The following is a 121896-nucleotide window of genomic DNA, read 5'->3' as shown; positions in this document are numbered from 1 at the left end:
GTGCAAGGGAGTGGAAAAGGGGGTTTTCTTCCATGGCGGCCCAGCCTGTTCGTTGCCAAGGGAGGGCCCAGCAAGACTCGGCAGCCATGCCTCCCGCTCGCTTCCTGTAACACAAGGACCCAGCAGCGCGCCAGGAGGGGCGGCTCCTCGCCTCTGGGTAGGGCTCAGGTAAAGGAGAAGAGCAGCAAGAGGAGGCCTGAAGCCTCGCAGAAACTCTGCCCAGTTTATGAGCTCGCTGGTGGGAGGCGAGACCCGGGGGCGGCAGCTCCACGCCCAGGCTTGCCCGTTCAAAAGGGATTTCAAAAGGTGCGGCCTCGCTTTTACTGGGCCAGCAGGGCGGGACCGGCCGATCTCTTCTCCGCCGCCGCCGCGCCGCCGCCATCAACCCTCACCTTCTGCCGTCTTCTCACCTGGACACACGCGCAGCTGCACAGCGCTAGCGGGACCTTCCTCTTTTCCCCTCTCTTTCCGGAGATTGTTTCCCACTCTCTTCCCAGTTTGGCCCACCCTTCTCCAAAACCCCTTCCCCTCTTTTGCAGGCCCCTTTGGACCGCCTCCGCCTTTCAATCTGCAGATCTGCCCTGCTATTTTCCTGCGGACCTTGTTCCCTTTAGGGGATTGTCCTTGGTGGCCTATTAGCTCGCGCTTTTGCTTCCGTGCCTGTTCCTCGGTGAGGACCTGAGCCTTGCAAAGGCTTGAGGGTGATCTGGAGGGAAAGAGAGCGAAAGAAAGGCAGAGGAAGCAACTTTCCCCTAGCCCCACAAGTCGGTCCCGGGAGAATTGATGCCTTTGTTCTGAACCGAGGCTTCTTTTCCTCTCCGAGACGCGAAGTTTGAACCGACTCAGCCGCCGAGATGAGCATGAACGGGGGGTCCCACCCCAGGCTCAACACCTTGGGCGTGGGGAGGATGATCAGAACCGAGTCCGGCCCGGATATGCGGTATGAAATGAACTCCCATATGATGATGGGCGGTGGCGGCGGCGGCGGCGGCGGCGGAGGAGGAGGGGGCAGCACCCATGTCCACAAAATGTACTATGTCCAAAAAAGCTACGGAGACATCAATTCGGAAGGCTACACGTAAGTTCAACCGAATTTCCCCGTAATTTTATTTGTGTCTGCGTGGGGCCCTTCACGGATCCGCCCAGGTCCAAAATCGATATTGCATTTTTAAGGAGGAACAGGCGCACTCGTTAGGTGGGCATGGACCGGAGAGCGGTTTCTTGCTAGCTCTTGAAATTGCCTCTCCTGGAATATAAATTCTGATCAGGTCAGGAATGTGTGTCTGGGAAGAAGAGAATCCGCTCGTCGCCCCCGCAAATCTCACCTCTTTCGAGAGGGGAGGGAGGGAGGAGGTAGTGCTTTAGGAACGCTAGGAAGTTTCTTTTCCCTGGGACCTCTTTAAAATAAACACAGGAGAAAGTTCCGAGAGGAACGTGTGGGGACTGCACGGTGTAAGCTGGTCGTAGCTGAGTTCAGCTCATGTTGAATTTTGGAGGGAGTGGGCGGGGGCAGCAGAGAGGTGTGAGAGGACCAAGTTGCTAAATTCATGCGCTTATCAGTATGTTTTGTGGCTGGCTTTTCACCAGTGGTCTTAACCTCATTGAACATTCAAGGCTTCATGGCGACAGTATCCTTATCTCTGACATGCTTTTGGCTGCAATCTTCTTGAACTGGAGAGTTCCAGTTAAGCTTCCTTAGATTAAGACCACTTGCAGCTCCTTCATGCCCAAGAAAAGAGCTTTCTTTTGTATCTGTGTGGGAGAGATGTGAGTCAGAGCTTAGCAGTGCCTAGCCTTTTTAAGAGATAAAGTGAGTTGAAATCTGGCCAGTGCTCCAATAAATTCAGTTTATTGTTCCGAGGAAGAAAAATTCCAGGCCAGTTCATACTTTTTCCAGTGCAAAAGGCACTTTTTAGAAGATAATGAGCAACCATTTGCTGCTCCACTATTTATTTTATGAGTACACCTGAGATCAAGGTATGACATCAGTGAATGTGTTGTGAACGTCTTTCATATTCATCTTTGGCTTCCTCTCCGTGTTGACTGCATCCTCTGTAAAACTCCAGGGTTGCCTTCCTATCATTGTATGTGGGAACCACATACATGTTTACACTTCCACCTCACATACACCCTGTGGCTTGCCCGTGCTCATACAGTGTCCTGAATGACAATCTGCATGCATGCCGTTTCCAGTGTAGCAGTGCATCTTGCATAAGCAAAGCCAGTCCTTCCTCAATGGTCCTCTGTCCAGCCCCAGAACCTCTTTTCAGTAATGCTTCAGCTGCAGGACAAGTGAAGGCATTGTGATGATTCTGCAACCTCGTGTTCCCCTTACCACTGGGTACCCAAAGTCTCCCTGTGCAAAATTAGGACTAGGAGCATCACACTTTAAGATGAGAGGGTGCCAACTACTGGAAACCCATTTCCTCCCATTTAGAAAGTAACAGTTTTTTAAACATGTTTTATATTTCAAGCACAGAGAAGTTTCTGTCCCCACCCTTATTTTTGTTTGCAAAAACCAACTGCTTTGCCTGCCAGTTCAGTAGATCTCATTTTAGTAGGGGTGTGGGAATATTGGATTGCATCCTGTGTTAGTCCTACTTAGAGTAGGCCAATTTAAATGAACAAGATTTAGCTACGTAAGAAAAGATATGTTGGATCAAACCAAGAGTTCATTTAGACCAGCAGTCTGTTCATGCAATTGTCAAACAAGTGTGAAGAACATGAGTGCAACAACACCCTCTTACCCATGTTCCCCAGCAACTGCTGTACTGCCTCTGATACTGGAGGTAGCCTATAGCCTTCAGGACCAGTAACCATTGATAACATTCTTGAATACAACCAGTCGGCCTTCAATTCATCTTGCGGAAGTGAATTCCATAGTTTAACTATGTGCTGGGTGAAGAAGTAATTCTTTTTATCTCTTCTGAATTTCCTGCCTATCAGGTTTGTGTGATGACCCGGTGCTCTAGTATTTTGAGAGAGGAAGCAAAATGTTTCTCTTTCCACTTTCCCCACAGAATGCGTAACTTTTGTACCCCTCTCTCTTGTCTCTTTGTTTGCTTTTTTCTGTGTGAAACAATCCTTGATATTGTAAGGTTTCTTTTATAGGGGAGTAGCTCAGAAAGAAAATATCTTTCCTTTTGGCAAGCTCCTGAAGCTATTTCAGCCATGGCACCTTCTTGTTTCTGGCCATAGTGAAATGTGGTAGAAGTTGGGTCATTTTAGGAATGTAGATAAGCTGTTGTAGGAAATGGAACACATGTTTCTCTGTTTGTGTAAGCCATAAAAATGCAAGTTCACAGTGCACCTTGCAAACTTTTCAAACTTCACTTTACTTTTCAAACTTCAGCTCCGCTTTGTGTGTGGGCGGGCATTCACAGGCAACTGCTAGAATAGCAGGGATTGTTTTTTGGCCTCCCTCTGTGTCCTATGTTTGGAAAACCATTCTTCTCTCATCCCCTCCCTGCCTATCCATATCAGAGCCTTGGAAACTTAATTTCTTAGGGTCATTCCATGATCCCTTTAGCCCTGAGGGGCAGTGTGTGAGCAATTTAGCAGGAAAGTGTCACATAGATTCATTGTTAAAGGACAATGCATTAAGACTAAACATAGTTGCAATTTTTAAATTAATTAGATGTTTTCTCTTATGTATTATTTTGAGACTCTTAAGGCTTTATAGAAGCCTTAAACACCAAAGCAAATAGAACCAGTAGAGGTCAATCTAGCAGAATTTTTATCTTGACTGCATACCCTAGGATCCACTGTCTTACAGGCTTTAAGACAAAACACTCAGCATAGGTGAGCCTATCCTGATTTGTTCTAAACTGCTGTTAATTCCCACTTTACCAGCTGGAAACTGAGTTTGACTTGGACATTGCCTTTATGTATCAATTGAGTGAGGCTAAATTAGGATAGCTTACCCCATCTTCTCAGTCAGCCTACTGCAGCCTGATATTCCCAGAAGTGTGGAAGTGTAATTCTCATCCTTCCCAGCTATCAGTGGGCACCAGGTTGGCAGTGGCATTTCTGTGTCTTTGAGAGGCTTTACATAAACATGCCCATCACTTCCCGGTGAGTGGGGGAGCTGCAATAATTGCCCATGTGAATGAGCCATCCAGGATCAAACACCACCAGCAGAACTTGCACATCACAAACACAGGTTTTTTGGAATTAGTTCACATGCTCAGTCTGTTCACACATCTGCACCAGCTTTGGCAGTGCAGTTCTAAGCGCAAGAGAGTAAGCCAGTAATGGGCAGACCTGGGGTTGACAGGATCTGTTCCAGCATTCCCACAAAGTTCATGCCTCGGGATCTGTTGGACTGTAACTCCCCTCATTCTCCAGATAGTACGGCCAATGAACAGAAATTCCAGAGGGTGTCAAGCTGAGGAAGGCTAATCAACATTTTTTCTTGAACACAGTTCAAGCAACCAGAGCCTGATGCAAAAGACATACCCTTAGCCCTGCAACGCACACAAATCACTCTGAATTTCCTAGGCTGCTTTCTTTTCAATAGACTGATTGAAGCTAGAGGTGGGTTGAGGACTCATTTTGTTGCTGCTGTTTTAAACAAATGAATCAGAAAACCTATTGCAAATGCCCAGCCTTAGCGTCAACCCTGTTGAGCTTAGCAAACATGGCTGGAATTGCATTCTTTGTCTGATGCACTGCCCGCTGAACGAAACTAACACAGCAACAGGTATCTAGAGCAAGATTGTGTCCAGCGATACAGTCTGCGATCATGGACATGTGGCCCCATTGTTGTAAGACAAGCAGAAATTCAGTCAGGTTAAGCTTTTTCCCAGTTTGCAGATGCAGTGATGAGAGAAGTTTGTTGACTTGTGGAATTTGTCTTTAGTGAAACTGTAAAAAGCACAGAAACCGTGCAGCAATTAAAAATGTAATGGCTGAAATGCAGCAATGACAGTCTTGCAGTTTGTATGTTGCTCTGAAAAACTGAAGGTTATAGTATTACTTGGGTGTGTATTTCTTTTACATCTGTTTTTTGTGCAGATGTGGTTTAAAATGGGTTCCATACAATCCACTGATAAAAGGACTGGAATATCTACTTTGAAGCTGAGAATAAAATGCTAGCCACATAGATCTTCTAACTGTATATGTTCAGGAGTTTTTTTTTTTTTTAATGCCTCATTTTGTGGTGGAGATTAAACTCAGACCTGGTTCCAGTATCTTGCAGAACTTGATCCAAAGCAGTTGAGTGACTTGTCAAAATAATTTGGTGCCTAAGAATTAATAAAACTAACGTCATCACTGTGTATATTATTGCAAGTGAGGCTTGCCTGTTCATTTATTGATCAGTGATTTGCAAGTTAATACTGTACAAAGCATGCAAGTTTTATACTGAATGTTTTCCCATATTCACCAGATTAATTTATTTTAGGCCAAATTGGTTGCAGATTATCCAGCAGGTTTACACTGATTTGGTAGGCAAAAGTTATCAGTTTTTAATGACTACCATGTTTTCTGAAGCAAAGTAGAACTTAGATTAGATAAATATTTTGCTTCAGTTTCTAGTGATTTAACCTGCAATCCCATACACAGTCAACATAGGCATAAATCCGGATGTATTAAGTTGGGCTTCCTTTGAGTAGACATTGTAGGGATTGCGCTGTTAATGAGTGTCTTTAATTCATCGCATGAGCTCACTGAGTAAATATTAGATGAGTAGAACTGGGAGACAAGGAAGTGGATTAAATTATGGGAAGCAGTAAAAAAAAAAAAACCAGTTAAAATCCCTCCAGTCCTTACAATAACTGGTGGTGTTGCATCTTTTCTTCAGGGAGACACTTGTTGACAGAAACATAGTTACATATTTATTTTTGAAAGAATTATATGCCTGCTTTCTTTATTGCTTGATGGTACTTTTTATCTGCAATAATATTAGAAATGAGTCATTCTTCAAGACCAGACATTTAATCTACTGCATCTAAATCGAAATATAAGCAAGACCTGTTGGTATATATGTTTTCAAATGCAAAAGACACAGCACTTTCATCTTAGTTTCGGCATAGTCACCTTTGGGGTTGGGTCACTGAGTCTTACTCTGTCATCCTTTGTTCATTTCATTAACTGGTACATTGCTCAGATAGCATGCTAACCTCTCCCCACCCGAAGGGCTGAGCAAACTGGCTCCATCATGTTCCCAGCTTCTGCAATCCTGGGAACTGAGGAAGAGGCAGGGTTCGATGGCACATCAGTTGACAGGGAATTCTCCAACTGCTTTCAATTGCCTGCTGGTTTCTGCCACAACAGGTTTAGCCCTTATAAACCATTAATGCAGTTTGCTCCTTTTAGAATTCTTTATACTCAGGAACACAACAGTTTTCAACCACTGCCAACAGGTTAAGAGAAAATTAAAAGTCCTTGCATTAAATTTATGTTCTGCTGTCGGTGATTTTAATTCCTGCAACGCTGGAGTTCTTGCCACCTATGGACACAGACAAGGAGTTATGTGACCAAAAAGAAGAAGAAATACGATCAGCGTTATGCACCTGTGCCATGTTACTTGGACACGTGTGTGCAAGACTTGTACATTTATTTCTTAAGTCACTGTGACAAACGATCTACAAACACACTGCTTGAATGGGCTAAGAGTTAGGAAATAGTTGGTGCTTGAGACATGGGTGAAGATGATTAACACCATCATGTTTTGCTAAAAATAGTCACATTAATTATTTGCTACATTTTTATCTTGCCCTTTAAAAAAAAAAGCTCAGAGTGCTCTGTATGGATCTCCTCTCATCCACTTTATCTTCACAACAGTCATGCAAAGTACTTGGGCTAGGGCAGGGGTCTGCAACTTGAATCCCTCTGCACTTGAATCCCTCTGTATGCTCCAGGGCCAGGTGGCACGGGCACCGGCTCTGATCTGCGCTCTGATCTGCCATGGAGGCTGGTTAAGTAAATTGCTACATTCTTCTGCTATTGTGCAGGGAAAGAGTGGAACAAGCTTCCTGCAGGCTCTTATGTTACTCAAACCCTGCTGAAAAGATTCTCTTTGTCCCAATGTATTCTCCTTCATCTGAATTTTAAAAGCTGTGCTTGGGACCTGTCACAATTCACAGCACTTGACTGTTTATCTCCTAATCAGTCACATCAGATCCAAGCCCATTTACTGAGCTTCCCCCACCCCCCACCCCCATAGGCCAGCCATGGATAAATTGAAGAAAAGTTTCTGAAGAAAACCCAGTGTTTAATGGTGCATGGGTAGATTCATTTGCTTTTACTGCTGATAAACTTACGGGGTTTGCTGTTTAATGCATGCAGCCCTTTAGCACTGACTTTGACTCTGCAGAAGGCTGTTCTCCTATTCAAAATATAGGAAACGAGTCCTACTAGTTTATAATGTAAGATTAAAAATAACAGTTTTTAGTGACTGAACAAGAGCTGCAACTAAATCTTAATGAAGATATAGATCTACTTCCTTGGTTTTTTTAGTTCAAAATTTTTTGTTGCATGCAGAAATAAAAATTTGTTTTCTCTGTAGCAGTTCATTGCTTTCATAAATGCAACACACCATTTTTTTTATACATAGCATAAAGGTAAAAAACGATATATGCAGTGTAATCTTCATTTTAGATGTCAAAAGGGTTTTGCTGCTCCCAGTGATTTCTTTTCTGTGGGAAACAGGTCCAAATGGCTCTTTGAGTGTTAAAGATTTCCAACCCCTGGGCTAGAGGATGGTGACTGACCCAAACATAAGTGGGAATATCAGCCTGGGGTTCCCTAGTTCCAACCTCGGACCACCACACCATACTGAGTCTCTATGGACCATCATGGCAGGATGATCAGAAGGCAAGACAATCATGCTAGGGAAAGTCAAAGGCAGTAGAAGAAAAGAAAGACCAAATATGGGATGGTTTGACTCCATAAAGGAAGCCACTAGTAAGAGCTGAGCAAGACTGTCAAGGACAGGAAATTCTGGAAGACGTTCTTTCATAGGGTCATCTTAAGTTGGAGACGACTTTACAGCACATCACAACAGCTTCTTCAGCCATGTGGGACTGGGGTGGGGGTGGGTTCCCTCTTCAAGGGCCTGGGAAGGGCAGAGGTTTACTGCATTCATAACACTTTGCATTCATTATCTTGTAAATCCTAGTAATGGTATATAAGGACAGTCAAGATTATTATTACCATATTGCTGATGAGCTTCTCAAGGAAAGGGGCTTGCATTTTAACTTCGCGCGTCAGCATCACATGCTCAGTCACAAGATTAACATCATTTTTTACTGTGACAGTTTTCTTTACATTTGGTCTACAATTAATTTCCAAGCACTCAATACCTGCTTTCCATATTAATTACTATACAGAAGCTGTAGAAAACATCTTTACTAAACAACTTGCACAGACATGTTGGAAGAAACATGTTGTACTGTCATGCAAGACCAGAACTGTAGCTTTGTCTTTTTAATGAGGACTTTCCTTTTCCACTGCCTTCGTCTGGTTTTCAGAGCCCTTCCCTGAGTGAAGAAATGTACCACACTCTTCTTTACTAATAAAGGTGTGTTGTCTCTCCATGACAATATCCCAATTGTGGGCAAGGAGTGCCCTGTATATGCCATGACTTAGGAAAGGATCAAAAAGCAGAGAGTGCAACCTGTGTGCCAAATGTACTTTGGACACAGAAGCTAATTATTGCAGGTGGGTGAGTGCATGCAATAAGGGGGATATCCCAGCTGGAATCAGTGAGTGCTGCAGTACAGTGAATAATGAGAAATGAGAAGAGGCTTCAGCCTTTCATTAGAGAAATGGGTGAGGCTTCTTTACCACAAGCTCTGAGGGAGCTCTCAGATTAAGGGTGTTCCAAGAGTCTGGTGCTGATTCAGCATATCTGATACCTGTGCTGGTAGGCTGGAACAAGAAGAGCAAAATCAATGTGGTGGAGCAGGTTGATCAGGGCTGGGGAACATGTGCTTTCCAGATGTGGCCAAATGACTGTTGTTCATGAGCTTGAGCCAGCAGAGTAAGGGATGCTGGGACTTGAAGTCCAGTGCCATCTGGAGGGCCATGCATTTCCTGCTCCTGGGATATCTTGTTAGAAAAACAAGACTGGTCAAATTGTCATTCAGGACCAGTAGATGCTACTATTTTAACCACACTAAAGTGATCAGAAACAGGGTTTGGGTTTGTGTACTTTCTTTTTCCTCCTCACATCTTCCCATTCTTCTCCACTTCTGGCGTTCTGTATTACTTCTTTATGTTACTGGTTCAGTATTATTTCTGTACCACCTAACCAAGTTCCGTTTTCAGCAAGATTTTCAAGCCTACTTTAAACTTCATTTCAAAGCCTAGTTGAGTCAAGAACTATGGTTAATGTTAAACATAGTTAGAGATGGTGCTGAACCTGACTAAGAACAGCAAAGGGAATTGCACAGGAGAGCGTAGGAATGGGCAGAGAGTACACAAGCACATAGCTTGCTCTCAAACTTTTTGCCTTTGTTGAGAGATAATAAGGTGATCTTAGGAAAGATTCTGTCTCTTAGCTTAACCTAATAGACAGCCACTCTTTATATGCTGTCTTGAGGTCTTTTGAGGAGATGAAATGTCTTACAGTGCCTTTATTTCTCCATCTCCTAGTTTAAAATGCAGAATCAGCTGTGGTGGATAGTGCCAGATGAGCTCTGGAAACATTAATATTTGCTTCAAGGTTGTGATTCTCCAAGGCCAGGAGTGGGTACTGCTTTCTGAAGCCTCAGGCACTTGTTTGCACCAGGATAATTCCAACTTAAAAGAAACTCAAGGCCTCATGATTACAGGGACATGTTTGTTTCTGTTGTGGCAACTTGCCCTGCAAGATAATTATATTGTCGTGGCAAAAAGAGTAGAATTCCACTATTGAGATCTCAGTGGAATTTATCTTGCACGTTCTCTCTCTTCACTACCACCCCCTTCTTAATTTCATCTCAATATACATGATTCCTGTTTATCAACATCTATAATTATCTAAATAGCCTCCAGTCCATTCAGTTATAAAATAAATTAGTTAATGCATTTCTGGAATTGTTTGTAAGACCATGAGATAGTTTTCATTTGTGCTGTTTAACCTATTTTAAGTGGAAAGAAAGGAATTTTAAGCAATGACACCATACAGAAAAAAACAAGTACTGCAAAATAGTAACCACTGTTGGTACAGATCTATGCTTAGTTTTTAGTCCTATGTGGTGTATGTTGTGTTTGATAAGCTTAGCCAAAATAGATATCAATGCTAAATATTTGGTGGAGATGTATCCACTCTGGGGACCAGCACAGAACAGTTCTGGTCATCCCATCAAGCTGATTGGTGGGAGGTTTGGGACAGAGGAAGTACTTCTTCTTCTTCTTATAGTTAAACTATAGAATTTGCTGCCACGGAAAGTAGTGATGGTCCCCAGGGGGATTGGACAGATTCACGCAGGAGGAAGAGGCTATCAGTGGCTACTAGGCTTGCGGTCTTTATGCTACCTTCTTTAGCGGAGGCGGCATGCCTGCACACACCAGTAGCTGAGGAGCTTGGGCAGGGTGAGGTCATGCACCCACCCTGTCGGAGCAATTCTTTGGGCAGCTGGTTTGCCGCCACGTGTATGGAGTGCTGGACTAGATGGTCTGATCCAACAGGGCTTTGTTTCATTAAACTCAATGGGACTTAATTCTGACTAGACATCAACAAGTTTACATTCTCTTAGGCTGTAATCCTATATGCTTTCCTGGAGAGATCCCATTGAATTCTGTTGCAGCTGATTCTGAGTACACATGCATTGGATTGCACTGTTAAGAATTTAATGCATAACCATAGGATGGTTCACAGCTGTGTGGTTCTTGGCACACTTTGGCAAGGGAAGCATACCTCTGGATATTTCGAAGGTGTAGCCTAAACATCAGTGTCATGGATAATTTAGACATAGCATCCCACACCCCAGTGCACACCTTAGGGGAATGTAGGAAATTCAGCTGGAGTAGGCATTGGTGGATTGAAATAATTTTAGAAAACATTTTCCCTGCAGCTTCAAGGACTTCGTTGGAAGAAGATGTGAGGATGACGGGGAAACCTTGATAGAGTGAGAATTCCTTTTCTAGGTGACCTGTGGTGTTCCTTTTAGCTCTTTCTGTTGGCTGCAGGAGTTAATATTTTAGACAATGAATGTTTCTTCAGATGCTCTCAGATCCTTGTCTACCTCAGGTTTACACTCTCCTTAAGAAATGGTAATAAGTTGATTAGGCGAGAAAAAATAATTCATGTAATAAATAATACATCACACACACCCAACCATTCTGTTTTGTTTGCCCTACCTTCCTTTCCAAAGAATTATTGGGTTTCCTATTGCTGTAGGGGTTACAGTGTATAATTAAGGTTGCAAGTTCTTGTCACCTGTATAATCTCAGGGTTCTATTTCAGGGATGCATCAGTGATAAAACAGTGTTATCATTTAAACTATAGTTTAAACTATAGTACAGAGTGTTTTCTTTTGTTTGTGTTTTAGTCTTGTGTGCCTTTCAGAGCAATCCCTTGCCTGTTCAAGCAAGTTTGTTGGGAGGTGAACATGGAAAAATCTGTTGTTTTTTTCTTTTTCTCACATGGAGAATTGCATACTGACTTAAATCTAATCAGTAAGATTCATAAAAATTGCTTGTTGTATATGCATACTCGTGTACACATATGTGCACCTAGGAATCTACATGTGTATCCTGAAGAAGCTTTTAAAACTCCTTTTGTATTTTTTAAAAAAACAGAACTAAGGTTTTGATTGCTTGCAGTGCACCGACTTGAGGAATACTGCCTCCAGGACTCTTTCTTGGTTGATGTAGTTTTCTTTCCACCCCACCCATCACAGAGAAGGGTGTGTGTCTGGGCAGGGCTCACATGTGCTGCCACTAAGAATTTATACTCTGAAAAAATAATAATTAGGACCAGCTTGGGATCAGTCTTTGTGCGAAAGTCCCACGGACTTGGAACAGAGAGAAACTGCAGCTGTTCCGAGTGGAGCAGGGATATTGTATCTGTGCAGAACAGGGCCCATTTGTGCCTGCAGGAATGCACACATACGCCAGGGTTGAGTTTATCTGTGCAAGTTAGGTGACATTCTGAGCAGACAGTCCAATATACGTTGATCTGATTGAGATTGTGCCGTTTGGGGGCCGCACACAATTGTGTACAATGCCCAGAGCACATGGTTGAGGCAAGGCCAGGGTTGGAGTCAGTATAGTCAACATAAATGGAGAAAAGCCCTTGCTTGCTCAAATGCTGGTACTGTTCCTTTTGCAATATTCTTTCTGTGTGGCACTCTGGGTTTGCAGAAGGCCTTCTGCAAGAAGGACTTGCAGACAGGGACATGAAAGTCATGCAAGTGACTTTTTGTAAGCAAAAGTGAACATTATGTGATTGTAAGGCTTTGGTGGTAAAGTGCATGAAAGAAGAACTATTTTCACAGTGGAGATAATGTGTGTTCAGTGTGATATAGTAGGGGCTGTTCACTAAACCCACCGAAAGCTATCTTTGCTTGTTCCTGTCAGTTACTTAAGTGCTGGAACAGTATCCATTGACTACCTGTGGTCCTATCTGGAATGCTCTTGTCTTCTCTAGAGAAGACACAGTTTCCTCAACATCCACTGCAACTAATTTATTCATAAGTTCTTTTGTGACTACTTGATTTAGAAATCACAACTGTAAATTTGATCTAGAAATCACAACTGTAGGGCTCTGTTGCATCAGAGTGTATTCTGGATATTGGTTGGGTTTCCATTTATACTAGAGAAATAGATGGCTATGAAATATTTTCCTGTAGACCTCTTTGCCAGTCCACATTTCTACTCTCCCTCTCCAAAGCTTTAATTCAAAGGGAAAGACATGGCCCAGCAGGTTTCTAGATTTGTGCAGACGACAGCAAGCTCTGAAAACTAAGTCACAGAAGTGCCATGTTTTCTTAAGTTCTGCAGTATTCAAGCTAACAGACATCCCATCCAACAATGCAGGGATAAACCTTAGTTGTGGCTCATTGATAAATCATATTGGAATGTTGCCTATGTTTCTTTTCCCTACCACAGATGAACATTTTTTGTAGTTGTCTATCCTGTCTTTGTAATCTGAGCTGGCTGGCCAGTTCTGGGAACTGTTAAGGCCAAATGCTTGCAGAATCTTAGTCAAAGACTGTGTTCAGACATAACACTAAACTGTAATTATTGTTATAAGAAGTAGCCAAAGTGAGCCTCATGCAGCAAACTCCACTCACCTTTCCTGTCTAGTGATCATGAAGAGGAAATAGGGAGCTTTTGCTGCCCTTTTAATGTTCACCATAGTTAGCTTCATATCCAAACCCTAAACTATGGTTTAGCTTAACTATGATTTGTTGAAACAAGCCAGCATCATAATCCACAGTTTGAAGCTGGCTTGTTTCAGTAGAACACAGTAAAGACTAACCACAGTTTGTATGAGTTTGGATAAAACAAGTAGTTGTTAATCAGAAGCAGCAGTAGGAAGTTCTGATTTGCCACTGTGCCAGAGGAGGAGAGGGAGGGAGGGAGTGTATGTGAGCCTGAGTCTCCATTGCAAAATAATAAACCATTGTCCATAGGCATGATTTGGATGTAATGCACGACTGATTCTCACATGATTTTTTTGATGGGCTTTACCCTTCTAATTCTGTGTGGTGCATGACTTTATTTGAACTGACCCTTGTGTGGTTAAAGCTGGAACTTAACAGATGAAAGAAACCCACTGAAAACTAGGATAGCATCTGATGTGGTAAATACTGGAACATCAGCAGGGAAGGCGCATTCATCTGAAACAGTTTATTATGCTACTCTTTAATCTTCGATGTCTTTAATCACATCAAAAGTCATGGTAAGGATGACTCTTTATTGAACATAATTCCAAATGTAAGGCTGATTTATTCAAGCTTTTGCACTTCAATTAATAACTTAATAACTTTCAGCTGAAAAGAGGAACTACCTCATTGAAAAATAATGCATTTAGCAATATGTCATGTTTCACAAGAAGAACACTACACAGAACGGAACCCACATGGGTAGCATACTTGGAAAGTGTTTGATGATTTATGGCAGGCGAATAGAGTCTAGAAAGTCTAGAAAGCCAAAGCAGTATATCTATTTATTTATGGATAGGCTGCTTTACAGTATTTTAGAGCATGTCACTGAATGAAATAAGAGTAATGCAACAAAATGTGGTTTAGCATGAAATGAAACTCCAAATGAAAATCACAAACAAAGATCAGGGAACAAAGCTAGGAAGCTAAAATTGGTTTAAAAGCCAAAGCAAGATTTTAAAATCCAGGGAACATTCAAAAAGGTCTTTCTTTTCCTGGCACCAAAATAACAATAAAGTAGGTGCCCGGCAAGCCTGCTTGAGGAGAGCATTTGACAACTGGACCTTTCCCTCGTAGGTGATGAGGATAGATGTGTTATTCTACTCACCTACAAACTCACCTCATCTTCTTTTCCTACTGCCTTTCTTGGCTAGACCACACTTGGAACTTCCCTGAAGTTCAGAGGTGGAAGCTGTGATATATGAAGATGGTTGTGTGCCTGTTCTAAAATATGACAGAAAAATAATAGGCATTTAACTAAAAAGGAGATTGTATTTGAGTTCCTGTGAATTGAGGTACTGTTTGATCTATCTAGGTTGCTGCATTCATCACATGATGAGCATATGAAAAGATGCTCATATGGAACCAGGTTAGAAATGTTCTTGCTCACTGTGTTGAAATACATAATATTAATTCATATGAGAGAGAGAGAAATTACACTTGTATCTACAAAAGCTCTAGTCAGTCTGAGTTGACAGGATAGAACTGGGTCTTTATATCTTTTAAGCAGAATAGTTCAGTACAAATGAATGTGATATGTAGCAGGCTAGACTTGGTACAGAAGTTAGCTACTCCCTGGAAATTACTTTGCTAAAGTGTCTGCTTCAATGGCAGGTGTTTCCATTTGGGAAGTGCTTGAGCTTGTTTGGGAGCTCTGATCCCACTAGAGGTGTGGTTCCTAGTTTATAGCACCTCACCCATAATCAGCTAGTATGGGCTTGCATAGTGGCTGCATCCCAACAAGACCAAATGCTGGCAAACCAGTCTAACACAGTGGTATTATTTGTTTACGAGATACAGTAAAAAAGTTAGTCAAAATTACTTGTTCCTGCACCACCATATTGTTATTTTTTTTAGCTATTGCCTGATGATTTTCTAAGTGGACCAGATTAGCCAAGCCATTCTTATCAGAAGCATAGTTTCCAGAGCATGTTTTCATAACTTAGACTAATGTGGTGATTAATACAGAATGTTATTAATCACACAGTGGAGTCATCACTTTGATGCTACTAAGTCTCTTCTTTGTGCCTTAGAAATTAATGTTGTTGCAAAACCAGGAGTCACTTTGATTTTTGCATACATGAGCAAATTACTTTATTGTGAATTAAAATACAATTATTATGGAATCTAATTACTGAAAGAATCTAGTATTTCTTTCAGCCAAGGAACTCAGTAATAAGATGTGTGTTACCCGCACCACACACAGTTTTTGTGTTAGCAACAGCCATTGAGTTAGGTTAAGCAGAAAGTTAGTAATTGGCTCAAAATCAAGAGTTGGAGGGGGAGGGTTATGAGTTTATCCGGTCCAGTGGTTCATTGTCAAATCAATCAAGTAGACCAATTCTATGCCAGACATTCCCACCGTCTGACCCACAAACAGCATGAGCCTCACTGAGGGTGGAGCCAGCCCCTTTTGGAGGGGAAGGGAAGAGGGGGACCCAGCTTGGAACCAACTCCTGAGATGGGCAAGAGCTATCTCCACCAGTCAGAGGAATCACTACTTTGATAGATGCAACTTGTTAACAGTAAAAACAGTAAAACTTCATTATTGCTCACTTTGCATTGCATACCAGCCTAGCTGAATAAAGGTCTGTATTTTAAAAACCTTTTACCTTGGTCTGCTGGAAAGCAAAAAGGGTGGAGGCACGCTCATGCCATCAATTTGGGCTTTCTGTGGAATTAGGAAATCCAAATTCCCCAACTGGATCTAGAAAACCCATTAAAGGCAGATAGCAGTGCTAGCAGTTTGCATCATCTGCTTACCCTGTAATATTGATACAGAGGCCCTTATTATAAAATCATGTATCTAGGCCTTTGGGCTGTATTACGTAAAAGATGGGATAATAAGATAAATGGTTATGAAGGGAGAAGAGACCGTGAATTTCTGTGCTCAACTATTATGGTTGTGCAGACACTTCTTGTCTGGGTTCAGAAAACATGATGAGCCATGTTGGATTTTTGCCATTATTGATCTGTTCTGTTGTCTGAACTCAGTCATGGTATTTCATTACGGTAAATTTGGTCTTTAGAAACCATGATAGAAAGCAATAGTTTGCACTATAGTTTCTCTGTATCACCATGGCTTGTTGTGCTGTCTGAATCCAGGACAGGGTTTCCACAGTTCTGGTATGCAGCTACCACAGAGACCTCTGGAAAGAGTGTCCGTTGCAGAAGCCATTCCAGCCATCTAACCTTGATATGTGGACCAGTGAGAAAGAGGCAGGGAGTGATATGACTTGGGATTGAATTTCAGGCACTGTGGCTGATGGGATACATGCCAAAAGTGGGAGAACTAAGCAGGGAGGTTGGAATCCATGATAAATTAAAAACTACTTGATTATGTGTCAAGTAGATCATAGTAAAAAACTGTGTACCATGGCAACCTTGCACGGGTGTTTGTTGTGGTATATAAACCTAGCCCGTGTGTTTTCCTGCCTAATATTTAAGGCTAAGCACTTTCTCTCTCATATACGACACATCCTTGTGTTTGATCCCTTGGTGGAAACCACATTACAGGCTGGAGTTTTCAACCTAAAGCATGTTCCCACAGTGGCTTTTTATGAGGCTGCAGACTCAGCATTATGGCTCCCTTGTGAGTCAAAAGAAAGGGAGGCAACGCATATCAAGAGAATCTCTGTGAAGCCAACACACAGGTTACAACACTTTAATCTGAATAAGGTGTGCTGCTCTCCTCTGGAAATTGTGTTTGAAATTCATGAGTAATTACAGCCATGTGACTGACGCTCTCTTCCTCTCTCCCTCTCCCTGTTCCCCCTCCCCATTTCTCCTTTAGTCAAAATGGAACCGGTACAATGTCTAGACGTCAGAACACCATTCAGGAGCTTTTGCAAAATTGTTCGGATTGCCTCATGCGTGCTGAACTTATAGTGCAGCCTGTAAGTTGTGTTTCTTTCTTGATCCTAACCAAGTGCTGACCGGGGAGTGGGAAGATTGCTGTTGTTTTCACTGCTTTGAAGAAACGCACTTTGGAAATGTGCTGTAGAACAGTTTGTTAACAAGAAGCTATGGAGGGACTGCAGTTCTGATTTAGACCCCTTGCCTTGCAGGCAGAAAGTCCCAATTGGAAAGGATCAGATTGCAAGAAATGGGTCAGATCTTTCCCTGCCAAAGAACCATTGCCCGCCACAATAGACCATGCTAGAATGAATGTACCAATAGCCCCCCTTGGCCTAGGGCAGCTGTTTCTTGTCAGTATCCATTTATTTCATTTATTGCATTTCTGTGCTGCTTGTTAGCTGAAACTTTCTGGGCAGTTAACAAAGATAAAAACCTTAAAGATGCATTAGGAGAACCCTGTACATACAAATGGTGCAACACAGATATATATTTGTAAACATTGTTCAAGTTGAATACTTGGAATACAGCTACATTAATGACTTGATTAATTTCAGGGAAGTCAACTAGGGTTTTAGCCTACAACTCCCACCAGTCTTAGCAAGCAGAGCCAATGATAAGGGATTGTGGGAACTGTAGGCTGAAAATTCTGAAGGGCTGCAGGTAGCCTAAGCCAAGCAGTGATGGGTGGAACCCTCAAGGAAAAAGATGAATCAATGAATGGATTGCTTGTCGACAGCCAAATTTAAGCCAGCCTTGTGAATAACTATTCAGAGGCACTGTTCATCTCTTGCTCAGCCCTTGCTGCCTCTCCTTCACTTGTATGATCTCAGTTTCCTTGAGGGTCTATTCCTGCTACCTTGTAACAACAGAAGCATATGAATTTGCCCTATATCGAGTTGAACATTGGTCTATCTGATACTGGTGGTAACACATACCCACTATGATTAGCATGCACTGATAGCCTTCATTCAGCTTGAATCAATTTTCTTGAGATTCCTTAGTACCTTTAATTTCCAGAAATACTGGAAGGGCAGAACTGTGCAAGTAAATAGTGGGCAAAATGTCCCAGGATTTTTTGTGCTCTTGTTCAGTTCCCATTTGTTTCAATAGAGTCTACACTGGATAATTTCCCAAGAGATTGGACTAAAAGCTTCTTCCTTAGAACACGTGTCTCATTTCTGTTTCTGTAGCTGGATATCTAAAAAGTATCTAAAACAAGGTAAATGCTAACAACAAGAACTGTTAGAAAAGTGATAGTTCTGTGGGTTCATCCACACATCACACCAAGCTAATCTGGAAACAAGCCAAGGTGGACTGGTTGCTCCCTACACAAACTGTAGAATAGCTAGTAGGTAATCAGGCCCATCCTGGGTCGTTTGCCTCCTCCTCACTTTTTCCTGCTGCTCAGTCCTTCAGGAGATATCCCACTTGTCTCCCTGTCCGTGCTGTGACTGTGAGCCATTTTTGACTCACTGTGACTTTTCTATCTTTCTATCTTTTTAGCTTTTTTTTTCTTTTTAGATTGCAAAAACAGATTTGACAACCAGCTTCCATAATCTATTTTGACAGCCACTGATAGTGGCACCCCAGCAGCATGGAAAACAATTTGTTAAAATTCTTCTTAATTAAGTATTTATTTAAATGTTATTTTAATTGTTAATGTTATTTATTGATTTTATTGATTTTAAATTTTCACCAGGATGTCTCCACTTTTTTATGCATTTGTATATGGAATTTATTTATGATTGGAAACCGCCCTGAGGCTTATGTGAAGGGGGCGGCATATAAGTTGTCTAAATAAATAAATTAATAAATAAATATATTGCTGTGCCTTTGTAATAGTGGAGGTGCACAGTTCTGTAAGTATGGCAGTTGGCAGTCTTGGTTGGGTTGTTGTCCTGGAGGGTTACCTGATGCCATAATGCAACAGAAGCCAGCCCTGGATGTTGATCCAAAGGAGCTCCAACGGACCTCCCTTTTCTTTGGTTTCCTTTGTCAGATTGCCTTTTGACAGCTGTCAAGAAAAACCAAACACATTAGTGATCTTTACTGGTGGAATTTACACTCCCTTTTTGGCAAGATCCTTTTGTTCTTTGCACTAGACCATCTTAAGTCTAGATGCATTTTTCAAGACTCAATAAAACATTTTTCAAGGTCCTCAATAAAAGAAAAATGCAAGTCTCCCCCTTTTATCAGGAACTAGCTTTTTGACAGCTAGCTGTCAATACTGCAGTTCTTTTTAGAATTAGTTTCTTGACAGGGCTTCCCATGATTTCTTGACTGGGGCATAGATATTAACGTCTGGAAAAAATCATGAGCCCTGCCAAACAAAACCCTTTAAAAGGATCTGAAGTTTTGACAGCTGACTGTCAAAATTGACAGCTCTTTCTGGGAAAAACTGGAAAAGTGAACTTACATGGACAGCCATGTGTGTGCATGCATGCAAACACACACCGAGAGAAACAACAGGATAATCTTACCATGAAATTCTAGCACCCCTTTCTTGAAGCAAAGATCACTTGCATTTTTGGTTTCCCTTGACATCTTGTCTTTTGACAGCTGCTGAAGAACCAAAGAGAAGAAACCTCCCCCCCCCCCCAAATACTTCTTTGAGTCCTGCTGAACTATGAGAGCAGTTCCCTCCCCGGGACATTGACCTAAACAAGTCTTCCACCTTTGCACTCTCAGAACTGTGCACAACTGCAGTTGGACCATTGCAGGAAAAAAAAGGAGAGAGGAAGAAAGGAAAGAGGAAAAGAATAGGATGTTTAAAAAATTGTTTCCCAACCACTGAGAGCCCCTCCAGTTTGCTGCTCGGGCACTTTCATGGCTGTCAAAATGGGGGTCACAAAACTCAGCTGCCAAATTGAATTTCTTGATCCCTGGAAAAAACATTTAAGTGACAAAAAGACAACAGTGAGCGGAAAGGTCTCGCAATCACAGTAGGGGGCCTCTAGCCAGTGCGAAATATGCCCATAGTGTTGCTTAGTCATTGGAGGCCTGGCTGGCACTGGTGGGTGTCCAAGCAAATGTAGTAAGAATGGCAAGGGGATTTTGGTGCTCTTGCCAAGCAAGAGACTAGCTGGTTCACTCGTTGGGGTAGCAACTCCCAGTGGGTCGCTGCATCATGTGAACACAGTTATTGTGTGTATATTTGAGTGAGTGAGTGTGTGTGTGTGTGTGTGTGTGTGTGTGTGTTGGAACATTCATGGCTTCAGTGCATCACTAATAGAAAACTTGAAGTATTTTAAAGCATGGAGTCTAGAACATCATATGAATTTATATGTACGTTGTTTATGTATCTGGATTAATGGAGAACTATAGCAGATTATTTTCATGTGTTGAGCCTTCTGTCAAATACCATCACATGTATATTTACGCATTTTGAACTAAATATTTATTTATTTAATACTGCCCAATAGCCCAGGCTCTCTGGGTAGTTAACGCAAGTTAAAAAGTGAAAATCACACATACAAAGAATTAACTTAAGGCAACGGAACCACAAAAGCAATATGGTAACTTGTGCTTTATTTCTTGCCCCTTAGGAACTGAAATACGGAGATGGCATCCAGATCAGCAGGAATCGGGAGCTGGAGGATTGCTTTGGCCAAGCAAATGAACAAATGGACATCCTCGATGGGTTGATCAGGGAGATGAGACAAATGGGTCAGCCTTGCGATCTGTACCAGAAAAGGTACTGGCATTGTGTTTATATCCTGGCTTTCTCCCAAAGAGGCCCAGGTAGCATGTGGAATCTGTCATCCAGACTGTCTAGGCCTAGCCTAGGCCTGATACTGAATCAGAAGAGGTACCCATGAGTGATACGAGGAATTCTGGGCTCTCATGCAGTCAAGGGGTTCTCCCCTGAGGCTTTCCAGGCTTGCCAAGGGCAAATCATGCCTCCTCTTTCATGCCAGTGCCACGAGACAATGATGGAGATTCTCTGGGAGCATCACACATCTGATAAGGCTTGTTCCAATCTCAGTCTTCATTTTCAGCATTAGGATTTCCCCTGTCCATACTGTTTAAGCCAGGGAAGTATTTTCAGTGCACACACTTATTTGGTAGCTTCCTAGAAAAAAAGAAGAAATTTAATTATTAAACACTGAAATAATAAGTTAGTTGATTATGTTGCAATGGTGAGACTAATTAACTAAGTAGAAGGACAACCAGTCAAAGAAAACAAGTGGAAATTGTATTATACATAGCCACTTTTACTGAGGATAATAACAGAAAAGTATAGGTAAAATGGATTGGAACATTCTGAGAAAATTGTATGAGATTAGAAGAATTTACAATGAATTTTAATGACGTGCAAAAATTAGGATTCTGTAAAAAGGACAGTGATTGTTGAATTAGAGTGATTTCCCATAAATATCTGATATTCTAGGCAAGATTGGTTGAAGAAATCTTTTTTTTTTCCTTTTGGTAACTTTTATGTTTGTTTATTTTTCCATTTGTTCTTTTTTCTTCCTTCTTTCCCAATTTTTTGTTATTAAAATAAAATTATTTAAGAAGAAATGAAGGACAGTGAATGATCTTGCTGGATCTGGCTTTTTAGGTCATCGTTCACATATTCAGTAGTATACCATCACTGGATGCTGCAAGATATGTTTACAGCACTGGGAAATAATGGCTTATTTTGTTCCAGATTTTTTGATTACAAACTTCTGGCCTGCAAAAGTGTAGGGTAGCTCAGTTTCCACCCATGCCTGTATGCGCTCACTCTCCCTGTACTTGGCTTTATAGCCCCTTTGCTATGCTTACCCTTTATCAGCATGTTTCTTTTTCAGGTTGCTTCAGCTTCAAGAGCAGATGCGTGCCCTCTACAAGGCCATCAGCGTACCCCGTGTCCGAAGGGCTAGCTCCAAAGGTGGTGGTTATACATCTCAGAGTGGCTCAGGATGGGATGAATACACCAGACGTGTCACCAGTGACTGTCTGAATTGGATGAGGCAGCAGAAGGTAAATTCCGACATCAGAATGGATTCTCAAAACTTCAGAGTTATATCACATACTTATCGTGTGTCATTTCAGTGGGGGTGGGGTTTGGTGAGGAGGGAAGAAACATTTAAAATGGATTGATTTCCCCTCCTTCATTATTCTAGCTAGTTCTACTTTACTTTGGGTTTATTTTTTGTGCCTCAGAATAAGGTTTGGAGGAGTGGAAAGCAAAACCCCTTCCTCTGAGCCCGAGTTGTTGTCGATCTTTTTGAATGCATTGGTTACAAGCTTAAAATACTCATCTAAGAGGCTGAGACTAACAGTATACTCATAACACTTTGTTCTTGCAATTTCCTTTTCACAGGAACAAAGAAGTGGGGGACTCAGAAAAGAGGAAGCAACTAGCCATAACTAGAAGTCCCTCTTGACAGGGCTTCCCATGATTTCTTGACAGGGACATAAATATTGATGCTTGCAAGAAATTATTTTGAGCCCTGCCAAATAAAACCATTTTAAAATTCCATCCCTGAAGGTTAACAACACAGTCCTACCAGTAAAAGGGAGTGTGCTACAAGGAAGAAAATTAAGGGGAGGAAAAACTAAGGGGCGGAGGAAGGACCTTCCCCCTTGACCGCCTCTGTTAAACTCTTGTTTGCTCTCCCTGTGAGCTTGGCTGCTTGTATCCCAGAGTCCCTAGACCAGCTCGAGCAGCTTCCTCTGATCTGCTCAGCAAGGAGCCAGGAACCAGAACCTCCTTCAATCTCCTTATTTTATCTTGACCCCTCTCTGCTTTGTATTCTGTCCATGAAGCAGTGTGCCAAGAGAAGGTTTTCCCTTGTAATTCCTCCCAGGAGCTTCCATTTTCTTGCTAGTGTTTTGGTTTACTTTCCCATCAGGCCTGCAGATAAGAGGACTCACACTCTACACACCTGCACTGGGTTTCTCGAGTAGTGCTGGGAGCTGGCATTGGGCCACCATTCATTCACACAGAGAGGGGAATGTTTCACCTTGCTGTTCTTGGCTCATAGCAAGCTGAGAGGAGGGTGGACCTGCTGTAACTTTTAGATGACCAACAGCCTAAAATGGCATCCCTTGCTGGAGCCCTTCCAACTTTGCTGAAGCACAGGTGTGGCTGCAGGTGGAATTTGCTGGAGCGATACAGTTGTGCTGAGTCAGAAAGGTTTTGCTTCAGTCTCATACCTGATTTTGAAAGGTGGGGGTGAGGAGAGACTTCACTTCAGTCTAATGGGCAGAGCCCTGTTCCTAAGCCAGGCTCAGCTTCTGAGATTTCTGGATGGCCATGAGGAAGAAAGTATCTGTCTCAGTTCCCCTCTTCTAAAGTGGACACGTGAAATGGTTTTCATGAGGAGGAAGGAGCTAAAGATTTTACTGCACTTCTGTACCAGCAGTGAAGCATCAGCTGTTCATCTCCCTGCCAAAATTAACACATATTTATTTATTGCACTTATATGGGCTTTCTGGGTGGCTCACAAGAAACAACAACAAAACATAAATATAATAAATAGAACAATGGCATCTAAAAACCACATAAAATCCAAGCAATATAAAATGTGAAAATAGGAGGATAGTAAACAACAATATAGACAACAATAAAAGCAACAGTAAAACCAGGGAAAAACCAAATAAAAGCATGATTCTGAAATAAAATTAAAAGGTACTTGCTTGGCAGTGGAAACAGTAAGGAGGCTGCCAGTCGCATCTCTTTTGGAAGAGAGTTCCATAGATGAGGTATAATAACAGAGAAGGCCCTTTTTCTAGCCAATTTCCCCCTTAATTTATGAGCGGTGTGTGTGTCACAAGTAGAGCCTCTGTTGATGATCTGAGTGGTCTGTTAGGGATATATAGAGACAGGCATTCCTTTAGGAGATAGCCCTTAAATATCATCAAGAACCAAGTGCGTGAATGTTTTTGGATGAGCCACGGACCTGAAACTTGGAATCAAATTATTACAAATCTTTAATATAAATATGGAAGCCCTAATGAGATGGTTGCAATGGACGTGGAGGCTGCAGGAGTACAAGTTGTATTCTCAGGCAGTTGGTTTGCGCATACAGTGAGAAAGAGTACCTGGGTTGAAGATGAACTTCTCCGCAAAGGTGGCATGATAACTTGAATTTTGGGCTACCATAATGAGTCTGTAGCAACCTTGATCAGATTTCTGTGCTTGCCTGGTGTGCTGTCAAGCTGCATTTTTATCTAGTTGTGTTCTCCCCTGCTTTGTGTGGACTGAAAGGGGGTCTGGAAAGTTGTCACTCTTTCTTGATTTTACACCACTTCACTTTGAAATCACAATGTCTGGATGATCCATCTCAAGGGAAACCATTTGCAACAGCTAGGCCAAGTCCAACAGGGCAAAGTAGGACTGGAATTTAAACCTTTTCTTAAATGTCTTTTTTTTTTAAATTTTGCCTTGTGTAGGCACCTTATATAAATGAGCCACAAATGATGGTGCTCTCTCTTCCTTCCTCTCATTTGCCCTTCAGGCTGAAATGGAGTTAGTAAAATGGGGATTTGATGCAGCAGCAATTGAACAACAAATTGCTGACCACCGGAGATTTCATAATGCCATTGGAGACTATCGCTGGCATTTGGACAAAATCAAGACCGATCTGGTAAGATACAGATTCTGAGTCCCTGATTTTTTTTAAAGACCCCTGCCCATTTAAACTGCTCTCTGATGTCTTTGGTTTGGATGAAAGCTCCCTTTGAGCACTGGCATGCCTATTTCATTGAGAAATATTAGTGCACAAAATAGCATATTTCCCTCTCTGCCCACCATCTGTTCCTTCTTTATATGATTGCAAACAGTTTCTAATTTGAGATTGGTGTCAAGAGGGATCTAGGGGCAGCATTAGACATTTTGGTACCTTGTTATATAATATTCACCCATTCCCTACTGGACTCTTCCTGTCTCCACTCTACATTGGACTGTGCAGGTTCTTGGGCCTGACGGGTCCAATCAGTGCATGCAGTATTGACCACTCAGCCTAGAGAGCTGTAACATGACTTCCTTTACCCTTGTTTTCATTTCCACTCCAGGCCCTCCTTGCTGGGGTACAGTCCCATCTTTTCTGCCAGTGATTGGTTTTCCTAATTACATAGAGCAATTCCCCAGGGCAACGTAGCCTCCATGCATTTTGACTTAATTTTTCATTTCTACAGGAATTCCTCAAGCATAGCAGGCTATCACAGTGGCCTGGATCAGACATTATAACCGTGCAGGTTCTTCTTTTAACACTTCTGCTTTTTTATGAATGAGCAGAAATGAGCAAGTGTGTTGGCTCCTGCTGCCCAGTTTTCCCCACTGTAGACAGGAAGAGCAAAAAAATGAAACATAAAAAAATAAAATATCCCAAGGGCACGACATTCCTGAATGAATGACTGAGATGTAAAGTGTGCATTGTAACTCTGGGTTATCTCTCCCTCACCTGCACAGAATTCTTGGGTTGTATGTCCCACTAAACAACCCAGAGATGAAACATCCCAATGATTCTAATAATGAATCATTGTGAGACCTGAACCAGACCACCGTATGTGGCTCTTGATTTTATTTGCCTTGTTACCAGCCATACAAGATCTTTCTTCTTTTTGTCCACAGCGTGAGAAGGCTGCTGTTCACCAGCTGGAGGAGGAATATGAATATCTGCTGGTAAGCTGAAGAGCAATTTGATTTCTGAAGGCTTTGTAATCTCCATTTTGCCTACTAGATAAACATGCATCATCAACCATAGGGGTCTGTTTTGCACAATAACTTGCACCTCAAGTCCAGTATTTATGAAAAGTGAATCTCAGTTTAGAGTAGGGTTTGGCTGCCAGTTTGCATACATCAGGACTCTTGTGCTTTTAATAGTATAGTTGTGGTAAGCAAAAATTTTGTTAGGTGCACTACTTTGTTCACAATGAGAGAAAGTGGATCTGCTCAAGAAGCTCTTTCTCTTCTTCCAATTTATTAGACACCTTTCTAAAAAAAAAAACCCTCAAATGAGAGGTTTAAAATGTAAAAGAATTGGATCCTGTGTCTGCTTAAAACATCTCCAGTCTTCATCCCCAGTTGCAAAAAACTTGTATTAATTTGCTCTGGATTGCAACCATTTTTCCTCCCTGTGGTGTAATGGTTAACTAGGGAAAACCTAATGTTCCAATTCGTATTCTGCTGCGATACTGACTGGATAAACTTAAGCCAGTCACTTTCTCTCAGCCTCACCTACTTCACAGTGTTGTTTTGTGGATAAAGTGGAGAGGGACCAACCTAGTATGCTGCCTTGTGCTCTTTGGAAGGATATAAATGTTTACATATATAAATTCCAATCAGACTTTGAACTGTAAATTTCTTGGACTTTTTTTTTGGTGCTATGGCTTTTAAAACCCTCTAGACTTAATCCAGCTCGTAGTGGCTGGAACTTCATACCTTTTTCTTTAAAAACAACAACATTCTAGCTGTTAAGTACTCTAAAGTCGACAATTCATAGTGCAGTTTTTCATTATGGCAATTCCTGTGGCTAGCAAAATCAAAATAAATAATGCATTTTCGATTTAATTTAGCACCAATATGGCCAGCGTGTATTTGCTGCCAAAACTAGTTGCTCCGGCTTTCTTGATCCCTCTCTTCATATCATATTTCTTTGCTTCATAATCTGAACTTTAAATTAAAAAAAGATTAATTACTTTGCTGCTGTTGTTTTGTAGAAATTCTCCTTTGAAAGAATGGACCAGCTGCGTCAGCTGCAAAATATCATCCAAGCAACTAGCAGGGAAATCATGTGGATCAATGACTGTGAGGAAGAAGAGCTTCTCTATGACTGGAGTGACCGAAACACTGACATTGCCAGGAAACAAGAGGCGTTCTCTGTGAGTTCACCAAAGAATCGGAAGTTGCAGATTATATTAACATAAATTTGAGTATTTTAAAAAATTTTTGCAAGTTGCTTTTATTTTTCTAAAAGTGCAGATGAAAGATCTTTGCTAGATTTGTGATAAAAGAGCCGTTTTGGACATTTCAGGCAGGTTGCAGGAAGGGAAGCATGCCGGAGTCTTGCTCCCTGTCTTTATGCAGCAGGGTCTCATCCAGTGAAGAGCTGCAGAAGTGTTTGTTGCCCAGTGGAAGACTGAGAAAGTGCACACCTTTTACTGGGGGCTACACTCATTGCCTCCTTTTGGTTGAGACCCAGAAGAGTGGGGAGAAGTGGTACGGGCATGTTTTCCTGCTCTCCTTCAGGACACCTAAAGGGCTGTATCCAATATTAGTACCATTTAAAGTCAGATAATGATATATGTGTAGCTCAATTGATGAAATTTCTGAATGGTTTGTGAACTTGCTAACCTTGTAGCATATTGTTTTAGCTAACTTGTGTGAATCATCTAGGAAGCTCCCCTAAACCAGGTCAGATAACTTTTCATCTATCAGTTAGTCTATATCACGGAGCTATTATTGCTTCTCTTAGCTACCTGGAAACCTTAAGAACTTGAGAAAAACCAGGCTGGATCAGACAGTCAAATATGCTGATATAGTTTAAATACACTGATTATACCAGTATCACTCTATAATGGAGTCTGACCTTATTGATCTGTTTTCCATTTCCTTTCAACAATTGCATTTAATGCCATGTCCTGGTCTGTTTCCAGAAACGTATGAGCCAGCTGGAAGTTAAAGAAAAAGAACTTAACAAGCTTAAGCAAGAATGTGACCAACTGGTGCTCAACCAGCATCCAGCTTCAGACAAAATTGAGGTATATCTTCGGCCTATATTACAGTTCTAATGTTAAAGTAAATTGGCAAAGGTTTTACTGAAGTGAAAGAATTGGGAATGAAATCCTGAACCTTGAACTGGAAGATGGCATGCACACATACATGGATACATACATGCACACATGTTGCATATCTTAAAAATCATGGGAGGCCCTCTTAGAGGTAGTCATTGATGCTTTACTAATGCAGATGACTGCTTAATATTATTTAGTAATGGAGCACTTTCTGTTTGGAGTGCTGGGCTAAGTCCATCCCTCAGTTTCCTCCTGGCTGTGGCACCTACTAGTCTTGCCTGAAGCAGGGGCCATCATGAGCCAGTGAAAGGAGGATTTCTCTGCTTGCCTGCAGCTCCCGGACTTGCAGACAAGCCAGTTAGGGAGGTCAAGGAAAGTGGGAGGGAGGAATGAGTCAGACTGCTGAAGGGCAGAGGACAAGGCCATCACTCACCCATGCAAAGTTTTGTCTTCAGCTCACTCTTAAGCCATTTGTGCTTGCTTTCTTCTATTTCATTGCTTTGCTTTTTGCTTTATTTGTTGCCTTTGTTGTAAGCTGTCCTGAAACGTCAGTGGTGCATCAGTTATACTAGTTTTAAAGAAACATACATACAAATATGATGCCATATGGAATGTGTATAAGGATGAATTGTAACTTACATATTTTTAAAATGGGCAGGCCTACATGGATACACTGCAGACTCAATGGAGCTGGATTCTTCAGATCACCAAGTGCATTGATGTTCATCTCAAGGAGAATGCGGCTTACTTTCAGGTGTGTATGGTAGGGGCTGCACCCCAACAATTCAGCATCGTATTATTATTATTATTATTATTATTATTATTATTATTATTATTATTATTAACATTTCTGTCCTGCCTGTAGCCAAAGCTCTCTGGTTTGTATCCCTCTGTTTCATCTGTATAATTGGCAGGAGGCAGGGGTATCAAGTAGGGCTGGGAGGAACCCTTTTGGAATCTGTCCCTCTAGCATTGTGCACTTCCTCTTATGCTTGTCCCAGTCCTGCAAAGTGAACTGAGCCCAGAGGAAATCCACACACAGTTGCAGACCCTGGTTGCACAACTAGCACCTTTCCTCATCCGCACAGGCTGGCAGTGGTGGGCATGAAGAGGCGCTGTGAGCAGGAGTGCCAGGTGCCTTTTCCAGTGACTAAACTTCTTCCTCACCTGGTGCTGCTGCTGCTGGTGGGCACAGAAGAGGGGCACTGGTTGTGCAGCACATGGGGGTCAATTTTTGGGGAGCACCTGCCTGGTACTCAGACTCTAGTCTGCTGCAAAGCTGACTGGAGTCCTGGAAGCCGATCCCAGGGAATCCAGTGGATTTCCACCCCCAAACAAATTTCTTACACATCTCTAGAATCAATCACACGCAATATCTCTCATTCTTACCATTTTTAAAGTATGGCTTGTCAGTTAAGAAAAGCCTGCTAAATAAAACCTCTAAATCTGGATTCTGCTCTTGAAAGATACAGATTGCCATTAGAACAATTTTATTTATTCACAAATCCATAAAGTGCATTGAATTCACATTTTTGCTGTGCTACATTTTCTATTCGCTTGTACTGGTCCAGTGTATATTTGACTTGCTCCACATAACTAACCTTAAAAAGATAACATCCAAACCATTCTTGATCCCACAAATTTAGACTGAAAGTTTCTCCTGAGACCAGTATTTATCGTAGGAAGGATGGATTCCCATTTCAGTGGTCACAAGCAACCTATAAAGACCATCTTATTTGTCTCTATGTAGTTTTTTGAGGAAGCCCAGTCTACTGAGAACTACTTGAAGAATCTACAGGATGCCATCAGGAAAAAGTTCATCTGCGACAAAAACATGTCCCTGCAAGTCCTGCTGGAGCAGATCAAAGAATTAGAGGTATTGTAGCCACTGTGTTTTGTAATGCTGAAACTTCTCTCAACTTCAGTGCCATATACAAGGCTCAACATTTCACCATTGAGTGCTTTGCCTGTGAAAGGTACTGGGTCAGGTTCAGGAGTAGTCATTCACAAAATGGACCTGTTGAAATCAGTGGAACTTAAGTTAGTCATAACAAACTTAAATCCCATAGATTTCTGGGGATCCTTTTTAAGTGTGAATAATCTGGATCCAACCCACTGTGTTTGAAAGTCATTAAGGTGACATGACTGCTCATCAGGGTAGCTCTCATTGGCTAGCCATGATGTAAGCCGTCTCTCAATAAGCAGTCATTGTCATGTTCACTTGTCATGACAAGCAACCCTGCATGGTTTCCATGGTGCATGGTTTTTTATCTAGATGTGCCTGACAGACAATTAAATGATTTCTACATTAGCATGGTTTCCACCATCCTTGTTCAGTACTTTCACTGTTGGCACATATCCTATCAACCACCTCGCCTAAAATTCAATCCCACACTGAATGTCTGGAACTGCTCATGCAGCAACTGCCATTCTTTCCAGGGAACTCTGTGGTAGCTGCATACCAGGACCATGGAAACAATGGCGATGATCAGAGAAACCATGGTGAAGTGTGGACACCATAGAACAGACCATCATTTATCATGGTTTCCAAAAATCAAATATATCATGCTGAAATGCCCCAGTAGGGTTCAGATGACATGATAGACCATCCTGTGCAATAGACCACCATGGTTTGTCATGTCATGTGAACTCATCCATTGAGTGATGACACTGCTTTCATGGACTCTTTGAAGCAAGCACTCAGGTCTTTCTTAAGGGATGCTTTGAAAAGGAGAGCTGTGGAGGAGAAGCCTGGGGAAATGGCAGCTTCTTGGCTTTCTTGTCACGATGATACGATAAGTCTAAGTGGCCTCTTTTGAGCTGTTTTTGTTACACATAGGTCATACGTTTGGCACGGAAACATTTTTAATAATCATCAGGTATTCCTTAACCAATTCCACTTAGTTGTTTTAAAGCTATCTCATCTTTCCTTATTGGCTGCCTCTTGGGTCCATCATTTTCTCCTCCAGCATAATTAGCTGGAGGATTGTGGGAGTTGGAAGATCCTTGGAAGGCACCAGTTTGGGGAAGGCTTTTTTTCTCCAGCATACAATAAATTGTATCACACTGGTTCTTGGTTACCATTAACATCTACAGAGATAATATAAGGAGGGTAAGTACTCGGAGGAGGGCTTTCTCTGCGGTGGCGCCCAATCTGTGGAATGCGCTCTCCAGAGAGGTCCGCCTGGCGCCGTCGTTATTTGTTTTTTCGTGCCAGGCGAAGACCTTTTTATTTAAACATCATTTTAATTGTTAATATTATTTATTTATTTTATATCTCTGGCCAGGTCGTCTCAAATTATATTGCTTTTATATTATGATTATTTATTTATTGTTGTAAGCCGCCCCGAGGCTTCGGCGAATGGGGCGGCATAGAAGCTTCCTAAATAAATAAATAAAGGGCAGGTTTGCGTGACATAAGAAGCCATGATGAAATCATCCAGTCATGGGTCTCATCTGGACACTTTTTCAGCATTCTGGTGTAGTCCAATTATTTTTCTGAAATCATAGCAAGACTCAATAATTGGTTCTGAGATTTCCAAGTGTCCTCACGGCTTCATCAGCATCTGGATCTGTGTTCATCATTTTATAATTGCTGGTATGAAAACACTGTAGAGTCCCTTGGCAAGAGTGGTGGCGGAAGTGGCTGCTTCTCTCTTCTGATCTCTGTTGCCTTCAGCATCTTAGCAACAGATGTGTTGTTAATTGCTTTATTTCCACGGGGAGGCCGCACAAAAATACATGGAGGCAAAAAGGGGGGATTGCAGCAAAACTGTTTGCCTTTAATAAAAATCTCTGGGGGATCAAGCAGCTGGGAAGTACCACAGACATGCAGGTATATTTGGGCGTGGAGAGGAGGGAACCATCCTTGGGATCAATCAAGAGGAGGCTGCTGTAATCCAAGGGCAGGTGTTTCACTTGTGGGCTTTGCTGGGATGTGTGGTGATGCTGAGAGGACAGAGTGAGGAGCATGGAAATATGATTGCCTGACCAGCAAATTCAGCCAAAAATCCACATGCCATGGAAGCAGCACAGGGTTGTTTACTGTGTCATGTGAATCCAGCCAATGACTGGGTTCAGACAATACAATAACTCACCCTGAAGGGTTAAGTATGGGTTGTTGTTGAACCATGAATTGTTGTTCAACTGTGGTTATTGGCTTGTCTGGAACCAGCCATGCTAGCAAACCATTGTTAACCACAAACCTGCAGTTCACAACCCAGCAACAAACTGCCTACTCTTCATTGGTGGTTTGTGGCTAATGAAGGGTTGTTGACACAGCTGGATTCAGAGAACATAAGCCATGGTTCAGCAATGACACACATTCAACCCATCATCAGTCCCTGAGGGTGAGTTGCCATGTTTTGATTTCCTGAAGTTGCAGAACTGATCTATAACAAACACAGCTCAGTGCTGGGGAGCAGGGTGTCTTGTTCAACTCAAGTGTTCTATTAACTATCCTTTTCTGCGTTTCTAGAACGAGCGAGAGAAAATTCTGGAATACAAGAGGCAGGTGCAGAATTTGATGAACAAGTCAAAGAAGATAGTGCAGCTCAAGCCACGCAACCCTGATTACAAGAGCAATAAGCCCATCATTCTCAAGGCTCTGTGTGATTACAAGCAAGATCTGGTAAGATGACATTATTGATGGTCTGTGTACACCATGGAGCTATAGAATAGAAGCACTTGGAAGCCATGGCTCCCTTTCCAGGGTTGCAGTAGCTCTTGTGGGCAAAGGCACTGGAGCTGCCTTTTTCTGGCACTCAGATATTTGCGAAGCACAATCATATCTAGTTAGATTTCCAGCTAGGTCTTATTCCAGAGGCTTAGGACAAGGTACAGTATGCCTACATATAAGCTCTGTAACTAAAGTCTACCTAAAAACAATATGTAGGGCACAGTGAAGCAGGGCAGAAATTTTCCCACTGCTTCATTTTTCCACAGAAATTGTTTGGTTTCATAAGTTTATTAGTGAACGTACATTGATTGCAAATACTTGCAAAAGTATTAGGCAAGATTGACTGGTTCCTATTTATCATGGATGTGTTTCATGGGTCTGTCTCATAAATATGTATGTCACTGAAATTCATTTTATCTCTGAGTGAAAGGGAATTTATGAATATGACAGCAAAACTGAAAGGGCTCTGACAAATTCAGTGGATGAAAGTTGAACTCTGTTCATAGTTCTTTTGGTTGCTAAAACGTATTAGTATGTCAGTAATTATCAGGACCCTTTTTCCCTCTTAAATGTAAGTTAAGTACACACTACTGCCTTTAAATTTTTACAAGTAATTCAGTAAACATGACCTTGTATTTCATGTTTTCATGTTTCATCAATCATGTTGTCATGGACCAGCATGGAAGTCAGCTAAACCCTAATATCAAAAACATATTAAAGGTAGACACGGTGTTCTAGTGCAGCCATGCCTACTTTTTAAAAACTCTTTTATTAGAAAACGATGCGCAAAGGGGACGAGTGCATTTTGAAAGACAACAGCGAGCGCAGCAAGTGGCACGTGACTGGACCAGGAGGAGTAGATATGCTAGTGCCGTCCGTCAGTCTCATTATCCCGCCACCGAATCCGTTAGCCGTGGACCTGGCAACCAAGTGAGTTATCGACCCAACCCTAACACTTGAACTGTGGCAAGCCTTACAGAAGTGGGGTTTCTTCCTGCCCCCTTTTTGCATAGCATGCCTGTGTCTCCTAGTTGGATCAAATAAGGCCTGGCTGAGTATAAAACAGAGGTTGGAAGGGCTCCTTTTACCCATCTCCCCAGCTAGACATTGTTTATTTGATGCTAGTAGGCAAAATCTGTGATATGGGGTTGGATCCAGATTTAAGTTGGCTCAAATGTGCTGCCTCAGGTAGACTTTCCTGCCCCTTCCTTCCCATGGCAGCCTCTCCAAAAGCCAGGAAGATGCTACAGAAAAAGCCAGGAGACCCTGGCTGGACTGAACAGTGGTGAAGACAAGGAAGGGCCGATAGTGGAGGGGCCTTCCAAAAAGCAGAGTCCTTATGTGGAGAGCAACTCCTGGATCCACACTTTGTGTTTGCGGGTAGAGGGGAGAATGTTTCTGTGACAGAACTTATTCTGACCAGTCATGCCCCTTGCTCCTGGTCACCTTTTGTTTCCTTTAAATCAGCCTTCCCCAACCTGGGAGCCCAGAGAGGCTTTTGGACTGCAACTTCCAGAATTTCCATCCAACAAGGCCATTAACTGGGAATTCTGGGTGTTGCAGTCCAAATATGTCTGGAAGGCACACAGCTGGGGAAAGCTGCTTAAAGGTTGAATTTTCTTAATATGTACCAGGTGACCTGTAGGACTGTTTTGTCACTTTTAAGTACCAAACACTTGGGTATATGTTAGTATATTTATGCTGCTGAAATGGCATTTTGCAGAGAGTTTTGTTACCTCGATCGTGGCATTGTTCTGGAGGTCCACAACTTGCCCACCTGTCTGAGAACAGTGGGCACAAATCCTGCTTGTGATGGTACACCAGTCTCTTGGCATCCCAACCTTTGACCAGTCCACCAGAGACCAAGAGTGGGTGCTAATGATACTCCTAAGATTCTCCACCATTAACTAGCTATAGTACAGGAATCCTAAGGCAGTATTTATTTTTCAGCAGAGTGGAAAATCAGTCCTTTCCACTGAAAGTTGAATGTATCCATTATTCTGGACTAATTTTTCAAGGCATTCCTCATCCTTCCTGGTGGCAAGTAGTTTGGGAATCTCTGTGCTAAGAGCAAATAATAGCCATGCTGCAAAAAGAGCCTGTGTTACTGTTGGAACCACTGGAAATTTGCAGGGATTACTTACCTGCTCATAGCAGCTGAATCTTTTGTGGACCAGGAGATTTGGGTGTTGGTTTTTTGCTATAAATAACCCTTCCATTGCCCATCAGGATTGAACAATACTATGATGCTATTATGGCTCTCTGGAATCAGCTGTACATCAACATGAAGAGCCTGGTGTCTTGGCATTACTGCATGATCGACATTGAGAAAATCAAGACCTTGACTATCGCTAAGGTAGGTGGTGAATTAACTTGAGTGAGCTTAGGGATTGTCTTCTAGGTGTAACATGTTGCTTAATGTACACCTGCCAGGTTCCTTTCGAGACAGGGTCCTCTTACATGCAGTTACTCAGAGGCATTTATGGGTGGAAGCCACAGCTGTGTAATGGTTGCCATGTTCAGAATTGGTAAGAGCCCCACCTAGAAGAGGGCCTAAACCTTTGCCAAATCCTTTTGCTAATTACCCATGTAGGCTGTGGGTGTTCTCTTCCTACACATTCAGAAAAGTAGTGAGTTGGACTACATGTGTGAGATGGGATAGTGCTCATGAGACTGGACACAAGGAAAACAAGATATGAATATAATCTTAACTAAGTGTCTCTGCATATTAGCCAGATTAACTGACATGGGGGATTAGAGCTTGCTGGTTTTCCCTTCACATCTGTATAGTAATTTATGTATGCTTTGGGCACTGGCACAAGTGACCCTGCCACTTTGCAATCCAAAATAGATGATTTGAAGTAGCTTTCTTGAAAGAAAAATGAATGTATTATAGCATCATTGCAAATATTTGAAAGTAACCCATAGCTTGCTCCTCAGCATGCATATAATGCCTCTCTAGTGAATGGCTAACCACAGTCTTTTTAAATGGTGTATTTTTCTACTTTTACTACCAGCTACAAATAGAACAAGGCTTGGGAATATATATCCCAGGCTTGGGAGTTCCTGTCTGCCTTTTCTCAAGCTTTGTCTTGTGCTGATAACATGGCTGGTGACTTTGCAGGCAGCTCTGCTTTTGCTGACACAAATACTCCCTGTTCTTATCTGCACATTCCAGAATTTGTAACCTTAGCCATTTCATTCTAACATAAACTTGCTTGGCTAACCACTCTGTCATTTTAGTTCAACAACAGCAAAAAAGTATTCTTCCAGTATTTTGCCATTCATCAAATCTAGTTCTTCATTTGGAGGGCAGTGTGTTCTCTGGTGATTCACTTTCCCATGCACCAGTTTTGGTGCTTTTCCTTAAACACTTCCTGCCCATATGCCTAATCTCCATGTTAAGCGTAATTAGGAACAGAATCGAAAACAGAACTACCAAAATCGTACTCTCTTATACAAATTTTACACAGTTGCACTTAGAATATTATGTACAGTTCTGGTTGACTTACCTGAAAAAGTACCATATCAAGTTGGAAAAAGTGCAGAGAAGGGCAGCTAAAATAAGGGACTGGAGTGGCTACAACAATGGGGAATGTTTAGCTTAGAAAACAGGCAAGTAAGGGGAGACATGATAGAGGTGTTTAAAATAGGCATGGTGTGGAGAAAGTATAAAGGAACATCCTCTCTCCCACAGAACTGGATCCCGGGGTAATTTCATGAAGTTGATCAGTGGGAGATTTAGGGCAGCTAAAAGGAAGTACTTCTTCACACAATGCACTGTGTGAACTATGGAACTCACTGCCCCAAGAATTGGTGATCACCACCAGTTTGGAGGACTTTAAAGGGGGATTGGGCAACGTCTTGGAAGAGGGCGCTGTCAGTGACTGTTAGCCTTGCTGCTGTGTGCCTCCTTCATTATCAGAAATGGCACATATGTATATACCAGCTGCTAAGGCACTTGGGGAGGTGGAAGTTCTGGACCCATCCTGCTTGAGGAATCCTGTGGACAGCTGGTTTGCCCTTGTGTGAACAGACTTCTGGACTAGGTGGATCATTGGACTGATCCAGCCAACTTTGTCTTATATTCTTGTTTCTTTCAGCTGAAGACAATGCGCAAGGAAGATTATCTGAAGGTGATTGCTGACCTCGAGACCCATTATCGAGAATTCCTCAGGAACAGCCAAGGCTCAGAGATGTTTGGTGATGATGATAAGAGGACAATCCAGACTCAGTTCTCTGATGCCCAGAAGTACTACCAGACGTTGGTCATCCAGCTACCCGGTGCATCGCAGACAATAGTTGTGCCCACAACAGGTTTGCATTCTGTAGGGATGCTGGTATATATACCATTTATTGCACGCTGTCATCATGTTTCACGTCACGAGCCAACATGCAACTTCATATCTGCAAGCCAAAATGAGCCTGCTTGCGGTCCTTATTCAAGGTTTCTACAGTGGCTCACATGTTTCCCTCCCTGCTCCACCTTCTTCTTGGCTTTGTGCAGTTTTCCTGCCTTTTTAAAAGATTCAGAGGCTTTTCCTAAAGCTAATATAGGCTGGCATTGTTGAACCCACTGCTTTTGCCTTTGGTCCTGCTCACCACTGGGATGCTACCTGTGAGAGCATCTCTAAAATAGAATCCAGACCTTGGCCTGAAAGAGGTTGAATACCACCTGCACTAAGCTGAGCACTGACCATGTACGATGCTCCTCGGAGTTACAGAGAGCTGTTTCAGCTAATGGGCAGTAGGTAGGTAGAGTAAAACAGGCTTGATTTGGCATACCTATTCACATTTTGTTTATGTTCTTTTCTTTATTTTTGCTGTAGTGTCTTGGGCTAAACACTGAGCCCTGTTGAAAAGCTTGTTAGACCATGGTACATGGCTAATGTTATATACAGGACGGTCACTGGAATGACTCTTTAAGTTGGATTTGTATGTAAGGCGACTCACATATAGTCAGACCTCCATATTTTGGGGGTTGGGGCACAGGACCCCTATGAAAATGGAAAACTTCTCTGCCCAAACTCACCAGTGCCGCCTCTTTGCAGCAAGGAAATGCCAGAGAGATTTGCTTCTTCAGATGGTTGGGGCAGGAAGGCATGCTTGGGGGCCTGCTCTCTCTCCCCTTTCACTTTCTCTCCCTCTAATTTTTAAAAATTAATAGGCTTTGTGGCAGTTCATTCATAAGTACAGGTTGTTCCTAGCTAGAACTGTCTGTATTTATCTTGGCAGATCATAATTTGTGCAGACCCCTGTTGCAGAGAAGTACTGCATGAAAAGCAAGCCTGAACTAAGAATTGCTTGATTTTTTTATTTATTATTCTGCAGGTGATTTGATGTCAACAGACAGCAAAACTCATTTTGGTTATATGGGGACTTGTCTAGCCTCTGGCCTATTCTTTTCACTATATGTTCTTTGTAGGATAAAGGAAATCTTAATTAACAGCGTATACACATTATTTCAAATCTGTGCCTGAAGCACTTCATTGACTGTGATGTTGTGCCTGCCTTCTTTCCAAAGCTTAAAAGCAACCCAGCCGGTCATTTTCCCACAATGTCCTCCCCCCCAAGTGGTAACAACTGTCATTCCAGACAAGCAAGAGACCTGGATGCTCATGGAACTCCAGAAACTTCGGCGCCAGATCGAAAACTGTGAGCTCCGGATGGTGCAGAGAACCCTGCTGCAACTGGATCAAGGGGCTTCTCACAACTTATGTATCAGAATCAGCGAATTAGAGGTGCACATGAGTCTGAACTTTTTGTGGACTTTATTGTATGGAACGTTCCTGGGCAAGTCACTTTGGGAGGGCTCCTGCCTTGAAAGCAAGTCTGGACATATATTTTAAAATAAATTAAGACAGAATCCTATGAACATTCAAATCATGGCTGTCTGGGAAATATTAGGAGTTAAAAGAAAATTTTCTGTCTAAGCAGCCTTTATATTGCACCTTAAATGAATGAATAGGTGCAGTGTGGTGGGTTTGATTCAGATCAGTTAGAACTGGTTCTTTACAAGAACCTTAAAACCCACCAGGTACAAAAAAATATTGCGTTAAAGAATGCTGAGTCCAAGAATTGATCTTTACTACTAAAACTGAATGGGGGTCGCAGTCTACTCCAAAAATCTACTCCTCCTTCCTACCCCTCCCACCTATTTGCTTCATTTTAGCACTGTAATTTAGGGTGGGGGAGAATCATATGTTGTTGATATAGTTACACAGTTGGGACACAGAAAGCCGTATCAATCTGATGTTAGTAAAGCCAAATCTAGCAGTAAATCCCAATCTCCCTTCTGGAGTCTACCAGTCTAAATAACAGAAAGTCACCACTGCTTATAGTGCAGATACAGTTTTAAGGATTATTTAGTTATTTGAAAGATCTGGGACACTAAAGATGCTAAAAGGTTGCTTTTAAACCACCTTTCCCCCACATTTGGTTTAAGAAGAGTGAATATACACAACATCAAAATAAAATCTCTCCATCAGTTTCACTAATTTGGAATCAGCATGGATATTTATGTTTAAAGCACAACATTTTGAAATTAGGAAAACGCACACTGGAATAAAAATGTCTGAAAGGAACTCTTCAAGACCAGCAATGCTGTTTCCTGAGGAAAAGAATTACAGACACATGTGACTGCTATTGGAAAGGCCTTGTCCTTGCTCCCTACCAACATAACATTGTGGATGAAAAAAGCAGGGTAGATTTTAAAGCAGAATTGAGTACCTGTGCTGCTCAAGACTGAGTCCAACTTCAGTCACCCCTGACATTGGCCATTCTTCCTGAGATTGGTGGAAGGAGCAGACCAGAAAGCTCTGGAGTGCCTTATTTTAAGGTCCTCCTTCAGGTAACCTGGTCCCAAGCTGTTTATTGGAGATACACTGCTTGCACATGCAAGTCAACACTAAGCATAGTTGCACCCCTTTTCTTCAGTGCACATTAGTATTCTACAGACAGAATTGGTTAGGCTGCAAAGAGAGTCCTAACCCTTCACTGCTGATGGGGCTGGTCTTTCTGCAATGGTGAGGAGCTTGAAGTATGGTACAAGGGGGGTTCGTAGTGCACCACTTGTGAGTGGCATGAGCCAACTGACGGTATCACTGGTATCTGCAAAGGGGTCCCCAGCATGGTGCCTAAAGGCACCCAGACTTCTAAAATAAATGCTTCTGGTTTTGAATCTGTGCCTAGCTTTGTATGAAATGCATACAGATTTCTAGCAATGATACATAGGCTTCAAAAAAAACAGGCCAAACATCCAAATCAATATCCATTTGATGGTGGTGTCAATCTACTACCATTCAGATATTGACATCCTTGCATGGTTCCATACCATCCAGTAAGATGGAAAATACTTATCCTTCCAACAGTGTAATATCAGCCTTTTAGCTGTCAGAAGGTTTCAAAGAATCTATTTACATTGACCATCTCTTAATTTCCATGAAGCAGCTAAAGAATTTAGAAGTGCATCTACATCAGTGAATATTAAAGGACAATATCAGTATAAAATTTATATAATAACCTTCCCATGAAAAAGAAGCAGCTACTGAACAGAACCAAAACATAAGTTTAAAAGAAGCATTACCTCCATTGTACTGCCAGTGGCATTCCATAAATGTTGTAGTATCCAATAGAAAGTATTCCAAAAATTTACTGAAAAATGTGCAGCCTAAGATGCGTAGATGCAACATGCAGGAGCCAAAAGGGTGATCCATTGATGAGGCATTTTGTGGGGGCACTCACAGTAGTTTCTCAAAGGCCCAAATATGCCCATAGCTTCCCAAATATTGGGGGCCCCTATGGTAGAGCTCTTCAGGATTGCAGTGAAGTTCATCAGATTCCAAGCGTGAGCATGGCAGTTGCTCAGAGGAAAGCCACCTTGCACAGTTGGAAATGAGAATGGCATGGAGAGCCCTTTGTCTCTCAAAAGAATTAGCTGCAACAGATAATTTGGAAGACGAGATTAATCATAAGTTACTTGCAGGCTATTCATCTGACTCCAAGAAACGTATGGAGCACAATATTTTTTGTTTGTTCTTTAGGGTGTCCAAAGTGAATCCCAGGCAATGGCAGATGCTCTCAACAAGCAGAAGGATTATCTTCCCAATTTTAGAGGCTCTGAAAAGTATCTCTATTTGCAGTCCGAAATCAGTGCTTTGTTTCAGAAACTGGAAAATATCAATGGGGTCTCTGCTGGTTATCTGGACAGGTAAGGAAATGGATAAAATAGACCGTGGCATCTGCTGCTTATCCACGTTATAGGAATGTGCTTTGCTTTTCAATCATTAGTGTGTCTGTTTAATCAAATGAAAATTTGAAGAAGATTTTATATCCAAACTATACCCTGATCTATTAATATTCAGTAGAAATGGACTGGCATTCTTTGCTAAGCAGATCTAAGTTCTTCAGCAGAATAAGGGGAACACATGATCTTCCTTAGGTCGGTGGAGGTCTTCTTACATTAGTCTCAGGTAACGTGGCCAGTAGTGAGGGATGATGGGACTTGTAATCCAATGACATCTTTCATGTGGAATGAAATCCTCGTATAGAGTGAGTTTTCCCCTCCCTCCCTCCCTCCCTCCTCTTCCTTACCCACCCCTTAACAACATTAGATACAAAATCATCTTTAAAGCAAGAATTAGCTGTCATAGTAACTTACCTAGTTATGCCCACTAGTTCCTACTGTCTGAGCTAAAAGAAGTTTCCGCAACCTTGGCTAGGGGTGGCAAGATGGTAGATCTCCAAAAATTTTGGATTTCATTTTCCAGAAACTCCTGCCATCATAGCCAGTGGTCAGGAATGCTGGGAGCTGAAGTCCAAAACATCTGCTTTCTGCTCACCGGTACCTTAGGCCAGCCCCTAAGCCCACAGTCCTCATAGCTAATGGTTCTAATCATTGTGCTGCACTGACTGTTTTAGGTGGGTTCGCATGGGTGCACCAGCTGCTTTTTTTCTTTCCTCACCTGATTTTTGCCTGGACAGAGCCACAAAGCTAAAAAGATGGATCTTTGTTAAATGGCATGGGGGTGGGATGGACCATACTATTGGGAGTGTTGTTTTCTTGATATATCTTGGTGATTGTCCTTGTTTTCAAGGAAACCTTGTTCATTTTTACTTAGAAGTAAATCCCATGCTGTGCAATGGGGATTACTCCCAGGTAAGTGTCCACTGATTGCAACTTTCATTTCTTTCAGTATAGAATATTGGGACAGCTGTAGCCATACAAGGAAAATTTGGGGGAGAGTAAACTCAAATAATTTTTCCCCAACAATAGATCTGACTGTTTTTCTTAATGGTGTTGTTTGACTGCAGCTTGAATTCATTGCAATCACTGCTTCAGGCGATCCTCCAAGCAGATGATGTGATCCGAGTGTTTGAAGTCAGACTGACGGAAGAGGACACTCTTTCCTTGGACCCAGATAAAGTGGAAGCGTATCGAGCTTGCTTGAAGGTGCGAGAGAAGATTTTCAAAAAATTAGGGGGAGAGCCATGAATTGGTTACCGACATTGGCCATGGTCAGACAAAATTTTAAGCCAAAATTCTAGCGAATCCTGGCTTGTTGTGCATATTACCCAATTTTTCTGACTGTCTCCTCCCAGCAGCAGGGTGGCTACAATAACCGGAGGCTAACCAACAAGGGAAAGCTTAGTATGGCATTCAAAGCAGGACTTCTGGCTTGTCGCTTTCATATCAGGCCAGGAATGGGAAGCCAGCTTCAACCTCGACTTCAGTATCTGGCTTGTTAGGGTAGCGACAGATCAAGAGTTTGGTTGCAACAACTAGATTTGTTCATGTTGGTGAGTGGTCACTGCAGTTACTCCTGTGCGGAGGTGTGTTGTTTGGGCAGAATGCATCGGCTGTTCAGGAATGCTAAGCCAGGCCTGTACTTTTGTGCAAACATCGCCAATGCTAGCATTCCTCTCATTTCAAATATAGGAAAAGTATCAAGGTGTTGCTATTCATGATTTAGAAATAATTCCAAAAATAAATGGTTATTTCCCATGAAAAAGGATGTTGTTCACCTCTGTTTTCTCTGCCTTTTCTAAAATTTCCTGAATAAGTTAGAGACTATGTCTTCCTTCCTTAAACCAGTCAGGATCTTAATTTTAGTTCACTTTCTGCTGAGATTTAGGAGGCAGAAGATGAATTATTTTTGTGTCTACATACTTTATTTATTTTTTCTTTCCCCAGAAAATGAAAGCAGACCTTAGCATGAAGAAGTCATTGCTTAGTACCTTGGAAGCAGAGCTGCAAAGGGTCCTTCAGGTTCACTCGCAGTCTTGTCAGATGTATCCTCTGTATGAATTAGATCTTGGAAAGTACACTGACAAAGTCAACCAGCTAAATGACCGCTGGCAAAGGGTGGAGAAACAAATTGATGACAGGTGTGTTTGTGTTTTCTAAAGACTGATTTCCTACTCCCCTGCAGTCATCATTCTTTTACAGTGAAACACACATCCTACTGTGCATTACACAGCATTCTGTGAGTTCTAGTTGCTAGGCACATAAAACTTTGTTTTGATCCAGCTTTTGCTAGTAAATCAGAGCTCTGGAAAAGTGATTTTTAGGGATTGTAAACACTGGCAACCTAAATGTCTTATGTAAATTTGATCCTGCTGAATTTCACTGGAATCCCAGGCTAAACTGTGAAGAGTTGACCTGTTCATCTTGGGAACTGAAAATGTGCTTCCATGACCTTTGCAGTCACATTTGGGAAGTTCTTGCTCTTGGCCAGCTCTTTATGGGGAGCCAGGTTTATCTATTACATTTTAGAGAGGGATGTCATACAGAACATTGGAGGCTTTTAAAAATATTATCATTGGTCAAAGAAGAAATGCTTTTGAAAATACATCAGTCAACAATTGTATTTGTTGCAATTGTGGCATGATGTGGAGGTTAACTTGGAGCAAAATCAAGGCTTCCCAAGGGAGCAAGTGGCTTGCCCTGTTCTTGGGCGGGGCAAGAGATCCATGCCAGAGCACATGCTTTGCATAAAGGTCTCAAGATTGATCCTTGGCATCTTGGATTGAAAGGGGGACCATGACTTGACCATGCATCTTGAATTGCTGTCCTTGTCACATGAGGCTGTCCTGAGCCCAGTGGATCATTGGTCTGAATTTAGAGTGAGGCACCTTTAGGCATGTCTATATTTTGTTGCGTGTCTTGCAGGACTTGGGATCTAGAAAAACAGGTGAAGCAGCTGAGAACATACCGAGACCTTTACCAGGCTTTGAATAAATGGATCTGTGATGCCAAGCGCCGGCAGGACACGAATGAGAGCATGAAGTTAGGAGATGTCAACACAGTCATGAGATACCTGCAGGAGCAAAAGGTATTGTCTTGTGCTAAATGTTCCGCTAGCTTGAGATCAGCTTATAATCAGTGAAGAATATGGAGTTAGTTTGGGTCATGAGGGAATTTCACTTAGTATAACAGTACTGTAAAGGGCACAAGTTAGAAACTTTTATGCCCCAAGTTCAAATCTCAGCTTGGTGGAAGTCAGTCTAAATGTTCTCACCCCCACAGAGTCTTTGGGATTCAGGGTGACTAAATTGTTAGGCGCTGTCTCTTGAACCAGCAGAAACCATGACTGTTTGAAATCTGATTAAAATTCATACATTTTTTTTCTTTTCTGGCAGAACTTACACAGTGAAATAACAGGCAAACGGGATAGAGTGGAAGAGGTGATCAAGAACGCAGAGCTGTGCTCAGCTGCAATCAAGGTATGGATATTTGAAGGCTTTCCCAGAAGAATGTATTGTTACTACAAAGGCTTAATCCTACAATGTTGCTCTCTTAATCTTAGGGCAAATTCCTTTCCTTCTCCCATTTCCCATCACAGTCAGCTCAGCAATGGGCAAACTAATGTGTATACAATGCAGATCCCATTACTAACTGCCAAATTTCTGGGAAAAAAAAATCTGGCAACCTAGTTTGAAACCTGCAGTTCACACTTTGAAAAACGCCAGTGCTGACTTCTGAACGCCAGAGCCCAATCTTCGTCAGGGAGACTTTTGCAAGGGGAAGAAAAGGCAGAATTCATTTCAATATATATAAACTATCTGTCTACTCAGACTGCAATCCCAAACATGCTAGGGATTAAGTTGTATGGACATTTAGGTCATTTTTCAACAAAATGTGTTTAGGCTTCTGTTGGCAGCCTTTCCTGCCACCTTTCACCTTTCCTGCTGCGGCTGACTTACCTATGGGAAGTTTAAAACTTGTTTTTTAACTCCCGTGTATTTGCTCTTATGAGGAAACCGTTTTTGCTATCCTTATCTAAACCAGCTGCCCGTTTAAATATCCTTTTATATAAAAAAGCACTGCACCTCTCTCCAGCCATTTCTTACCTCACTCTTAACCCTTTTATTTCTCTTTCCCTTCACCCGACTGACTGAGGATTTATTGCCTTTCTGTAGTTCTGAAAAGGCAGGCCAGGAGACATAGGCCAACAACACTTATAAAATGTAGTCCTCTTTCTTCTCGTTCTTCAGGATTATGAACTCCAGGCTGCAGCCTACAGTTCAGGACTGGAGACCATACTGAACATTCCTGTCAAGAGGACTGTGGTACAGTCTCCCTCAGGGCTAATTCTGCAGGAGGTACATGCCCATCCCTTTCATAATATTTGCAATGTTCTTGTTTGGTGGAACCTTCTTGAAAGGTGTGTTTGGTTTAACCCGATGGGGTAATTGTTTCAGACAGTTCTGAAGCAAGAGTGGGTAGGAGTTATTTTGTCAACAAAGGGGGGGGGGGGGAACAATGTACAAAAAAAGTATGTATGTCCTCTTAAGGCAGTGACATCATGAAGCTTTTGAAGTCACGCAGTGAGACTGGGCACTGTCCCCTCTGTTGTAGCACCATATCTGGATCCTCAGTTTTCTCTGCGTTGTGGGGTGTACTTCTGCAGCGGAATGCCTGCTCTACTTAGCTAGGTCCTTCATTTAATTTAGAACCCTGATAATGCAGGATTTAGAAATTAAGCTGCCGTTTTGTTACAAAACGCTCAAAAACTGTTGATGCATGTTAAAAATGGTATCTGAGATAGCCTTACAATAGATTCCTATTTTTTCCTCTTCTCAGGCTGCAGAGATTCAGTCTCGATACATTGAGCTTCTTACCAGATCAGGAGATTATTACAAATTCTTGAGTGAAATGCTAAAGAGCTTGGAAGATTTAAAGGTAATTTCTCTCTTTCCTTGTTTAGCAATTGTAGGAGCTTTGTAAATCACCACCACCACCATCTTAATGAATAATAAGTAACATTCTAAGCCTTATTAGGCAGTAAGCACATTTCTGTAACTAAAATCAAGTTAAAACTTGCTGTATTTCATTTTGATTTTTTTTTTTAAATTTAAACTTGATCTGCACTTGCAGCAAAGTCACATGATACAGGTTTTTGTGGACTAGACTAATTCAGACCTCAGAGAAGGGATTTCATGTTTGAACACTGTTCTGACAGAAACAAAACATTCACTGTACTCTAATAAACAGCTCAGCTTCCCTCAATATGTTCCATTTTCAATATCCAGCAAAATGATTTTCCAAGCAATTGATTCCCTCAACAGCAGTTTTAAGGGGACATTTCAGGGGAAATGGTGTCTTAGCTGTGTGTGCACATTGGTTCTTGCCTTTTCCTATTACAGTAGATGGAGTTTTCAGTTTAACTTCAGCAGCCCCACATCCCCTGAATCTGGTCACATACTAGCTTTGCACGGAACAAGTTACCATAAGAACGTGCAGAGCAATAATAAGAGAGGCTGAGCATATGAAGAGTACATTTCACTTGTACTTGAGGAGCCATCATGCAATGCTACATGTCAGAAATTAGGGCACTGGAAATTTAGCATTACCTGGCAGGTTTGATTCTCTTCATCGTCATCATCTTTTAGAAATTAACCTGTTCAGGGAAAGATTTAGACCGGCTATACGGCCAACATGATTTATGTATTTACACATATTTATTTATATATAAAACATTACTATCCTCACTTTCTGTCTCAGGGCCACTAATAAATCCCAGTTTTAAAATAAAACCCCCAAAGATTAGCTTTCAGTTAACCACACTTTCAGTTAACCCCAGAGCTGAGACTCAGATCAGTTTTCAGGGTCAGATCTCCATTTCAGTACCCATGGCATACTTTTCCCTCAGATAATTCTCGAGTATAAGGTAATCATGTTGAAAACTGTAACATATTAAACTCAGCATCCTTAATAATATCTGGACTATTACGGTTAACAAGAAAACCCAATGACTGTTATAACCCAATGATTGTTTTGTTTGTTTACTTATTTAAACGTTTATATACCACTTCATTCCCTTAGACTCTGAGAGGTTTACCAGAGATTAAAACCAACAGTGATTAAATTGTGACTATTAAATAAAGCTTATTAAATAAAACTAATCTGGGAAGGCCTCTCAGAAGAGGTACAACTTTAACTCCCTCTTGAAGGTGGCATGCTGTCTGGAGTATCAGGCACTTTTTTTATTTCTTTGTTTGCATGCTTGCTTGTTTTTCAATTTGTATGCCACCCACTAATCCAGGTGGATTCTCTGTCCCGGCAGGCCATTCCACAGTTTAGGTGCAACCCTGAAGTCCTCTAGGTAGTTGACATTAATCTTGCAGAAGCAGTCTTCAGCAGATTATCCCCAGAAGACCTCAGGGAATAAAGGAGTATTTTCTTAATGAACCACTGTTGTGTTCTTTTGTCTAAAATAGTATTGTATTGTATTCAGTTGGTCCAAATATGACTGCCAAAGGTAATCTATATCTTTGATTTCTGATTCTACAGATGAAAAGCACCAAAATAGAACTATTGGAAGAAGAATTGAGACTGGCTAGAGATGCCAATTCAGACAACAGCAACAAGCATAAATTCCTGGAGCAAAACCTACAGAAGTACCAGCTGGAATGCTCTCAGCTGAAAGCCAAACTCATGGGCTTGGAAGAGACAAAGAGGCAAGCTGAGATGGATGGCAGCTCTGCTAAGCAAAACCTAGACAAATGCTATGCTCAGATAAAAGATCTGAATGAGAGGATAACAAGGCTGACTTATGAGACTGAAGATGAGAAGAGAAAAAGGAAGCTGCTGGAAGACAGATATGAACAGCAGAAGACAGACTTTGACCAGCTGCAGAAGACAAGGCAAAATGAGAAAGAGAGCCTTGGTTGGCAAAAGATAGAATCCGAAAAAGTCATCAAAGAGAAAGAATATGAGATAGAAAGGCTAAAGATTCTTCTCCAGGATGAGGGGGCACGGAAGAGGGAGTATGAAAATGAGCTGGCTAAGGTAAGGAACCAGTTTAATGAGGAGATGAGTAATATAAAGAACAAGTATGAAACAGAGATTAACATTAAGAAGACTACCATCCACCAGATAGCGGTCCAGAAGGAAGACGATGCCAAAAACCTCCGCGCCCAGATTGACAAGCTCCAGAGGGAGAACAGAGACTTGAAGGATGAAATTGTCCGTCTCAATGACGCCATTTTGGAAACAACAGAACAGCGGAGGAGAGCAGAAGAGAATGCCCTGCAGCAGAAGGCTTGTGGCTCAGAGGTGGCCCAGCAGAAGCAGCAGCTGGAGCTGGAGCTGAAGCAGATCATTCAGCTGCGCAACGAAGACAATACAAGATACAAACAGGCACTTGAAGATGCTGCTTTGACCATCCAGGACAAAACCAAGGAGCTTGAGCGATTAAAGATTCAGCTGCAGGAAGAGGCTAAAAGCCGATGGGAACTTGAAAATGAGTTGGCTAAGGTAAGGCACAATTATGATGAGGAAATTATTAGTTTAAAGAACAAGTATGAGACTGAGATTTCTATCACAAAGACCACAATTAATCAGGTGACCCTGCAGAAGGAAGAGGAATCCAGTAGTTACCGAGCACAGCTTGACAATGCCCTAAGAGAAAATAGGAACTTGTGTGAGGAAATTAGGAGGCTGAAGAACACAATAAGTCAGACAACAGAGAACCTTAGACAAGTGGAAGAAAGTGCTCACCAGCAGAAAGCCCTTGGCTCGGAGATCTCGCAGAAGAAACAGCAACTCGAAATTGAGCTAAAGCAGACAGTTCAGAAGTACTCAGAAGAGACTGTACGCTATAAGCAGTCACTTGATGATGCTGGAAGGACAATTAAGGAGAAAAACAAAGAGATCGAAAAGTTCAGAAAGCTGCTAGAAGCAGAAACAAACCAGCGGAAATCCATGGAGGAGGAAAATATTCGATTGCAAAGAGTCCAGTACGATCTGGAAAAAGCCAACATCAATGCGACAGAGACTATCAGCAGGTTGAAAGTGCAAGAGCAGGAGTTGGGACGGCTGAAAAGTGAATATGAAAGACTTGCTCAAGACAAAAAAGGGAAAGATCAAGAGAGTGCAAGGTTCCAGAGCACAGTCAAAGAAGTTCAGCATCAGAAACAGAAACTGGAGGAAGAGCTTAATAGGCAGTCTAGAATTGTAGCTGACGAAACTTCCAAAAGGAAGAAAGTAGAAGAGGAGTTAGACTCTCTGAGGAGAACATTAAGAGAGCAAACGGTTAAAATCACCAACCTCACTCAGCAGATAGAGGAGGTTTCTATTGTCAAGAAAAGGAGTGAAGACGACTTGAGACATCAAAGAGAGGTGCTAGATAGCCATGTGAGAGATAAGCAGAGATACATGGAGGAGATAAGGAAGTACACCTGTGAGGTGGAGACCTTGCGCCGCCAAATGGTCCAAGAGCAGGACAACTTGAAGCAGGCCCACGTGCGCAATGAGCACTTGCAGAAGGCGGTTGAGGATAAGAGCAAAAGCCTCAATGAGTGCAAGATAGAAATTGAAAGACTTCAGTCTCTTACTGAGAACCTTACAAAGGAACACTTGATTTTAGAGGAAGAGCTGCGCAATTTAAGATTGGAGTATGATGATCTAAGAAGGGGCAGAAGTGAAGTGGATGAGGAAAAAAATGCCACAATAATTGAACTAAAGAGTCAACTACAAACAAGCAGCAAGCACACCCTAGAACTCCAGGGTCTGATAAATGATTTACAGAAAGAAAGGGACAATATGAGACAGGAAATTGAAAAATTCCAAAAGCAGGCTCTAGAGGTATTTGCTCACAACTTTACTGTCCCTCAGATACCATAATTTAACACCAAATCATTTTTAGTCAGTCGATAAACACTAACTTTATTTACCTGAATTTTAATTAATTCATCCCTCTTCCCTTTAAATTTGAATTTTAAGTGTAGAACCAGGCTGGGGTTCCTCTTAGGCTGAAATGCAAAGGAGCTATTTAACTTTAACAAGACAGCCATTGATTCCTCAAGTTCAGAGAACCGCCACCTCTTCCCAAGCTTATCCCTTCTTTCTCCCTAGTTTAATATTCTGAGATACAGATGAAACATCTGCTAGATATTTGTTAAATGCAATGTGTTAGATCCAGATATGGTGATATTTAGGATAGGGCCCTTGAAATCAATGAGACTTGACCAGCCAAAATCCTGTTGATTTCAATGGGTCTACTGTAAGTATAACTTAAGTCTGGATCTAGCCCACCATAAAAACTTTGTGGTCATTGAGTGGTTCAACAGAGCTTAGAGCATCCTAAAGATTCCCCTGTGGAAGACCGGTCATTCTAGGACTTGAGGATCAGGCCATGTTTTCAAAACATGTTGTTAAATGACTACTTTTTGACTCATTCTGCTGTCTTGTTACCAAAGAAAAATTTATACTTCTTTCATTGATCTTTTATCATTGAACCTGTCAAATCCATTCTATCTGATTCACAGATTGTCAAGCAACTTGTTCTTTTCCTTATATAAATGTCTTTGATCAAATTGTAGTATTTTTAGGGATGTACAATATTTTTTTTCTCTTGCATCCCATCCCCCCCCCAGTAAAAACTTTGTCTGCAAGTCACAGAATCTGTGTGACTCAAAAAAGTAAGTCTGCTGCAGAAAACACAGATCACATTCATAAAAATCTGAACTTACCTGAATCCATTACAAACATTTCTGACATCCCTATGTACACAATACTTTATTCATAAAATTACAAGTTGAAATATATCTTTAGCTCCTTTGCTTTTCCTCCCCCTCTTTTATAGGGTATTGTGTGAATACGCAAATATATACATGTGTCTTTACTTGCTTTGCTTTTCCATTCTTTTATATTTAGTGTTATGTGTGAGTGTGCAAATATATGCATGCATATCTTAAGTATATATAATATAATGGTGTTGTATATATGGTATGTATTCCCTTTGCATATATATCTCCTATGTATAATGTACATATATACACAGTTATATTGATATATAGTTGTGATATGTGTAATTGCTATAGAAAGGTCACAGTCTAGCACCTTATTTATATTTAAGCCTATTTAAATTAATGGGTTTAAGAGTGCTTACTCCCTGCTGGATTTTGGCCATTGCCTTTTGCTGTTCAGATTCTTATTTAACATCATGTCCTCATCCTTTGCTACTTGTTTTTACTTGGTCTCTGCAACACAAGTATAATATAATATGTAAATGCGGTCCTTTAGTAGCAGGTGCAATCCTCTGCCCGTTGCTGCAACACTGGGTGTGTCTGCATGCATTACAAAACCACCCTAGGAGTAAGCCAGGGTTGTTTATCAGGTTGTTTCCTGAGCGGTACACCTGATGGATAATCGAGTTTGCCATGGTGTTTTCTTCTTCTTTTCTCTGTCTTCAAGCTGCCTCCATCATGTACCCCAGGAAACTGTGTGGCAAAAGCAGTCTTGCCTCTTCCATTAGCTGGCTGCTCATTTTTGTTCCCTGTCCTTTTTTTAAAAAATGTGACATGGGGGTCCCTCCAATCACTATCCATCCCTTGGATTAAAAACAAAATTGGTCTTTTGCAATTGTGTTGATATGGCTATTCAATATATTTTTCTTGGCTGATTTGCACTTCAGCTGACAAAGGGGGCAGCAAAGGAAGTAAGTAGCATGTGAGGAAGCTGACAAAGACACACAATTGCAAAGGGCCGGTATAAGAGAAAAGAGAGACCCCGTTGTGCTCTCTGAAAAAAACGGTGGAAGAAGTCAAGCGTGGGGTCAGTAGCTCCCCTTGTGGGGTGACGTGAATTTCTTAGTTTTTAAATATTGAACTGACACTTCTTGGTATCCCTTCCCAACATGTCTCTGGTGTCCAACTACTCTGGAAAAATACTGACTCCTTTCCCCTTCACAATATTCACTCTCTGTGGTTACTGCAATTCTCCAATAGTTTTTTTTTAAAAGTACAAAAGCTTGAGAAGATGGCTGCATGGAACAGGGTGAATGGTGCCCCATGCATGCAAATGTAATGGCCAAGAAGTAAACGGAGGCAAAAGATACGCAAACTGAGAGCTGGGAAGTAAATTTGCACCTCGCAGTAACATTTCTGTGGGGTCTTTTGGAATTGTCAGGGAATCACAGTAACTGCAGCAAACTTCGCTTGAAGAGGAGGCATGGAAAGTGGTTGATCAATAGATCTCCTTTCTGGAATAGTTGGAGACTCAAGGAAATGCTGAAAAGCAGGGAAGCACTGAGGTGTGTCAGCTCAGCACTTGAAATGGGGAGACTCACTTTGCCAAGGGAGAGCGATGGTGTTTTTCTGAGTTTGGTGCGTGTGCTTCTCCCCGCCCCCCAATTTTTGGTGCTTCTGAATTCTGCTTTTATTTCACCCCTGAGCCTTAGCAGCCGTGTGCAAATTAGTTGATAAGGCGTCTTGCTTACTTCCTTTGACAATTGAAATAAGGCAAAGACTGCACACATCAGACAGCTTAAAGTGCATGCTTTCATAAGACTGCCAGTAACAATTCAAAACAAAAAATAACTTCCCTGCCGTGCACTGAAAAATAATTCTTAAATTGCCAAGTAGTTAATAGTAATCCTTCTGGACTGCCATCTTGCCATCCACGGAAGGGCAGTCATTGGCCTGATTGCAAAAAATGAACTGCATGGGCTTTGTTGCTCCTCTTGCTGTGCTACTGTGTAGTCAGTTGCTGCAGCCCATGATAAAAGCGTTCTTGCCATGGCTTGTTCCCAAAGAATAAGTTGTCCTGTAGAAAATGCTCCAGGGATGGCTGCCCATGGGGAGTTGTACACCCAGTTTTAATTCATTTCAAGCCCCATTGAAATGAGTGGAGCATATGCAGAAGCAGCATTTGGGGAACCTCATGCTTTTGACCAATTCTATAACATGCTGGTGCAGTGTTACAGAACTGGTGAAAAATGCCATTTTCTTCAATGTCTCTATTGCTTTCTCTTCCCCTCCCCATACCTGTCATATACAGTATATCACAGAAGTGAGTACACCCCTCACATTTTGTAAATATTTTATTACATCTTTTCATGTGACAACCCTGAAGAAATGACACTGCTACAATGTAAAGTAGTGAGTATATAGCTTGTATAACAGTGTAAATTTGCTGTCCCCTCAAAATAACTCAACGTACAGCCATTAATGTCTAAACCACTGGCAACAAAAGTGAGTACACCCCTAAGTGAAACTGTCTAAATTGGGCCCAGAGTGTCAATATTTTGTGTGGCCACTATTATTTTCCAGCACTGCCTTAACCCTTTGGGCATGGAGTTCACCAGAGCTTCACAGGTTGCCACTGGAGTCCTCTTCCACTCCTCCATGATGACATCATGGAGCGGGTGGATGTTAGAGACCTTGCGCTCCTCCACCTTCCATTTCAGGATGCCCCACAGATGCTCGATAGGGTTTAGGCCTGGAGACATGCTTGGCCAGTCCATCACCTTTACCCTCAGCTTCTTTAGCAAGGCAGTGGTCGTCTTGGAGGTGATTGGGGTCGTTATCCTGTTGGAATACTGCCCTGTGGCCCAGTCTCCGAAGGGAGGGGATCATGCTCTGCTTCAGTATGTCACAGTACATGTTGGCATTCAAGGTTCCCTCAATGAACTGTAGCTCCCCAGTGCCGGCAGCACTCATGCAGCCCCAGACCATGACACTCCCACCACCATGCTTGACTTTAGGCAAGACAGATTTGTCTTTGTACTCCTCACCTGGTTGTCGTCACACACACTTGACACCATCTGAACCAAATAAGTTTATCTTTGTGTCATCAGACCATAGGACATGGTTCCACTAATCCATGTCCTTAGTCTGCTTGTCTTCAGCAAACTGTTTGCGGGCTTTCTTGTGCATCATCTTTAGAAGAGGCTTCCTTTTGGGACGACAGCCCTGCAGACCAATTTGATGCAGTGTGCAGCGTATGGTCTGAGCACTGACAGGCTGACTCACCACCCCTTCATCCTCTGCAGCAATGCTGGCAGCACTCATACGTCTATTTCCCAAAGCCAACCTCTGGATATGACGCTGAACATGTGCACTCAACTTCTTTGATCGACCATGGCGAGGCCTGTTCTGAGTGGAATGTGTCCTGTTAAACTGCTGTATGGTCTTGGCCACTGTGTGCAGCTCAGTTTCAGGGTCTTGGCAATCTTCTTATATAAGTGTACTCACTTACAGTGTACTCACTTATAGCCTAGGCCATCTTTATGTAGAGCAACAGTTTTTTTTTTTAGATCCTCAGAGTTCTTTGCCATATGGTGCCATGTTGAACCTCCAGTGACCAGTATAAGAGAGTGAGATAACATCAAATTTAACACACCTGCTCCCCATTCACACCTGAGATCTTGTAACACTAACAAGTCACATGACACCGGAGAGGGAAAATGGCTAATAATGCCCAATTTGGACAGTTTCACTTAGGGGTGTACTCACTTTTGTTGCCAGCGGTTTAGACATTAATGGCTGTGTGTTGAGTTATTTTGAGGGTACAGCAAATTTACACTGTTATACAAGCTGTATACTCACTACCTTATATTGTAGCAAAGTGTCATTTCTTCAATGTTGTCACATGAAAAGATATAATAAAATACTTCTAAAATGTGAGGGGTGTACTCACTTCTGTGATATACTGTACATGTGTATTCACACCTCCTCATTCTATTACACTCATTCAAATTCATCACATGGGTAAGTGATGAAGGTGCAGTTCTTGATAAAATCCTGCCTTAGCCTTATGACTTGTCAGTTATTCTACTTCTTTCTATAACACAAGCATTTCTTGAAAGTAGAATCAAATTCTGCGTTCAGTCAGACCTTTAATGTGGCCATTCTTGATTTGCTATATATATTGGTAAATATAGTACAAACTGGCATCTGGGCAGTAGCTTAATGCTTTAGGAAAATCCAGGGCGAGTATTAGTACAATTGTTGACCATTATCTTGCCACATGTCTATTTTATTCCTCAATAAAATATGGAGTCAAAATGAGATATTTGGAGTTGGATTATTAGCAGACTCATTAGTCAGTGTCGGACCATTAAAATCAATGGGCTATAACTGAGTTATGAATAACTTCAGTTCCACTGATTATGGTGGCTAAATCTAGAACTAACCCTGTGATATTTAAACACAAAGTAATTTTAAATAAAAACCTTACGGATTCACATTAGTTTAGAAAGAAAACATCTGTAGCTCATGTATCTCTACTGAAATTAATGGGGAGATTCTTTCACAGGATGTCATGTGAACGAGAAGTCCTGTGTCCAGCCAAAGCTCCCTTTATCATGTTGTAAATCATGAACAATTCATTGCCTTTTCAGTGTGCTCTATTTTATTTATATTTTATTTATATCGTAGAAACATATAACAGTAGAGTGGAAGATGCCAGAACGCTATCAGGTCTAACCCCCTGCAGGATACTAAGTTACACCATCCCATTTAGAAAACTATACAAACACTTGAACACATTTGTTCAGGATTTTTTCAAATCCTTTCAGCAGACCTGTAATTTTATTTTAAAGAGGAGCACTTCTCAAAAGTAGTCATTGCAAACAGTCAACATCTGGGCAGGGTGGTGGTGGTTAGAATGTTGGGCTGGGCACTGGGAAGATCCGGGTTCTAGTCCTCTCTTGCCCATGAAGCTCACTGGGTAACTTCGGGCCAATTGCTTAGTCTCAGCCTAACCACCCTCAGAGTTGTAAAGATAACATGAAGAGGAGGAAGACCTTGTAAACTACTTTATGGTCTTTTGCAAGAGGAAGAAAGGCAGTGAGTACTCATAGTAGTAATAGGATAGCTTGCAATATATATTTCTATCATATAAAGGAAAACAGATATGAAGCATTAGATACCGGGAGAATGTTCCATCCCTGGATAAGCACTTTTAATTCCCACTGACTGCAAAGGAAAGAGATGGACACTGTATATGCATATGCTTAGAATTAAGCCCCATCTAGTTCAATCCTATACTCAACTAGACATGTAAAAAGATCAGAGTTTTAAGCAGACGGTTAATCTTTATATCAAAACCAAATGAGACCTGAAACTGTTTAACTATGGCTGGATCATGCCCTGACTCTTTTGTTTGGAAAGAAACCCAAACTTTTTTTCAGTTTAATCTGTAACTGCATTAAAATACAATTCATATTGCTCAGGACTGCAGTTGCCTAGTGCCCTTAGGGAAGAAGTTGAATTGTAGGGAATAGACAATACTCAGTGCACTAATTTTTCTTTCTATTTCTTCCTTTTTGAAAATTTAGACATCTCACAGGATTCAAGAATCTAAAAACCAGTGCAATCATATTATGCAAGAACGAGAAACACTGCTGATAAAAATAAAAACCCTGGAACAAGACAAAGCAAGATTGCTGAGGCTGGAGGAAGAGCTGAATCGTGCCAAATCCACACTAGAGTCAGAAACTCGTTTGAAAGTACGACTGGAAAACGAGAAGCAGCAGATCCTGAATGACTTAACCCAGTGGAAGAACCAATATTCTTGGAAGGAGGAGACAATCAGGAAGATTGAGAATGAGCGAGACAAGAGCGAGAGGGAGAAGAGTGCCTTGTTAGTGGAAATTGAGAGGCTACAAGCAGAGATTAAGAGGATTGAAGAACGATATCGTTGCCGGTTGGAAGAGACCAGCAGGAAGAGCCAGTCAGAGATGGAAGCTGAGCGCTTGAGACTTCAAAGAGAAATTGAGAAGCTGAAGCAACGTCCCTATGGTTCTCACAGAAGCACCCAGACAGAAGAGGACTTTGCAATTGACCCTTCCAAATTGCTTTTTAGTGGTTTGCGGAAAAAAATAACCGCTGTCCAACTGTATGAATGCCAGCTGATCGATAAATGCACCCTAGATAAACTTCTGAGAGGGCAAAAGTCAGTGGAGGAAGTTGCCGCTGATCTGGAACCCTACCTTAGAGGAGCTGGGGCTATAGCAGGAGCTTCTCTGAGCCCCAGGGAGAAGTATTCTTTGGTTGAGGCCAAACGCGAGCAGCTTCTCACCCCAGAAAACACAGTCTTGCTTCTGGAAGCCCAGGTAGCCACCGGAGGCATAATCGATCCACACCGAAATGAACTGCTTAGCGTGGACAGTGCTGTTGCAAGAGATCTTATTGATTTTGATGACCGGGAGCAAATCTACACAGCAGAAAAGGCCATCACTGGGTTTAAAGACCCCTTCTCAGGAAAAACGGTGCCTGTGGCAGAAGCCATCAAGAAAAACCTGGTGGACAGGGAGACTGGAATTCGTCTCCTTGAAGCCCAGCTGGCCGTGGGAGGGATCGTTGACCCTCTCAACAGTGTCTTTTTGCCCAAAGACATTGCTGTATCTCGTGGGGTGATTGATCGAGACTTGATGAGGACCCTCAATAATCCCTCAAAGCCCTTAATCGATCCTTTGACTAAGAGTGCCATTAGTTACCAGAAGCTGAGGGAGAAATGCAGAATTGAGCCCCATACTGGTTTACTTCTCCTCCCTTTGCAGAAGAGAAGCATGTCATTCCAAGGGATCAGGAAGCCCATCTCGGTTTCTGAATTGGTCAGTTCTGGCATCATTCGGGAATCAACGGCAACTGATCTAGAAACTGGAGTAATCTCTATTGAGGAAGTTACTGACCGAATCAAAGATTTCCTCCAAGGCTCCAGCTGCATAGCAGGTATTTATAATGAAGCCACCAAGGAGAAATTAGGCATTTACCAGGCTATGAAAATTGGCTTGGTTAGACCAGGGACAGCTCTTGAGCTTTTGGAAGCCCAGGCAGCCACTGGATTCATTGTGGACCCAGTTAACAATGCAAGACTTACTGTGGAAGAAGCTTACAAAAGAGGGCTAGTAGGAATAGAATTTAAAGAGAAACTTCTGTCTGCGGAAAGAGCAGTCACTGGGTACAAAGATCCTGAAACAGGAAGCATCATCTCCTTGTTCCAAGCAATGAATAAGGAACTGATTGAAAAAGGTCATGGCATTCGTTTGCTGGAGGCCCAGATAGCCACTGGTGGGATTATCGATCCCAAGGAAAGTCATCGTTTGCCAGTCCACATAGCATACCAACGTGGCTACTTCAATGAAGAGCTGAATGACATCCTGTCTGATCCCAGTGATGATACCAAAGGGTTTTTTGACCCCAACACAGAAGAAAACTTGACCTACCTGCAGCTGAAAGAAAGATGCATAACAGATTCAGGAACTGGGCTTTGCCTCTTACCCTTGAAAGGAAAGAAGAAAGCGGTGCAGACTTCACAAAAAAACACGCTTCGGAAACGCAGGGTTGTCATTGTTGATCCAGACACAGGCAAAGAGATGTCAGTCCAGGAAGCTTACAACAAAGGCCTTATAGATTATGATACGTACCTGGAGCTTTCTGAGCAGGAATGTGAATGGGAAGAAATAACTATTACAGGCTCAGATGGGAGCACAAGAGTAGTGCTTGTTGACCGAAAAACAGGTCATCAATATGACATTCAAGATGCCATCGATAAAGGTCATGTTGACAAGAAATATTTGGACCAGTACCGTTCGGGATCATTAAGCCTGACACAATTTGCAGACATGGTTGCTTACAGAAATGGTAGTGATGAAGTCTTCCGGCATGAATCCATCACTAAGTCTCCCACCATAGCAAGTATCAAGAGTTCCAGCTTGGTGTTAAAGAGCAGCTCTGGCTCCTTTTCAGATTCCCCAGAAGAAACCACTCCTATTGCAGCCATCTTCGACACAGAGAACATGGAAAAGATCAGCATTTCAGAGGCCGTGCAACGAGGCATTGTCGACAGCATCAGTGCCCAACGTTTGCTCGAGGCCCAGGCTTGCACTGGAGGCATAATATGCCCTACCACAGGCCGGCGGCTTTCCCTTCAAGAGGCAGTTGCTCAAGGCATAATTGACCATGATATGGCCACTCGGCTGAAGCCGGCTCAGAAAGCCTTCATAGGGTTTGATGGCATCAAGGGCCGCCAGAAGATGTCAGCAGCAGAGGCAGTGACGGAAAAGTGGCTGCCTTATGAAGCTGGGCAGCGTTTCCTTGAATTTCAGTTTATGACGGGAGGCCTCATTGACCCAGAAATCAAGGGGAGAATAAGCACAGAAGAAGCCATTCGGAAAGGATTCATTGATGGTCGGACCGCCCAGAGATTGCAGGACACCAGCAACTATGGCAAGATTCTGACCTGCCCCAAAACGAAGCTGAAGATCTCCTACAAAGATGCAATGAATCGTTCAATGGTGGAAGACAAAACTGGGCTCAGGTTACTAGAAGCTTCCTCTGTTTCATCCAAAGGCATATCCAGCCCCTATAATGTCTCTTCAGCACCTGGGTCACGTTCCGGCTCTCGTTCCGGCTCCCGCTCCGGCTCCCGCTCCGGTTCACGCAGTGGATCGAGGAGAGGAAGTTTTGATGGAAGCACAAGTTCTTCCTATTCTTACTCGCATACAGTGATCAGCAGCAGCTCGCTTGCCCGCTAGGCATTATCCAGCAAGCTTACCTGAATTCTCATGTTCATCTTCAGAAATCCACATTCTTTTTTCTTTATACAAAAAAAAAACATGGTTAGTGGTGATCTTAGTATCTGCTTGGGTGAAATAGCTACGCTTGGGAATGAAAGCAAAACCCAAACATAAGTTGCAAAGGAAAAATATCCTTTCGGGGGTGGGGGGGTGCTATTTCTATATATTTTTTAAAACAGCTGTCTAATGTTTTGAGGTGCAAAGTTATGGAAAATGTAACAAAGCAAGAATTGCCTGGGGTTTTTAATGCATTTTTGCATCTTTTTCTTGTGTATTTTGCATATGCTTTCCCTTTTGCCCATGAGTCACATGCTGCTGCATATGATTTAGGGCAGCCTTCTTGTTAGTTTTGTATCACTAGCATTTTCTAAGTAATTTCTTTTTCTCAGCGTGGCTATTAGAGTGCACAGTGAGGAGCTTATCTCCAACAGATAAAATTCTCAGTTGTGCCAGGTTATTTTCTTAGTTGGTAACATGACAGTTTACTGGGGCCAATTTATTAAATACACTTTTCTTTTACTCTAGCTTATCATTTCTATTCATATTTGCTTGCTTGTTCTCTGTGTAACACCATACAGGCCTGCTTGCATAATGTTTACCATTCTGGCAATAAAAGTTTAACCACCTTTTATTAAGTTGCGTAAGGGTTTTGACATTCAGCTGTTGATACGGGTGCTTTTTAGACTTGGCCAACTGGCACAGATGCATTTACTGAATGGAATAAAGTGGTTTTGAATGGAATAACTGTTTCATACCACATCAGGTAAATTGGATCCTCACAAAGAAAGCAGAGTTGTCCGACAGGTGGGGTGGCAGTCCCACCAGAATAAAACACTGGAATCACTGGAATATCACAGGAATAAATTTGTTTGAGCATGGTTATTTTGCAATATATATTTAGAGGGAAAACAAACCATGAAAGGGATCTTGCTGCAGTGCTGAATGAAGTGAGAAACAGTTTCTGCATGTCCTAATGAGACCTTCACTTCTTAAATGCTATGAGCAGATTTCCGGATCCATATACCCATCTTTAAGAACCTACACTTAAAAATGAGGGAAATTGTACATCCACTCAAAACGGCCTTGATGCAAGCATAGAAAATTGCCTTATGTCAGACGAATCTGAATCAGAATCTGTTTTCCATGGAGATACTGCAAGAGTTGTGAAAACACAGGGAAAATGAGACACGAGCTGAAAGCAGTAGCTGATCTTGGGCAAGCCATAACCTTGGCATCAGTCCTTTCCCTAAACCAGTTATTTTGGGTGGCAAGATTCACCTGTCTTAAAAGGTTGTCATGAAGATTTCTGAAATAGAATTCTAGTCTGTTGCCTGAATATTCGCTGTGCGTTAATAGTGGCTTTTGAGCTAAAATGTGGAAACATGTTGGCACTTCCTCCCTACATAATAAGGGACCAAACATGTCAGTTATCAAATTACTGGCCTTTTTTAATTTATCCAGTTGTACAAGTTTCTGACTCATTGCAGCTGAAGCAGTTAAAAGACAAGTCAATACAGAATTAGTCTCACCAATCTTGGTTTGGATATTGCCGCTTCAGGCTGAAGGCAAGGATGCCCTATAATTGCATCATTTCTTCCGGCAGAATCATTCACACAGAAAACTAGATCCTGGGGTGAATTGGTCTAGCCTTGCCTAGGCCTCTTCCTGGGAGGAGGAATGGGAATGGATCCAGGATCGGCCTACTGCAAGAGGCAGAGACAAGCCTTGAAGCAGACTTACATGGCTGCAAGAGCTGGACGAATGGCCCACCATTTGATTGAATCCATGCCTGCTGGCACCTGAACCTCATGCTCCCTTAGAGGTTTCTTGCAGGGGCCTGTCCATTCTGTTACCTGGGCAGAAGGAACAGGTGCACACCTGTCTCAGACTACTAATTTCCCATGACTTTCAGTTGCATGGCTTGCAAAGCTATGTGCTGGTTAGGAAATTCTGCCCCTAGTCATGAATATCTGTCTGCAGGTGTCAGAGGGTGCAAGTAAGTTAATAAAGTAAGTTTGTTTTAACAACAAAATAACCCCGAGGTGTTCACCCCTTATGGCCACTCTGATATATGTGCTAAGTTTCAGGTCTGGGTCTTAGGTTCTTAGGGCTACAGCCTAGGTGGATTGATTACCACACACCCTCTTAAACATATGCGTACACACACACATATATATATAGTATGGAAGAATATTCAGTCTTTCAAAGCTTTCCCTTGCAGTCTGTGATGCTCCCAAATACAGGATTTTCAGTTGGGGTGGGACGGGATGCCACCCCACTTATTTCAGATGGACACAATTCAATCTGGCTTAGCCATCCTTCCTTTTTTTCTCCTATGATGAAACCATCCTTCCAAACTTCTTCCACCTTCACGTCAAGGTTTATTGTCTCTATGCATTAGCCCATATTCTTGGCCACAACACTGTGGACTATTGGTGCTAGAAATCGAATCTTATTCAAGCAAAACAGCCCAAGATGTAATGAGTACTCCTAAATATTCAAGGGAAAAAATGGTGAAACAGTGGCTTCGGCTGAGTGTTAAAAAATAGCTTTGCGCCCCATGACACTGGCTGAATGTGTTGGTTTTATTCTAAAGTGCATCAACAAGTTTGTCAGACATAGCTGAAAATATTCTAGTTACAACGCCCCATTTTCATTTTTTCCTGGCCCCTTTTTCCAGGAGAGCAACAATGCACTAAGTGTTTTTCTGACCTTGTAGCTGGGTCTCCAAAAATCCTATGGCTTTCTATGGCCATAGGATTGCACATTTATTTAAAAAATGTGCCTATCATCCTTCAACTCATTCCAGGGTGGTGCACAGCACATGTACTAGAACATGAATATACAGAAAAATCCTAAAATCCACAGTGCTGCATGGCTCACAGTTAAAGTCCATTGAGTGTAAGGGTCAAAATGTGGATTGCCACATAAGAAATGGCTGTTAAAACCTGATTCAGAAAATAATATGAGAAGACAAAATCTGAACTTCACGGGTCTGGAGATGCCGCAGTCCAAGGTCTTCAGTCACCCCAATCTCTCCAATAGGACCAGGCAAGCTTCTTGAACCAGGAAGAGGAATAATTCTGTCCCTTCTCCCCAGGTGTATCCTAATAGCCACATTGACCACCATGTACATAATACGGCATGAAGGTGAGTAAATCAGGATGCAATCCCATGTTTGAAAGGAAAAGACCGTACAACTTCCAGATTCCCCAGTCAGTATGGGGAATGCTGGGAGTTGTACAACTTTTCTGTCTAACCATGCAAAAGATTGTGCCCTGAAACAATACATTAGGAAGGGTGTAGATATGCAAGCAAGTCAGTGAATGAATGTTTCACTCTCACTTAACTAGGCACCCTCTATTAAAATAATCACTTGAATGCACTTCTGGAACAGTAGATTTATAATTGCCACTTTAAAGGCAAACCTTTGGGGAAGCAAATGACTAAAACTACAATTAAGCAAGCGACTAAGTAAATGAGTGAATACTGTGCTCTCATTAAAACAAATGAATGCACTTAGCTTAATTGCAAAACCAGTCTAATGCATCTCAGAAAGAGTATATTTATAATTCCCGTTTGAAAAACAATGAAAGTGTATCTCAGGGCCATTCTCTCCATGCTATTCTTGGGTCCTGTGGCTGAAAGATCGGGAAGGGAATGCAATGACTTGGATGAAGAGTAGAAGAGAACTTTCTAGTTGCTGATTTCCATCAAAGAGAAGTTCATCAAGAAGTATGTCAAGCTTAGGGATAGGGAAGGCTTCCCCAACTTGCCACTCAACAGATGTGTTAGACTACAGTTCCCAGCATGCACCACAGACTATGATGGGCTTGCTTGTAATAGGGAGTAGGTAATAGAGCCAGCTATGAGACTTATGGTTCAATCCTACATGTACTGAGAAAAAAGTAAATTCCTGGCATTCCTCAGCCCGCATGCATGGGGTTGGCAGCTGTAGGACTTTTTTGAGTTAATATGCACAGGATTGCAGCCTTGCAGGGCAAACCTGGCTACTCGGAACTAATCCTTACTGAGAACTGTTGGGGTTTCTGCCTGAAACGTATGATGGGTCTGCAGCCTTATGCCTTTTGATGAAGCAGCCCACATGCCATGCTCACCACTCCATGTTGATGAGTCTTGCGGGTGCTTTGACACCTACTAGAAACACGTTTGTTTAATGAAGCATCTGCTGGGAGTTGTTCAACTCGTTCTGCCTAAACGTGCATAGGATTTTGCCCTGAGAGAACAGCGTAATGAGATTCTTTACTTTTATTGTGGATGTTTATTTTAGCATTACTGACTTAGAGGACCATGGCAAAGTAGGACAAGGAGACACCCTTGAGTCAGTTACCTTGTAATAGCCACCATTCCAAAACAGAAAAGACCCCTGTGTGGAATAAGGTGGACTTTAGCTGCTGTAGAACATGCCTTCACAGTTCGTATCCCGGCAGGTGTGGGCCAAGGTGGCAGGAAACAAAGAGGAAGACTTGGAAATGACTGCCTTTCCTTTTCATCTGTGCCAAGGCACCTCCCTGGGGCAGCTAGAATTATTTTCATACATGGAATAGCAACAGGAAGTCTCCTGTTCTACATGACACAGAGTTGCCGTCCGTGTTTGCCTGCACCTCTGGTTAGTACTAGGGGCAAGTCCCCATGGGAGTTTATTTGTGTTGCAGTTGATCATTAGCTGTTGTGATTTTACCCTTTGCCCTCTTCTTCACCAAGGGCCTTGATTTCCTAGTACATCGGGGCTCCAATTATGGGTTGGAGTCCCTGCATACAAGGAGAAATCAGCTACTCAAGCTACCACACTGCCTGCCTGCCTGCCTGCCTGTCTAGGTATTCCTTCCACAGCAATGGGAAAATTTCACTCAAAACCTGACCAATTGTTTAGCCGTCCAAGTGGACTTCCCAGATCTCTGTCTCCATCTATCTGCCAAGATGCTAATCTTCCCCCTTTCCAGCTCCTGGATGTATTTAAATATTAAAAATATCAAGAACATAGCATCTCAGAGGCTTCTATGATCTTGCATTGCTTGGATATGCAACAGAAACAAAGTATAAACTGTTATATAGCTTTTCGACTGTTGCTTATGTTGATGAGTGCTTGTTTTGGAGTGTATGCTGCCTTTTGAAGTCAACCTTTTCATTTCTTACAGCTGTCCCATGGAAGCTTGCCAAAAGACATGTGAATTTTTAAAAAAATCTTTCTATACTCTGAGGCAGCTGTGCTGAAGGACAAACAACACATTACTCTAGTTACTTTGCTCTTTTTCTCAAAGATCATGGTCCTAGGGAGGTTTGAACTCTTTGTCTTTCCTCAGTTAAGATATGCTTTCCAATTGTGCTTACCATTTCCATAGGGAAAGGCTCCCATTAAAGAGAATGGGTGCTTTTTCCTCTACAATGTTTAAGTTCTAATGGCAAATAGAAGGAAGCGTAGCATTAAAGTCCTCTCCCATTTGCCATACTAATGCTCCAGTCTGGATCAGATCTCCAGCACTTATTTTGCAAAAAGGAGAAAAAACATGGATCTACGGAAATGCTAAGTGTTAAAACTAACATTTAGTTTTATCCCACATGTGTTATATGAAGCAACACTAAGCAGTAAGGAAGGCATAGCTGACGTTTTGCTTTAAACCAGCATGCTTGATAAAACTGCATCAGAGTGCAGTAGTATTTATGTTCATTTGACATCGAATGCTACCCTATTTTCACCATAGCTTCATGGACCATTAGAAAGCATCACCATGGAAGATAATTTTAGATTTTCTGCTTCAGGTGAGGGAGGGCCACCCCTGGTTGGACCTCAGGACCACAGTTGCCTCAAGTGGCAGGCCAGTAGGGCTTCAGTGAGAAGGGTGCTTAAGGAGAAAGTGACTTATCCTGAGTAAGCTCTGTCTAGTGAGCTCTAATTGTACTGCTGCTAAAACATGGGTGGAGCTCAGTCGGTTCTGGTGGTATAACTATAAGCCTTCAGTGTCTGCCCAGCCCGGTTGTACCACAATGGTCTGCAGCCCTAGCACCTTCTGCCCTGATGACTGATGCTCCACACTGCTGATCCTTGGACTCCTGTTTGACTCAGCTCCTGGTCTGTGTAGTGTACCTGGATTCTTTAGAGCATTTTGACCTTTGCTTGCACTTTGATTACCCCTGCCTGCTTGCTCCCTTATCGGGCTGAAACCTGAGTGCTGATGGGTTTGTAACCTTGCTTTTTGGATTGCCCCATCATTTGGAGCCTGCTTCAGCCAAAGCATGACAGGTGGGCACACGTGTGTCAGAGTCACCCTTTATTTTTCCTGGCCTAATCAGAGGTTAAACCAGCCTTCTCCAACCTGTTGCTTTCCAGATACTTTGGATGTCAGCTCCAGTCAGTCCCAGTCAACATGACTGATAGTCAGGAATGCTTGGAGCTGAAGTCCAAAACATCTGAAGGAGACCGGCTTGAGGAAGCCTGCATTCTAGTATTAATGACTGAAGCTAAGAAGTTGGGCTGTTACATGTGGGGCAGGGCATGGCTGGGCACCACTTGGGTTCTGTGACAGTAGAAAGGCAGCATATAAGCATACTGAATAAATCCCCATCATTAACGAGAGTAAATAATTCCTGGGAGTTAACAGGAAGGACACCATTTGAAAGCTCCTCCATACGAACAGTCAGGCTGGGTGAGACCAAGGGTCCATCTAGTCCAGCACTCTGTTCCCACAATGGCCAACCAGATGCCTGTAAAAGGATTACCAAAGTATATAAATACAAAGACATCTTGCTTGTGTTCTCCAACAACTGGTAAGCTGGAGGTAATATGTAGCCACAATGACAAGTAGCCACTGATAGTCTAAAGCTCCATGGTTTTTTCATGGTGGCCCTCCATTACTATATCAGAACCAAACAAACTGTTAGGAAAATAGTGACCAAGCTTTCAAGTTCTCCACAACTCTTCACCATGTTGTTAAAGCAAAATAGAGGACTAGGGATAGAAAGCTGGACTTGATACTATAGTCACAAAAAGGACTGGACACATTCAGCCAGTTGATGGTGGCAGAACTGAATGGAAGGATGCAGCTGTTCTGTATCTGCTTTACAAGCACCACCAGCATGTGCATTGTGGGAAGGCACCTCGCTTCTATGATGGAGCTACACATGGTTGCAGCCCTGATTTCATGTGGCAGAGGCCCTGGACCTACCTTTGTCCACATGTTGGATAGGGTTGACTGCAAAGGGAAGCTTTGTGTGTGTGTGAATTTCTCTGTGCATTGGTTTTCATCCATCCTGGAATCTTGCATCACTGGGGTGCCAGAACAGACGGAAAGCCAATGGTTAGTGAATAGGCTTTCCTTCACAGGAGAGCCTTCAGAGACAGCTGCGGATGGGGTTTCTGTGCCTCCAACAGCTGTGGAGAAAAGAGAATCTCAGTGTTTGTAGCTTGTAGTGCTACCTCTGCTTATTATTATTATTATTATTATTATTATTATTATTATAACATTTCTATGCCGCCCCTTGCCGAAACCTCGGGGCGGCTTACAACAACATGCTTAGTTTCTGTCTTCTATGCAACTCTCAAATGTGAAGAAACATTTACTTTATAGGCATTTCCTCCTAACATGCAGGTGTTGGAAAAAGCCCTGTTAAGCATTGCTTTTTGTGTGATGCCCCTTCCACTAGTTTTGAACTACAGAGGGGCATAGATCAGAAGAGAGCAAGATCAGATGAAGTGAGGCAGGCACGACTGCTAACAGCGTACAGTTTTATTTAAAAGCGGTCCTTTTTGAGCAATGGGTCTTACTACTTAGTAAATGTGGTTAGGATTGCCACTTAAAATTAGCTGTTTAAGGATGGAGATATAATAGCTGGGGATGATAGGAATTGCAGCCCAACGTACCTGGAGAACGCTAAGTTGAGGAAGGCGGGCAAAGAGGGAAAATGATACCAAAGGGGGTTCAGCCGACCGTAATAAACGCGTTCATTCCGCTTTCCTTCCGACCGTGTCTCAACGATGCTGTTCAACAAACAGGCCTGAAAGGGAGTCGGAAAGAGCCGCTGTTCGCTCGGCATCCGCGCGGGGTCGCTAGCCTCCCGCCCAGGTTTGCTCGGGCAGCAAGCAAACGGCATGCACGAGTCGACGCAGGCGCGATGGCAAAAGTAGGCGCGGCCGAGCTTGCGGCCCCGTTGAACTTTCAAGTTGGGCTCTTGAAATGTCCGGGCAGCTGCTGGGCAAGCTTTTTCGGCTTCTCAGTGGAGGGCTGCGGGAGAATCTCTCCAGGCGAACGCCAGGAAACGCCGCCATGCAGGCGAGCGCAGCTCCTTCAGGACCTGGAGCGCCTCCCCGAGGTTTGTCGTTCTGGGCTTCTGCAAGTGCAATGAAGCGCCCTAAATTTAAGGCAGGCTGCCGGATATGGTGGATTGCAACCCCCAGGATTCCTGATCTTTGGCTATGCTGGCTGTGGCTGATGGGCGGTAAAGTCCGAACTATCTGCGGGGAAAGTTGCCTATCAGATGTATACGTACCACTCATTTCCTGTGATCGATTGGACTTACATATGTATACGCGCCTACATGCAGAGTCCCAGCGACACCTGCTGGCCGAGTTTCAATGCTGCCAAAAAAACAAAACAAAACAAAACCCAAAAGGGGGCGGGGGAGAGGAAAGAAGAGGAAAACGGACTGGCAAGCAGAAATCGAGCAGGACTAGTTACTTCGTGAATTCATGCTGGCTAGAAGCTTCACCTGTTGCTTTCCTGCCTGTGCTCAGGCCAGGGAAAAATAATTTTATGCCGCACTGCTAGCAGAAAATTGAGGGCTTTGACGGACAATGGGTTAAGCAGTTGCACTGAAGGAAGGAGTGAGTGTTGACATAGCAAAAATCTCAGTTTTCTAGTACTGCTTCGCAGGGAGTGGTTGCTTATGGACCCATGGTAGCTGGGATATGCCCGTTTTCCTTCTCGTGTCCGCAAAACGGCTGTGCAACTGACAGTTCGAAGCGTTGTTCCTAGCCTCCAGATAAAGTGTTGGAAAAGCATTACAGTTTATCTGTTAAGGCTTCTTCTGCCTGTTGGGGTTGTTATTACATTGTATTTGCATTGCGTCTTTTTCCCCTCTTGTGAGGAACTCAAAGCAATTTACACACCTCCATTTTGCTCTCACAACAGCAACTCTGTGTAGTAGTGTAGCTTGAGAGTTTGTGTTTGGACCAGTGAGCTTCGTGTATAGAAAATAAATAAATAAATAAGTGGTTGAATGAGGGCTAGAACCTGGGTTTCCTGGGTTCCCAGTCTGTTATGGAGTTACTATGCAAATACTGTGCTTGTAACTACCAATGGTAATATTGCATTGCTTTTATACTTCCTGTTCCTGTTCGTACCTTTGACCCAGATGTAATTATACAGTGCTTCTTGAATCCTCAGACTAACAGCTTGCAGTGTCGTCAGTTCTATAGATGAAACACAGTCTGTTCACAACACTGTTACGAACCTTGGACCTTTGTCAGGAAAAATAAGCAGAAGCACTGGTTGACATAATAAAAATAGGCAGAATATGTGTGATAGGTGTCCTAGTGGTTAGAGCATTGGAGCGAGGGCCCAGAAGATCTGGGTTCTAGTCCCCCCTTGCTGTGAAGCTCCCTGAGTGACTTGGGTTCATCACTTACCCCCAGCCTAATCCACTCAGTGAGTTGTTAAAATGAAGGATAAAGTGAAATAAAGAAGGGCTTGTGAGACCGCTTTCCCCAGCCTTGTGCTTTCCAGGCATGTTTGGGCTGCAGCCCCCAGAATTCCCAGTCAATGGCTCTGCTGCATGGGAATTCTGGGAGATGTGACCCAAATGCCTCTGAAGACCAGCAGGTTGGGGAAGGTAAGAGGAAAAAGGGTGGGATATATTGTAATAATAAAAGCAATAACATCTCCATCCCTGTATAGGGTAATGAGTGGGCCATATCACCATTCCAGCTACTCATGTATTAAGGACAGCCCATTAAAAAAAGGTGGTCTTAATCCTTGAGATTTGACAAGGATTTCTTTCTCCTCCTGCTGATAAGCTTTACTACAGTCCTGCTGATAAGCTTTGCTACAGTCCTGCTGCTGTTGTTATGTGCCATCAGGTTGTCTCTGACTTATGGCCACCCTGTTAATGAAAGCCTTTCAAAATGTCCCATTCAGTCCTACTACCCATTCAGCACCAAATCACATGTACAGTCATGCATGTTTAATTTCCATAGGAATGAATGAAGCTTAAGTGTATGTAATTATATCCAGGACTGCAGCTTTTAATTAATGCCCTTTTAAATGCATAAAGTATGTTATAATAGTTATAATTTTGCATGGCAGCCATCCGTAGTAAGGAATTTTAATGCAATGGGGAAAAGGTGAGAAAGCTATGCTTAATGCCACTTGGGTCACAGTCCTGTACATGTGTAAACTGATAAAAAGTGATACATCTCCATAGTTGGCCCAGGGATGCTGGTAGTTGTACAACTTTTTCTGTTGAAAACGTGCCTAGAATTGTACCCTTAGCTCATCATAGTGAGTTCATCACAGGTCAGGACTGTAGTTCCTCTGGAATGAGAGAAGTGGTAATGATGTTTGGTTTGGGTGGGTGCACATCTCTAATCAGAGATACTTAAGTAGAATAGTCAGATAGAGATTTTCTTAAATCTTAGAGATTTGGGTCTTAGTTCTGCTATGAAGTTCACTAGTTTAAGTTATTTATTTGCAATCCGGAGGAATAGAAAGGTACCATTTAATAAATTTGAAAGCCATGATTCTCATAGATTCCTGAAGAACTGAGGAATTTCCCTCTCTTAAACATATTCCTTGAAAGTTTCCCAGGCTTCATAATGGTTTGGATAAGGTAAACAAATCTAGACAAGGTGGAATTGCTGTAGAAGGTTAGGTGTGGGGACTGAAATTCAACCTTTTCTGGAAGGGTTTTGCTCCTCCTGAAAGATGAAGCATGCAGCTTGGAAGTGCTCCTTGGACCTATGCTGCCCTTGTATATTTTGGTGCCAGTGGCATGGAGTGTTGAGGTGCAAGTGTGTATACTTTCCCTGATTCTGTCTGATTTGTCAACAGTTATTTGTGCCTTCATCCCACCCTGTTCAGATCATTTCATGCACTTTACCCCTGAATAGGGACGTGGGTGGTGCAGTGGGTTAAACTGTTGGGCCACTGGACTGTTGATTGGAAGGTCCGCAGTTCAAATCTGTGCAAGGGATGAGGGCCTGCTGCTCTGTCCCACTTCTTGCCTACTTAGCAATTGAAAAGCATGCAAATGTGAGTAAGTTCAGACAATGCTGGCTTTTAAGGTGAACTTTACTCTCTTAGCTTTTGGAAATGGCATTAACATACATATTCTCAATTTGCTTCCTGAATTGTGCTTAGCACTTTACAAAACCTAGTAGTGTGGTTTCACTGTTTGCAAGCTGTTTATTTCAGTGTTTTTTGTACAACGCCTTGGTAACTCTTGTGGAAAGGCAGGGTATAAACAAGGGCTAAACTGGTCAAGGTGTTCTGTACACATGAGCTGCTCAGAAGAGATGCCATGGAAAGGACATTTTGGAGGGCTCTTGTTCATAGGCTTGCCATAAGTTGGAGATGACTTGATAGTACATAACCACCATACACACTAACGGTCCTAGGAACTATTTTCCTCCCTAGACAATTATCTCCCAAAGTGTGTAATATTATCATGTTACAGTCAAATTGTGAATACTCACAGACATAATTTCATAGCATGCAAAATGGCCCTAATAATGTGAAATGTGAAGGAGTATTTGCATGGACTGAGGTCCTTCATCTAAAAATGGGCAGAATAGACAGCTGGGGTACAAATAACAGACTGTCACCAATACTACATTAAATTAAAAAATACATTTCAGGGGTTAATGAAACATCAACAAATTCAAAGTGCTGATATTACTGAAACCTTTACATATGTAAGTTTTGTATTGTAGACTTTGGCTGTAGTGGTCTTTTTTGTCAATGCATCAGTAGTACCTAGTCTGTGAGATAGGACATAAGCTAAGAAATGTGTCATTAAAAACCTGTGCATATTTTAAAAACTAGACAATAAAATAAATTAGTTCTGCATCTTGTGCTGGTTGTAGCCTCCACTATAAATTGTTTTATTAGGAACCAGAATAACAACTGCTTTTGATTTACTAATTAAATGAATTAATTCCTATTGTTCTGTGAAGGCAAAAGGATTGTCTCATAATTGGCCAAAAGTCAGTCATGGAAGAGCATTATGACTTTAGCTGCCTTTGGATGAGCAGTACGGAGAGAAGCATAAGGATACAGGCAAGAAAATGTTAAACATCCATTGTCAGTTTCAATAGCATTAACTTGCAATAATGCCACGTGAATTAACAAATTCATTTTGGATTAAGGATGTTTCAGGAATGCTTAGAATGGGGGTTGCATCCAAAACTGGGCTCACACAATTGTGCGTGGAGAATCATACACTGCTTCTACCTTGCTGCAGCTCTCTGTGGACCCCCCCACCCAAAAAAATAAAAAGAAGAAATTTTGAAGTGCAGGTACTCACTGAAAAAGTCCCCATAGCTACACATTCAGGAAGAGGCCAACAATGCAGGCAACTCTGTGAATATATTTCAACAAATACATTCAAGTGGTTTTCACCTCTGCCAGGATTCTATTAAAAATGTGACTTGATTGTCTATTCATAATCAGGCCACCCCAAAATGCTTTGCATTATAGCACAGCTTACATAGGAACATGGGATTCTGAGGTATGTGGCACATGATGTCAGAGTTCTGCTAATTAAAACGTGCTGGTGCTGCAGCCCAGCAGGTCCTGGCTGTGCTTCACCACTGGCAGGAGGATGCAGTGGGATGAGGAAATCAGGTCAGGCACCCTCCACCCAAGTTGTCCTGATTTTGGCTCTGTGGTGGGGGTGGGGGTGGGGGCGCCATTGGCAGTTCCTTCTGCACAAGCGTCCTCATGCTTTGGATGCAACTCGGGCTTTTAACTTGCTGAAACCCGAAGCGTTGGTTGCAGACAGCCTTTAGAGAGAGGTTTGCATCTGCAGTTATGGACAGAAATAACTACCCTTCCTTGTATGACCTGGAAGTGAGACATGTACAAATTACTTCTGCTTGCTGTTATTTGCGGTTCTTCATGCTGGAAAGTGGAATTTGAGCAATTCTCCATGTGGAGAACTCTCCATCCTGCTCCTTCATCACCAGCACTCTCTTCTCTCTCTGCAGGGCATGGCCTTCAACAACTTTTCCTTTCAGAACTTTGGACTGCAATTCCCAGAATTCCTTATTATTGGACATGCTGCTTGGAGCTGATGGGAGTTGAAGTTCAAGATATCTGTAGGGTACCCAAGTTGAGAGAGAGCTGTGGCTGGAATAATGAGAGCTTGGCAGACCTTTGGCCCTAGAGACTTGCAAGCTATGCTGAGCTTGATTCCTTAAACACATTTCATAGACATAATGTAAACCCCAAATGTTTTCTTGCAAATTAGTGATTGCCTGCCTTGCCTCAGTGCATTTAAAAAAACCCCAGCTGTCCGTTATTATTAATCCCCAGGAAATGCCTTGTGTCTTAATTTTATTGCTTGTATCCAAGCCTGAGAAATGCTTGCCTTTGGTGGTGGTTGTTTTTTGTTTTTAGAAGGGGAAAAATATCTTGCAGCCTAAACAAATTAAATCCCATCCATGCAGTTAGTGGAATTTATGAAGAAATTGTAAATGTGTTATATGGACTTTGAGCTGAGTTCATTTTTTAAAATGGACTATTCTAACAATGCTACTCGTTAATCCTTCAGCCAATATTTTAAATTTAGTTTGACATATGAATAGATGACAGGGTGGATAAAAATCAAGATTTTTTAAAAAATAAAAAATTGATTTAAAAAAATTAATTGAATTTTTTAAAAATAAAATGCTTTTTGAGAAAACATCTATTTAAAGATAGGTTTCTGTTTAAAATACATTATAGTCCAAAGGTTATTTATCATGAAATGATTAGTTTTTAATTATGTAGCCAAAGGCTGTATATTCATGCAATGTTTAATTTTTTTGGTAAATGAATTCCATTGATGTTTTCACAGTGTCATGCTCTTCCATGCCAATGGAATTGGGCAGTTTGGGCAGTTTAGAAGATATTGTCACAGATGCTTGGTTTTACAGTTCTCAAAACTGTGAATTCGTATCTGTACAGATCACATGCCTCTTCTTCACAGCAAAAATGTCATCAAATAAACATAAAAAGACCTTAATCCCATTGTTCCTTTGCAAATCTATGTAGACAGAATCAACCCCTTACCTCTTAAGTGCCAAGTTTTTAAAAAAATCAATGAATAGATGGTTGGGAGTAGAGAAGATCAGCACAAGAAGGTAAGGGTAAGTGGGGGGGGGGGGCAAGCAGCAAAAATGAAAGTGAAACCTTTTGATCAGAAGTGCTTGGATCATTTTGCATACCGTATTTTTCTGTCTATAAGATGCCCCCATGTATAGGACGCCCCCACCCCACTTTTCTTACCCAACATTAAGAAATCAATATTTTAAACATTAACTAGAAGACATTTTATTTAGTGATTAGGCAATGTTTACATACCAGTACTATGATATTATGCATCACACTGAGCTCTGAGCAAATAACTTTATTCAGCCTCTATTACATCACTGGTTTCTTCTTCATCCCTTTTAGTTTCAAACATACCAGTTTCTTCAACTTCTGTTGCATCACTGCTGTCGGCTGAGTCCCGTTCCCTGTCGCATCTGGGCGCTGGCTTCACGCTCTCCGCAGCATCAGCTGACATCAGTTGCATAAGGCTCATGATTGGAGGAAACCTGTTAGCTTGTCTCTGCAATTGGAAGTTTGGCTAGTTTGCAGAGATAAGGTATCGACAGTTTCGCAACTGTGGTTCTCCTCTCAGCCCCCCGTGTATAAGACGCCCCTCCATTTTTAGGTAAATATTTTTAAGAAAAAGTATAGTCTTATACACGAAAAATACAGTATAACCTGAGTTTTATCATATTATTCTATCCCTGGAGGGAAAAAACCTGTAATGGCAACAAGCTGTAAAATAAACCCAGTTTGGGAATATTTTAATGAAGTTCCTCAGCCTGTGGGTAAGGCAGGCATGTGTGCAAATTATGTAGAAAACCATGATTTAAATCTAGTTTTACTGGCTAGTGATTTAAATCAATTTGAATTAAATTATTTAAAAAGAAAGGAATTGTTCCTAAGTATTGCTGTTTTATTTATTCTGCAATCTCAGGGAAAAGTAACATAATTACTGAAATACGTGGAACCATAATGACCATTGGCATAAACAGGCCCGAGGTCAGGAACGCTGTGGACCAGGAGACGGCACGACTGCTGCTGGATGCATTCAGAGCATTTGAAGGGGACCCTTCACTGACCGTGGCAGTACTTCATGGACTGGGTGAGGCCTTGTGTATACGCTCTTCTGCAACAGGACCGCTTCAGTCCTGCCCATTTTACAGTATCCCTGTAAGATATTTTAGAGCTGGACTGTGCACAGTCATAGCTGCAGAGCCCTCTTTTGGCACTTGCCAGGCTCCCTAACTCTTTGGGGTTTTATTCCCTGTCTTAAGACTGTTGTTAATTTAATTGACAGGAAGGCTGGCAGTGAAGTGCTACCTTCCAGAGCTCCCTCTAATTGGGTTCAAAAGGGCATTGATGTGTTTTAGAGCTCAGGGTCTGTCTCTTTCATTGCACTCAGGGCCTTGGGAAATAGTTCTCAGCAGTTTCCCTTCTTGGAAACAAGTCTTTTGTGTGTGCTGCTATGGGAGGTGGTGATGCCCGTCAACTTGGATGGCTTTAAAAGGGGACTGGACAGATTCATGAGGAAGGACGCCATTGGCGGCTCTTAGCCTTGCCATCTGTGTGCTCCCTCCTTGACCAGAGGTGGCCTGCCTGCACACACCTGTTGCTGAGGAGCTTGGGCAGGAGGAGGTCTTGCACCCCTCCTGCTGGAGCGATCCTGTGGGCAGCTGGTTTGCCACCACGTGTATGGAGTGCAGGACTAGAAGAACCCTTGGTCTGACCCAGCATGACTTTTCTTATATTCTTGTGTGACCAGTCATGGTGACCATTTTGTGAATGGCAAGGGCCTCATGGCAGCCATTTTGTGAGAGCAGCCATGACATTCCCTCCAAACTCCAAATGTATCAAGAAGAAAGAAACAGATTCAAAAGAAGAGGCAACCCCCCTCCAAAAAAAAAAAAAAGAAGAAGAAGAAGAAGATTGAAAGGCTGCCATGACTCAGGAAAATTATACTTTTTGTATGAATAAATTTGCTAGGAAACTGAGATGGGGCTGGAGACTTGTGATGTTTACCTCGTGGCAAATCTAGTTTTGCTGCTCTGTGATGAGAGCTGAAAGCATAAGAATAGGTGCTCCCATGGTTGTAAAGTAATATTCCTTTTGAGGAGAACTGTGTTGGGAGGTCAGGTTCTGATCTGTGTGAATGTATTTAACAAAATTGCATGGTTGTAGCCCAGGGACAGGGCAAGGGCAGTGTCACATTCAGAATTTGGGTGGCCGAAGACACAGCACATTCCGTACCCTGAGAAAATAAGGAGCTTGAGATTGGAGGCGTATTCTGTTATGCAAGTGACCACAGTGCCTGGCTGTGAAATACATGTTGTGCTAATTACAAAGGACTAAATAGCCATTAATTGGATTAGTTAATTGCTTCCAGAGCTTATTGTGCTCTGTTTCTGTTGTTTTCCCAGTGCTTAGCAAAACAAGCTTCTTATAAATCACATTTAAGAATGGATTAAGATTTTTCACTTGCATGGGGATACATAGGGACACTTGCATAGGTCTGTTGGTGCTTCTCCCCTCCCATCTCATAATGAATGAGGCAGATAAGTGGTTGTAGAAAAAGCTCCCCATAAACCAAACAACACATTTCAAAGAAATAGACTTGATGGCAAATGAGGTCACATGAATCCACAAGTTCCTACTAACGGGTGAATCTTGTGATTTCCTGTGAATCCTTTGTACTGGTAGAGCAAAATGATATGCCAGTGAGGTGCCAAGAAAAATGATGATAGAAGTTTTCAAGAAATCAATTGAAGTCAATGGGAGTGGCCTACCTACCTTCTCTTTGTTGGAATGAAAGATGGTGACTAACCGCAGTCAAGTCATGACACAGAACAAGTTGGAGACACAGCTAGTATAATACTGCACACGAGAGGAAGCCAAATGAGGATATCCCTGGTATTGTGAGCACACAAGTGAGAATTTTGATAATGGAGAACCAAATCTGCTTCCAGACCAGACTTGTATCATTTTATTTACCCTGCCTTGAACTCAGAATTTTAGAGTATCCAGCTGTTGCTGTCTTCACTGTGGAATCATCCCGTGTTTTCCCAGCACTGCCTGGCCCCGCTTTCGTGCAAAAAAAAAAAAAAAAAATCTGGGGAAAGCAGAATAGCTGCAGAATGTCTTTTGACTGACATTAGAAATAGCCTCTTTGGGAACACATGAAAGGACAATTTGCAAGGTAGGCAGGCAATCTGGAAACTGGGAAGGAAGTTGACTCCTGGGTTGTTAGAACTTCTCATTATTCTGCCTTGGAATTCAATGGGAGAGGTATCCAAGGAGAACCTCAGTTGCTGCTGTAATTGGAGGTGGAAGGAAAGGTAGCCCACCTGGCCAAGCCAGGGAGGAGAGATGCTTGTCAAAGAACTGGTGCCCATAGCTCAAAGGCATCAAAATCATGGACAGAGCATGAATATTGGGGCTCTTTCAGAAGGGTTGTTTTCAAACTCCTGTAGGCTGTTTGGACCACTGGGAGATTCAGACCTTTAGGCAGTCAAACCAAACTTGCAGCACATGGTTGCCAGAGTTAATTTATGTCTTCGCCCACCAAGATGGTCTGTGGCAGGAGTGAGGAACATTTCCAGCCCAAGAGCCAAATGAGAACAATCTCAGTAGAGGTCGAGGCCACACATGATTATTACCATGCCAAGCCTAGTCAGAAATAAGCAGCACAAGGCTTCTGCTCTTCTACTCAGAAGTAATCAGGAACGTATTGCTCAGCAACACTTCCAAACATCATCCTAAAATAGTAAACTTGGGTCTGATTCAGGGCAATTTGTGATGGATGGGCTGGGATCATAGGCCAGAGCTGATCCATAAGCTGGAGGTTTCCCATACTTGGCTCCAGACGTGAAAAATCTGGTTCCTGTTTCCTAATTGAGCCTATCAGAAGAGGCGGCCCCAGCTGCTTGAGCGACTCTGAGATACAAGCAGCTGAGCTCCTAGGGAGTGAGCAAACAGGCAGAGAAAGCAAGAATTTGGCAGTGGAGTTCAGCAGGAGAGGGCCTTAACAACTCCCCCCCCCCCCCCGACTAGTTTCATTTTCTTCCTTGTAACACACTGCTAGGACTGTGCTGTTAACCTTCAGGGAAGACAGGAATAAATTGTTGTTGTTGTTGTCGTTGTTAGCCCCGGTCGTGTCCGACCCATCGCGACCCCATGGACAACATTCCTCCAGGCCTTCCTGTCCTCCACCATCCCCCGGAGTCCACTTAAGCTCACACCAACTGCTTCAGTGACCCCATCCAGCCACCTCATCCTCTGCCGTCCCCTTCTTCTTTTGCCATCTATTGTTCCCAGCATCAGGGTCTTCTACAGGGAGTCCTTCCTTCTCATTAGGTGGCCAAAGTATTTGAGTTTCATCTTCAGCATCTGGCCTTCTAAAGAATAAATACCGGAATAAATACCAGTTGTTAAAACAGGTCCAGCAAGGTAGAATCAGAAAGGCAGCAGAAAGAATGGATTGAGGAGACTCCCCAGTGGTGGTGACCTGCAACGTCTGTGCAATCAGCAGGAACTATGCTTGCAAAAGTACAAGGTAGTAGCCCTGTTAGAAGAAACGGTGAGAACACTAGAGCAGCTAGTATCCACCCTTGAGGTAATAAAAGAAGATGAAGAGTTCTTAAACAGAGTGGCGGAACTGCAGTAGTTGAGGACAATATAGAAGCTAGAAGTGCAACACAGGTTGAGGCAGAAGAAGAGACTCCTGAGGGAAGGGAAAATGAGGCAGAAACTCCCTGGAAAGGAGTGACAGGTGCAGAAGAGCTAGAAGGCACTCTGCACCAGTAGAAACAGTAGAATTCTTGAACTGCTTTCAGTTACTCAGGGGTGAGCCTGGAAGGAAGCCTGCTGTAGAAGAACTGTAAGACATCCTGTGCAACACTGAACCAGAGGCTAAAGGTCAACCAAGTAACGACAATGTATCAAGGCTTACCAGAACAAGAAGAGAGGGGCGTTTGCAGACTTCCTGTTGTGTGGGATGGAAGCACATGTATGTCAGGATGACCTGTGGACTTGTCAGGTATGCTGTCTCCCTGGAGGACAGATTAATGTTATAACTGGAAGATTGCGATTGCTGAGGCTCATACGGTCCACTGACATGTATCCCTTCCTTCTTATACATGTGGGAACAAATGGCACAGCCAAGCGAAACTTTGAAGGAATCACACCAGCCTTTGAAGCTTTAGGGAAGAAAGTCAAGAACTTTTGGGCCCAAATAATTTTCTCTTCAATCCTTCCAGTTCTTGGAAGAGGAATAGACAGGGAAAGAAAAATACTCCAAGTGAATACATGGCTACGAAGGTGGTGCCAACATGAGACATTTGGATTCTGGGACCAAGGGTTATGTTTCCTGGAAGATGGACTGCAGGCAAAGGACGGGTTCTACCTTGCAAGGACTGGAAAGAATGTGTTTGGCCACAGCATGAAGAACTTTATCAGGAGGGCTTTAAATTGAACCCTGCAGGGGAGGGAGAAGTACATCTGGACATAAAAACAGTCAAAACCTTATGCACCACAAGACAAGACAAGTGGCTTTCTAAAACATGTAGGAAGGAGTATAAAGCACATGGTATTTGATGTTTATATTCTAAAGTCTGGAATATGGGAAACAGCATGAAATTGAACTCTTGGTAGAGGATACAACCTGATATAACCAAAATTTGGTGGAATGACTCCCATGACTGGAATTCAACGATTGAAGGATAGACTCTTTAGAAAGGGCAAATACTGTTTTAGGCTGTATTAATAGAAGCATAAAGTCCAAATTCTTTGAAGTACTAGTTCTCCTTTATTCGGTACTGGTTAGGCCTCACCTGGAGTACTGTATTCAGTTCTGGGCACCCCATTTAAGAAAGATGCAGACAAGCAAGCTGGAAAGGGCTCAGAGGAAGGTAGCATGAATGATCCAGGGACTGGAGACAAAGCCCTAGGGGGAGGAGAGAGTCAGAGAACTGGGCATCTTCAGCCTTGAGAAGAGAAGCCTGAGGGGAGAGATGATACAAATACTTGAAAGGCTGATACAAAGAGGAAGGGCAGGATCTCTTCCTCATCCCAGAGTGCAGGGCTCAAGTTACACCAAGTCAGATTCTGGCTAGATATCAGAAGAAAATTCTTGGTTGTGAAAGCAGTACGACAAAGAAACCAATGACCTAGGGAGGTTGTGGGCTCTCCCACACTAGGGGCATTCAAGATGCAACTGGAAGCCATCTGAGAGGGATGGTGTAACTTGGAGTCCTGTGTAACTTGGAGCAGGGCGTTGGACCTGATGGCCCTCTGGCTCCTTCCAGTTCCACTAATTTATGATTCAAACCATATGGTATACCTACTTCCTATTAATGCTTGCTATATCTTAGCCACCTTTGTAACCAGATTCTTCAACATGATGTACCGTCTATCACACAAAGTAGTCTCTTCTGCTGTTTCCAACTTTTTAAAAACATCCTTTGTCTGTTCTGCTACTTGACTGTAGTAATCTTAAGAGCAGTTCCAATTTTGTAAGTTGCCCTCTGGTCCTTTCTTTCCCACAGCTACCCCTTTATTCTCCTGCATATTGTTAGCGCTTCCTCACATCCTTGAATTTCAGCCCATTACATACTTTGGCTGCCAGATGTTCAAGGATGGTGGTAGGCTGGTCTTCATTCTGCCTTCCAACTGTCCCATTTTTATTGCCTGTTGAAACAGCTTTCTCTGTTACATGATGATTTTCTTTTCTTATGGACTGTGGTTTCCTGCAGTTAGAATAGTTGTGAAAGTTCCGTCCCATCATAGCCTCTCAGTCACACAGTGTAAAATGGCTCACAACCACAAGCACAATACATGATTATTGTTTTTGCAGACTAGGGGTGCTTAAAGAGGGAATTCTGATAGGTGTGGCTTTTGCTATCAGTGCATGATTGTGCTTGTGGCAACCCGAGAAAGTGAGAAGTGCCAAATCCCACAGTAAGTCGAATTGAATCAAACAGTTGCATTGTACAAACATCAGATCCATTAGAACAGAAATAACTTGGAAGGGGAGAAAATGCAATTCTCCCATTTAGAATGTAATTTTAATAATTTCAGCTAACACACCAGTACAGATACATCATTTTGTGTGTATTTTTAATTAACGTTTTAACCACAGCCAAGAATTTCATTCAAAAGATTCCTAATGGTGCGCATGCCAGCCAGTACATTCTCCACATTGCCCCTTATCACCAAAACCACGTCTCCTCCATCCTTCACCACAGAAACAGCTAATTCAAACCTTTTCATGTGTGGCAGAGAAATCATTACTTTTGTGTGCATTGGAAACAGAAGAAAGACTCCGGTTGACTATACCACCGTGATGAAAACCAAAGCTCTGGTGCTCACAGTTATTTACTTTAATATCCAGCTCTGCAACCAGACAAAAATCACTCACCCTGGCGCATAAAAGACCACAAAGCTGCCCTCACCCAGATATGCATTTTAACAGATGGGACCACTATCCTGGCCTCAAGGCGCAATGCTATAATTTTCTCAATCAAATCAGTGTTCTATAAATAACACGTATACACATCCTGGGGTGGAAACAAAGCCTTAAACATATAAATATACATATATCTTTCTTGTTTTAAATTTTCCAGCTGTAATTGCTCTTCTTTGCCCTCAGACTGCCAATAAGGCAGCTGCTTTTGATTCCAGTGGAACACTGCTTTTCTATCTGAACAAAGTAAATATAGTAACTATCAAGCAAAATTGTTAAGTAAGGCCATCTATTGATGCAGAAGGGCAGGGGGAGTGGGAGAAGAGAAACCCAGCTTTGTTTTGCTTTTTTCTAGTAAACTTGTTGTGCTTTAATTTTAATAGTGGCAGCTATCATGTCACTGCTTACAGAGAGACAGGCCTTGTGCTATCACTGTAGCCAATTTCCTTCCGGCTGTGCCAAATGCATCGCCCACTTCAGTACTGATTCAAAGTAGTGCTTTCAGAAGGTCCAGAAATATTTTTCTCACCCAAAAGGCTTTTTCCTCCCTATGCCTGTTTGTAGCCATTGTTCCTTTGATTTACTGCTTCAACTCTAACAAAAGATTCCCTTTGCCCTTCATGATGTGCACATAACCAACCAGATGTGGCTATGCTGCATTATCATGGAAGGCGAACATACCTAATTAGAAAGAAGGCAGTGCTTCCTGGATGGGTAATGTTGTAGCACATCTTTTGCATGCAGAATGGTCCCAAGTTCAAATCCTGGCATCTCCAGGTAGAAATTGCTCCCCAGGAAGATGTGCCTGGTGTCGATGCTATATATGTTTCAGTGCCAGGTCAAAACTTCTTATTTTATTGCTCTTTTCATTATTGATTATGCTATTTGGTTTTACATTGGCTTTTAAATTGTTCTGGTACATGTGGAATAGCTGCTGTTATGTATTGCTTTGTTCACTGTTTGATTACATGCCTGTCACGTGGTGATTATTGTCATGTGGATGTTTTATGACAGGTGAGTCTGTTTTAAATTTGTTTTTAAATTGATTGTTATTTGGTATATTTTTAAATAATATTCAGTGCACCATTCTGAGAGCATCGTGCTAATCGAATGGTGTAGAAATGCTTAAATAAATAATATCTGAGCTGCTGCCAGTCTGCTAACTGAGCTAGATGGACCAATGGTCCAAGTTGGTACTAAGACCACTTCCTATGTCCCTGTAATCCTAGCAAATTGGAAGGATGAGGGCAGGTACCATCTCATTCAAGGTCATACTTCTTTAATAAATCCTCCTTCTCTTTGCACAACAAAGAGTTTGCTTCAAGGAGTGGAGGGGCTTAATGAAGGCATTTGCCAAAATTGCTTCCCCCTTCCTGCTCCCACTTTCAATCAAGCTATACATTTCCTTGTAGTATGTACCATTGTACTTTACTGCTGGCTTACCGTTGGATCTTCATTGGATTTACCTGCACATTTCCACTGGACCAGCCAAAGCTTGGGGTCATTCACTGCTGGATGATCCAGCAGGGGCTGCCAGTTTTGTCTGGGATGGTTGAAGATGGTTGCAGAGCAGAATCCCCCAGATAATAATAAATAATTGGGCACAGTTGCCTTGACAAAGTTAGCACCTTCCATGTACTTGTATTTAGTACAACCACACTTTAAGATTTTCTAAAATAACTTTTCTGTGAAGTTAATTGCTATACCTACTTTCAGTTTCATTGCAGCATCAAGTTCGGAGCCTTACACAAAGAACTCTTCCTTTCTTTTTTCCTACTATGCATCCGCTAGGTGGAAGTGTGCTGTAGTGCAAATATTCTTGGAGAAAGAGTCTAATTGTCCCTGTTACAGTTCAATTTTCCCTCATTTTCCCCATTCTGAAAAAAAGCAGGATGTTGCTCTGAAGTAAAACTGGAGGATCACTGTGTCATTCAATGAGCTCATAAACAACCATTGATAAAATACAAACTGGATACAGACAGCAAGGCAAGCTTTTTTTTTTTTTTTTTACCAGAGTTGGTCTGTTGTATTGTCTGGCAGGGTTTATTCTTGAGGAATCCATGTTACCTTGAAAACAATTCAGTAAAGCTATTTGCAAACTGAGTGCTTTATAATTTGCCCCAGAATTTTTCCAGGAATTGATGTCAGACTGACTGGTCCGTAGTTTCTAGGTCCTTCTCCAGCCCAGCCACTTTTCTTGAAGATAGGGACAACATTGGTGTAGTCATTTGGTACTCCTCCCATTGTTCATGGTTTCTCAGAGATAACAGAGAGTGGTTCTGAGATTTCTTCCACCTTATGACTCTAGGATGGAGTTTATTGGGCCCTGGAGATTTGAACTCATTCAACCCATTTAACTGACCCTTGACCATTTGCCTTTCAATCTTGATCTGCCATCCTGCTCCTTCAGCTTGCACTTCCCCTTCATCAGGAAGGTCATAAATTTCTTTTGGGAGAAGACTGAGCCAAAGTAGGAATTGATCATATTCGCCTTTTCTTTGTCATCTGTTATCATTTTGCCATCCACACTTAATAATTGACCCCCATTTCTTTCCTCTGTCTTTTACTTTGGACATACCTGAAGAAGGCGGCGGTGGCGGCGGCGGCGGCTGCTGCTGCTGCTGCTGCCTTTAGCATCCTTTGGTAGCCTCAGATCATTCCTAGCTTTAGCCTTCCTGATGCCATCCCTGTACTTCTGTGCTACCTGCCTGTATTCTTCCGTTGTAGCCTGGCTGTCCTTCCACTTCCTGTACATGTCCTTTCTTTTCAGATCTAAGCTTTCTGTAAAGCCACAACTTCTTCTGCTGTCTTCTACCCTCTTTCCTTGTTGGAATTGTTTGTAATTACGCCTTTAGAATTTCCCTTTTAATTTTTTTTAAAAATTTTCATCCATCTTGGATTCTTTTTCTCATAAGAAACATTTGCCGTAGGACTTGACTTACTGTTCTGAGTTCATTAAAATTGACTTTCCTGATTTCTAGGGTATAATATGTTTGGCTAAATTTGGCTTTTGGTTCCTTTAGAATCAGGAATTCAACTATGGCACAGCCACTTTCCCCCAGAGTTCCCATAGATGCCACTTTGCCCACTAGGTCTTCCCTGTTAGTATCAAGTCAAGGATAGCACCATTATCCACTACAGAAGCCAAGTGCATTTCTGTATTTCTGCAGTGCCATGCTGTGTTGTATAATGACCCATTCTGGAACTCAGAGAGGAAACCCGTGTGTGTGTGTGTGTGTGTGTGTGTGTGTGTGTGTGTTGGTGGGATGAACTACTTCTGAAGGGAACGCTGATCCTTCTGCGGAGAAGACAAAAGAAGCAGCCTTGATAAAGGGCCAGGTTAACTGCCTCATGTAGAGAAACCCTTGGCATGATGTGCAAACCTGCTCACAGGCTGCCGTGCCTCCTTTCCTTTGGACGACACAGTATCCTGGGTTTGTGATAGCCTTGTGTTTTATACAGGAGCACACTCATTTCAGCAACAGAAAGTGATATTCCTGCCCTGCCTTGAGGAAATCTGTTAAATATATAGCAGGTTCAATCATATGTTAAGCACATACGGATTGTCCTGTTGGAACAAAGAAAGATTCGTTTAGCCTTGCATTTTGTTTGGAGCTTTGGCCAGCCACGTGCTGCTATAAGGTTATAAACTGGGAACAATGGTGATTGCTACCCTTGACTGTTCAGCACCAGAAATCAGAGATAGAAACAGAGTCAGAAGGGGCCTCTCTAGCCATCTTGTCTGACCCCTGGCTCCAGCCAGCTCCACTCATGATATGCCTACCATGTGCATGTCCAGCCTATCCTTGGAACACCCTCACCGATGGGGCCTCAACCACCTCCTGTGGAAGCCCTTTCCATACCCTGGAGGTCCTCCTTCAGGTTGGGAAATCCTTCTGTTTAGTTGTTAGTTATGTCAGTAGTTATAAGCTCTTCCAGATAACAACTGTTTAGTTCAGGATTGCAAAGCAAAGTGTATAACTTTGAAATAAAAGGAAACACTGACATGATACTCAAATTATAACCAAAAGGAGGTGGGGGGCAGAGCTGACACCAACTCTTTTTTCTTTTCCTTAATCTGACTCTTTCCCCCCTCCCACCCCGCTCCATTCCTTGTGATGTTTTGTAGGAGGCAATTTCTGTGCTGGTTATGATTTGAAGGAGCTGGCCCACAGCGCAACCTCAATCAAATTGGAACAAGATGTCACCAAAGGTCCTGGTCCCATGGTATGTTCTCAGAAACCATCTGGAGGGAAGTCCTAAAAATTCTGTGTAACTGGAGTCCATCTCCATAGCTAGAAACAGGCTACACATTGCAGCTAATGTGAAAGGAAGACAGAGAAGGAATCTTCCTTCTCTGAAGAGTAACAGAAACCAAATGGGTTTGTTTCCCAAAGTAAAGTTAGATTCTGTTCCCAGTAAACTTGGAAATTATTCACACTGTAGCCTTTGTTATAGTGTGTATGTGCATGCAGAAGCTAGATTGGGATCTGTTGCTAGATCACTGGGTGATCTGTAGTGGATCAGCAAGCATTTTGGATTCCCAATTGGCCACAGTGTCATAAACCTTTGTTATGTCTGTATTGGGTTATGGGAATTCACTCTACATGAGTTTACTTTTTGAGGGGCCTTCAGAAAGACTAATAGGTCCAGAATGTAGCAGCAAAAGAGCTGATGGGTACTTGCTTATGGGATTGTATAACAACTTCTTACATGGGCTGCATGGATTACCAGTTTGTGCCTGGAACCAATTCAAAGGGTTGGTAATGACCTTAAAAGTCCTAAATGGCTTGTGTTCAGGAAACCTTAAGGACTACTTTCTCCTCTGCCAGTGCTTTCGTTCCCTAAACTGCTGATGGAGAAACCTCTCATGAACGTGGTGGAAGTTCAGTAGATGAGGGCCAGAGGAAAGGCCTTTTGCTTGGCCATATGGAAGCTGCAACTTTCTGGGCAGGCTTGCATGTCGCACTTACCCACTTTGCTAGTAAGCCACCATGGATTTATTGTTTTGTGGACAATTGGGCTCACTGTGGGGTGTTCTGCTCCTTCCCCTCCATCACTCTTTCTCCTGGGGATCACCATGGCAGAAGTAAGGTGTCCCCTGCTCAGTCACAACCACAAGCCATTTTGTGGCCAGTTGTGACTTTTTGCCCTTTATTCCTTCTTTCATTTTTGTGACAGCTACTGACAGCACTGAAGTGTCCCAAAGGCTTATTGAAGGCACTGCAACTTGTAACAGACCACTCCTGTTTTTATATATATTGTTGTGCTCAAAATGCATGCAATGCCCTGGTTTGTTTTAATTTCGGCTTGTGAAAGGGCATGCTTCTGCAGGTGCAGCATATTTGCGCATTGGTCCAAGAAAGAAAGGAAAAGAAACCATTGCTCTGTCAAATCCCTATTTGAAAGGAAACTCTTGAGTTTTGACAGCTATTTCTCAGAACTCCCTTTCCCCAAAAAGGGGGTGGAACTGCACTGTCCTGACCAGCCAGAGTCCTGAGAAGAAGTACAAAAGGTGCATCACCTTGATAGACTAAAAAGGAAAAAGAAGAGATCTCACCACAAAGGGAGTCTTAGATCACTAGTCTCTTTGCCTTCAGTTGTGAGCTCATCTTTTGACTGCCATCAGGGCAAAGGAAGGATGGGAAAAACTATTTGGAGCCTCCCTGTCTTAATGGCCAAGGTTGGTCTCTGGTCCCCTTTGACAGCTGCTGCTTTCCTGGCCACTGCCAGAATGAGACTTCCTAATTTGGAAGAATGCACTTCTGCACTTGTGCAAGTCCACGTGGACTTTTTAAAAATAGGAACATAGCCATGGACAGGATTGGACTGTTGGTCCTCAGTGCACACTCTTCTCCAAAGGAAAAAAAAAGGATCCTGGTTTATTTTATTGCCTTTGGGATTTTCACAGTTTGTGGAAGAGGGGAAGTACACAGAAGCATGTTAAGATCCAGCCACATGTCACCATAAGAAGTAGGACAATGGCTTTCCTTCCCCAGTTGTGTGTTCTTTATGTCAATATTCATCAGCACATATTCTGACTGTTACAGGGTCCTACCCGAATGACATTTTCTAAACCAGTGATTGCTGCAGTGAGTGGCTATGCAGTGGCTGGTGGACTTGAGCTATCCCTCCTGGCCGATTTACGAGTTGTGGAAGAAAGTGCCATCTTTGGAGTGTTCTGCAGGCGCTTTGGTATGATTTCAGCAATCACAAGGATCTGCACTTTGATTTTGGTTTTGGACAGAAACTGTAGTTCATTAAGGATGCGATGCTGTGCATGTTCAGAACAAAAGTTCCAAAGGAAGGGAATTATAGGACCCTTTTCTGCTGAAACATGCCCAGCCATGCACCCTAAGCTGCTGATAGAAGTCCTGCAGTCCTGGCTGGAAGCAGAGCTGGAGAGATCAGAAAAACAGAAAATGTAAAAAAAGTGGTTATGTTAATAATTTATAATAAACTTCTATGAAAGACCTGGAATCAGAATGGCACAGATAATTTGAACTGTATTTAGTATACAGCAAGGCCATTGTTCAGTAGGGAAAGCAATAGTATTTCATTTTCAAAATCAAATAACTTGAAATTCTGTCTTCAACATTTCAGCCATTTTTAATGGCTTATAAGAGTCAAGAAAACTAAAATACACCAAACACACACACACACAAAGGCAGCAACATAGAAAAGGGAAAGATGGAAATCCAACGGGTATAGGAGACAAATGCACTGATGCCATTAGTATTAAGCCAAAGTCTAATGTGTTTAACCCAATCAGGGATTTGGAGTTTCTTGCTTGTACTGTAATCTCATCATTTGTCTTTGGATGAAGAATGATTTATTCCAAATGTGTTAGGCTTGATATCATTTCTATTAATACATTTTATTTCTCGCACCTGTTGGATTTTCAGAACTGAAAAGGACATTCTTCATGGGCACATCTTATTACTTGTTCATTTGGTGAACACACAGTAAGAAAGAAAGGAGAGGTGAGGATTATCCATGCCCACCTACCAACAAGATCTTCATCATTTCTGCAGAAGTATTAATGTGGCTTCCATGACATTAACATTCCAGGCTGCTTTCAACATGTCTGTCTGTCTTTTATCCTCTTTGTTGCCTTAGGTGTTCCACTGATAGATGGAGGTACTGTAAGATTACCAAAGTTAATTGGTCTTTCTCGGGCACTGGAACTCATTCTCACTGGGCGGCCTGTTAGTGCACAAGAAGCATACCAGTTTGGACTGGCCAATCGAATAGTTCCCAATGGGCAAGGTCAGTGTTTTGTGTGCTAAATCATTAACACATTTACTGTCTTGTAAACTCTGTGTGTGTGTGTGTGTGTGTGTGTGAGAGAGAGAGAGAGAGAGAGAGAGAGAATTAGCAAGTAAAATATCAGGTAGGATAGACCTGGACAAGTCCACATTATCAGGCTGCAGAAAAGTGGTGTATTTTAGTTTTATTGCAGTCTGTGGAATTAAATGGGTACAATAGGATTCTGGACTGCAGTCTTGTGAGTCATGAGAGTTGTATTCTTAAGTTATCAGAGCAAAGGGCCATTTAAGAGGAGCAAGGGCACATTTTATCATCAGCATTTGAGAGGCTGAAAGAAAAGTGCTTTTTAGTGTCACCTGGGATGACAGAAAGTGGAATTAACTTGTAATTTTTGGAAATAATGTAATGCCCAGGATGGCATTCCCAAATCTTCCAAATAAATTTACAGGAGTGACTAGCTGATGAAATATATTGACTCTCGATCTTACAGATTCTTCCTTGTTCAGTTGTCCAGGCATTTCTTCCCGGCCATAGGCAAGGAAGCCGCAGTGCACACACTCTGTTCCTGCAGCTGACCACTGGCGTTTAGAAGCCAGGGCCTCACTTCTGTTTCACTTAGAGAAAGCATTTGACAACATGGAAATATATTTCTTTCAATAACAAGGGTGTGTCCTGCTTGAAAACCATTCTTGCCATTAACCTTTGACCACTGAGAGGGAACCACTTGTCAGTTAAATGCATGCAACTCTCCTCTGACCCATCTCTGGGGTTTCCTGCAAAAGGAGGAGGAGGAAAAAAAAAAAGGATTCCCCCCCCCCCCCCCCCCCGTCTCATCTCATTGTGAATTGGCAGGGAGACTGGTTTGAAAGGTAGTAGCTACTGCTTTGATTCAGCTCAAGCTGGTGTGACTGCAACCTTGTTCCCCAGACTGGTGAACAAAATGATGACAGTGTATACTTCTTACCTGCAAAATGCAAAACAGCATTGGAAATGGTTGGTGGGCTGTTTGCATTGTCCCTGAATTTTTAAAGGAAGAAATAAGCCTGGAGCCTACTAACCATAACAAAAAGATGTAGCTTCAATTTTTTTTACTCTATTTTTGTTTGTTTTAAGGCTCTCTGTGCAGTGTGTGTTTTTAAAATTAGGTTATTTTGATCATGAAAGTTTAATGGGAGGGAGGGGATGAGAGAGATGGTTTATAACACAGTAAGTTATTCAGTCCTTGCTGAAGCTGCCGCCATTCTTCAAGTCCAAGAGGTGACTAACGTCTCCTCAGACTTGCTGTCCATGTACTCTGTGCATTCTGATATCCAGATCCCTTCTTTAAAAATATGTCTGTTTTCATTGGCATCAGGAGAAGTATCTTTTGACACAAACATGAATGAAACCTTGTTTTGTTTACTGTGATCCAGGGATGTCCAAATGTCCCCCTCTCCCCCAGCAAACCAGATTCACCTACTCTGCAAAACAAAACAGCCTCACTAGAGTTAATCGGAGAAGGACAGTGAAATGTTTCCTTATTCCTAACACTTGTTAGGAAAAGAGAATATGTTTTCAAGTGTAAGGAATTGACAGTGCAGTCTTCTTCAGGACTACACAGAAGTAAGCTTCATGTGTTCAGTGGGGTTTGCTTCAAAGTAAGTGGTTCTAGGATTGTATTCTGATGGTGCTGTTCTTATGCACATTTGCCTAGGAGTAAATCACCTTGGTCTCTGTAGGATTTCATTCTGAGCAGACATTAATAAGATTGCACTTTGATATTTTCGATGCTTCAGATATTACCTCCCTCTTACATATAATAAAGCAAACTGCACACTGTGAAGGTAGTTACTGCTTACAGGCAACTGTTTTCTTAGGGCTCTGAGGGGTGGGGTGGTGGGAAATATACTTCCCCAGTCACTGCAGAGGAACAGCGGGGTTGCTGCTGAGGAAACAGAGGTTTGACACCTCAACCTGGAGCACCTGTACTGTGGGTTTTCCTAGGTGTGCCTGCCTGAATTATCAAGCAAGCACATATAGGACTGTCTTAGTTCACTTAGGCTTTATTTGTGGAATTTCATAGGAGCTGCGATTTTCTCTTACTGGTCCCTCTTTATTTTTGTTCTGTAAATAAAGAACCACAAGAAGGGAGAGCACCAGGGCCTTGACAGTGCCCACACCTTGTGCTCACAGTTAGCACCTGGACAGCAGAAAGAGCACATGGCTCACAGCTCACATGATCACCATCTTTCCCAGTATGGTGAGATCCATTATATGGCTATTTATAATATTTAACTTGAATCTGGATGTATACATGAGCACCTTTCATTGGTTTATTTGACTTGGACTCCACCTTTCTACCAAAATTGACATTTGGGGTGGCTGAGCCTACATTTTGGTGTCCTCCTTCCTCCTCTTGTTTGCTGCATTTCCACTTTTGGGAGAGCATCATGACAGGAACACATGGACTATACGTTGCCCCAGTAAAACAATTATCTGTTGTGATATTCAATAATGTCCCAGAGAGCCTAAAGATGGCTGGGACAGCTGGTCTTGTGAGGGAAGCTATCATGGTTGTTTTGCTAACACACTGCTTCCAAAGTAGTGGATTATTGGTTGGATTATTGCAGGTTGGATTATTGCAAAGTGAAAGAATGTGTGTGCAAGACAGAGAAGATCCTTCAGTAATGTTCAATTTGGATGCCAGGAAGCACTTCCTGACAGTTAGGACCCCGAGGGTATGGAATGGGCTTCCATGGGAGGTGGTTGAGGCCCCATTGGTGAGGGTGTTCAGGGATAGGCTGGCATGCACATGGTAGCCATGTCATGAGTGGAGCTGGCTAGAGCCGGGGGTCAGACTAGATGGCCTGGCAGACCCCTTCTGACTCACTCTGTTCTTTTATTTCTATGTATCATAATATTTGTGGTGAAAGAATAAACGGGCTATAAGGAGAATCCCTGCTTTCATCTATGACAATTTGCAGGGCATGACTAACCAGTCAGGGTAAAATTTCAAAAGAGAAACAAGAAATTAAACTGAGGAAACAAGTAACTCCTATTTTTGTCATAGGCAAGCCTGTACTGTCCTGTGGTCAGACATGAGTACTTATTCTTGGAGACCAAAGTGAGGTCAAGACACAGGTTTACTTTGTTATTTTTGTAAATCACTACAGCCTTCTGGTAAACAGCACATGAGAGGCAAACCTATTTTTTTTCTGGAGAAACTTCTCTTGGGTAGTTTTCCAGGTACTACCAACCTGGTGATACAGTCTAAGCTACACTCAGACCCCTTGGAGTTTTAGGTTTGCTCTAGAATTTGAATTACCATGGACAGCATTGGCCATGTTGACAGGGGCTTCTGGAAGATGAAGACCCAGACATTGGAGAACCGCCTTCTGTCCGCTCCTACCATAGGAGACACTCATTTTGCAAAAGATAATGGTGAAGCTTAAGGGACCTGGCCTTTGTGCTCCTCATGTGATTGGAATGGTTCCTTAAAGCAGCCATGTCCCCAAATCCTTTGCTGTATCTGTTCCATGGCAGATACTCAGTGCCAGTATTTCAGATATTTTGTGGCATAATTTGATGTAGGCAAATTTCACTGACTTGCACTTAGGCAAGTCAATCTGTACCAATCCCTGTATCACTCCACCCCCTACTAAACTACCTCTAAAGGTTAAAGGATCTTCTGGAACAACATGGGTTGTGATACAGGGATCTGGTACAGGTAGGGGAAGTTTTAGTTTTTATTTTATGGTTGCAGGCCAGGAACATTTTATAAGGAAACAGATAAATTAGCAGTAGAGAAATTAAAACACAATTAAAACAAGGACAACTTACACAGTGTTACACAATGTAAACATAGCCACCATTAAAACAGGTGACCATATTTTTCCCAATCTGCACTGAAGTTGTAACAGTTTTGGCAACATTTCCAATAACGTAAGAGGAATCATCCCTTAAAAACATAGATACCAGAGTGGAAGAATCATTCCCTTAAAGACCTTTTATTAATGGTTTAATCATTTTTTCTTGACATTCCCTATAAAAGCTCAATGTAAGAGAACATGCTCCAATGTTTCTACTGCTTAGCACCACATGAGTATATGTGTCCATTGACTGGGATTTTATAAATGTTCCTTTAATTGTGCTGATGGAAGCACATTAAATTGAGCAGGAGTAAATGCTTTTCTGTACTTTGGGATTGCTAGTTTGTACAGATGCGGGGCTGGATTAAATAAATTATTAGAGCAATTATTGCAGCTAAGGTGCTAGTGAGCAACAAGTTTTACCAGCACCAGTTTTCAAATATTGAAGATCCAGGTCCATTTTCTTTGACCAGCAAGAAATTGGGACTTCTCCAGTTGCCCAGCACTTCTGCAGAGAAACTTAGCCCATGTAGCTTCTTGTCCATTTCTCTCATCCATTGGTTAACATACCTATCCAAAAGTAGTAGAGACAGGTAGCTACCAGGAGCTGCTAGAAAATGTAAATATAGCCACCATTTAAAGGCTTCAATCCATGCCTTGCATCAACTGATCAAATCCCTACTTCCGTATAAATGGCTGCATTCCACACACAGGGAGGAAGGCCCAGCAACTTCCTAAGAAAAACAGACTGGACTTTTTCCATTTGGAAGAATGGAATTTATCCTTAATCCTGGTGACTAACCCACAGGTGTTCTACCACTAGTTGGTGAGGTTTGACTCACTGTTTTGGAATTGGTGGATTAATACATGGGAAACACTGTACCAGTAAAGCATGGGGTTACAAAATGCTTTGAGAACAGACAGGAAACAATAAGTTTCTATTGCCCTTTGAGGGACCTGGAAAAGGGAGGTTTAAAAATTGTGACAAGGGATTTTCCACTGCTGTACCTTTAGTTTATCTGTTACATTACTTCTCCTAGTGGTTTATTTCAGTATGTTCATATAAACAGATCCAGTTCATAACACGGTTTCCCAAGCTTCCAATTGCTGGGATACATTTACATTTTGAATTAAAATCCACATGCCTCCCTTATGCCCCAAAGGGTTTGCCTTTAGACTGAGTTTGTAAGAATTACTCTCTGTAAGAAGAACCCTACTTGTTGCAGCAGTTCTACATGTCGAGTTACTGATTTGGAAGGAGGAAATCTACAGCCAGGACTCAAGCCTGGGCTGAAAGCAACAGGATGAGATTCAACAGGGACAATTGCCAAGTCCTCCACCTAGGAAAAAGAAACCAAATGCATCAATACTAGATGGGGAATATGTGGCTCAACAGAACTAAAAAAAGAAAAAGACCTTTGTTTGAGGTATTGTGGACAAGAGGCTAAATATGAGCCAACAATACAACGCAGAGCCAAAAAGGGCAAATGCTATTTTGGAATGCATTAATAGAAGCATTACTTCTAAATCATAGGATGTATTAATTTCCCTATACTCCTCACCAGTCAGATCTCATCTAAAATACTGTGTTCTGTTCTGGGTACCAACATTTAAGAAAAATGCAGAAAAATTAGAAAGGATCCAGAGAAGGACAACAAAAATGATCCAGGGTTTGGAAACACTGCCCTATGAGGCGAGACTGAGAACTGGGTATGTTCAGCCTTGAGAAAAAATGGCTGAGAGGGGACATGATACCACTCTATAAAGGCTTAAAGTACCTCAAAGGCTGTCATAAATAGGAAGGTCAGGATCTCTTCTTTCTGATACCAGAGTCTAGGACACAGAATAATCAACTCAAGCTGTGACAACCCAGATTGAGTCTAGATATCAGGAAAAGTTTTCTCACTGTCAGAGCAATGCAACAGTGGAACCAGCTGCCTAGAGAGGTGGTGGGCTCTCCAACACTATAGACATTCAAAAAGGAATTGGAAGCTTTTGGTATGCTGGTTCCCCACTCTCTCACACACACTTTTTAAATATACTTGTATTCCTCCTTTCTTTCAGCACTGCAGCATGCCATTGAATTGGCAGAACAAATTTCAGCCTTTCCTCAGCAGTGTATGCGTGCAGACAGAAACTCGGCTTACTATGGTGCATTTGATACTTCATCTTTCATGGAAGCCATGCAGTTTGAGTATGACTCTGGACTGCAGGTGATATTAAAGGAGTCTATTCCCGGCGCAAAGAAGTTCAGCTTAGGACATGGGCGTGGTGGAGCAAAGCTATAAGGAGCTGAATATCACCCCCACAATCTCTGTATTGCAATCACAAAATAAGGAAAGCTACTTTCACTGTATGAATGTATTGTTGAATTGTAGATTTCATAACTTTTAAACCTTATAGTCCACCTCCCCTGGGTGAAAAATTCAGACTTGTGCAACTGCTAACTGGGATGCAACTTAAATTTGAATGTGGTTAAGAATCACCATCTATATTATGTATGTTCTAAAATGGTTGCATAATCACTGAACTGGTGTTTCCACTTATCTCAGAAAATGTGGGTTAATTGCCATTTCTACCTTTAGAGCTAATTCTTTTTGTTCCTAAATTCACTTTGCTGAATTTAACATGTTTGTAACTTCAGTTTACAGAAACCTTAAAAAAAGATATTGGGCAACTATTATTGATCACTAAAATATACCTGAAACTCTAAGAATACTTACAGGAAAGTAACTTCCTCAGGGAGCAATTCACAAAGTCTGGCATCCTTACTGCATCCCATACTCACTGGGAAGAAGAGCCAGTGTGGTGTAGTGATTAAGAGCGTGGGACTGGGACTCAGACGATCTGGGTTCTAGTCTCCGCTCAGCCATGGAGCCAACTGGGTGACTTTGGGCCAGTCACAGATTCTCAGCCCAACCTACCTCACAGGGTTGTTGTTGTGGGGATAAGATGGAGGAGGAGATGTAAGCTGCCTTGAGCCCTTTGTAGGAAAAAGGCAGGATATAAATCGAAAAATAAAATAAAAAATAAAAGACCAGACTTACTTGTGAGTACTTATGTGGCCCTGCACTGCAAGTCTAGTGAATCCATCAGTCCTATGCAAGCACACACAAACAGCTGCTGCAGCCTTATTAAAAGTGTTGCCTTATTAAAAGCAGAGAGGAGCTTTTTCTCTGTTGAAATCAATTCTGTGTTGAAATCAATCAACAGCCTGTTCCTACAGGAATTCTATATGTACATTTTGGTCCATAGAGATCTCTAGTACTGAATATAGTTTTTAAGAGTGGAATAATCTGCTTTGGAGCAGGAAAGTTTTTAATTGCAAATGACCTTCCTTCTAGTAAACTATTAAGGGGACAGAATATTGGATGGACAAGTGCTCAAATCCTCGTACAACCGTGAATCCCACTGAGTGGTGGGAGCAAATATTTTACAGTCTAACCTTCCTCATACATTTGTTGTGTGGATAAAATGAGAATTTTTAGGCCACCCTGAAGTCTTTGGAAGAAAAGCAAGAAATACATGTGACACAAAGAAAGATGAAGCGCAAGGAGGTGGGGTTCAATTAACTGTTTTATATGCTAAATAGATATGGGTGATGGCAGATATTGTCATGGGTGTATGATTTACAGTAAATCACTGACAAAGAGATGATATAATTTCAAAGTAATAGAACAGACAGTACCTTGGCCTATGGGCAAGAATTTAAAGAAGCTAATCCAAAGAGCAAAGTGCCCCTTTTCCTATATGAAATAATTTTTAAAGGCTGGTTCTGGTTCACCACTAGATGTCCTCTGTGAGTAGGAAAAAATGATGTTCGCAAAGCTATTCTGTACTTTGCATTCATAATAGTGAAAGGAAAGTTTGAGGGAGAGAGAGAGCAAGAGTGAGAGCGAGACAGCGCAAATATTAGGAGGTGAAACATTCTTTTAATAGTATTAGTGTTTAATTCTGTGGCCTGAAACACCTCACAAAACACCTTTTTGTTTTAGTCACCAAGGAAGTATTTTCCTGACTTTTAAATATGTGCTTTAAAAAGATTTTTTTTAAATTTCAAATAGCAAAACTTCGAAGAGGAATGTATAAGCTGTAGCAAGCCCTTAAACTCCCCTTTCATTAATTCTTGACAAAGTGGTCAAATGTTTTTTTGAATTGAAGTGACCTAAATCTAAATGAAGACTTTTTGATATAGCACTTTGATTCCCAGATGCATAGTTATAAAAACCTTATTAGTAAACTTTGACTGTATCTATACTAGGGAATTATGTGCAGCTCACTCTGGACATAATGATCTTATGGGGACAACCTTTAGAAGGTGTGTTACTATGGAGTACACAACTAATATTTCTGTACCCCCGGTCCCCTACCACCATTCCATGCTTCACAACTATTTGTGTATTTGTGGTACATTAGAATTAAAATAACAAACGTCTGCACTGGGTGGTTTGTTATTCTAGTGCTTGTTACTATAATATGCCCAGTCAGCTGCTCCATCACTTCGTAATGTTTTTTAAAATAAGAAAGGATGCAGCTTTAAAATGAGAAATGATGTTCATTACATCATTTGGTGAGTCCCGGCATGCTGACTTGGGCCCATTTTAGCGCTTCTCATCACCTGGCTGTCTTTGGATGGTCACGAGGTGGGGAGACTTGGCCTTCAGTTTGGAGATCCAGTCCTTGCTGCTTCACTGAATATGTATCGCTGTACCTCATGGTAAAATAGTTGTGCTCTGTGTGGAAAGCACCCAATCAAATGGACCAAAGAGGAAGAAGGATTCCTCTTAGGTTTGTGGGAAAATTTGACTTGAAAGTCTTCTCAATCTGCAGAGAAAGAGCGAGCTATGCAAGGATATTTCTTATGTGCTATGTGCCCATTTGTCTGGGGTGGAGCGAAGAAGAAGAATTGACTGTGGGTATTCCTTCATTAGGGGATAGGCAGACAGGAAAGCCAGTGACATCTTGTAATTGCCACCCAAGCAAGCAGAATGTAAGCAAAGAAAATTTTGTGGGGAGATTTGGGTGATGGGAAGAGGGTGACTTGGGAGCTGTTAGGAGAGGAGTAATCTCACTTTGACATCACCCATGATCTTTGGCACTGCAAGAGGGACTGACTCTTTGCAGTTTAAAGGACGAGGAAACAAGCTTTCTCTCAGCCTTACTCTCTCTCTTGCCCTGGCTACAGCAGCTTATTTAAACTTGTAAATAACATTGGAACAACTCCCATGAATCCTCACCATTGGCTGAGCTGGCTGGAGCTGATGGGAATTGTAGGTCAAAATATCTGAAGGACCATGAGTTGCCCACTCATGTCTTAAAAGTGCTCTAACCCCCTGCCTTTGGCTTGAATGCCAGCATGGAAGTTTAAGCGATTTAAGTGAGCTCAAGGGATTGTTTTTGTGCTCATTCCCGCAGTGGTTCAGGGTCAAAAGATGAGCAAAGTCAACACTCATCCCTTTTGCACCCCTCCCTGTAAAACCACTGTGGAGCTAGACAATTGCTGCTGTTACCTCTCAGCTCAGACAGGGAGCTTTCAAGGTAAACAGAGGGTCAGCTAAGGCTGCCCATGGAAGCAGGAGGTTTGAGTGAAGAGAGGCTGCTCAGTAAAATGAGGGCAGAAAATCTGCTTGGGCACTTTACTTTAAATAATGTTGTTATCTTAAAGCCTCCTTATTTAGAATTTCCTTCTGCGAACCTAAATTGCAGTGCTTGTCCTATGGCCGATTTCTAGGGGTTACCCCTGCCATGCTTGTTAAGATAGTTGCACCAGCTTTGCATTGATTAGACCTAAACCGTGGGATACACTGTGTGCCTTTAAGTCTACCTTTGAAATGCCTCCTGAGCCTGAACTGAGATTCCAGCAAACAGGAGGAAAGCCTGAAAGGGAAAGAAAGAGAGAAGGATCTTATGTCAGTCATACTCACACCAGGTAGTCTAAGACAAGTCAGTTTTTCACAGGGTTAGCTTTTCCCTTTTCCTAACATGGGAGCTCAAATAGCAGTCTGTTTTATAGTGTTGTTGTAAACATGCTGAATCATATGCGTAGTTCTCTGGGCAATTGGTAATTATGTAGTGTTCTTAGCAATGTAAAAGAAGGACAAGTGAAATTATATGCATAACCTGCTTCATTTTCTCTACTTGGCTTGTTTGTCAGGCAAAGACAAGTCTGCCTGTTATCCTAAGAGATCTTTTGGTGGGGGAAAATAACAAAACTTACTGACTTAATTCATCAAAGGGGCAAAAATTCCACACTTGCTCTGAGTTCATGGACTTCCTGCTGAAGTTATCTGCAGGTCATTGTACTTAATGTTAACTGCTTTACTTGTGAAACAAGGTACATTGTTTTCCGTTTGAGGAATATGTTGTGGAAGAGAGGAGGAAACACATGTGAGTGAATAATAAACTTGTAGCTAAGTGTCTGACTAATAATTCCTGCTTATTGCATGACTGCCACATGCTTTTGGGATTCCTTTTTGAATCGACTTAGATCCATAAAAGGAAATTACCCACAACTCATGGTAAGTTGATGTACTAAAGCTGAAGGGGGGGGGGGGGTATTGCTAAAATGACACAACTTCTATACCTTTTAACAACCGGGTAGAAAAGGAGGGAATATTCTGTTAAGTATGCTCCTGATAAAGAATCTCCTTAACACTCAAGCTGTCCCATGGAATACCAAGACTGGATTTTATGAAAACAATGTTCAGTTAAAGACAGTTTGTACTCACCCTCTGGACTTCTTACAACTGCTAACTAGCTTCGAGTCTGAATTTTTTTTTTTTTTTTTTGGTAGGGGTGGAGTTTAAGTAGTGTACTAAAACAGTCTATTAAGCCTACTTAAGATAGACAATACTTGTATTTAGCACCCAGTTTTGAAAAATGTTCTTGTCATATATCTGTGATATACAAGAACAGTAGGAAGATAAAGTATGAAGTGATTTATCTTAGTCTAAAATGCTGTTGCTCCCTGGCTTTGAAATAGAAGAAAACCCTGGCTAAGTAAAGGGAGCATCTGCTATTGATCCAAGTAGGTCTTGGGTGAGGTCGTACAATTATTACAATTTCAAAATAGAATAATCAGAGGCATCCACATCTGTGCTCTTATGAAGACACTTTCTTCCTATGGTTGTGGAAATGAGGACAACAGCGACTGCTATGCCAGTCTTTCAGGTTTTCTGAAGACACTAACAGGCTCCTAACTGCCTTACAGAGACTTAGTGAGCAGTAGAAGAGATACTCTGCAAATATAGGCATTTCCTGGGGGGGGGGGGCTATGCTGCTTTCCTCCTCCTTGGGTGACAACAGGGGGGGACTTCTGAGGGTTCACATTTATGCTTCAGTTATGTCCTAACCCTATCTAGGATCAAGGAAGAAGGTCCCTAGGATTAGATAAGGGGATTCTTGAGTAAAAGAATCCCCTTGCCACAGGTCTCTGGTACCTGGAAGGCTACACATGATTATTCAGTGACATTAGGGTAGCTTTTTTTTAAGCCTCATGTCGTAAATCTCTCAGTTCACACAAAGGCATGCATTGATGTAGCCTTCGATTCCAATATTAGAACTTCCTTCTCGACGATCCATCTGTTCCCCCTTAAGTCAGGGATGCTGGATTTTACTGCAAGTTGTGTGACCATTGATTTTAATTGGCAACCTGTTTATGAATTGTATTGAAACATCTTTTTATGGAAGCTTAAAAATGTATCCATTTGTATGGTTTTTATCTCCTATGTTGCCCTGAAAAGGTTCTGCTCTTAAAGACAAGATTTTTTTTTAAATCCTCATTTTGCCGTCCTGGTCTCCTCTGTGTTTCTTACCCTCATAGCAAACAAAAATAGCACTTTACAAAAAGCTGCAGTAACCAGGAGGAAACAACTGCAGTCCCCGCGACATAAAATCGATCCAGTCGAAGGTACTGCTTTATTGCTTGAAAGTGAAGATTTCTTCATGGAAGTTTCGCAGTCCATAAAAAAAGAAAAAGCCCTCAGCCCCTCCCCCCCCAACACTTGCACACGAGTTCTAGCCGCGACAAGAGAAAAACCGAGCGCAAGCTCCTCTCTCTGCACTTGTATTTCCATTTCGGCAGCAAGCTCGCTGCGGGGCTGCTTCAGTCCTTGCTGCCTGTCGTCTTCTGGGAATGAGCAGGAGCAAAAGTGGAAGCCAGCGAGGGAGCTCGCAGGAGGCAACGCCCCCTCCTGGGGAGGAGAGGCTTCAGCCGTGACGGACAGGGACCGAGAGCCTCTTTAATCGTTCCCTCCGCTGCCCATCAAAGGAGGGGGAGGCGGGCGCTTCTCCAGCTGGATGGTGGTACCTGCGAGCCGCCGCCGCCGCCGCTCACATGAGTGGCTCGAGCTTGCCCGGGCTGACGGGAGAGCGCGCGCAATTGGGATTGCCTTGAAGCTCCCTCTCTCCGGCCCGGGGACGCCGCTGTTTGGCGAGGACTGCTGCCTCGCAGGGAGGCAGGAAGAAAAGCAGGAAAGGGCAGGCGGGAGGAGGCTGCTTTCATCCCCATTTGGGGCATTTTTGTCCCCCGCTGCTGCTTTTTCCCACCCCACCCCCCTCCTGCTCAGCAAGGGCTTTCTTCCCTGCGCGCGCGGACTGCGCTTTTGCGAGGGGCACGAAGCGAGCAGGCGGCGGCTGCGAAGCGGAGGGAAGGGGGCAAGCACGCCGCCGGCTGGAAAGGCGCACGCCGAGTCAGTTGGACCCTTGGGCGAGCGGGGGTCCCGCGCTGCAGCAAGGCGAGCAGGCTTGCGCATGAGAGGAGCGGGAGGAGGAGGAGGAAGGGGCGAGGGACCTTGCACCTGAGCAGCGTCAGTGTGTCTCCCCGGCGGAGGCGGCGCTTCCGCGGGGTAGGGCAAAAAGCGGGCTATGGGGCTCGTTGCGAGGAGGAAGGCCCCCACCCTTCCCCTCCCCCTCGAATGAATTAGCGCCCCCACCCCGAGGGACGGGAGGGTGGGAAAGCAAGGAGAGCGCTAGAGCGGGCGGGAGCGCGCACGCGCTCCCCAGGCAAGCCTCGGTCTTAAGTTAAAGCGAGGCGCAGGTAGGTAGGTAGGTAGGTAGGAGAGGCGGGGAAAGCGATGCCGTTGAGGCTGCGCTGGCTCTGGTGGTGGGCGCTGGTGTGCAGCAGCAGCCGGAGCTGCGGCGGCGGCGGCTCCCCGCCGCCGGTGCTGGCTCCCGCGGGCGGCAAGGAGCAGCCTCCGGCGCCAGTCTCCGCGTCCCCCGCGACCTCCGCCTCCTCCACGGCGGGCTTCCTCTACCGGCGCCTCAAGTCTCACGAAAAGCGCGAGATGCAGAAGGAAATCCTCTCCGTGCTGGGCTTGCCTCACCGGCCGCGACCCGCGCACGGGCTGCAGCAGCTCCAGCCCGACGTCGCTCCCCTTCCGCAGCAAGAGCAGCGGCGGCCGCCGCCGGTGCCGCCTCCGAGCCGGCTCAACTCGGCGCCACTCTTCATGCTGGATCTGTACAACGCCCTCTCCAGCGAGGAGGCGGCGGACGACGAGCGGGACTCCCCGGCCGCGCCCCCGCTGCAGCGCAAGGCCCTCCTGAGCTCCCACGCGGGGCCCTCCGGCGGCGCCCCCGCCCTGGCCAGCCCGCAGGACAGCGCCTTCCTGAGCGACGCGGACATGGTCATGAGCTTCGTCAACCTGGGTGAGCTCGAGGATGGGGAAGGGGCGGGGCCTGCGGCGTCCCCGGCCAGCACCTGTTGGCAGGTCGCGTGCGTCTGTGCACGTCTGCACGCGAGGGCTGGGAGCGCGACCAGCTGCGGGATCTCCTCCTCCTCTGGAAGTCTCGCCCCCCCGCCCCCGCCTGGACTTATTAGGCCCGAAGTGCGTTTGAGTCGCGCCACGCTGGGTGCCGGGTCTCACTTGTGGGTGAGCTCCAGCTCCCAACCGAGTTCACATCGCATCGTTGAGCTGGGTGCAGTTTGAGCAGTTGCCCTGCGGTTGTATGGAGCTGACAGGTGCCGGGCCAAGGGATGGAATATAATGTGCGTGCAAGCCCCGAGATGCACAAGTGGAGAACTGCATCCAGCTCCTCTGTTTTTAGATGGATCCCTTTCTTGGGGTAGGGGAAGGCCCCAGATATATATTTGTGCATGCAGCTACTAAACAGCTACTTTAGCTCTGGTTATCAATGGACCACTGTTCTCCGAAGCAGAAGGGGACTTTGGCTTCTCTTTCACCAGCATCTGTATTATATAACAGGCTGCTCTCAAATGGAAGCATATTTTAGAAGCTTATAACTCTGTAAGACTAGGAACCTTTTGAGGCACAGAGAGGTCTGGTGCACATGGTTCATTTCAGGGCCCCACAAATGGGGGGCACTGTGATAAGTCTCTGTGATGGTGCCCATGCTCACTGAGTCCACACAGTATGCCTGACTAGGCTGGGCTGGGCTGGGCTGTAGCCATGAGCTGCTGCCAAATTGCTTATTGTCATTGTGTCAAAAGCAGGCTAGTACCACTATTTTGTTTAGTGGTAGCTTCCATTCTGTTTATGAGGACACATTTCTGCAAAAAAAGAGCTGGTCACCAGGTAGCAGTGCTGCTGTGGATGCATGGTCCCTCCCCAGGGGTGAGGCTTTGGGGAATTAATCCCTGTGCCCCCTTTAAAAAGACACTGCGTAGGGTGTATCCAGTAATTCAAAGACTTCGAAATTCCCTGCTTGGATGCATAGAGTCCTGACTGTTGATGCTAGTACTTGGATGGCTTGCAAAGGGGAGTATACAAGGTAGAGGGGAAAGCTAGTCATGATGGCTATATTATTATCTCCAGCATAAGAGGAATATACCTCTCAAAGCCAGTTGATGGAGAACATGAATGGGAAGGCTCATTTGCTTTCATGTGCTGTTGTGGACTAACAACCACCACCTGTGGGAATAGAAAATTTGACTAGATGGGGCTTTGGTCTGATTCAGCATGGCTTTTCCTACATTGTGTTCAGCCCCAGTTAAGGAGAGGCTACTGCTTTGAGCAAACACCAGACTAGATGAACCAGTGGACTAACCTGGCGTGCCATATGAAATCACAGCTGTTTGGTGACCGTACAAACTGCTTGTTTCTGTAATCCTTGAGAAAATGTTATTCATGCAGGGTTGTGTTCATATGGACTAGGAGCATCATAATGTGGTTTGTATCATTTTGTTGCCACAGATCCCTTGCTTGTCAGTTACTTCAAGTCAATGTCTGTGCTTTTTCTAAGCTGCTGATCTTTAGTTCTGTGCACTTGTGGTACTGACCATGGTACTATTACATGTTTCTTTGGCCAGCCGAGGATGACTGGTGTCAGAATTCTATCCAGGCGCTGCTTTTTTCAAATGCATCTTGCATTTATGTCTTGACTATGTGAACTAGCCTTTCCCAACCTAGTACCTTCCAGATGATTTGGCCTACCACTCCCATCATCCCTATCTGGCATGGACAAGGGCTTTGCTGGTTGGGAATGGTGGGAATTGTAGCCCCACAGATCTGGAGGACACTAGGTTGGGAAAGGCCTTCTTAAGTAAATGCCAGCTTGAAACAAGGCTTGTTTTCTGTGGCATGCCTGTGCAATAATAAAACATTTGGGCTGTGCTCCTCTCATGCTTTGGCATATGAGCTATTGAACAGAGTGTGTGCATTTGTACAGGAACACACCCCACCCTGGCAGTAAGCTACAGGGAGCTGGTTGCTGTGCAGACAAGCCATGGTGTGCTCAACAGACAGTCAGGCTGAATGGATCTTGGCTCCTTCCTCCCCACTTGGTCTTCCCAGGGCTATCCTAACGGGCATCAAGACAAACCAGAGTGCAACTGCTCTTTGTTTGTAAAAAAAAAGGGGTGGTGGTATGATTTACACCCTCTTCCTGGAAAGATTTTTCATTGTTTCTTTGTTTGCCTGATTGTCCACTGGCTGGTGCACCGTTTGCATTTTTTCCTTAGACTCCAGTAAAGTGCAAAAATGTTTCCTTCCTTGGATAGTGATACTCCTGTCTAACCCCTCCTTGTCATGTCAGAAATTACCCTTTTAAAGAAAGATAACTGTCAAAGCTTATTTTACAAGAAAAAAGTGGGGAGAAGCACCTTTACACTCTCCTGAGTACCCAGAGTAAGTAAATACGCATAGGATCGCTTTATTAACCTGCTGCAGTCCGTTGGATTAGCGATGAGAACTCCCCTCCTGCTAGGTGTGCTTCTGAACAGTCCATCTGCTTCCTGCTATCATAGCATTGGTTGTCCTTGGTCAGTATTGTCGTTCTTGACGGACAGTGTCTCTTCTAGATTTCAAGCAGGGGTTTTCCTCAGTAATGCCACCTGCTTTTCTTTATTGCTAGTAAAGAAGTTTGAACCAGCCAAACGCAAAACATATTCCCTACTTCTAACCTATCACCTCCTTTGGGGAATCCTTTCTTTCGAGTAATCCTTACACCAACATATTCCAGTGCATTTCACACATTCCAGTTTCGTAATTTAGACTGAATATTAACAGCACAATCTTACATACATTTAGCCCCAAAAAATCCTGCAATTTCAGCATGCCCCAGACATGGTGAGTATGTATGACTGAAGACATATTGCCTAGAAAACTAGGATCTATCTTTCCTGTGTATGGAAATATTCTTAATAGTAACTCATTCCCAGTCATCCTTCCCAAACGTGTAGGATTCTGCTGATCAGTTGGGGAAGTGTTCAGTGCCTATGTCAATATAGATGCAAATGCTGCTTTTTAAAAATCATGATTGAGGAAGGAGGAGATTTTCTTTCTTCAAGTCAAGCCTAAATGAAAGAGGGAGTATAACTTATCAACTTGAAATACTTGATTTCTTCTCCCCCAAAGGCTGCATTAATTTGAAACTGTTGAGGGAAGTGCAAAGCAAAGCAAAGCTCAACAGCACAAATAACCTGTGCTTCTCTGCAGAAGCAAATATTACCTGAATTATCCCAGGTAAGCTTTAGGAGTTCAGTGGGACTCATAAATAGGGGAGAAAAAAGCTTTGTTGAGACTTACTAACCAACATTTTTGTACTCAACTCAAAAGGCCACTACAAACCAAGTAGTTTGATGCTTGGTTTCTGCTGTAAAAACTTTAGAGGGCTTATCTTGGCAGCTCCGGCATTAGGGGCTGGGCAGGCTGTTCCTTAGCTTCTGGATGCATGCAATATTTCAGACAATGCTTATTCCTCTCATGGTCAAGTGGCTGAGAGTCAGCAGTCAGTGACAACACAGTCTGTGCTTCCTGGCCTTGGATTCATTTGGAGGAATGGTGTAGAAGTACCTGGTTTTCCTAGAAAGGCCTTCCATTCCACTAGTTATGCATCACAGTGCAGAATCCAGAGGAAAGTAGATTGCACAATAGTGAGTCATGTTAAAGACTGATGCAGATCGCATGTAAGTTATCCATGATAATCCTTCTAAGGAATATTGGTTGACAGCTGGAATGTACCAGAAAGATGAGTGCAGAAGTAGAAGGAATTCTATTGAAACGTAGAAACAGAGCGAGTCAGAAGGGGTCTCCTGGGCCATCTAGTCTGACCCCCGGCTCCAGCCAGCTCCGCTCACAATATGCCCACCATGTGCATGTCTAGCCTGTCTTTGAGCACCCTCACCGATGGGGCCTCAACGATCTCTTGTGGGAACCCATTCCACACCCTCGGGGTCCTGACTGTCAGGAAGTGCTTCCTGGCATCTAAATGGAACCTTGGTTCCCTGAGCTTTGCTCCGTTGGAGCACGTCCTGCCTTCCTCTGCAGGGGAGAACAGGTCTCTACCCATCTCCATGTGACATCCCCTCACATACCTGTATGTCACCGACAGATCCCCTCTGAGTCTCCTCTTCTCCAGGCTGAAGAGACCCAGCTCCCTCAGTCTTGCCTCATACGGCATCCCCTGCAAACCGGCCACCAACCTTGTGGCCCTACGCTGCACTGACTCTAACCTGGCTATATCTTTCCTGTAATGAGGGGCCCAAAACTGACCATAATAATCCAGTTATTAAGTGGTCCACCTACCTGTCCCCCCTTCCTTTTGCTATTTACATGCTGATAGAAGCCCTTTTTGTTGCTCTTGATATTATTTGCAAGTTTCAGCTTATAATCAGCCTTAGCCTTGCGAAGAATCCTCCTGTGATGGGCCTCCTCCCAATATACCCTTTTGTCTATTTGCCCCAGTGCCCATTTCCTACAGAGGTTCCTCTTGCGTCTAATCCCTCTTGCCACCTCCTTTCACTTCCATGGCGGCGCTCTCCTCCGCCTCCCCGCCTTTATAACTAGAGGTATCGTCAAGGCTTGTGCCTCCAAGACCTCCCTTTTGAGTGCCACCCACCCCTCCTCAACTCCCTTGCCTTCCAGTAACCTATCCCAGGAGACTTTCCCCAGTCTGGCCTTCAGTTGGCCATTGAAACAAGCATGATTAAAATGGGATTTTAAAAAAGATACTAGCATTTGGAAAGTATTGCAGGAATGGGTACTTTGTGGTGAAAGGAGGAAATAATGAAAATAAATTTCACTGTGAAATTGTGAGACTCGGAGAGAACATTCGTATGAGAGTTTGTCATTCACCCCCCCGCCCCCCCCAAAAAAAGATGTTCTCATGAAAGATGTTGATCATTAGGTTAAATAGTAGAACCATGATAATGATGCAGGAAATGGTTTCTGCAGTGACTGTGGTGTTGAAATGCCCGGCTGAACATTCCTCATGTTTTCAAATCTGATCCAATGGTACGTTTGCAGCAATTAATAAAACACCCTCAGTTGGCGGCAGAAGCACGAGAAAGAAAATGAATGCTCTGCTGAGACACATTTAAAGATGGCTGGTAATTAGAGTTTCATTAACTTGTATAGGAAATGTATCTGTGAAAGACTTAACCAGCTACTAAATACCAAGGATTGCTGTAGCTGCCGGGGTACTTTAAGGCCCTCTCCTGAACAGCTTCACCAAAAACACTCTGGCTGGTGTGCCGCACCTCCGTCTGGATCCACCACCTGTCCAGGTGAGGGATGCTCTTTCCAGGGTCAACATGTTAGATTTTGAGGCAGAAACATTACTGGGGATGAGGATCACTGTAATATCCAACAACTTCATCTTGGAATGTTCAAGCTGAAGCTGCAAAACAGCTTTCTCTTTTTCTTTTTTTCACTTCGTCAGCACAGCAATCATATACTATACATATTTCTCCATTCTGTTTTAAACCATATGGATGCTTATAGTCCTATGGAATTTGCAGTTTTGTTATGCCAGCCTAGTTCACATAGACACCCAGTATGTTGAACCCATGAGCTGGCCAAAAATAAAGGGTACTTCCAGGTGAAACTTTAATCACTCTGCAGAGTAATTAAATAAAATTTTCACAATTTTACAGGGGGTTTATCCACTTGAAATCAGCCAGTGTTTTCCCATTGCTTTTCCTTGCTTCTTTTCCACAGAAATAGAATCTTTTATGAAAGAAAAGATGGAATAGCTGCACAGTGCCTTTTGATTGTTATTATTAGAAATCTTCTGTCTAGAAGTAGCTATGGAGACTTCTATGGCACCATCAAATGTGGTCTGAAGCATTGCGAGATGTGGGTGGGGTGTGGGATTAATTGGTAAGGAAACAGTATAACCTATAAAATTCCTTGAACCAGTGGGAGGTTTCAGTGTTCTGATCTTGCAAAGCTTTTCTCCAGTTCATGCTATCTACCTTTCTTTTTCTCCTGGGTCATGGTTTTCTTGACTTGACCTCTTCAATCAGATGTAGTGATTGGCACAGCAGGGGTTCTCAGGACACCTCCCCCCCCCCCCACCCTCAGCCTCCCAGGCAGTCTCCTGGGGACACTGTCTTGGAGTGCTGAGGCAGTGTTGGCAGCTGTCATCTGCTTCCCTGCCCTGCTTTCCTTCCAGCATTGGCTGGAGTGTGGGGCAGAAAAGCTGGAGGGGGTGGGTGGCACAAGCTCCTTCACACTGGGCTTCCAAGGAAGGCAAGGAGAGCAGCCTTCCTCACCTGCTGCTGTGGGATCTAGCCATTTGGCATTGCTTCCTTTGAGGAAGTGAGAGCATGTGCATGCTTCCTTCACTGTGCACTGCCTTCCCAGGCCTGAGGGAGGTTGAAGGGGTGGTATATGCTGGAACCTGGAGGTTTTCCTCTGTGCTGCCGCCGCCGTGGTATCAGGAAGTGGGGAGATCGCGTATGAGTAACCCTACTTCCCCTCTGCCCAGCATTGGCAAGAACATGGAAAGAACTGGTGACAGTTGTGCAAAGTGCCCCGTGGGCGTTCCTGATTGACATCAGCTGGTGCCTCTTGAGCAGAGCTGTGGCTTGGCATATTATCTGGCTTCAGTCAACACACTAGGGTGTGATCAGTTTTCCTGAACACCAGTATAAACCCCACTGTGACACTGTCACCCCCAGCCTCCATGGCTTAACATGTGCTGTAAACATAGTCAAAAAGTTCATGAGACAGACATGACTGGCTTCACAACCCAAAGTGATGGACTGCGGACCTGGGAGATCCGGGTTCTAGCTCACTGGATGACTTTGGGCCAGTTGCTCACCGTAAGCCTAACCTACCTCACAGGGTTGTTGTGAGCATTAAAACATGGAATGGAGAACCACATAAGTCACCTTGGGTTCTTTGCATGAGGGAAAAAGACAAATTGTAATGCAATGTGAAAAAATCTTCTCTCCCCCCACCCATTTTTTTTGCAGGGGCAGGGGATTCAAGATGTGAACTGAAACGTCATAGCAACAGCAATGGGAATTGTGGTGCTTGGCATGAGTTTATCTGGCTTGTATAAAAAAAATAGCAGGGCTTACTGTACTCATAATTTCAACAGGAATGCATGACACTTAGATGTTTGCTTGTTTGCAAAAATTGAAGTGTTCATTATTCAGCTGCCTATCAGAAATCTATTGCAAGGATATATTTAATGGAACACAACACACTTGCACTAATTTAGATATTTTAGATAAAGTGGTACTGCTTGATGCTTTCACTGTAGATTGAGCATCAAAATAGGCGCATAGGTAGGTGGTGAAATGATGTCCAATGATATGAACTCATATTTCTGGTTCTGTTCAGTGCTTAGTGTGTTGTTATTAAATAAATATGCTAAATATTTAACAGTTGATTTATGTAATTTGCATTAAACTTGAAAGCAAAGATTATTTTGTAAGCACTTGCACTACTTAAGATGTTATCAGGACTTGCGTGTTGAAGACCTTATTTATTTATTATTTATTTATTAAAACATTTTTATGCCGCCCCATTCGCCGAAGCCTCGGGGCGGCTTACAACAATAAATAAAAGTAATTATAATATAAATTACAATAAATATAAACATTAATAATACAAAAAATACAATATAAAATAAGCCGCCCTGGCCAGATAAGATCAAATAATACTAACAGTTAAAATGCCGCTTAAATAAAAAGGTCTTCGCCTGGCACCGAAAAGCAAATAACGACGGCGCCAGGCGGACCTCTCTGGGGAGCGCATTCCATAACTTAGGCGCCACCACAGAGAAGGCCCTCCTCCGAGTACCCACCCTCCTAATTTCCTTCACGGAGGGTTCCCAGAGAAGGGCCTCTCCCACTGATCTCAAGGGGCGGCTGGACATATATGGATGTAAGCGCTCCTTCAGGTAACCAGGACCCAAGCCATTTAGGGCTTTAAACTTTGCACCTTGCAAACTTGTGCCTCCTATTTTCCTCCTTGGTTTTTGAATCACATCACTCTCTAACCTAACTGAGCACTCTTGGAATGCTCTGTCTGTAGACACTAATTAGAAGCCTGGTACTTCCACAAAGCTTGGACTACAACTTGGACTATAAACCTCAGCAAGGCCTGTAGTCAGGGATTATGGGGACTGTAGTCTAAAGCATGGAGGGGACCACCAAGGATTCTTCTTCCTTCCTCCCCACCAGGTTGTCAGGATCTGAGATTATATAAAATTCGCAAGTTGGATGTAAAAGGGACAGAAGTTTTCCAGAGTGTTGACAAGGATTAGTGGTATTATCTTTAACCTAGACTAGTGGTTAGGAACATTTATTTATTGTTAGAGTGATGTTTTAAAGGTGAAAACAAAGTATTAGTTATCATGTAATACTGCCAATGGCATTGTCCCGTACAGAGAAGTAATGCCTAGTGGTGTGTCCCAGATATTTACCAAGATTTCCAACTACAGATCCTGAGAAATAGTTCAAAGCCCCTAAATGCCAGCATCACATTTGTCAGTTTTTGATGAACAAATGCCTGGAATTCTTCCTCTTTAATACTTATTTATGTGTACAAGTAATTTTGCAGTTACTTAACATTTTCAGTCCTGACAGATTGTGTAGCAGCAAGTAAGATTGACAGAGAATGACAGCCAGAGTGGAAAACACAGGATTACAAATCTATGCAGCAGGTCAACATTATGGAGAGTTTGAGCAGCTGTGAAAACTCACCCAGACAGTGTTGATGAGACTTTTTTGATGTACCATTTCAGAAGTCAGGCTTAAATGCTCCATTTTCTTATTTTTTTTTCTGGAAAAGAAAGTGAACTTAGTAGTAGGGATGCATGGATTTTAGTTTTCTGTTGGTGTGTTATTTAATACCTAAGCTATATGGATTGATGGTTTTAGCAAACTTGCCCTGCACAGGTGCACATGCAAAATACTTATCTTGCCAATTTCAGTATTATAGTTACCTAGTGGTAAAGAAGTTAGATGCTCTGTTTACTCAAAGGCTAAAGAGTGACATAATGTCTATTGAAGTAAATGTACCTTTTCCATTAAAAAACAAGGTTTATCTGATCCCAGAGCAAAGGTTCTTAAACACTTTGGCATATTTATATTTTAGAAAGACACATTCACACAGCACTTAATTTGGAAATTGCTAATCTCTGCAGTTTACATATGATGACATATATTTGCTGTTCGGGTTTTTTTGGACAGATAAAAACATTTGGAAATTTGAAAATCTGTAGTGGGCATCACTATAAAATGCTAATCAGCGAATTCCATTTTAGCAGCTACCTATTGCATCTGTAGATCTTTATCTGAGTCTTAGCAAAAAAAGTGTCACAATTTCTGTTTAATAAGGAATTGTCTAATTTGGCTAATTGCTGGTGGCGCAATGCAGCAAATGCTTCTTTTAAACATATGTTTTAGCAGTGTACAGTAGTTACTGCCTTTCAAAGTATGGTTATTACACAGATAAATTTCATTGGAACAGTCTTTAATATTTACTGATGTAGATATTCTTTTAAATTGCTTACCGGCTGCATAAAAATCAACAAATGGTCAGTGTGAATGGATTCTCTGTGCCCTTTTGACAGCTAAAAGACTGACATTACAACAATGGAAATATAAACCTTTACTACTTATAATGGACTAGATGGAGAACCTTTTAGTGCTTTCTATATTGAATGGGTTGCATATAGATACTACCTTCAAATGGATAATTATTTGGGTGTTTGGTCTGCTTTTGTTGAAGCCTATGTATGATTGCTGGAAAGTTGTATGCATTTCATAGAAATCCATGCACATGAATGGAAAGGGGAAGGATTGGGTGCCTGCAGGCACTATGCTGGGGACCTCTTTGTGGGTGCCATAGAACAGCGGTTCCCAAACTTTTTTGGTCATAGAACCTTTCTGAAGATATTTTTTCCCTCGGAACCCTAACCATCCCTAATTCTTACTAAGCATTGTGAACCCACAACTTCCTTCCTTTCTTCAGGCTCCTGTTGCCTGAGTGCTTTACATAATGTAGTAGGTTTGAGAGAATACACTTTAAATATAACAAATGAATTATGTGATTATGTGGTAATATCCCCAATGAATTATTTTGATTATTCCAACACTATGCAACAGAATCCTTGGAACCAAACGTTTTTTTGTTTGCTGCTTGGACCCCAACTGATGGACTTGTGTGGTTTCATTGTAAAATCCATTTTAAATTTAATTTTTGAGATTTTTCGCAGAACCCCTGTGAGGCTTTTGCTGAACCCTAGGGTTCTGCAGAACAGTTTGGGAACCACCGTCATAGAGAATACCCACAGGTTCCTTGGCATCTGTACTGAACACCCCCAATCCAAAGCATCAGTGTGTTATAATGATTTTACTGCTGAGCTACGAGCAAGTAGGTTTGGCTGGAGAGATTGCGGGTGACTTTAGATCAGCTACTGTTTCTGAGACTAACCCATCCCTTGGTGTTGCTATAGAGCACAATGGATGAGGGGAGTACTGTGCTCTATGCTTGGTGGAAGAAGGGTGGAATAAAAATATAATCATTACCTTGTTAAAGAAAATAATGCATTGCCCACAGACTTGAGTGTGGGACACATGGCACACGTGTAGTTTGCCCTGCAGGATCATGTACAGAGGAAACAACACAGGAAAAGGCAGAGGAAAACTATCCTGATTTTTTCCTCTTGTGCCTCTGATTGGCAAGGAATGTGCACAGCTGCTTTGAATGCATACTTCGAATAACGATGTGACTAATCCTTCAGATGGTTGTTGCAAACCTCCTGAGTCCACTCACCTGTGCTTCTTTCCCACCCTTCTTTGTCCCCTTATTCCATCCCACATACTCAGTTTCACACAAGCTATTTCTCCCATTGTAGATTCAGAATTGTGGAACTTTGCAGGCACAAAAAGAAGAGAAGGGGGTCTGCTGTTGCCTGAAGTCACTTCATCTCCCTTCTCACCTGAAACTGTGGCACAATCTCTTTCATTTTAGAAGAGAAAATATGCTTGAAGAGTATTGGAACACGCCTGAACCTCTGCAGCACGGAGGTTCTGCAGCCCAGTCACACGAGAGCAGGCTGGTTGGGTGCTGAGGAACCTGTTTGCTGCACCATCCTTCCCAGCTGGAACGTGCAGGTGCTGTAGTTCTAGAGAGAGCTGGATGAGCAAGATATCACACTATCAAGACAAGAGCAAGATATTCAGCTTAGTAATTCTCATCCTCAATTGTATGCATATATTGATTTGGTGGAGTAACTGGCATCCTGCACTAGCAGGGGACTGGACTCGATGGTCTTCTTGGCCCCTACCAACACAACTGTTCTGTGATTCTGTGATGGCCATGGATTTCTCTTCCATAGGCACATCTGAAAGTGCTAAAAACACCTTCAGAATATTGAGAAGTGGAATTCTCAAAGGGGCAGTGTTTGGAAACCAGACCCTTGGTTATAAAAAAGAATTGGCTCTTTCCCCCATAAGCCTCTTCCACAATCAATCCTTAACTTTCTTGCACTCCTCCTGATGGAAGGAATGAGAATAGGATGGACAATCTAGCCACATGGCAGGGATGGTGAGCTCACTTACCCACAACCAGTCCTCACCTCTTGGAGCTAGACAGATATTTGATTACTTAATTACTGGGGAAGGAGAAACCCTTTCATGTTAGTTCAAAGCAACTGAGCAGTGGCTTTAGAGGTAATGATTTGTTTAAATTATTTTTTATAAACTGTATAAGAAAAGGATAAACATGTATCACACCAACATTTACTTTATATTGAGTTAGCTCTGGTAGCTGCCATTCCCTTGACTTGTCAGGCGGGGCTTTTCTTCCCTTATTCCACAGGAGTCCAATTCAAAAATAGCATTTCATATAGCTGTTTGTATATAGCAATGTACAGTTTCTTATTGCAAAGTGGCTTCTCTTTTGCACGTTGAAGGGGATACAGTTGTTAAACACACAAGGTTACTTACCGTACAGGAATACTGCTGCTTTGTTCTTGCCTTATTTTAATACTTAATGATTGCATTAGATCCCCAGCCTCCTCTCACTGATAGGCTGCATCCATCTGTCTGCCAAAAAGCGGCTGAGAAGAAAAATCCATGTGAGGAAAAAGCAGGGAAGGGAACAAGGAGAAGGACTGGGGTGGGTGAAGGAATTTTGGTATATAGGTTCTACAGACTTAAAGCCACTTCAGCTGCGAAGAGTTCAACCATTAAATTGGACGATTCACAACTGCAGTCCCTGAAAAACTCATTGTGAAATCAGATTGGGGGGGTATTTTGAAGGGGGAGAAATAGTGTCAGGGCAAAGGTTGGGAAGAGTATTGTATGCCACATGAGCAAACCTCATGCAGGGGTAAAATGCTGGTGTTGTTTGGCCCCCACGGACACAGGGATGCCCAGTGACCCAAGTTTCAGGGCAGAGTGTAACAGATTCTGCCCACTGCTCTCCTGGGGACAAAGGCACTAGTAGAGAAGGCGCATTTCAGATTAAAAGAGGAATGGCTATGCTAAACTGTTGCCTCTGTGGTGTCTCTCTAGCTCCCCTGCTGCTCTCTAAGGAATCAGGAACCAGGCAGAAGGATAGATTCACTTTTGCAAAAGTGACTGGTACTCTTTAGTTGAGATTGTGGCAGATCTCCTGCTAGGCACCTGCATTTGTCAGTGAAAGTCTCTTGCATGGGTACCTGCAAAAGCCTGGAGCGGGCCCTGTTATATACTTCAAATTGCAGCTTTTCTCAAAGGAATGTTTAATGCATTGTATCATCATGAATAAAAACCCAGCAACCCCAAAACATCCTCATCAGTCCGGAAGAAGAACATCCAGTTAAAAAGATGCAGTTTTTACACAGCATAAATGTCTGTATAAATATATGTGTACAACCAATACTGAAAGATGGATGGTGGGTGGGTGGGGGAGACAAACTGATCCCATCAGCAGGGTGTGCCTGTACAGTGAAAGGAGAAATGCAGGTACCCATCAGCTGAGCTTAATAACTGGCATGGCGTATTTGGAAGAAGTCTGGTAAATAGGCTGCTCCCAGACAGTTTAGAGGGTTAAAGGTAAGTAGCACACCTTGAACTGGGTCCAGAAAGGAATTGGCAGTCAATGCAAGGGAACCAAAACTGAGGCCAGTCACTCCTCTGTTTTCACATTACTATGTTTCTAGAGAAATGTGTGTCAGACAAGATGATGTATACTTTAGATTTACTTTGAAAACCAGAATGCCCATTTTTAGCAGGGCTGTGGGTTTTTATTAATCGTAATTGGTGGTCTTCTGACTGACAACTTGGAGCTGTAAATTTTTCGGAATAGGAGTGGAGTTCTTTGTGCTAAAAGCCATAGGTTCTTATGACCTGTTAGTTCTTGGACCACTGGGCAATATGCTATGTGACACTAATAACAGCCAATTTAGACTTAATCACCATAGTTTGCAAACATGGCCAGTGAAAAAATAAAACACGTAGCAATTTGTTTCTGCCATGGTAATTCACAATGGGTGCTTTGGTACAGCGTGTATGCACATTTCTTGTTTGCACAACCTTTGTAAACCACAGAAGTAAGCATCATGCATAGAAACTCTTCTGTGCCACACAGTAGACCAGTAATTTTCTGGAGCGTGGCTGGGAGCTTCTGCCACAATTATTTGTAATAGGAATAGCAATAAAACAGAACAATGCAGATCAAAAGGCCTCTTTCCTAGTAAAAGTAATGAATTAGTTCTAGCTTTATATAGCCAAAGGGATATGCAGTGCTAGAACAATGCTTTTGATGAAACAGATTGCTAGGAGGCAGATATGTGAATTTTGTGGCTAGAATAAACTTCTAAATAAGTGTTTACATAATGGTTGAATCATAATGCAAACATTTTATTCATTGCCATGAGAGGCTACATTGAGATGTATCATGAGATGGAGGGCCACATAGTACTTGCAGTTGTATTTATACACAAAATTTTAATGTGCTAGAAGGATGCTCCTACTTGAAGTTTGATCCTGTTTTAGTTACATTTTTGCTATGTTTAAGGACTTTTTGGAAATAAATGTCAGCTTAAGAACTTCATTTTCTCTTAGCTAAACTTCACAGTGAAAAGCTTTACTCATAAATGGATGTATGATGGTCTTCTCTTTTTCTGGATGTGTTGGTGAGAAAATTTGTCTGATAAATACTACTTGATATTTTATGAAGTAGCCATTTACCATTGTTTGTCCAGTGGATGCCACAGGAAATGTGTAACAGGAGAAAGGAAGACACACATCATCAAATGCTTTGGACACATTCCAGTAAGGCATAAAAGGTCAAAGCTTGCTATTACAGCAAATTCATGGTGTCTTTGGAGATTGAGATCCCCTGTGCGGATGCTTTTAAAATGACAGATACCGGGTGCTGTGTCAGGCTTTAAGAATGGGCAGCTTTTGTAAAGCATATAAGTTAAAATAACAAAATTGTCTCTCTAATTTAGTAAGAACCAAACTGGCTATGATTGGGTGTTACAGATTACTGGTAACCTGGAATGAAAGACAGGTCGAGACTCAAAATCCTGGATGGAATTTTTAGAACACCTTTATTTAGATACCAACCATTTGTTTCAATCCATTCACATTTGTTCTAGTCACTCAAATAATTCTCAGTGTGGGAGTGACAATATTTGTTGGCCAGCCTTGGAGTCATCTGCTAGAACCAGGAGGTGTGCTAGCAGACCAACTGTCATGAGCCAGGTGTTCCCTCCCCAACAAAACAGAAAGCATATTTATTCTACACAGAAGTCTCTAGGCATACACAAGTCTGTGAGCATACACAAAGTGACATGTTGAGCCCTCTCTGGCCCCCCCCCCCTTACCCAAAGCTTTGCTTATGAACCCTTCTGGGCCTGTCTCAGGAAGGAGGGGCACTATGGAAATGGGTGTGCCTGCGTTCTTCACTCTGAGCCCCAGTTGGGTCACCCTGTGGCTGTGATGAAGGACCTTTAGCGCCACCTCCTCAGGAGGCTGGAGTTCTCCATCTGAGAGACTGCCCATCTCCAAATCCCCTCCCTCAGATTGATCTTCATTCCCATGGGAGGGTGGACTGGCCCCATGGCCACCCTTGAACTAATCTCATTTTGAGCAGGCACAGATGGGTACTGAGAAATTGGGGCTGCAGGTGGAGGCCCACCACTGATGGCTTTCCCTTGGAATTTATGCCTTTCTTGGAGTTCTGCTGATTTTGGTATATCGTAAATGCTGATTTTCTCTGCATGAAAACTACTCATTGCATCATATGGAAAAACATGGCCTTTTACCACATGTTCTATCTCTTTTGAAAATTCCTCTTTCCCATGTTAAAGGACATTGCCTTTTTAAAGTCCTGGGTTGTTCACCTGCTGGAAACTTTCTGTGTTTCTGTCCTTTAAGGTGGGTAATATGGGAAAAGGCCAAATGAAAACCTAAGGTGAGACTGAAGTAACTTCTAAACAAGTTTCAAGTGGAAACTGAACCAAAACAGTTGTGCATTTGCTAAATATCAGTAACCTGTGCTGCTAAAGATAATGATCATACTTGAAATGCCTGGAACAAACCTAGAAAGGCTGGTCTAGAAATACATGCAGGAATGGGCTTCTACTAAGCAAAGTTTATGTTCGGACATGGTATCTGCAACAACAGCATTAAGGGCCAGACTTTACACACCCTCAGTGCAAGTAAGCCCCTGTACTTGCACTCCAAGAAAGTATTGACTCGAGATATTGAGTTCTACATCCATAGAACAGCATTTAGACAACAAAAAACATGCCATTCTGCAGGGTGCTTGGATAAAAGAGAATTCCTAGAACATGCTTTCTTTGAGAGGGATTATATTTGCATGATGGAAAAGGAATCATAGTACCACAAGACCAAAGGAAAAAAATACCTAATATCACTGAGAATTGACATGTAAAAGAAGGATTTGAGGAGTTGTTTACTGTCCAAGTGTGTAGGCTCAAACTAAGATTTGTTAAGACATGTGTCAGATGTCAACTTTTCAGACATAAAAAAGTGAAAGAACCAGTTAGCTATCAAAATGGGGATTTAACACCTGCGTAGGGGACTGAGCCAGACATGACTCCAGGATCATACTTCATTCAGACTGATGACACAGCTGTCTACAAGGGGAAAAGAAGAAATAAATAGAATAAGGGGAACAGAAAGCTTCAAAGTGCTATTGCTAACTGGTAAAGCAACTGAGAATTTTGAATACGGACCCTAATCAGAAAGAAGATAAATGAAACTGTTGCATCACTAAATGACTTCTTGAAGAGGCAGAGGGATAAGAGAACATACTGAATAGAGACATTTCTTTTAAAAACGAAGGGGAAGCAGGAACCAAGATGTACTATAATGTGGTTTGTGAAGAGAAGGAGATCCGGGGATTGCTAGCAGAAAACAGAAATTAGGACAGTAGCCATTGTTGGATAGCATAAAGTCAAGTTTGTCCCACCATGCTTATTTATTATTTAAGACTTTCTGTACTGCCATTTATTCTAGAAAATCTCATTACAATGAAATTACAATAATTAAAGCTTCATCCAGCATCATGTGTACAAGAAATATCACATATGCTGTTTTTATAAGAGCTTCAAACAATGAATACAGGAACAAACACCTACCTTTTTGTACTAGAGATTCCCTTCATATTGAGGTTTTCAAGCCACCTGACTCCTCCCCCTTTTCCCACTCTACTGCCCACCTTGTGGATCCCCCTTCCACCTCCCCAAGGCAGACAGATCCTTCTCTTTGGAAAGGGATGGCAGGAACAGGATAATTCTGCAGAGCCCTTTTTAGATTGAGGAGACCTGCTGATTTATGATGAGGGAACCTGGGACAGCAAGCCCCACCTTCTGAGATTGCCCTTGGAGGCACATTCATTTTGATGAAGACAAGTTCAAAAGGACCCCAGCTCAAGGACTGCTCCAGTTAGAAGAGAGTGTGGTTATTCACCACTGAACTAAGTAACTAGGAGACACATTTCTAGTCTCTCCTATGGGGAGCAGAGGACTCCTGTGAAACGTCCTGCGAGGCTTTACAGAGCTTATGGGAGGGATTGGGATCTAGGACCAAGCCAAAAGATATGTCCTTCATGCAATTAGCAGTGGTGTGAATGGCTTCAAAAAGGTAAAAGGCAGGCCCCATGTTGTGGAAGCATTTAACCCTTGTTTTCACTGCAGTTCTGACTTGGAACTGTCCACCCCACCCTGCACCCAATGTTTTCATTGGGAGAAAAGCTTTCATTAGTATGAGTGGCACTTTCTTCCTTTGCAGATAAAAGATGGAGGAGGCCCAATGGGTAAGCAAAAGGTTAATACTCCTTTAGCTGCTATCCCGTGCCCCCCTCCAAGCGAGGTTCCCAGTTCACCTAGTGCTTATTTTCACAAAGCTATTCATGGACTTGCTGATCGCATTAATGATATTTCATCAAACCTCGTGTTAAGAGGGCTCATTTTGCAGTTACCATCATTTCTTCTATTTTCTTTCCTTCTAATTAGTATTCTAAATACCTAATTATAGTCTGACCTCTTATTTGTTGTCTCTGGATGCTAAAGAGTTTCCTTATTGCATTTGTTTAAGATAAAGAATACAGGTCCCCCACTCCTTATAAAAGCCATATAGTCAGTCATTCAGAAGAATGCATCATTTGTATTTAGAAGGTGACTATAAGTAGAATTATTTGTTTTCTGGTTAACTATAAAGTTGAATTATTCATTGTCACAGTTATGCAACTCAGTCTGGATTGTGATATATAGAATGTGTTCTTTTAGTGATAAACAAGAATTTAATCCACATTTGAAAATAGCCAGTTACTTGGTCACCTCACCTGTACCTTGTGAGAATAATCTTTAGGCTAACTAAACAGGAAAAGATTTACCAAAAAAAAAAAAAGTAATTCTTTCAGGCCAAGGAGGACTAATATAGGTATGTGTGGACTGGCAAATTATGTTTTTAGTCTGTTTTGCTTTTATTGTGAGCAAATAATTTCGAAAACAGTCATTACTTTAAGAACTTCATTCAGAGAAGTAGTTGTCCCTATTCCTGATTTCTTGCTGTAGCATTTATCTGGAAGCAGGAAGGGCATTGCTAGAAAGAGGTACTAATTATCAATGGGGTTCTTACTCATGTTTGGCAGATTGGACAGATTCATGCAGGAGAAGGTTACTAATGGCTATTAGACCTGAGAGCTATATATCACTTCCAGCATCAGAGGTAATATGTGTGTGACACCTGTTGCTGGGGATCACAGTTAGAGGGCGCTGATGCATTCATCTGCAGGTTTCCTGTGGGCATCTAGCTGGCCTCTGTGTGAACAGAATGTTGGCCCCTTGGCCTGATCCACAGGGCTCTTCCCACGTATCTTCTGCTGCTGCCATTGTTAGATCCTGGTATAACCCTTGGGAGTATTGTCTGCCAGCACAGTTCCTGTTTGGCTTGCACACACATCAGGTGTGCTGAAACAGGTGCCTTGGACGCTTGGGGAAAGAACTCTAACTTGAAATCTGCTTGGAATGGAGTGAATGATGTAGCTGCAGCTTGCAGTCCTTCTCCACCCTTTTTGTCTCTCTTTCCACCCCACTCCCTGATCCTTCCAACCTATTTTGCTGTGCAATATTTCTTAAAAGCTTGTTACAAGTTTGAAATCCTCGTAGTGCACAGATGTTTTGTGAAACTTGTTATTTTCTATGCTGGAGGTTATGACTCAGATTACTGTTAAGCAAAATGTTTATGTGAAATCATTTCTGAGTCATATATTTGCATCATATACAACCTGTCTGACAATCAAAACATTCACCACTCTGCTAATGATTATACTAACTTTCCAGTGCTCGGCTCCAACATAACATAATTACGCAGAAAACTGCAATAAATTACTTTCATAGAGCTCTCCGTGTGCCTTATTGTGATCCCCTTGACATCTCCCCACTAAAAACCACAAAGCAACACAGCTCACGGCATGCATCCTGGTTTAGAAAGATGCTTGCAATCACATCGTACCCAGTTATGAAGCAAACATAATCAACAGGTGCCAGTACAGAAATTCTTTGTAAATATGTGTGTGTGTGTGTGTGTGTGTGTATAGAGAGAGAGAGAGAGAGAGAGAGAGAGAGAGAGAGAGAGAGAGAGAGAAGTACAGGGGAGTGGGGAGAGCTTGCAAATGGGTGTGACCATGATAGATGGTTACTGTAAATATGTGCAACCAACAGATGTATTCACAAGTTTTCGAACAGAAGAGATCCATATGCTGCCTGTGATCAGCACATGCTCTCATTGCACGCCCCCTGAAATAAACAGCAGTGGCCACAAATTGGTGATATGTCACCAAAAATCAGCAGCAAACTACTGTGTAGGGGTAGGACAAATGTAGCTGGAAAGCAAACTCACTTGAACTTTTTACCCCTCTGTAGTGGTTTGCTGCTGAAATGAGGTGGCAGGCAACCAGTTGTTCTGCTGCCACTGCCAAATTCAGCAGCTCAGCAGATGCAGTGCAACCCACGTGGAGTCCAAGGCCCTTGGAGCCCTGAAGTTGCTCACCTCTGATTTCAATTCATGCCTGTTGGTGTTTATCTGTTGTGCTGAGTTTGTTTGATGAAAGACTGTAATGGGGCAGCAAACAGGCAGTCTGCCCAAGTAGATTGTCCGATGATACCGCGATAGGACTGGAGAACCTTTCAGAGTGTTACCTTCTGCACTGGAGGCTGGAAGAGTTGGCGTCGCCAATGTTTACTGGGTCATTTGTCGCCCTTCCAGAAATGTTGGCAAGACTTTTTATAAAGAGGGGCAGATCACGGCACTCTTCCACATGGACTGGGGCTGTTGAGAGGCTGGAGTGTACTGCAGCAGCTGCCTCTCCCTTTGGAAAGATCCCCAAATCCACTGAATAAGCCATAATAGCCAGCACAATTAATTCAGAGACGTTTGGTGACATTTGTCTGAATCCTAC

At 42.7% G+C, this 121896-nt stretch overlaps 3 protein-coding genes across 8 annotated transcripts in view; all 3 read left to right on the top strand.

Annotated features, from left to right (window-relative positions):
- The first annotated feature begins 375 nt into the window (after positions 1-375).
- LOC123036303 (desmoplakin) lies at positions 376-60025 on the top strand. Of its 3 annotated transcripts, none has more exons than XM_044455451.1 (24): positions 376-1078; positions 17113-17215; positions 20723-20871; positions 21971-22142; positions 24626-24754; positions 25741-25791; positions 26829-26990; positions 27765-27869; positions 28561-28656; positions 29653-29778; positions 32380-32532; positions 33356-33510; positions 34810-34936; positions 36684-36897; positions 38176-38321; positions 40623-40789; positions 41893-42031; positions 42773-42966; positions 43751-43913; positions 44221-44304; positions 45076-45183; positions 45665-45763; positions 47375-47872; positions 56148-60025. In XM_044455451.1, the coding sequence occupies exons 1-24, from the start codon at positions 855-857 to the stop codon at positions 59346-59348; spliced, it is 6765 nt and encodes a 2254-aa protein (XP_044311386.1). In that variant the 5' UTR covers positions 376-854; the 3' UTR covers positions 59349-60025. The 3 variants fall into 3 exon arrangements, with proteins under 3 accessions (XP_044311386.1, XP_044311385.1, XP_044311384.1); XM_044455450.1 differs by having other exon boundaries at positions 47375-48340; XM_044455449.1 differs by having other exon boundaries at positions 378-1078; positions 47375-49669.
- Positions 60026-67576: 7551 nt separating this feature from the next.
- On the top strand, positions 67577-95158 carry LOC123036090 (mevalonyl-coenzyme A hydratase sidH-like). Of its 4 annotated transcripts, none has more exons than XM_044455027.1 (6): positions 67577-67718; positions 74634-74801; positions 85285-85382; positions 87206-87350; positions 88275-88424; positions 94337-95158. In XM_044455027.1, exons 1-6 carry the CDS (start codon positions 67583-67585, stop codon positions 94558-94560), a joined length of 921 nt encoding a protein of 306 aa, XP_044310962.1. In that variant the 5' UTR covers positions 67577-67582; the 3' UTR covers positions 94561-95158. The 4 variants fall into 4 exon arrangements, with proteins under 4 accessions (XP_044310962.1, XP_044310963.1, XP_044310966.1 ...); XM_044455031.1 differs by lacking the exon at positions 67577-67718 and adding an exon at positions 67894-68229; XM_044455029.1 differs by lacking the exon at positions 67577-67718 and adding an exon at positions 74287-74321.
- A 6177-nt stretch (positions 95159-101335) lies between these two features.
- Positions 101336-121896, top strand: part of BMP6 (bone morphogenetic protein 6) — a 125301-nt gene continuing 104740 nt past the window's right edge. Inside the window, exon 1 of the mRNA XM_044455025.1 lies at positions 101336-101917. Within this exon, the coding sequence (XP_044310960.1) occupies positions 101347-101917 (571 nt within the window). The 5' untranslated portion in view covers positions 101336-101346. The remainder of the gene's footprint in view (positions 101918-121896) is intronic.

The sequence above is a fragment of the Varanus komodoensis genome, unplaced genomic scaffold, assembly GCF_004798865.1.
Source record: "Varanus komodoensis strain SLA01 unplaced genomic scaffold, ASM479886v1 scaffold8, whole genome shotgun sequence".
Classification (NCBI taxonomy): domain Eukaryota; kingdom Metazoa; phylum Chordata; class Lepidosauria; order Squamata; family Varanidae; genus Varanus; species Varanus komodoensis.
Note: the sequence above shows the minus strand (reverse complement) of the source record. Positions and strands in the feature narration are given on the sequence as shown.

Coding starts and splice junctions, on each gene's coding strand:
- LOC123036303 (XM_044455449.1), top strand. CDS start 855: ATGAGCATGAACGGGGGGTCCCACCCCAGGCTCAACACCTTGGGCGTG. Junction 24,755..25,740: donor ACAAAATCAAGACCGATCTG/GTAAGATACAGA, acceptor TTTTGTCCACAG/CGTGAGAAGGCTGCTGTTCA. Junction 27,870..28,560: donor CAGCTTCAGACAAAATTGAG/GTATATCTTCGG, acceptor TAAAATGGGCAG/GCCTACATGGATACACTGCA.
- LOC123036090 (XM_044455027.1), top strand. CDS start 67,583: ATGTCCGGGCAGCTGCTGGGCAAGCTTTTTCGGCTTCTCAGTGGAGGG. Junction 67,719..74,633: donor ACCTGGAGCGCCTCCCCGAG/GTTTGTCGTTCT, acceptor CTGCAATCTCAG/GGAAAAGTAACATAATTACT. Junction 88,425..94,336: donor AATAGTTCCCAATGGGCAAG/GTCAGTGTTTTG, acceptor CCTTTCTTTCAG/CACTGCAGCATGCCATTGAA.